General features: G+C 41.8%; 2 protein-coding genes across 4 annotated transcripts in view; both read right to left on the minus strand.

Annotated features, from left to right (window-relative positions):
- Window positions 1-1,869, minus strand: part of VPS33A (VPS33A core subunit of CORVET and HOPS complexes) — a 25,047-nt gene extending 23,178 nt beyond the window's left edge. The window contains exon 1 of the mRNA XM_029922287.1: window positions 1,751-1,869. Coding sequence (XP_029778147.1) covers window positions 1,751-1,852 — 102 coding nt within the window. The 5' untranslated portion in view covers window positions 1,853-1,869. The remainder of the gene's footprint in view (window positions 1-1,750) is intronic.
- A 1,772-nt stretch (window positions 1,870-3,641) lies between these two features.
- On the minus strand, window positions 3,642-101,193 carry CLIP1 (CAP-Gly domain containing linker protein 1). Of its 3 annotated transcripts, none has more exons than XM_029922018.1 (26): window positions 101,172-101,193; window positions 86,390-86,584; window positions 83,690-84,261; window positions 68,326-68,450; window positions 67,421-67,643; window positions 63,266-63,463; window positions 62,545-62,648; window positions 59,503-59,563; window positions 50,243-51,187; window positions 48,117-48,233; window positions 45,526-45,583; window positions 44,719-44,802; window positions 43,716-43,872; window positions 42,219-42,384; window positions 41,905-42,120; window positions 36,852-36,968; window positions 34,699-34,805; window positions 33,154-33,249; window positions 29,720-29,840; window positions 15,749-15,801; window positions 9,819-9,936; window positions 9,569-9,719; window positions 8,972-9,021; window positions 6,709-6,714; window positions 5,719-5,843; window positions 3,642-5,406 (listed from the first exon to the last, which is right to left on the minus strand). In XM_029922018.1, the coding sequence occupies exons 2-26, from the start codon at window positions 86,472-86,474 to the stop codon at window positions 5,181-5,183; spliced, it is 4,281 nt and encodes a 1,426-aa protein (XP_029777878.1). In that variant the 5' UTR covers window positions 86,475-86,584; window positions 101,172-101,193; the 3' UTR covers window positions 3,642-5,180. The 3 variants fall into 3 exon arrangements, with proteins under 3 accessions (XP_029777878.1, XP_029777877.1, XP_029777879.1); XM_029922017.1 differs by lacking the exons at window positions 6,709-6,714; window positions 33,154-33,249 and adding exons at window positions 54,846-54,950; window positions 58,189-58,221; XM_029922019.1 differs by lacking the exons at window positions 6,709-6,714; window positions 33,154-33,249 and having other exon boundaries at window positions 101,172-101,192.
- Window positions 101,194-113,439: the final 12,246 nt, after the last annotated feature.

A 113,439-nucleotide genomic window follows, 5' to 3' on the forward strand; every position in this document is an offset into this window, starting at 1 on the left:
AAGCACTACTAACTGCTTGTTTTTCTTGAAGCTAGATCATTCTGAATGTTTCCTGTTAGACCTATGAGTGCAAACATATGGTTTCTGTCCTTCTCTGCCTGGCTTACTTGGCTCAGCATGACACCCTCAAGGTCCATCCACTTAAGGAAAGTTTTTTTTTTTAATGTTTTTTAATTTATTTTTGATATGGAGAGAGACAGAGCATGAGAGGGGGAGGGACAGAGAGAGAAGGAGACACAGAACCGGGAGCAAGCTCCAGGCTCTGAGCTAGCTGTCAGCACAGAGCCTGACGCAGGGCTCGAACCCACGAACGTGAGATCTGACCTGAGCCGAAGTCGGAGGCTTAACCGACCTAGCCACCCAGGCACCCCAGAAAAGGAAAGTTTTAAAAGGTTTGGGAAGTTTAAGTAACATGTCCAGGGCCTTACATAAAGTATAAGGGACGAGAACCCCAATCCAGAACTCAGCTGACGACTCATGAGTCATTGCCCTAGGGCCCCATGAACATTTTTACTGCTAATCTCCAGTGTCATTTTTTCTTCTTCCCTTTCTTATTTAAAAATGTTTATTTATTTTGAGGGAGAGAGAAACAGAGCATGAGCAGGGGAGGGGCAGAGAGAGAGAGAGGGAGACACAGAATCCAAAGCAGGCTCCGGGCTCCGAACTGTCAGCACAGAGCCCGAAGGGGGTCTCGGACTCACATACCGTGAGATCATGACCTGGGCTAAAGTGGGAGGTGTAACAGACTGAGCCACCCAGGCGCCCCTCTTCTTCCCTTTTTTAACTGAAATTTTTACTGAGATAAGCATAGATTAACATTTATTTGTAAGAAATAATACACAGCCCTTGTGTGCTCTGCCGCGTGTCCCCCAATAGTAACGCTTTGCAGAACCACAGCACAACATTACATCCACAATATCGCCACTGATCCAATCCATGATCTTACTCAGATTGCAGTATCATTTCTTGAGCCTAAATGGGCACCTACTGCTTAGCCTGCTTTTTTCTCTCAGTGGCAGCTAGCTCCCACTCCATCTCTTGAAGTTCTATTCTTCCTAAGACCAATTCCTGAGATTCCTCAGTTTTCCTTTTCTTTTCAGAGTTGTATTGCCAGTCACTTAGGGGGCAAGATAAACCCTAAGGGGAGAAGAGAAAGATGACATCGCGTAGAGGAAATCCTGTTAAGTCCCTGATCTACAATTTCTCACTCAAGTTGTGAGTTCGGTGGTAGTAAACGTCTAACAGGAGAAACAATCCTTAGAAAAGTCACGTTAAAACCTCAACTACAACTTCTTTCATAATACGTGTGAGCAGCAGGTTCCAAGACGTTAGTGCTTCAGAGGCTTTTAAAGGTACGACAGGCAACGACACGCATGTTCGCTGTAATGCATGGACACTGGCCCACCGACATCCTTGGGCCGAGCCCGCCCCGTTCGTCGTATTCCCAGGGGGCACCAGCCCTGCCCCTCAGGACGTGAGGGGCACCTGACAGAGCTAAGGTTCACGAGGGTCTGGGATGCTACAGTGGCTTCCTCTGCTGCAACAAAGCAATCGCGATGCCACGCCGACTCCGGGCTTGTGCCCCAGGCCCCAGCAGCAGACCCCCTGTCCCCGCCTCATGGGTCCTGCTCGCTCCCTTCCCCGGAAGCCCCGGGGACCTCGTACACCAGGAGCTCAGGCTCTCGGGCACCGGACTGGGCCAGGCGGGAGCGGCGGCTGGAAAGCAGTGTCGCCGCCTCCCATCGCTCACCTTGCTGCCCGCGCACTTGTCCAGGAACTCTCGCAGCTCGCGACGCACCGCTTCGCGCAGCACGTTCAGGTTCACTCGTCCGTAGGACAGGTGCGCCGCCATCTTGCTTTCCCCTAGGCGCAGCCCACGAACTCAGTCACGTGACGGCGCGTTCACGTGACCAGAGCGGCTGACCACACGCTTAACCCGGAAAGTGAGGTGGACCGGCGTCTACTGTCTTTTCTGGCCCTGGTGCCCGCTGCTTCGTCCCGCTGCGTGGGTCCCGAGGCTCCCCAAGACCGCCGGCCCCTTCCAGACCCTGCCTCAGTCCAGGAGTCGTTGGACGCTGAGAATTGGGAGAGGGGACTTGGATCCTACTTGTTTCGTTTAAAAATCGCGACTTTCTTCTTCTCGCTGTAATGGAAATCTTTTAAATTATAGCAGTCAGAAAGCCCTTCGCTTTGCTTTTAGTTTCCAGACAAAATTTTACCTAAAAAAGACAAAACGGCTGAGAGAAACCTGAATGATTTTCTGATTTTCTCTTCCTAGTAGATTCACTGCAGTGTATTTCACACAGATAATATCCCATGTGGAATCCATTTCCCATTCCATCAGTAAAATTCATATGTTGTGAGTTGTGAGAATCAAGAGGGCGGAATTTACGTCGTGTTTCATTTTAAAAACAGCAGGGTGCCTGGAATTTAATTGCTTAATAACTATTGTTTTAGAATGATTCATGCGTTTCAGTACTTGGAAGGTGGAAATTGGCTGTTTGGGATGTGAAAAGGGCTTGATAACGTTTGCTCTTCGAGTGGATGGCTCTATTCAATCCTTTATAAACACTTTGTTGTGAAGAAAGGACTCACTAAACAATGACCATGAGTCTGAGTAAAGAGCAGAATTTGGGGGACGATGCAAAAAGCAACCAGTGAATCATACAAAGATACACACTGGCACTCCCAATTCCATGATTCCATCAAAACCATTTAGATTTTAAAATAGTTTCTCCTCAATGCAGACTGTTCCTGACCTAATTCTCAACCCGGTTTTCACAGTGGTTCTCAATCTGTATTACAAATTCTTGTCACATGTGCAGGCTTTTAGCCCAACTGAGAAGGTATTATCTTAGCACTGAGAATAAATGGTCTCGGCAGGTCTTGTCACAAACTGTTAAATGAGGGCACAACTTATGGTGAAGAAGTGAAATGCCCAAGGCTGGTGAAATCCCAAGCATGCACGCATGTAAATGAGCAAGACCAGGGTGGTAAACTATCCTTCTCCCATAGGGTCACAATGCTAGAAGATAATCAACTTGGGTGCAATACTGCTATAGTTACTCTATAAATATTGCAGACCTTAATGTCTTCTTCTTTGTAGTTTTTATTGCGTTCACTGACATGTAACATTGTATTAGTTTCAGGTGTATACAGCAGGATTTGACTAAGTATATATTGCGAAATGATTACCACAGTAAGTTAACAGTTTTGAGCCTTTTAATCCCTATGGTTAGTAAAGTCAAGGACTAGTGTCAGGGTATCATTTAGGGTAGGTAAAAGTATTGTTCTTGTTCAACTAACTCTGCCTTGGAAATATCGACCTGTTAGGGAGTCTGTGCTCATAAAATATTTGGCTCAGTAATCATTTTGCTAAATATCACAGCAGTTTTCAGGGTTTTTTTTTTTTTCAAAACATCATGGATTAATAGGTAGTTGGTGCTACATGGTGCTCTTTATATTTTTGTCAGTTAATAGTGTGATATAGCAATAGATAACAGCCTGGGTCATGGGATGCTTTGAGATGAGGATAGACCAATTTCTTAAAAGCTGTTTATCAACAAGACTGCAGTAGAAATCGCTATTTGGAGCTATAGCGCTTGCTCATTGAAAGAAAAAAAACTCCATTATGACAAACCTGAGAAGAATATCAGTTTACTACCACCGGCAAAAAAAACCAATAACCCTTTATTAAAGTAGATACAGAACACTCGTTTGCTCAAATTTTAATACTGTTTTACATTTTGTTTGTGAAACACTTGCTATTATAGAATGTTTATAACCAGAAATTTCAACTCATTACAGATTTTTCACTTGGCAGACACACATATGATAATCCTGAGGGGAAAAATACATCAAAGGCATATATACAATTATAGAAGTTCTTATTATACATGTAGCATGGAAGATACATTACTTTTTACATATCATAGGAGACATTCAAATGAAGATAAATAGATTCAAACTTGGTTGATAAACTTCTGATGTTTGAGGTCCTTCATTTTTTTGTGATAAGAAAATCCAAAATTATTAATGTTGAATTTCTCATCGTACATTCATCTAAAAACACAGTAAAAAAAACTTGTAAAGGTTGCAGATGGGTTAATTTAGATGTTTTATAGTGGCTTATTACCTAATTAGTTGACTGCTGGGGATATCTGCTGAAGAAAGAAAAAAATTTGGAGAAAATTCTCCTAGCTATATCTGGTAAAGAAACAAAATGGACATGGAAAAAACGAGTTGCAAAGCCACGTGATATTACTTCTGGCCTAGTCCATTATGTCCTTATGTATTTTTTTTTCATAAAGGTAAAAATCTGAAAAGAAAAACATTGTATTTTTTCCCAAAATATAGATTTTTAAAAAATATATACATATAATATATAGAAGCTGAAATTATGCAAAACCAATAAACAAAACACCACAGTAGAGTAAGTAGGTGCAGCATATAGATTATAAAATGTCCCCACAGCAGTTTGGGGGCTTCCCCCTCCTGTTACCTGCTTCATGATTTTATAATTACACCCAAGTATTGTCAAGCCTGAAAAAAGGCACTACTGACATCAGGTAGTGCAAAGAGCTCAGATACTTCTTTTTAGAATAAAATACTTTAAATGAGTAGATGAAAATGCAAAATGGCACATTTTTCCAACTCATTCCAGTGTCAAAGCTTAACCAAAACATCTAAATATACAAATGCAGCCTGGAAAATTTTTAGTGCAAATATGAAAAGTAACAGCATAATTTAAAGTTACTTAAATAAGGTATTGTAAGGGTAGGGGTCGTTCTATGAGGCTTCCCTAGGGACAGTGAAAGTAATGGCATCTGGTGCAATGTCTTGTTAGATCTTTTAAAAAGCAAGAAGACAAAATTAGAGGTGAAATCTCACCTACAAAGTATTTATTCAACTTCTCAGGGGAGACTAAAGGGCTGATGTACTGAAGATCAAACTATTCTCTTAGATCTGTTGATGTGGGTCAGAGACAACGCGAGTTCCCCAGAAGCCCGCACGCACACTGCTGGGGTCCAGCCGCCTCCGTGCGGGGCGGGGGAGGAGCCGGGCGCGGGGCGGGGCCTCACCGGGAGGAGGTCCGCACGCGCGCTGCTGGTGTCGGGTGGCCTCGGCCCGGGCGGGCGGCAGGAGCAGGCGGGGAGGAGGCGGGCGCGGGCCGGGCGTCATCAGAAGGTCTCGTCGTCATTGCAGTTGGTGGCCCAGTGCCCAAACACCTCGCAGATTTCACAGTACGGGCGCTCCTCGCTCCGACTGCCGTGGTGTGTGGAATGTGGGGGGTCCTCCGACACCTGCGCCTGGGTGGGACAGTCCTCTGTGTCGTGGAGGTCAAAGCAGTCGCATATGTCGCAGAAGAGGCGAGGTTTCTTTTTGGCCTGTTTCTCCTGGTCATCACTACAAATGACAACATGCGTAATCAGAAAGTGCTGTCTACCAGAGGAAACTCGGGAGGCAGTATCACAAAGAACAAAAATAAGCAAGAACCAATTATGACCCCGCCTGGGAGCCTCGCAGGTTAAGTTCTGTCCATATTTAAAAATTCCACATCAAACCATAGCATATCACTCTCTTGCCCGATTTATGTAACTCCTTCTGTGGACACGTAACCACAAGGCAATGGTTTCTCCAACCCCCTGCAACTTACTTTCAAAACCCTTTATTGAGATGGCATTGAGGTTGTGACCAGAACTGCTTCACCTAAAATACCTGTCGTAATTGTTCAGGTCCTCCCCGTTCCCATTCAGGGCTGCCTCTGCCATCATCTCCACCTTCATCTTGAGGTCTTGATTCTTCCGCTGAAGGTCCACTATTACTGAATTCAGGAAATCAATCTGATTTGTCCAGAAAAAAAAAAGAAACAGAGGTGTAAAATGTCTCAAGCATACATGCTGGAGGATCGAGGAGGTCATTTACGTGTATTCTCACACTGCGGCTACAGGGTGTGCTGGCCATCACAGGAGGGGCAAAAAGAGGCCATGCCTGAGCCCACGTTTAAATGCTTTATTCGTACACAAGGACATAAACAGTCGTCTACAAAAAGCAGAGCCAATTAATTGTCCCATTCAACTGTAAAACAGATCCATAACTTTCATGTTCTGTGGATTTGAAAAAGTTCATGGGAATTCTCCTCAGACCACTGTTTATCATTTCCTGATTGGCCATGATGGAACACTAAACAAATGCTATCTGCAGAGAAAAATGAAGGGGCTTTAAAGGGAAGTCTCCGGCTCCCTTCAGCGGCACGAGCGACAGGGCAGCAGTCATGTGCCACGCGTCGGGCCAGCGCCTGCACCAGGACGCACTGAGCAGCGGGGTAACAGGAGACACTCTTGTCCTAACATCTCCTTTCAGACCAAGGGCACTTTAAAAACAAAATGTTTTTCCCTCTTCTACTTATAATAAAAAGGTCCAATCTCTCTAAATATCTGATAAAGTCCTACATTACAATATTAAAAAGTGATATATTTCATTTTTTAAAGAAACAGTTGGCCTTCTTCTCCTGCTGCAAGTTATGAAACAGTGATTCTCTGCAGAAGACCCCTTACACCATTGATGGGAGCCTTACATTTTTCTAAGCCTTTATCCTGTTAGAAGTTACAGTGCAGGAAACAAAAGCCACAAAATGGATGCAGGCATAGTGGGGAACTACACACACACACACGCGTGCGCTCACAAATTAGGAAACATAAAACAAACCATTTGCTGATTGGAAGAAAAGTGTTGGCAGCGGCAGATGAAACAAACGGAAGCAGAAAGGAAACGGGAAAAGAAAACACCGTTAATGGAGCCCATGCCTCTTAGACACACAGACTAAGCAGACAACACTATCGGGAGGGGTGAGTGCATCTGCTGAATCCTTTCACATCTTTCAGAGGAGATGGCAGATGGCTAAAACGAATTACAAACTCACTGAGTTTTGCTTGTATTTAAAGATGATGGGGGCACCTGGGTGGTTCAGCTTAATGCGTCGTTTAAGTGTCTAACTTTGGCTCAGGTCATAATTTCACGGTTCATAGTATAGTTTGAGCCCCGGGTCAGGCTCTATTCTGACAGCTCAGAGCCTGGAGCCTGCTTCAGAGAGAGAGAGAGAGAGAGAGAGGGAGGGAGGGAGGGAGGGCGGGCGTGCGTGCGTGCGTGCGTGCGTGTGTGTGTGTCTGCCCCTCTGCCACTCACAATCTCTCAAAAAAATGAATAAATGTTAAAATAATATAAACAAATATGGTGGCTTTTGTACTTTTGAATTTTGAACAGGATGAAAATATCCAAAATATACTGCTAAAATTGAAGATGGATGTCAGTTGCTATGTGCAATTATATTTCCAAGTACATCATTGTTTGCCTCCATATAATCCCATTTTAAAACTAAGGCTGTTTTGATAATTTTGGCTTGAAGGAAACAGCTTTTTTTTTTTAATGTTTTATTTATTTTTGATACAGAGAGAGTCAGAGCATGAGAGGAGGAGAGTCCAGAAGCAGGCTCCAGGCTCTGAGCTAGCTGCCAGCACAGAGCCCGATGCGGGGCTCGAACCCACGAACGTGAGATCTGACCTGAGCCGAAGTCGGAGGCCCAACCGACTGAGCCACCCAGGCGCCCCTGAAGGAAACAGTTTTCAAGAATTCTGTCTTTTTGGGGCACCTGGGAGGCTTAGTCAGTTAAGCATCTGACCTTGGCTCATGTCATGATCTCGCAGTGCGTGAGCTCAAGCCCCACATCGGACTCTTGTGCTGAAAGCTCGGAACCGGAAGCTTCTTCAGATTCTGTGTCTCCCTCTGTTCTTGCTCCTTCCCACTCACACTTTATGTCTCTCTCTCAAAAATAAACATTTAAAAAAATTAAAAAACCCTGTCTTTTTAAGGTCAAGAGAAGCAAGGAATCTTTTGACCAAGTAATTCTACTTTTAGGAATCTATCCTAAAAAAATACTAATGTATGTGCAAAATGATATTCATGATAATTCATTATGGTATTGTTAGTAATACACCTAACAGATCAGAAAAAGCCCAAATGTCCTGTCAACTGACAAGGAGCTGACTAAATCATAGTCCATCCGCACGATGCACTATTAGACAGCTATAAAAAGACCAGATTATGCAACATGCCACCATTTGTGTAAAAAAAAGGATAGGAAAAGACAATTAGTTTTGGTTTATATGTACATGTTCTTAAATCTCTGAAAAGATTTTTTAAATGATGCTAATAAGAGCGATTACCTGTTTGGAGGTTTGGGGATTGAGGAGAGAGATGGTGTTCGGAGTGTACTGCTTACACCACATGAATGTATTATGCATTCAAAGCACTAAATTAAAAAAAACTTTTTTTTACATTTATTCATTTTTGAGAAATAAAGACAGACCATGAGCAGGGAAGGGACAAAGAGAGAGGGAGACACAGAATCTGAAGCAGGCTCTAGGCTCTGAGCTGTCAGCACGAAGCCCAGTGTGGGGGCTGAACCCTCAAACTGTGAGATCACAACCTGAGCCACCATGTGCCCCTAAACGATTTTTAAAAACTGAGTGGGGACCCCTGGGTGACTCAGCCAGTTAAGCATCTGACTTTGGCTCAGGTCATGATCTCATGCTCTAGTGAGTTTGAGCCCCACATCAGGATCCACACTCATAGTGCGGAGCCTGCTTCGGATCCTCTGTCTCCCTTTCCCTCTGTCCCTCAACCAGTCGTGCGGTCTCTCTCAAAAATAAACAGACTTCTAAAAATTAAAAAAAAAACAAAAAAAACCAGGAAGTAAGGGGCACTTGACTGGCTCAGTCGGTTGAGTGTCTGATTTCAGCTCAGGTCATGATCTCATAGTTTGTGGGCTCTGGACAGACAGTACAGAACCTGCTTGGGATTCTCTCTCTCCTTCTTTCTCTCTCTGCTCCTCCCTAACTTGAGTTTTCTCTCTCAAAATAAATAAACTTTAAAAAGAATAGGGAGTAAACCAAGCAAAGGAATGGAATATTACCTGACTCTCCTGGGCTCTTTCGTCCTCTTCTGCCTGAGTATCAGTATTACCTTACATCAAAAAAAAAAAGATTTTACAAAAATTGCAATCTTTTTTTCCCCTGAGTTACTATAGCAACAGGCCAGTGTTAGACATGTATTTTCGTGTGAAATTCCCAAATGTGCCTCTCTGAGAACTGTTCGTGGGTCCCTGTCCCACCTCTGGAGCCTGTGGGACCTACCCAGATGCGGGCCCACCACCACCAGGAAGTTAAAGCAGCGGGGAAGCTGGCACTCGCTCACAAGGGGACCGCCTCCGTCCCCCCTCAACGCAGTGCATGTCAGAGCCCACGACTGCTCCCGGGACAGCAGCTGTCACTCACGTCTTCTGTCACTGCCAACATTTCAGAGGAGGGGACAGCAGGCGCGTCCCTGTGTGGAGGCCCCTTGTCATGACTCATCCGTATCTGAGTCAGTTTGGGGGGGGGGGGGGGCAAAGGCAGATGGGCTGTGTCAGGAGGGGGCAGCGCAACAGCTGCCTTCCAAGCACATATCACTAGGAATGGCTCCGGCCCGGGAAGCAGCGGCGGGAAGAAACGCCACGCGGCCATCACTTTACCTGAGGAGCTGCCCAGCTGCCTCCTGTTTTCTTTGAGTTGAAGCTCCAGGTTCTTTACCTGGAGTTCAAGCTTCGCCTTGTCAGACTCCAGAGACTGAACGACTGAGTGCAAGGACTTGGCAGAGGCGCTCTCCCCCCTGAGCACCGTGACCTGAAACACAGCAGGTGAGCTTAGGCTCCTGTCGGGAACAGAAAGAGACAGCAGCGGGAACAGAAAGAGACAGCATCAACACCGCACATGGTACTCTACCTCATTTCTCAGTTTTTCCAGCTCTGCGTCCTTTTCAGTGAGTAAGGCACTAGTAATGCTGATGGATTTCTGCAAGGAAGCTTTTTCTTCATCGGTTTCTTTTATTAACTTGGATTCTCTAAAAGACCAAAGAGTTAAAAATTCCAGAAATCAACTGAGTGAGTGGTCAGTGTCCAACTGCCCTATGACAAACACGCAATTGAATTAACGTAAAGAAAAACGAATCACGGGGAAGTTTAAAAGGCTATTATGCTTGCAAAATTTGACTTGAAATTTTACTCACTGTGAGGGAGCACAAGTTTACCTATGCAGAGACATGCCAGAATCTGCATATCATTGTATCCATTTGAATTTAAAGAAACACGTTAATAACTTTGGAAGAGGTAGAATTAAAAAAAAAGAACAAAACTGTTGCACCCCCAAAGAATTCTTTTAAAATCTAACCCCCACCCCAGCTGAATTCTGTTACTTTTTGAATAAATTATTACCAAGCAATAACAACAATTAAAATACACACATGCAAAGCGGTTATACACGGATGTCATGCAGAGCAGTTTTATGCTGGAGGTATCGATTGGTTCTCACTAATTTGTTACTTTTAGCAACTTCCAAGAATGAATTTTTGAAATCTCATGGGCCAAAACAGTAGCAAAGATTATTACTGCTATTCATACTGAAGGGTTATTACTTTTCATCCACAGAATCTGAAAAGGACATTAAGTTGCTCATAGAAATTACAGGTAATTACATAAAGGCTGGAACAGAAATGTGAAAATGGATTTCCGAGGGTAGAATGAAAGCACGGGGGAATCTGGAGGGAGACCGGCAGAGCACTTGGTTCAAGTTCTCAGCCTGACTCCGCATTTGGTTGTCAGAGAGGCTGTCTTAAAGAGAGGGGAACATTTATCCTGGAGTCAAGGAGTGTGAAAAAGAAGGGGAAGATGAAGGGAAGACAGGGAGGGAGGGCAAGACACAATTGATAAAATCCAGAAGGGCGCGCTACTCTGTGCTTACGTGTGTGTATTTAAATCTTTGTTGCAAAAATTATATGCATTCAAAAAGTGCCAACGTCACAAAAGACAAGCAAAGACAGGAATTGTCACAGACTACAGGAAGCCGAGGAGGCATGACCACCGAATGCAGTGTGGTTTCCTAGACTGAATCCCAGAAAAGGAAAAAGACATTCATGGGAAAACTGGGGAAGTCTGAATAGAGTCCAGAGTCTAGCTAGGCAGACTGCACCAACGTTACTTTCTCAGTTTTGAGCACCGTGCCAGGCAGTGTGTGATGTGTGTCAGGGGACGTGGGGGGAAGGGTACGTAGGGGCCCTCTGTACTGCCTCTGCAACTCTTCTGTAAATCTAAAGTCTTCAAATAAAAAAGGTTTTAAAAATTGCATGTGGTATGAAACAATACGGAAGAAAAGTCCTGGTTTCACAAAAATATTGTTGGAAAAACATGACTGGGAAGAATTTCCTAGCGAGCCCTCGGGCCCTCCAACCCGCCACACTGCATCAATGTAGATGATTGCCTGTGAGAGTTCAAAACTTCCACGACAAGAAGCCCAAACCCTCCCGGTTCTAGGAGGCACGGGTAAACACGGAGCATGTCACATGGTTCCGTCTGTTTGAGAGCTGACTGGAAGAGTCAGAAACTGAGGCCCAGGTTAGAAATGGCAGAATGTATGTCTGGTTAGTGAGACCCAAGATATCCGGCACACGAATTACAGAATTCTCATGATTTATGGTCAACTGAGATTCTATACAAAGATGAAAATATAAGTGTTGTATTTATCTCGTTGTGTGGCTTACACTTATAGTCCAGAATGATAAGTAGTAAGAAAAGAATCTGAGACTTACAGAAACTTCTTGAGTTCAACACCCAAGCATGATATGAACACTGGAGAGGGGGTGGGTATTGGTGCTGTTAAATTACTAAGTGAATAACACCTTGCTAGCAAATAGGATCTTGCTTAGGTTAAAACAAAGCAAAGATTTCGATGGAAGGTATATATGGGCACCTCTTCCACTGGAAAGTAAATATCTTATGTTATCCACAAAATTCTGGGCTCCTTAAGTTTCAGTTAAACTTATTTTGTAGTTTCTTCCATTGTGAAAACTACTTCAAGAGCTTCACTTGATGATAAATCCAACTCAGATGTGAAAACCGCACTTGTAGTGTTTTTACTGAAAAACACCAGGATATGGGGGTTAGTGAACAGATTTAAGTTCCTGTAGAATCAGAACTCCAGGCAGCCAGGATCTCATAGCGTCTTCGTGCTGGGGAGGGATGGAGACCCCACCAGATGGTAGAAGGGGAAGGTACTGGAACCTTGCCTGCTTCTCACGGACACACAAGCCCTAGGCCAGGCTGCTTTCGAAGAAGACGGGCAAGTGGAACGTGTCTTGTACAAGTTGTACAGAGACACGTGGTTAGGAGAGGGATCTGCTTCATGATTTACACATCAAATGACAAGACAAATCGCTTTTGGCAGCTCGTCTTCATGGCTGGGCCTCACTGCTGGCTTCTCGGGCTATTTCTAAGCCCTAATCCCACTGCGCAAACCAAGAGAACTAAATTAAACCATTTATGCCAACGTTACGGACATGTGAGCCCCAAGTCACACTGGCAGGAGTGCCTGCACTGTACTCCGAAGCCGTGCTGGCTAGAAGGACTTGGTGTTGCTCAAACTACCAAGAAAGGAAGATAAACATGGTATGAAAGAATGGCTACAGGGGCCAGCTACCTTTCCCCTCCGAGGAATCTTTACCCAGATTCTTTCCTTACTACTTACTAAAGAAATAAATTCTAGTAATGAAGCAAATACCTTAAAGTGTTACTGGGCAAGCTTTAAAAATGCAAGATAACAAGAACCAAACATTAGAAACATAAAAAGAAATGCAGGTACAGTAAGGAGAACAAAATTTGTGCTGAAGTTTTTAGCTGTATATAGATCTAAAACCGGTGTGTGTGTGTGTGTGTGTGTGTGTGTGTGTGTGTGTGTGTGTGCTGCTGCTGCTGAGAATATTTTACAAAACAAAAGCAAGACACAGAGGGACAAAGGCAGCCAAAAAATATATACAACAGTTGTTTTACTAAAAATATATGAAATTTATTTATTATAACGTGGATAGACTTTCTTTAGTCTTACCATTAAAGACACACAGATAGAGCAAAGGAAGCAGGAGTAGGGAAGGGAAAAGAGAGGGTGAAATGAGCATTGGTAAGTAGCGCAAGCTCGAGACAGTCAGACAGTCAGCAACCCACAGTGAGCGGAAGGAGCTGGAGGAGCGCAGGAGCTCAGACCCAGGGTCTCAGACAGGGTCACCAACCGGCTTCCGTTCCTGTCATTTATCCTGCATTTACACTACAGAATTGGTTCTGACTCCAAGAAGTCCACATCTAAGATTTCGGCTCTGGAGTCCCTGCTTTGACGTCAAAAAGCCTGGAGAAGGGAGGGAGGCCAAACGCGCCCCCAGATCTGCTGTTGGCTTTCGTGGACAGGGGGGCACACTTTTCCACTTTGGTCAAGTAGAGCAATTTGAGGTTGGCTCTGCTCTGTCAGGTATCTTGGAGCCTGTTTTGAAAGAGGTTTGCCTGACCTGGAAACCAGCTTCCAAAATAACGACTGCATTTTTAAGTTAAGAGAAAAACCTTAACTACAGATTGCTTGCAATTCAATGTTTAGATACCAAAAAACCATAGCAAATACAGGAAGATCCTACTACTTAATGAGAAGTAGTTTGTGCCTACAGGTCACGAGGAGTAAGTTCTGCACTTCAGTACAATGACCATTTCAATGACATACTTATATACTATCTTGACTATGTATGTTCAGTTATCACTTCTGAATTTAACTCTTGACTAAGATCTCAGTTCTTGCATGAACAACTACATTGCAAATATCGCTATGATTTAAGTACTTTGCAGACTTTTAAATTAAGAATGTATCAAATTCTTTTCAGTCCTCCGTGCTAAATTTACTTAATTATTACACAGACCTACATATGAATCCACCATCACACTGGCTTTTAGAGGACACTTATGGGCCCAAATTATTAGCTAAAATATATCTGCATTCAGATTTCAGAAATAGATACAACTTTCCATGAGGATTAATTTGACAAAAGACCACTGCTACATAGGATAAGTTAGGTTTTCAAAATTTTCACTTTCAGAAAAAAAATCACCATGTTTATCTGCATTTATTGATATAAAGAGTAATTTTCAGGAGACATTCCTGAAATGACTTCTTATCTAGGACTTAACATGGGAGCAAAGATGGTGAAGTAGAGTGGCCTTAACAAGCACCCAAACCTGTTCTACTTTTTCAATCCATGAGAAAAGTCACATGCCTGCTCACATTTTGAAAGGCATGTAATTTAAAGTCACATGATAAAGACTAACGAAGCATAGCAGCTTTATTCTTTAAAAAGATTTAAAATTATCGATCAGTAAATGTACAGTGAGAAAAGAGGCAGCATAAACCTCTGAGGCCCACGGTCTTATGCTTGCATCTGGGTTCTTGGCCAAGTTGCCTAGCATTTTGGGCTCCAGTTTCATCGTTTGTAAATGTAGGCCCCACCACGTATTTCACTGGTTGTCCTGAGATTAAGTTTGTGAATCGTGAACACAAAGGAATAATGTCAGTACTTACACCAGCCCATTTTCCCATGTTCTCCTGCCAGAATGTCAGAGGAATAAGCCCTATCAATTTTTTTTTGTACACATCCTTGATAACTGCATAAGAAAGTTCCCTTTAAAGAAATGGAGCCTTATTTAACGTAAGAAGGAAACATCCTGAGGCCCACTGGGCAGAGCTGAGCCTGGCTGCCGTACACAGGGACTCAGGGTCTGGGGTGGGGGCAGTGACGAAACATGTGCGCATTCTGGTGTGAAACTTTCATAAGAACGAAACTAAGTATTTCCTAATTAAAAAAAGAAAGGAGGAAAGGCACTCCTGGACTGAGGCCTAATGTCCTTTAGAGTGTTTCTTGTGGATTCCAGTATCTTTGTGAGCTAAATAAAGCCCTCAATTCCTGAGCCACTGCCTGTGGTGGCAGGAGCCAACACTGCCAGAGTACAATACAGGTGTCAGTGGTCAGGAGGGAAACTTCCGCTTCCTGGACATGAAAGAATAAAATACTTTGCAAGAGCATGGGTGAATTCTTGATTAAGCTATTCTTAAAGAATTATCTTGAGTTTTGTTTTCAATAAAAAGGTAAAAGTATGTCACTGTTGTGACGCACATCTACTCAGCAAGCCACCGTCAGGGCTGTGGCTCTGGCCAACGGCACACACCCATCTGCCCGCATGCAGCGTAAAGCACAGAATTTCTCGAGACACAAACTGCACATTTGACAAGAGCAGACAGAGACTGTCAAGATACAGAAGCGTCAGGCTTCTCAGTGGTTATTTCTGGGGCCCCGTTTATCCTTACTCCAAAGTGCTGGAAGGTTTCCATTTAAATATCATTTGCTTATTGTGAAAGAGTAACAGGAAGAAAGCTCTTTTTTAGAAACTAGAAACATTCAAACTGATGCTAACATATTATTATTATTGAAAAGTTAAAATCTTTATATATAATATAATCAGTATTTATATGCAGATCAATTACTCTATGTAAAATTACAGCATTTTCAGTTACTGAAAAGAAGAGGTAACAGTTTAATGAGACAATCTGATTTTAGAACACTTCTGAATAAATTCAACTGACCACAGCTTAAAAATTAACCTATTGTGTTGGTAATTAATACTGTAGCTTCTGCAAATAAATTTCATCATTTACCAGTTAAGAGCACCAAACTGTCACAATCCAAAATTTTGAATAAGGAGGTGGCATGTTTTCTACAAGTCACCACACCCATCATGTTCTGACAGTTTCCTCATGGAACACACGCACACAATAATAAAAACAAAAAGCAAGCCTACCTCTTTTTCATTTCTAACAACTGATTATTGAGCACAGATCTCTCTTCTTCTAGCTGGAAAAAAACACACAAAAAAGTTCGGGTCATTACGGAAGTCCACAGAGAGGCCTACTTCTCATTCCACACGTCACATGCCCGGGCTCCAGGACAGGCAAGGCAGCCGGCCCTCCTCACTGGAGAGGAGAGAAGAGCAGGTGGTCACTATATCATGGACACTCACCAATTTACGAGTCATTTAGGACCTGAACGGCTCCCCTTCCTCGGTCATCCCCTGTCTTCAACATTCAGTAAGTGTTTCATTCATTTGTTAAGTGAATGAGTGAAAGCTTCCCGATTAACATTCTGGCTCTACCACTGAAATCGCACAGATCAAGTGTCACTCACTAACTCCTGGGAGGCCGGCAACAGGCTGTTTACTCCGGATGGGCCTCATTTCGTGCCTACCACATTCCAGGCACTGGTTTTTCACCCATAAATTTAAAAAGTTAGAAGAGATGTTCTAAGGGGCCTTCAGTGCTAAAATCCTATTTTTCTATGAAGAGTAAAAGCAAAAGGTTCAGTTAGTTAATCCTGTGACAGACGACTCAAGCCCCACCCCCCCCAATCTGTACCATGTGGAGTTTATATTATGTGAAATACCAGTTTCAGTTCACACTTGTTAATAAAACTAAGGAGTGAAAACACTCCTGTGTGATTTCTTTTCCAAATTAAAGGATTACACCAAAGACTATGAAACAGTTTCCCACAGCCCAGAATCGAAGCTAGTAGCTTACTATGTAGTTTTGGTCTTACTTCTGATTATGTTTCAGTTATATCTATGCTTTGCTATAAGGCCTTCAGACTCTTCAAGTTCTTAAATAGACATAAATATGTTTTGAACATAAAATCAAATTTATCACAAAATCTATCGAAGTTAAAATACAGTTTTTTCACTGCAAACTCTGCTTTCCTAGTCTGTTAAAGATGCATGCTTTTGCTCCACGAGTAATTCATAAAAAATATTTAGAAATATTTAAAGAGTGCAAGGAAGGAAAAAGGGTGGGAGACAAGCTTTAAAAAACTAAAATAAGAGGGAGAACATCTGGAGAGTGGGAAGTGAAGATGAAAGGGGCTTTCTTTTTTTTTTTTTCTTTAGGCCCATTTATACAGTTTATATTTATTTTTTAAGCAAGGAAGCTGTTTTATAATTTAAAAATTAAAAGAAAAAAATCAGTAAGACTTCAGACTGACAAATGCCTGCAGTGAAGATAAACGGATAAAAGGCAGATAATTCACAACCAAAAATACAAATGATTAATAAACATCTGAAAAATCATTCAACACTTTCCAGAACAATTATGTAGAGATTCGCCCTCTTTCTTAGAGGGAGTAACTGTGCCGGAATTTCCACAAAACATAAGTTTGGAATACTTATGGTACTGATTTCATTAAAGGAAATGATGTTTTTTTCTTCCTCTGGTCCAGGATCCAATCCAGGATAGTAAGTCCATTTAGCAGGTCAGATTTAACCTAACTTGTTCCTCATGTTTCCCTCATCTTTTGTGGCCTTGGCATTTTTGAATTTTTAAGAATTTTTAAAAATGTTTATTTTTGAGAGAGAGAGCAAGAGCAGGGAAGAGGCAGAGAGAAGGAGACACAGAATCCAAAGCAGACTCCAAGCTCTGAGCTGTAGCACAGAGCCCAACATGGGGCTCGAACCCATAGACCATGAGATGATGACTTGAGCCGAAGTTGGGTACTTAACTAACTGAGCCACCCAGGGTCCCCTTTTGAATCTTTTTTTTTTCTTTTTAACATTTATTTATTTTTAAGAGAGAGACAGAGTGTGAGCTGGAGAGGAGCAGAAAGGGGGAGACACAGAATCTGAAGCAGGCTCCAGTTTCCACAGAGCCTGATGTGGGGTTCGAACTCATGAACTGTGAAATCGTAACTTGAGCCTAAGTCGGACATTTAACTGGGTGAGCCACCCAAGGGCCCCAGCCTTGACGCTTTTGAATCACACAAGCCAAAACTTATTTCACATGATTTTAATCCTTTTAAATTCACTGAGACTTATTTTACGGTCTATCCTGGAGAATGTTCCCTGCGCGCCTGAGAAGAAATGTGTGTTCTGCTCCTCTCGGATGGAGTACCATACAGATGGCTCTCAGGTCTAGCTGATTCCTAGTGTTCAGGTTGTAATCTTCTTGTTGATCTTCAATTAACAAGTTGTTGTACCATCTATTACTGAAATAAGGTATTGAAGTCTCCAACTTTTATTGCTGAATTGTCTTCTTTTAATTCTATGAAGTTTGGCTTTGCATATTTGGAAGCTCTATTATGAGGTGCATACATATTTATAATTGTTATATTTTCTTGATTTTTAAAATTATTATAAAATGTCTTTCTCTGTCTTTAGTAAAAAGTTTTGTCTTAAAAACCTATTTTGTCTTATATTAGTAGAGCCACTCCAACTTGCTTTTGGTTACTGTTGGCATGGAATAACTTGTTTCCTTTTACTTTGAAGCCATTTCTTTCTTTGAATCTAAGCTGTGTCTCTTATAAACAGCATATAGTTAGATCATGTTTTTTAAAAAATTCATTCTGCCAATCTCTGCCAACCCACTTTTAATCAGTGTTTAATCCATTTATATTTTAATATTACGGGTAAATTACATAATATTTTTTCAATTAATAAATTTATTTTAGAGTTTTAAGTTCACAGCAAAACTGAACAAAAAATATCAGCATTTCCCATACATTCCCTGCCCCCCCCCCATGCACAATCTCCCACATCACTGTGGGACATTTGTTACAAGCACTGATACACTGACACAGCATTAACACCCAAAGGTCATGGTGTTCATAGGGTTCACTCTTGGTGTTACACATTCTCTGAGTTCCGAAGAATGTATGAAGCCTGGGATCCACCATTATAGCATGACCAAAGTAGTGCAACTGCCCTACAATCCTTAGCACTCTCCCTATTCATAACTCCCTCCCCCGCTTTATTCCCTAGCAACTACTGTGGGTTTTTTTTTTTTAATCTATTTATTATTGAGAGACAGAGACTAAGCAGGAATGGGGGAGGGGCAAAGACAGAAGGAGACACAGAATCTGAAGCAGGCTCCAGGCTCTGAGCTGTCAGCACAGAGCCTGATGCGGGGCATGAACCCACAAATTGTGAGATCATGACCTGAGCTGAAGTCAGACGCTCAACCAACTGAGCTACCCAGGTGCCCCCAACCACTATTTTTTTAATGTCTCCAGAGTTTTGCTTTTATCAAAATGTCGTACCTTTGGAACCATATAATAAATAGCCCTTTCAAATTGGCTTCTTTCACTTAGTAATATGCATTTAACATTCCTCCATGTGGTTCCATGGCTTGATAGGCCATTTCTTTTGGGTGCTGAATAATATTCCATCATCCGATGACCATAGTTTATTTATCCACTCATCTACTGAGGGACATGTTGGTTGCTTCCAAGTTTTGACAACTGCAAATAAATCTGTTATAAACACTTATGCACAGGATTTTATATGGATTATATTTTTAGTTCATTTGGAGCACAATTGCTGGATCTTATGGTAACAGTAATGTCTAGTTTTATAAGAAACTGCTGAACTGTCTCCCCAAAGCAGCTGTACCATTTTGCACTGCCACAAGCAATGAATAAGAATTCCTGTTCCCCCACAATGTCACCAGCGTTTGGTGTTGCCAAGTGTCTTCGACTTCGGCCATCCTGATAGTTGTATCATATTATCTCATTGTTAATTCACAATTCCTTAATGGCATATGATGTTGAGCAGCTTTTCATATGCTACTTGCTGTCTTATCTTTGGTGAGGTCTCTATTCAGGACTTTTGTCCATTTTGTAATTGGGTTATTCACTTTCTTATTGTTGAGTTTTAAGAGTTCTTCCTATATTTTGAGTAACAGTTCTTCATCTTTTGTGTCTTTTGTAAATATTTTTTCCAAGTCTGTGGCTTATCTTCTCATTCTCTCATCATGTTGTCTTTAAAAAAAGGTTTTAATTTCATTAAAGTTCAGCTCATCAATTCTTTTTGGGGATCATGCCTTTGGTGGTCTGGTATCTAAAAAGTCACCACTATACGCAAGGTCTTTTGGGTTTTCCCTGATTTTATTTTCCAGGAGTTTTATACTTGTGCATTTTACGTTTAGATCTATGATCCACTTCAACTTAATTTTCACAAAAGATGTATTTGTATCTAGATTCATCTTTTTGCATGTGGACATCCACTTGTTCCAGTACTATCTGTTGAAAAAACAGTCTTTGCTCCATTGTATTGTCTTTCCTCCTTCGTCAAAGATTAGTTGCCTGTATTTATATGAGTCTATTTCTGAGCTCTTTATTCCACTGATCTATTTGACTATTACTTTCTCAATCCCACACTGCATTGATTATCATAGCTTTATAGTAAGTCTTGAAGTCAGGTAGTGTCAATCCTTCAACTTTGTTGTTCTTCAATATTGAATTGAAGGTCTTTCACCTTCATATAAACTACAGAATCAGTTTGTCAATATCCACAAAAGAATTTGCTGGGATTTTGACTGAGATTGCATTAAATCATGTTGGGAAGAGTCAACATCTTGACAATATTGAGTTTCTATCCATGAACACAAGGTATCTCCATTTATTTCATTCTTCTCTAATTTTGCTCATCACAGTTTTGTAGTTTTTCCTCAGATGCTGTCCATATTTTATTAAGCTTACCTAAGTATTTCAGTTTGAGGAGTGCTTATGTAAATGGTATGTTTTCAATTCTGAATTCCACTTGTTCATTGCTGATATGTAAGATAATGATTAACTTTTGTCTATTAAACCTTGTATTCTGAAAACCTGCTATAACCACAAATATGTATGTATATGAATATATTTGTATCTTCTAATACACGCACATGGATATTATGGTTCTTTGTCAAGAATGCTGTTGATTGTGTGGCCACAGGGCTGGGATTGTGACTGAGTGAGGCCAATACATGTGAAGTAATTATTTTTACACAGTGCACACACAAGTCAACTTAGTCTCTAATTTTTATTCCTGGTTGCTTTCTTCCACTTTCTTTCCACTCTATCACCTCATGTTAGTCGTATGTTGTCTGTTTTTTTCTCCTTTTTCTTTCCTTTTCTTTTTATCTTGCAAGTGTCTTAAAGCTTACATTCACTTAATCATCAAAATTAACACCACCAATGGGATAAAGCAACATCACATGTCTCTTGGAAGGATACAGCATCAATTATCTTCCTGCTAGAAATGTATAACCATCATGATAAAACATCAAAACCCAAAATGAAGGATTTTATACATCATCATTGGCCTGTTCTATAAAAGGAAAAAAAAGTCAAGTCATAAGACTTTAAAAAGGCAGAAGCAACATTCCAGGTAAAGAAAATGAAAGAGACTGAAATCAGTGAATGAAATACATGACCCTGGAGACACCTGGGTTGTTCAGTCAGTTAAGCATCTGACTCTTAATTTCAGCTCAGGTCTTGACCTCACACTTTGGTTCATGAGTTCAAGACCCATGTCGGGCTCCACAATGGGTTTGGAGCCTTCTTTCTCTCTCCTGCTCTCTGCCTCTCCCCTGCTTATGTTCTTTCTTGCTCTAAAAATAAATAAATGTAATCTTAGAAAAGAAGGGAAGTGGGGGAGGGAAGAGGTGGGAGAAAGAAATGCATGATCCTGGACTGGATCCTGAACCAGAGACAACTGCCTAACCAGGACTGTGGCCTGTGCACTAGGTACTAGTGTTAACACTTCCTGAATTTGGTAACTGCACTTTGGTTCGGTAAAAACAAGTCCTTAAAGTATCTGAGTATTCTGTGTTCTACTTTTATAATTTTTCGCAAAGTCTGAAATAATTTCCAAATAAAGTTAAAACATAGTTCTCTTCTGTATCTGTAGCTCCCCAGGTTGTTAGCTTAGTTGTCTATTTACGTGCATTTAGGGCTCACACTGGTATTAGTCCTTTTGCCACAATTTCTCTCAAGAGAAGTCCTGCATTTTGATTCATAGACAGATTTTATCAGCAAGCAGCTACTTTTCAGAAGGATTCACAGATGCTACAACTTCAAAGCTCTTTCATGATGGTTTTTCAGATGTTTTTTGAAAACATCTACCTGTCCTTTTATCTGTGAATACTTGCCAGGACATGATATCCTGATCCTATTTTCTGTCCCTCAGAACTTTGGGAACAGTGTGGCACGGTTTCCGGCATGTGGCTGCAGGGGGCTGTGTGTTTTTTTTTTTTTTTACCTTTTTATTATTAGTATTTTTTAAAATACCTCTTTTTTTTTTTCAGAGAAAGGAGGAGATTTTGTTTTTTAAATGTTTATTTTTGAGAAAGAGACAGAAAGCACAAGCAGGGAAGGGACAGAGACACACAGATTCCAAAGCTGGTTCCAGGCTGTGAGCTGTCAGCACAGAACCCGATGCAGGGCTCAAATGCATCAACTGTGAGATCATGACTTAAGCTGAAGTCGGATGCTTAAGTAACTGAGCCATCCAGGTGCCCACACCACCTTTTAAAAAAGTTTTTATAAGGAAGATGCCTTTTCTTCCTGGGCATCTTGAGAACTATCTATAATCCCAAATTTCATTAATAACCAGTGTTATTTTTTGATGTCAATGGCTTTGGACCAATATCCTTCTCCTCCACCACCACCCCTCCCCACTCAAGGTTCCCTAATTGAGTTTCCCTACAACCTATTATGTCCTTTTTCTTCTTCTTCTTCTTTTTTAAAGGTTTATAGAGAAAGGGGGAGACAGAGCTCCAAGCAGGCTGTGCATTGTCAGCACAGAGCCTAACACAGGGGGTCAAACCCACGAAGCATGAGATCATCACCTGAGTTGAAACCAAGAGTCAGTCATTTAACCAACCGAGCCACCAGCTGGCCCCCTACTGCCCTTCCTATATGTAGACATGGTTCTTCACTTGGGGGGAACTTCCCTTTTTTTTTTATCTCCTAACACTTTCTTTGTTGCATGTGTTGAATTCCCTCTTTCAGAGTTGTTAATTATGCTCATTCAGATGATCTCTGTCCTCCATAGCTATCACCTCTCCTCTAATTCTTTAATATCTTTGTTTCTCTCTTTAATATGACCTTTCCTCCAGATATTTAGAAATGTTCATTAGGCTCTTCTGTTTCGGACTTATTAGCCGTCCTGACACGGTGCCGTTCTGGTCTTGTTTCCGGAACTCCTCAGGCTCTGCGTTCCACTTGTGTCATCTCCTCTTTGAACACCTGCTTTATTTAAGTCACTAACGTTTTTATAGAACACAAAGCAATATTCCACTTTGGGTAATGCTTTCTCACGACCTGAATTCCTCATCTCTTTGGATTCCTATGTTCCTTTCTTTTCTTTATTCTTCTTTTGGTACGATAGGCATTCAAGCGTTCATCTTACTGTGGAGAGCTCTGCTGAGACTGTTTGTGCATATGTGATGTAAATTAATTTTCCCTGACACCCTTCCTGCTTGATCTGAGACCTTTAATCTTCATCTCCAAGTTACAAAGGAAAAATTGGACACTGAAGTCTATACATATCTAGAGCTGGAGGTCAAGGATGGAGGGAGCACAGTGAAGGGGAAGTACACCATGTGGGCCGGAGAGCAAGAAGGGAGGGAGCGCGCTGAAGGGATGTACAGCATCTGGACTGGAGGTCTCTTTCATGGATGTTTCTCTTAGTGCCCCCTCTGAACAAAGGTAATCCTATTCCCATAGGAGCATGTCCTCAGGCTTCAATCTCAGGAGGATACAAAATTGTCTTTTCAACATCGAGTCTCACCTCTGTTGCCTTCCCTTCCCAGAGACGGGAATGCAGCCTCATTTATGGCTGGAGGTGGTTACGTGACATTATTACAGAGATAGGAGTTTTCCTCTGCAAACTGAAAGACAAGATCATGTAAAGAGGGCCTTTCTACCCTTTCCCACTCTGTCCTTCCCCCACGTCCTCCAGGAAAGTTTTGCTATGCCCTGGTGACCATCTAGGTGCTAAGGGCAGCAGCAGAGCAGAAAGGAAGAACCAGGTTCCCTGAGGACACAACTCCCCACCTGTGGACTTAGACTAACAATGGAAAATGATAACCAGCAATTCTTCGTGTCTCTGGTAAAATCCGGAGATGGTCAAACAGGACTTCTAGCCTCAAATATTGTTCTGTGACTGTTTCGACTATTCACATCTTCCATCTAATTTCCCCTAAACTGGATTGGGCACAAAGACGGAGAAAAGCAGAATAAAAATTCTCAGGATTTTGCTACATGTTTTCTTTTATCTTACCACTGGGACTCTGTGTCAACAGAGTCAAACCACCATCTTGTTTCTTTTCTTGGTTGCCAAATTTTAATGTTTACTTAAAGCATGAAGCTGATTGGCTTTGCTAGAGATATTTTTGCTGGAGAGGCTTTCCTGAAGGCATTTTTTTTTAAGTCAGAAGAATGGATGATTTCACTAGGTATCGAGGGAGAAAGATTCTGTGATCAGCTCTACTCAGCCCTACTTGCCGAGAAGTACCCCAGCCCAGATTAAAATTATGATGGCTAATGACTACTGGTTTCCAAAATTAAACATGATAAGCTAAAAACAGTGTTTCCCTGGAGCATCTGGCTGGCTCAGTCGGAAGAATATGTGACTCTTGGTCTTGGGTTGTGAGTTAGAGCCCCACATTGGGAAGGAGAATTTACTTAAAAAAAAAAAATGTTCCCTCTGGATAAATTCACATCTGCAAATTCAGGCTTATTTAACATTTTCAGGCTATTATTTATAAATCAATCTCTACAGTAACCTCAGGTTTTTCTACACTGCATTTGTTGTAACCTTGGTTAAAAAGAAGTGTTGATAAAATACAGTTATTGAGACTTTGAATCCCTGTCCTGTATCAACAAACAAACTGTAATCTCATTTTGCAAATAACTGGGAAGGGGAGTGGGGAGAGAAATCAGCACTGTTCCCATAGTGACAGCTCAGTGTTATCTGCAATCCTTACAAGGAGGAATACATATAAGGTTTGGAAATGATAAATCAGACATTTCAAAAGTAACTACTTAAGGTGATCATTTCTATAAAAGAGCTCATATCACTGTGATTATTTTTAGTATTCTCTAGGAAAGGAACTAATGCTCTGTATAGGTTCCATTAACCTTGAATCTCCATGACCCTGCGTGATTTTGCACCATGGGCTTCCACTCTCCATGCAAGGCAAATGCCCTGCTCATTTGGTGACCATGCTTCTGACAACCACAACTCTCTATAACAAAGCTATGAAGCTCAAAGTAACTGAAATCATGTAAGAAAAAATACAAAAAGCAGTCAAGGTTTCTGCATCCCGAGACCCCGGGTAAAAATAAGGTATGCATTTAATGACTCATGCATTCATTTAAAGCTATACAACATGTCCTGTGATTCCCACCATCTCACAGCCTGTGCGGGGACACAACATGGCATTCTAAGCATGACAGAGAGCTGTGGACACTGCTATATGAACACAAAGGGGGAAGCGGCTTGCCCTGAGGCTAGAGGATGGGCCTCTAACAAGGAGGAGGAGTTTACCACATGCAAACAGGAGAAGAAATGTAAATGCAGATCAGCCTATGGTGACTGAGCAAGTGTGGCAGGGCAAACATGAGCCAAGAGTGTGGAAGATGTCAAAGGAGGAAAGTCAAGAATGTAGGTGGAGGCGCCAAATGTTCACAGAGGATGGAAAGGAAGCCACGCACTTGTGCTGTCACTAGGTAAGTGATGACTCAGGCGAGAGTCACTTCAATAGTGCACTGGCGGCGAAAAGCAGACAGCAGGGGACTGCAAAGAAGATGGGAGGTGAAATTGCAGGCAGAAAATATTACTCTTTTTAATAGTCTGGAAGTAGAGAAAAGAAGACAGGACTGTAAGTGTGAACGGTATGGCAAGATTTAGAACCGCTTTTCAGAAAGTGAGAAGGATTTCCCCACCCACTGAAGATCCCAAGTGGCAATAAGACACAGTGGCCACAGGCAGGGAGGCAGACAGACATCAGAAGGGACAGGCGACCATCTAAAAGGAGAAAGGAGACCTGAACTGCCTGAAGCAGATGCAGAAGCAACATGCAGGGCAGGCTTTCAATAAAATTCCATTCAGCTGAGAAAAGAGGTAGCAAGCACTGACACCTGCTACAATGCGGTTGAGTCCCGACAACAGGACACTGAGTGACAGAAGCCAGTCACTACCGGTCACGTGTTTTAATGATTCCTTTTGCATGAAACATCCAGAACAGGAAAATCCATAGAGACAGAAAATAGATGAGTGGTTGCCAGGGTCAGGGGGAAAGGAAGAAATGGGAAGCAAGTGCTTAAACAAGTATGGGTTTCCTTTCGGGGTGACAAAAATGTTCTGGAACTGATCAGAGGTAAAGACCACACTGCACTGTCAATGTCCCAAATGGCACTGAATTATACACTGCAAAATGGTTACAACAAATTTTATGTTACATATATTTTGACTCACACTCACACACACACATATCCTGAAGCAGCATGAAACTGGTCAGGCCCTCAGGCAGCAAAGCTAAGGTGAAAGCAAATAGCTAACAGCAGTTATATAATTACAACAATCTTCATAATCATCCCTTATCAAGAAGAGATACGTTAAGATACGTTATGTGTACCATCAGGTTGAACAATAGGAAATTGCAAAACAAAAGCACGTGCATATGTTTCAATCTAATATCCTCTCTTTTCAAAGACAAGGCACTCTGTGACCGTCTAAAGAGTTATGTCACTGTTGATGTCAGATAAATCATACCTCTCACAACTCCAACTGACCCTGGGTTTCGCTCCCCTCCCCACTAAAAGCAGTACCCCACTTGGGAAAGGCGGCTTACACGGTTTTCCTGTGGAAAGGAGAATGTCTGGTAGGGAGAGCAGACAAAAAAGAACGCATATGTGTGGGTCTGTTTCTTGATTTGCCAGCTCTGTCTTAACAGACGCAACAAATCGATGCGTCCTCCCAATCGCTGAAACACTTCTCCACGGGGGCACATGATACGCACTTGTCAATCAAGTCCAATTAGAATTTCACCAGAGTGGAAACTGACATCGCTCCTCAACTTTGATCAATCAGTCCTGCTCATCACTGGCCCTTTTAATTTTAGAAAATTTCTATATATTTTTAAATTGATAAAAAGAAAGGATACACTATAAAACCACAGCCACAGGGAGGCAGGGATTCTCTTATTTTGATAAATGACCTCACATCCAGTTGACAAACAGGAAATCAAAAGTCCTTCTAATGAAGGGGGCTTCTCAAGGAAGTAAAAATCCTTAGCAAATAATCTCAGTGGGATGCTTAAGTGGCAGAACAGATTCTGGGGTGTCTTGGGCTTTCTAAGCAAAACAAATATTTGAGGCAGGAAAAAAAATACCATTACATCGGGAGGGCATATCTACAGCATTGTTTGACCCCTATCCACCCACACGGTTCCTAGCTCACAAGTGTTTCTTTCTTTTTTTATCTTAACAACAATTATGAAGTGGAAAGAAGTTTTTACTCCCAGCGTAGGAGCGGGGAAATAAGCCTCCGAGTTAGTCTGACATCAGTACAGGTCCCGGCTCCACCGCCTAGCTGCGTGTCCTTAGCAAGCTGGGCCACTTTTGAGCCTCAGCCTGTGTACAAAATAGGCTTCCTGTATCAGAGGCATGTTGTGATGATTCTGTGAAACACACGAGATCATCAGCTCAGTACATGTTCAGTGACTTACGATACTACTAAACAAAGGACTCAGGAAGAACCCAGGGCCTACGTCAGTGTTTACCCATCCCCCGTCAACCACACCTCTACTGTCTTAATTCTAGAATGAAAAACTCAATGTTTCTGTAGTACAACAATTAAAATTCTTTTTAAAAATTCATTTTTCCCTAAAAATAGGGTTTCTGCCAAACACAGTAGCTCTGGAGTATATTTCTAAACATAGCTGATCATCAATAGTTTGGCTTGACTACAGTAAGTAATAATGTGAAATGTGTGAGTTTATGGAAGCAAGCAGTACTCCAGATTCCTGGAGATTATGCAGTAAGAACAGAGTTGATGAATAATCAGTCTTCTGTAGACTAAGGTTGTTCCTAAATCATTTTAAATGGGTGATTCTCTCCAGTCTTTTGAAATAAATACAGACACTATCTATATTTATATGTATTTATTTCAAGGGAAGAATTACCCATAATCTTCTTTGATAATCATTATCATAGTTAATGAGCTCTACCATTGAAGCTTATTATTTAGTTCATACTTATTTCTCTCAGTAAAACACAGAACTACAAAGAGCCTAACAACCTGGCCTTTAAAGGGAAGTCACTTTTCTTAGTTGTTCCTTGCACATGCTGTTCTGTAACACCCTTCAAAGTCACTGACTTTCAAATTTCTAGTGACAAAACTTTTTCAAAAGGAAGGCAATTCAAATGCCAACACGCAAAAGAGAAGAACACAGGAGGGAGGGAGCCCCACAGAGCCCTGCCCAAAGCAACAAGATGCCTCTTCCCACTGCTTTCCGCACGAAAGCGACAGAAGCAAGAAACGCAATCAACAGTCCAGTTAAGGTCACAACATGAGACGCGAGAAGATCTGTGTTCTTTCCATGTAAGGAATCCACTCTCTACCAGAGATGTTCCATGAGGTCGAACGAGAAGGACCTCTTGGAGACCTTGCTCTTGCAAGAACTTACAGACACAGAGATGATAGAGCAGCTGCCCAATGTTTTAGATGTTCTATTTTGTGCCAGGAAAAAAAGGACCTCATCCGGTCAAAGGGCTTCTATTTTTCATGAACTCCAGTTTCTCACATACTGATTAAAGGAGAGGGCAGTGACCTTATTTAAGTCAATCCACTTTGATCCTTTTCCTGACCCACATCAGAAGATGGCAAACATTTCTTGACTATTAGCTGAAGGAGGATGAGCAAATGACTATATATTCCTGTTTCCTCCTTGCCAAGCAGAAATAATGACAGTGCCATTGCTTAAAATTATTGTAAAGATTATGTGAGATGACAGTTATCATTTATTTGTGCTTTTCACATAGTAAGAGCCAACAAACATGAGCTAACATCACCAAAAGCATCATCACCATCCTGGAGTCTGGAGAGCTGTGGCATTCCCTTCGTGAAGTAAGAAAATTGTGGAAAGCTATAACGAAGACTTTAAAGTCTGATATCAACTCTCTAAAAAGTGCTTTCACCACAAAAATTCTCTTTAAAATATCATTTGAAGCTTCTGCTGAGGCCAGACATGACTACCATTTAGTACTTTGATTCAACTACTAAAGAATAAAAAGCAGGATATGTCACTCTTTAAAATCAGTTTTGTTTCAATGCTTAATAAACTTATCAGAAATCTCTGTGATTTCAGTACAGACACAGATGGGTTGTGGTTACCTTACAGCTCATTCCGGGTGTAACACAAATCACGTATTAACACACACAAGTGCACAAACATACACACTTCCATTAGGAAATGCTTTAAAAAAATTTTTTTAAAAGAAAAGCGGAGTTCTATTTAAAAACAGCTGCCAACCCCCACACCAAATCCATATTCTGGGAATTTGCTTCCCTCAAACAAATTCTGAAAGAAAAAAATAACCTTAAGAGGAAAGTAATTTTGAAATCCAGGCAATAGTGGGGAGAAGACATTATTCCTTTCCATTTAAATGCATTTTGCTATGAGGTTGTCTAATAAAGGTCTTATTTTCTAGTTGCTTAAGTTCACAGCATTGCTACTATTTTCTTTTTAAAGAATCTGTCAACTCCTACCCTAAGTCCTATAGCAGCACACTTGAAAAGCAAGGAGATACATCACACAGGCAGCTTGAAATCCCATTTGGAAGGACCCAACCACATCAAGCACCTCTCTAAGGGGCCTCCAAGCGCCTGCCAACAGCAGCAGACAGGAGCGCGGGGAGCTAGGTACGCCCCGCCCCTACCCCGCCCCCCGCCCGGCCCACTGACCTTCTGATGACCTGTGACTTCGTCCCTGCTTCTCCCCAGCTCCTCGGCAAGTTTCACGTTCTCTTCTTGCAATGCTGAAAGCTGCTGGGACTTCTGAGCTGCTGCCTGCTTGAGGGTTTCTCTGCAAGGACAGCGAGTGCAGGGTTACCATAGAAACAAGACAGGCAAGGAAACTGTGGGAGACGACCGGCTCCACAGCACTGAGGAAAATATATCTGGGTCACGTGCCTGATAGGATCTATAATAACAGGAGGCCGCGGTATCTACGTGCAGGAGAGGCTAAATGGCTTTAACCTTTCAGGAGGGGGACTGCCACCCACAATTATTACGTTATTTTTTCAAACCTAATAAACACAATATCCACCCTCTCTCCACCCACACTTACCCATTTCTGAACACTCCCCATACAAAAATCCATGTTACTATAAAACAAACGACAAATGAAACGGTCAGTCCTCTGGTCTTTAGGACTATTTCCAGTAGAAAATTATGCTAAAACCCACTATGTTGATAAAGTGATTTACCTTGCTACCAAGGTACTCTGTTCTGACTGCACAGATCTGTAATGTGTTTTCTTCTGGCAGAAATAAAAATCTAATGATCCCATTAGCCAGGATCTGTCAGAGTCAAGTGCTGGCATGTCTAAGTATATTTTTAGGACAATTCGAGGTGAACGTCCAAAGGAAATGCGGTTTTCCAATTACATAACAGGTGTTTCACTTTGATTATATTCTTTCCACATGCCAATTTGTAACTAAAAGAAGCAACTAAAAATATAGCTTGCTAACCTCTATCATGAATATCAGTATATAAAATGCAAATAGGGTAATAAGTATATTTATTAAACATCTTCCCAATATTAAAATTATCCAAAATATACATCTCTAATTATTATCCTCTACATGTGAATATTAAAAAATCTATTTGGTCATTGAGTTTTAGTTTTCTGTCACAGCAGGTATGGAAGCCACTATGAATTTTGGGTCTGTGCTGGCTAAACTCCATTTAGGGAGCTGTCATACGTGGCTGAATCCTGAACCAAGTCATCTGGGTATGAATCCATCTGCTGATGCAGGAACACATTTATTTTTAACTTCAATTGTCTAATGTGTGGCAATGCCTGGCATCTTCAGTTTTTTGTGTGTTTTTTTTTAAATTTTAATTCTCCATCCACCTATCATATGCATGTTGGGTAAGATTTAGGGAAATAAACGTACACAAAAATCTTCCTGGCACATTAAGATAAACTAGGTGTTTTACTGAGATGCCTATTTAGTAAGTGAGGAAAAACAGAGAAGGCATTTTAGCCTAAGGTCATACAAAAGCTGAGGGTTGATTTTAATTACTCTCTCTCTCTCTCTCTCTCACACACACACACACACACACGCGCGCGCACACACGCACACGCACTACAGCTCAAGTTCATCTTCTGGCCAAAGTCCATCAATTCTTGACAAATCTGAAGATTTTACTTAGGATGAAATCATCCCAAGTCAAATCTTTTATTCCTAGGTGGTCTCTGCCTTCCTGGCAGGGAGTGGCGCTCCCCTGCCTATTTTGCAACTCCCCTCGGGGAGTGACATATCCCGCTAGCAAATGGCTGTGGGGAGCAGCACCTTCCTCAGGGGCTGTTTGGTCTCAGCATCTGGATGGCCTGTCAGTGATAAGTATGTAACCCTGTTCTTTGTCTCTTAAAGATGTACATCTTATAATGGCTTTTGAAATCCTTGGTTTCTATTAAAAGCCCACAGTAAAGACAATTAAAACAAAGGGTCAAGAAATTTCAAAATGTCTTAAAGCATTCATCTGTAAAAGCAATATTTAATATTTTAAGATCTATAAAAACATTTTCACAGATATTTATTTTCTCATTTAATCCTCAAAAGCCAAAGAGGCTAATGTTCTTATTTATATTTTAAAGATGAGAAAACTGAAGCTCAGGGAAGTGAGAGATTTTTCTCCAAATCATCAAGCCAGGAAGTTGTAGAAGCAAGAGACCTGGAGTTAAAACTGGCAGACAGACCTCCACTGTAATTCCAACAGAGAAACACTCTCCCCTTTCTCTTTAGAGTGTAGTAGGTACAGAAAGCAGGCTCTAATAGCCCAACTTCTGGAAGGACTCCAGGGATTAAGTCCAAAAGTACCTCCAAGTATTTTCTTTCTACATGACAGAAGACTACCCCACTTTTAAAACTGGGAGGCAAGATACATATTGTTAACATTGACTTGCAAACATTCTACTTACAAGTCTGTTACTAATTAACTGCCATGCTAAGTATATTCTAGATTTAGTACTGTGCCAGGTGAGTAATTAAAGGCAAAAATTAAACTGCTTCTATAGTTTTCCCTAAGAATTGAAATTATACATCAGAGAGAAAACATTTTATGTTCTCTCTCCACCTGAAAATAGGAGCTGGCTAACCAAAAGCTTTCCTAAAACCTATCAGTAAATGGCACAGACGAAAAGGAACATCCAGCTACAAGGCTGGGTTCCCAGCGCCAGGGGCAATGTTCCATGGGAGGGCAGCTCTGATGAGAACTCCGGTGTCTACACTGGTGTCCATCTTCCCACAGGAATCAAAGTCCTGTCAGGTGAGAAATACCAGGAAAGTTCTAAGGAGCACAAAGCATCCCAGATACATGCTGAACCCCTGGGAAATAATCAGCTGCTCATTCTCTAGCTTTGAGCATTGAGGAACAGTAAAATAACTGCCTTTTTATTTATTTATTTATTTTTTGGAGAAGCACCATTCCCATTACATAGTACATTTATTTTAGATGGTCCTTGAAATGTGGCCAAGTCTATGGCAGGAAACAATGAGTCACCGGGGGTAGGGGCTCTTTCAATCTACTCCTACTCCCTCTACCAGCTTCTGACGTCTGTCACTGGTGCCTCCTATTGGTCCCCACTCCTGCTAAAAACCCTGGCCACGGTGTGCCAGGTTACCAACAGAATATGCAGTACCCTCAGTCCTGGTGGGCCAGATAAAAAGGCAGAGAATCAAAAGCAGCCCAGGCCGTCTGCTGGGAGGTCCTGGTTCCTCCTCACCCCAACTACCCTCTCAGCGATCAGAGATCTGGGGGAAATGGCTCTACGGAAGAGGACAGGTCACGGTTAGAGCAGCAGCAGCAGAGGCCTCAGTCTTTTGCCCATGGTCCTTGATGTCCAGAGTCAGGAGGCTAAGATTTTATTATTCCATGAAATCATTTGAAGAAGGTAACAAAAGTTACCTCTCAACGGAGGTAAACCACCCCATACTAACTGGAGGTAGGTGACATGACACAGACTTAGTGAGGACAGTGAACACTTAAATACTAGACCAATGCAGTGACCGTCACAAGAGACTCCAAGTGGTCCTGCAGGAAGGAGGAGTTTTATCGAAGTCCCAAGAGTTCTCTTGGCTAGGTCCATGATGGTCCTGCCCCTCCATTACCTAGTACGGCCCAGAGAGCTCAGAGGTGGGATTATGGCAGTGGGAAGTTGCTTAGGGAATCTTCTCCTGCTGCTCAGATCCTCCCTTACCAGCTGCCTGTGTGACACAAATGAACTAAAGTCAACAGTGCTCCAGAAGCTCCAGGGCTGCCTAATGACGTGTCACAGGCAAAAGTCCCAAACCACAGCCACCCTCTTAGAACTGACAATGACTTTGTTTCCCATCACAGGGATCTTTATCTGTGTGATTTGGCTTGAGAAGGCCAAGAAGCTCAAACCTGCCCTGACGGCCACAATCAGAACTGTAACCTGATCGATCTGTGCATGTAATAGGATTTTTGGGAACTGTTGAATCACTGTCTAGAGAAGTATCATTAAAACTAAGACTGGGTATGGAAGTCCTAAATTGCTATACTGTATATCTGAAACTAATCTTCCAGTTAACTAACTGGAATTTAAATAAAAACTTAAAAAAAAAAACAAAAAAAAAACTAAGACTGAGGAAGGGACTAATTATGCATTGCCTAAGTTACTGAGATTCCTTCTGGAGAATTTTACCAACTCTCAGAAGAACCCAACCATGTGCCAATGTAGTCCCAAGCTTGATCAACAAATCGTATTGAGGATGGGGACTTGGAACTGATGCTTTTGTTTCTGTTTGAAGCTAATCTCTATGTTCAATCAGAACCGAGGGTAATAATATAAACCCCTGAAGGACAAGGACTACATAAATCCATCTTTGTATCTTTCCTAGCACATAAGACACACTCCAGTTGGCTTTAAGTTTCCAGGTTCACACAGTTGATAGAGTGCAGCTCCCAGAAGAGAAGAGCAACATGAAACCTACATAGAAACGACCACTGAAAAAGCCAGGTAAACACCAACACTGAACACACCTGAAAGGCAGGATTTGGAGGTGGTGTTGACAAAGTAACATGGCTGGCCTGTCTGCCTGAAATCTAGGTGGCAGACTAATGGATAAATCTGGATTGGAAAGATTCTTCCAGGGGTGCCAGGTGGCTCAGTCGGTTATGTGTCGGCCTTCAGCTCAGGTCATGATCTCACGGTTCATGAATCGGAGCCCCACATTGGGCTCTGTGCCAACAGCTCAAAGTCTGGAGTTTGCTTCTGTCCCTCCCCTGCTCATATTTTTTCCCTCCCTCCCTCTCTCAAAAATAAATAAAACATTAAAGAGAAAAGATTCTTCTAGAATCCTTTCATCTGATTTCCAGGCCAGAAGGTTTGATTACTCTTAAAATCAAGATTATTAACACTCTCTAAAGTGACATGCTTTTTTTCTCCCTATAGAAAGGATCTTGAGAGATTAATAAAGAGTCTTAACTTCTCAGCCAGCACACTTTCGCTTTGCTCCTTTAACTCGGCTACTATCTTGACTTCGCGTCCTCACAGGGAAGCAGTGGGGGACAGAAAGGTGGGGGCTACTTTTTACTTCCAGTACTTGTCAAGTTTTTTTTTAAATCATTAGTATCATTTCACTTTTGTGATATTAAAGTCTCACAGTTTCTCTCAAAGGACATGAACTTACATTTCTTTCCTGAATTCTTCCATTTTTTGATTCTCTACTGTCAGAAGTTCTTTTGATTTGTTCAGCTCTTCCACATTTTTCAGGTTGTTTTCTTTAAGTGTATCCAACTTAAAGACCAAAAAAAAAACAAAAACAAAAACACAACTTCATGAAATTATTTCATTTTCCAGTGGCAGGACTGGATAGACAAATTATTCATGCAAACATGCACTAAAAAGATAGGTGAGATCAGTCACTTGCAAAAAAAAAAGTCACCAGGTGAGGAGAAGACAAATGGCCACATCTATTATAAATGGCAAACCTCCCCCCTACATTTAGTCAGACATTTCCTGTACACCGGACCAAAATGTCAAGCTAAATTGCTCCATGAATTACAACAAAGGTTTGCTTTCACTTTGTATGTAATTCTCAGTATTTATCACTGAACTTGTTATTCAAGTAGGACCCCTCTTAAAAAAAAAAGAAAGAAATTGCAAAGGCATGACATCAGCAAGGATTATTGTTTGCAATAAAATCTGAAACCCCGTTCCTTCCCCGTACATTAGCAGTTTCGGATGTATTTGTCAGCATTAGAACCTAATGTCCTGAGTCCTCATTATAAAAATTATTTGAATTAAAGTATTTGTAGGTGGGAAAAAATTTGGTTATCCATCTGAACTCTGATCTGAAGAGGAAAAATCCCTGCAGGGAGGCTGGAAAGCACTCATATATGAGCCCCGTCACCTGCCCATGGGGAACGTAGCTAGCTTACGGTCTGGCCCTGATGGGAGAGCCAGACACATTACTGGAATGCGTAGGGACGTGACCAACGACAGGCTCCAGCAGGTGACTGGTGTTCTCGGTGCAGAGCCCCCATCAAGGACAGGGAGCTCCCTCGGGCTGTCCATGCCCAAGGCATGCTCCTGGCCCCAGAGTGGCTTCCTGTGACTTCTGTGGTCATTTCATACAGAGATACCTCTGCCATATCACATGCTACCAGTCAGGAGTCCTAGATGGTGTCTTGATAGTTTTAACACCACACTATTCCTTTTAATGTTCTCTACAATTAAGAGAGGAATCTGGAATTCCACGTTCACACAAGAAAAACCAAGTATCACAAGGGGCACCCCCCCCAAAAGATTCAGCCAGTCTTATATTCTGATTATAACAAGGACACCAAAGGCCCTATCATGAAAGTGTACAATTCACCCTAATTCTACCCTCAAAAATGAGATATATTCCCTAAAACCTTCTCATTTAACTTCTGTGATTATCATCTGATTTTTTAATGCTTTTTCTTCTTCTCTTAGGACTATCAGTTCTGTAAATGTACCCCCGTGTATATACAGTTTTATTTACCCTATAAGTATCTCAAAATACACGTTCTTTGGTTTCCATCTTTGAACTTCTGTAATGAGAAGTCCTAGGCTTTACAGAGCAGCTATTCAATGTGGCTAGCCCTTTCATTGCTAGATTCCTTAACCTCTCACCTGACTATCCCTTTTAAAAACCTTTCAAGTCAGGCAGAACTTCACCTAACTATTTTGGAGAATCAGTCTGCTTAGGATTGAGAGGTAACTGCTTCCTGAAGAAAGAAGGGATTGATATGAACTGGGAGTGGGGAAGAGGAGAAGCAAAAATGGGTCCAAGAATGAGAAATGCTACTGTGGACAGTATCAAAGTGATCTTGATGCCACAAATCTAAGACCCAGAGGTAGTTGACTGGAGATGACACAGAGGGAACTGGGACTGAATGACACCAAGAAAACACCTACATCTAACTTGGGGCTGAGGAATGGAATTTAGTGGCTCAAGCTGGGAGAGAGTGAAGATAAAAAAAAATGTATGTGATTTAAAATAAAAGATACAAAAACTAGAGAATGTTATGAATACCTTTCTCTTTAGTTCCGTCATTGAAGTTATCATAAAAAAGCCACACTATTCAAGTTTTCCCCTCATTATTTTAAAGGTTGATCCTACTAAATAAGTAATGAAGTAATAAATATGCTTTATTTAAGATTACCATGGCTCTGGTGTACATTCAGTTCCACTAACATAGATCAAACCTGTGTAAGGCCACACTTCAAAACATAAACAATCCTGAGTTAGTGATCAAATATTCCATGAAGTCGGTAAGCTGTCCTTTGTACAAAAAGCCATTTAAATCTGATTACTTCATTCTGTAGTTTTTCATTTGTTTGCTTGGTATCCTCCAAGGAGGCCAGAGTTTCACTCTTCTCTTTGGTCATCTGTTCCATTATCTGCATAGCATCTTCTGCTGTTTGAGCGGCCTAAACACAAGAAAGCACTGTGAGAAATGAGGTCCCCTTCCCCGCTCGGGGGTGCCCAGGCTATGCAGCTCAGGCAGCCCCCGCTGGCTCGTGTGCTTAAGGCCCAGGCACCGATCCAGTGCCAACACAAACAGGCCGAGACATCAAAGGTCTTTACTCCAAAGGGGAACAAAGTCACAGACCCCTTTGATGCCATTCTTCAAACAAGCCAATTGCAATATGCAATCTGCAGATTTTCAGACCTTTCTAACCTACATCTTCCAAGTTCCAAAGTTACACTGCCAGCCAGTCACTCATCATTCTGACCGATGCTGGAGAGAAACATTCAGGGGTAGTGAAGAGTCACATCCTCATGTAGCTAAATTTTCTCTCAATCCTATTTACTGCTGTGTTTTAGAAACACTATTCTTGCTATTTCAGATGTGGGGCTTTTGAAATCGCTTATAATTTAGATGAGGAATTTCTCAAGGAAAAATAAAAATTATTTGGGCAATTAGTAACATAAGGCTCAAGTGTTTAATGAAAAGCATTAAATGGAAGGTCTCTGAGAGAAGCTGTGGGTAATGAGTATAAACACGGCTGTGAATAAAAAAGATAATATGCATGTGAAGACAAATCCTTAGCTGATGTGAAAATAGTCATTAAAAATAATCTTTTTGTTCGCTTGTTTTTTGTTTTTCATGAAAAATAAATTAAAAGCTGTTTTAGGCACTTGCTTACAATTTCACATGGTCTAATAAAGCTTCTGGAAATTCTGCAGTATATCTTCCGGACCACCAGCCATGGAGATTTCACTAGCCGGTTCCAAGGCCACAAGGACAGACACAACAAAACAGTTAAAAGCTAAATGCAAGATACTATGTTTCAACATGTGCCCATTTTTCTATTGTTAATCCTTTCAGAAACACAGTTGACTTTTTCCCGTATATTTCTCCTTAAATTGAAAAATATATCCTTTTTATTCACAGTTTACAATTCTAATGGAAACAACTGTGATTAGAGATTTAGTAACGAGTGGCTCCTTCAGGTGGTAACAAACAGGTTGAGATAGGAGCAACTGATTAAGCGGGGTGCCTATCCTCCTGAGGCTGTTAGGACAGGACGTTAGTGCACTGTGTTAGTAGTCCAGGGCTGGTCCCTGACCCTCCCACTTTACCGTAAATGATTGAAGAGTCTCGAGCTCTCTAATTTTAAGAGTGAGCTTGCTCTTGTCTTTCCTTAAAATACGGTTTTCATTTTGAGATTCTAGGAGGTTGGCTGAGATATGGCTGTTGGTTTTAGCCAACTGGCTAATCTCTTTCTGAAGGATGAAGTAGCTTTCTGCCAGCTTTTCCTTCTCCTTCAGAAGTTCCTCCTTTGTCAGTATCATGTCTCTCTTCTCGGCTAGAAGGTTCTTATTGTCCTGTAGCACCTTGGCACGATCGGCCAGCGTCATCTCGTGCTTCAGCTGGAGGTCATCCAGGATCTTGGTGAGGTAGCTGTGCAGTTCCTGCAGCTCTAACTTGGATTTGGACAAGGTGGCAAAATCGCTCCTCAGAGTCTCTATGTTGGCAGCGAGCCGAGCGGTTTCTGCACTCAAGAGTTCCTTTTCCTTAATTATCTCCACCACTTTCTGCTCCGATTTGGTCTTCTCTTGGACGAGCACAAAATTTTCAGACTGAAGCTGCTTCGTACGTGCTCTTAACTCTTCCAGCTCCTGCTCCAGGAGGACCATCCTCCCATGAAGTTTATTGTTTTCATACAGGGATGACTCGTTTTCCTGCGCTCTGGCTTCTTTTTCCAGGATGAAGGACTGCTGAATTGTTTGGATCTCTTTGTTTAATCTCTGACACTCTTCTTTCAGGCTCAACCCATCCCTCAGCAAGATGCTCTTTTCAGAACAGCAAGTCTGAAGTTCAGCATTCAGACTCTCCTTTGCTTGCAGGGCGGTCGTGTGCTCTTTTTCTAAGCTCTTCCTGGCGTTTTGAGCCTCTTTCAGCATCAGAGAGAGATCGCACTCAGTGGCTGCGAGCTCTTGGTTTTCCCTTTTCTTCTCCTGGAGCTCTTTCTTCAGAGCATCGAGATTACCAAGGAGTTTCATCTTCTCGTGCACTAGGATTCTCCTGTTTGCAGACTCTTGATCATATTTCCTTTCGAGGTCTCCTATGCTTTTCATCGAATTCTCTCTTTCTGCAAGCAAATCTCCATTTTGCATTTCCAGGACAGACTTTTCCTTCAAGAGACTGTCATGCTGTTTTTGGAGCTTAGTAATTTTCTGATGTGCCACCTCCTTCTCAGAAGTTAGGTAAGTGATCCTCTCATTCAGGCTCATCTCCATATGGGTGGCCTCTTCCGAGCACTTCTTCAGTTTGTCAGAGATGAGCCTGTTCTCACTTAGAAGTTCTTCTTTTTCAGCCAAGAGTTTTCTCTCTGATGAGGCCAAGGTTTCTTTTTCATGCAGAAGCTGGATGCATTCAGAGTCTGTGATCTCCCTACTGGTCTTGATTTCTTCCAGGAGCTTTGTGAGGCTGGCATTTGTAGCCTGCAGCTGCCTCATGTCCAGCTCAGCCTTCCTCAGAGCCCTCTTGGCATCGTCTAGCTGCGTGCGGAGCCCACTGGTTTCCGCGCTGAGCAGCTGCTTGATCTGGAGGGCGGCCTCCAGGCTGGCGCTCAGCTTTTCCCGGTCCTGACGAAGCACGTCCTTCTCAAATTGCAGATCTTTGTTGTTTTGGATAAGATTTTCTCTTTCCACCTTTAAGGCTATGCATGTGTTATCAAGACCTGACTGCTTCTCCAAAGCCGACTTTTTCTCAGCCGTGAGACTATCAATCTCCAGCACCAAGGCTTTCTGATCTTTGACTAGCTCTTCATAAGAGCTCTGCAGCTTCTGAATGATTTCATCTTTATCTTTAGCCAAGGCAAGATTTTCAGTAATGAGCTTCCTGATACGATCCTCTAGGTGATCTTTTTCTTCCTGATTCTTCTTAGACTCAGCAATCAAAGCATCTTTGCTGAGCTGGAGCTCTTCCATGAGTGCCCGCAAGCTCACTCTGGAAGCCTTCAAAGTGTCATTTTCCATACTGATCTTCAGAAGTTCTTCCTGGGCAGTATTGATTTCTTGTAATAGTTTCTCTCTCTCAACAGCTAAAGATTCTTTATGGAGCTGCTCCTGCCGAAAAAGCTTTTCAGCATCTTGTTTTTCTTCTAAGACTTTCTCCTTTTCTAAATTAAGAATTTCGTTTACTGACCACAGTTTCTGTTGATCTTCCTGAAGTAAAGTTATTTTGGCCTCCACCTCTACCAACTTTGATAAAAGTGAACCTTTTTCTAACTTTAAAGTATTTCCCTCCTGTGCAAGAAGCTGCTTCTCTGATTTCAGACCCCTCAGCTCTTCTGACATTAGTTCAATTTCTTTTTTGGCTGATGTTAACAAATAAGTTAGCGACTACAGAAACAAAAGGTGGAAAGAATGGAAACAAAATGAAATCAAGCAGATAAATGTGAGCCCAAATAACTTAATGTAACCTAAACTGTCAATGTTTAAAAAATTTTTTTACAATAAACGTCCTAGAAACGACCTGGATAACAAGCAGGGGGGGCAGGGGGGAGCCAGATGAAAAGAGCCCCCTAAATGATAATACAAAACAGGTTTAGCTTTGCGAAGTGCTGATCTACCTACTCATTTATTTTCTCTCAGAGACACTTTCGAAGTAATCCCTGAGTGGTAACTAGGAGATAAAAATAGTAGTTTGACTTTGACATCAGGTCATGAGATTCTTTCCTGCCCTTCCAACTTCTCCATTATTTTTCTTATAGCAAGAATTCAGAGAAGAATTTTAAAAAATACAATCTAGAGAATTACAAAAAATGAATATATTTTAACCAAACAGTGGGGAAGGGAAGGGTGAGGGAAAATAAATTGTTGCTTTTCAGACTAATTACAAGACAGACATCAGCTTACCAAAGGACAGTCACTGGCCTGGCTGATTTAACCCCAATATTACATACAACTTATTAAAAGTCAAGACCAATTGCTAGGCTTTGGTGACTAAAATAAATGATTAAAAACTTTTTTCATGTTTTATTTTTGAGAGAGAGAGAGAGACAGAGTATGAGCAGGGCAGGGGCAGCGAAAGAGGGAGACAAAGAATCTTAAGCAGGCTCCAGGCTTTGACCTATCAGCACAGAGCCCGACATGGGGCTCGAACTCACAAACTATGAGATCACAACCTGAGCCTAAGTCAGAACTTATCCAACTTAGCCATCTAGGCATTCCAATAAATAGTTTAAAAAATGTATACTGGTTTATAAAATGACTTGACCACATTATCTATACCAGCACTGTCCAGAACCTTCTGCAATGGTCTAAGTATTCTTTGCATGAACATAGTAGCCCACTGGTCACGTGTGTCGCTGGTGAGCACATGAAGTGTGGGGAGTACACTAAGGAACTAAACTTGTAATTTATTAAAATTTAACAATTCAAATTCAAATCAATGTGGCTGGTGGCTACTGTACTGGACAGCATGGGTACAAATTACTGGCTCTTCAATGAGGAAACACAGAAACTCTGTGGGCTCCATGGACCTCCTGACATCTTATATAAAATTTGTTGAGCACGATGGCCGAGAGGCCACAACACAAAGTCTATCGCAAGCCAGCAAACAGAGCTCAGGCAACAGGAGGCTCCGTGACAGCTGGGGCGCAAGCAGCATGAGGTGGGGGTGATGGCTACACAGTACACTTAGGGAGAGCCCTGTACTGAAGCCACCATCCCTGAGAAGGCACAGCAGCTGGCAGAAAACACCCGAAGCCACGAAAATGCAATTCGCCATCCCGCCAAGCCCTCAGGTCAGTGTTTCTAAAGGCCAGCGCACCCCTCCCATCTGCTGCCACAGTCTAAGCCCCACTGCAGCCTCGGCGCAACGCAGCAACCAAATTCTCTCCCAGGACATACTTTGGCTTTATCAGCTTGCTTTTTCAGTTCCATCATCTGCTGCAACAAGCCACTGTTCTCCTCCTGGGTGGCCCTCAGCCTCTCCTCTGTGTCCAGCAGCATCTTCTGCAGGCTCTGCAGGGTTTCTTCGTGCTTTGCCTTGGTCTCAGAACTGGCTGCCTCGTACCTAGCTTTCAGGTTCTTGCACTGGTTGTGACTCACTTCCATCTCCTTCTCCTGCAGAGAGCCCGAGGGGGGGAGAAAGTCATCTAGCCATACCTGCATGGCCCCTCGCCTTCCTCGCCAGCACACAGTCCCATCTGCTGTCCCCTTACCAGGTCCGACAATTTCCTCAGCAGTTCTTGCTTTTCTTCCTCGTGCTTTTTAGTTGCTTCCTGCTGGCACTGTTCTGCTTTGAGACTTACTTCCCCAATATTTTTCTGCAGAAAGCTTGCATTTTCTTTTGCCTTTGTGAGTTTTAGCTGTAATTCTTCTACAGTTCTGGAACAAGTTTCAATACAAGGGGTCAGAGTTTTCAGAAGAATGCTTTCAATTCCAGAGGTATGTTTAGAAAGACAGTATTAATAATTGTATTAATGATTTTAAGTTATGACTAATTTAATAATGTCTAAAATAACAAAAAAAATTAACCTGACTTGCTCTGCAGAATTTTAACAATTGTGACAGTTATAAATATATTATTTGCAGTGACAACTACTGTAATTGTGAAGGTTTATCATTTTATGTCAATAGATCAGTAAGGAAGAGTGAGTGAAAAGTAAACATATGAGGAAATGAGTTATTTCAGTTAAGTTTCAAAGTTGTAGCAGACTAGATTATCAAAAACTCATTCTAGTGCCGCTCGAGAACAGACTATACAAAATGACGCTTAAGAACTTGGAGAACTAGCTTCGAGATCCTAATGTGGTCCAACAAAGATTACACAAGACGTGGGACACAAACCTGGAGAGCAGGCTATGAGATGATTCCGAGAATGGAGGAGGGAAACTCAGGCAGTCCCTCCAGGTTTTACACCTGTCCGACACCTGCAGAGACGGAGCTCCTCAGGGGCACCGTGCCACAACCGCCTGTGCAGCTGCACCCACCTCGCAGTGGGTCTGACCTGAGGTGGCCAACCAAGGCCTGATGGCCAACACCCACCCCCCTCCGATGCTGGACTGTGGATGCAAGCCTAACTCCCAACTAGTCACACTTTCAGACTCATTGGCCCTAAAATGTCCTCTGAAAGTTTTTTTTGCCTTATAAGACATTTGCTTTTTATATGGCAGCTATTAAAAGAAAGAAAAATCAAAGCAACAAGAACCTCAGAATAAAGACAAGAGCAGAGGTGAAGACAAAAGAAGCCAGCGCTGAGGATGCACAGTGCAGCAATGAGAGCGGTGAAAAGCTCTGGGACCAAAACCCAAGTAAGTGACTTCACCTTATTAAGCCTCAATCCCTTTCTCCAAAATGGGAATGATGCACTCACCTTACAGGATTATTATGAGACTTAGAAAATATACTCAGCACACTGCAGGGCACATACCTACTAAGCCTATAATAAGGGCTACCCTACTTTACAATGAAATAGGTTAAAATAGTGTTAACCACCTGTTAAAGACGTCACTGCCGTTGGCAAAATTCCTTACAAGTCATCAGGCAGTCTACAATGTTGTATTACTCAGTAGGATCAACAGGGACTTAAGGATACACTGAGGTAATAAGAGAAAGGAAACTTTAAAACAGAAGCACCCTGAATTCTGCTCCTCCCTCCGAGACCTTCCTTCAGAGGCCAGCCTCCATCAGGCACCCCGGTCACCATTCATACCTACCTTTCTTTCAGACGTAACTCATCATTCATTTTTGTCAGCTGAGAAGAATTATCTCCAGACATTTTCATTATTTCTTCAATGTCATTTTCCAACTTTTCCTTTGCCTTTATCAGCTGCTCTTCTCTTTCATCTCTCTCTCTAAACTTTGCCTCCATATCTGAATATACATAGGAGAAAAAATTGCACCATAGTGTTAAAGGCAACAAATATTTACTGACTACATCCTGTATTCCAAGGCTTGCTCTGAGAATATTTGTGTATAGGAATCCCTGCCCTCATGAAAATTATATTCTAGCCAAGAAAACAGACAATAAGCAAGTTCAATAAGAGGGAGAAAAATACAAGCAGAGAAAGGAAGGAGTTGGGAAGGTTAAAATCTCAGGCAGGGCCTCTCTGAATGGTAACATTTAAGTAAAGTCTTGAAGAAGCTGAGGAACAGCAAGTGCAAAGGCCCTGATGCACAAAAATGCTTGGCATGCAAAGAGGCCAATATGGCTGAAGGAGAAAGAACAGGGGGAAGGCCAGTCTGGCATGTAATCAGAGAGGCAGCAGGGCCTGGCACTGGTAAGGACTGGAGTTTTTACTCTGCGTGAGAGGGGTGCCACCGGGCTATCCTGAGCAGAAAAGGGACACAACCTGACTTGATGGTGGAAGGACCCCTCTGGCTAGGGTGCTGCGAATGGACCAAAGGGGGCAGGGCACAAGCGAGCACAAGCAAGCAGAGCAGGCAGCCAGCTGTTAGAGTAGCTCAAGGGAAGATGATGGTTGGCTTGAGTCAAGACAGCAGTAGGAGTGGTGACGTGTGGTGGATTCTGACTTACTTGAAAACAGGGCAGAGAGCATGTGCGGAAGTTACAGACCTCAAACAAGTCTTTGATCACATTACATCACACTAACGAGTGAAGAAGTTACCCCTGAATAATTGTTGTTGTCATGTACTATGGTTACCACAAATCCTAGGAAACCTACGGTATCCAGTGCTTAGTAACTAGAGACATCTTACCTGTTAAATTTTCTCTCAACTTCTCCAATTCAGTAGACAGCGCATTAAACTGTTCCTCTTTTTGGTGTAATTTATTTACAGTTTCTATGGAGGACAAATTTAAAGTTTAATATATTTCATACTTAATAAGCCATCTACAGGCTAGCTGTCTTACAACCAAATCAAATCATATGCTTGGGATTGAGAGGACAGGAACACTGAAAAGTCCCACCACACATCAAACCACTGCACAGTGGACCTACAGAAGTACGCGTGCATCGTGGATTAGGCAGACACCAGCCAGGGCACCTGGGCAGCTCAGTCGGTTAAGTGTCTGACTTTGGGTCAGGTCATGATGTCGCGATTCATGAGTTCAAGCCCCCTGCCTGGCTCTGTGCTGACAGCTTGGAGCCTGCTTCAGATTGTGTCTCCCCCTCTCTCTGTCTCTACCCCACTCACGCTCTCTCTCAAAAAATAAACAAACATTAAAAAAATTTTTTAAAAAAGCAGACACCACGCATCCCTTTCTAGGCTTCGTTTTCCTCTTTCCAGCTAAAACTCAATAAAGTTATCAATGGCTCAGGATTAAGTAAGATAATACTTTTCCCAAGCATATTTAATTTTAAAATGGGACATGTTCTAAGTGAAAAGAAGAAAGAATTCATGGGAGTTTGAGGCTTCAGAAAGCTACTGCAATCCAGCTGCGGGAACTTCCAGAAGAGTGACAGCAGGCTACAGGAGCAGTCATTCCGCATCCTCCAGACGCCTGCTTCCGTTGGAGAACGGGACATTATCTAAACCATCTGCTCGTCCGTTAGTAAGACATACCTTGCATGCTTCTCTGAACAGAGACTGCCTCCTCTGAAGCATCAGCAAACTTTTCTTTCTAAAAAAAAACAAAAACAAAAAAGAATCGGATATTCAGAATAGAAAGATTTCAAATTATAGAAATAGAAAGCTTCAACCAGTTATAACTACAACACTATGTACTTTCCTGTGGCTGATTTTGTTTCCTCAAAACAAGCTCACACTTAAAACGTGTAGACACCAAGGGCTACCATATGTGTACCATGCATGTGTGTACACAAGTGAATGAGGCTTCTGTGTGTGCATACGCAGGTGTGCACCTACATCTGTACAGATGTGTGAATGTGCACACATAAGTACATGTGTCACATGTGAATGCTTTTGTCATGTTGTCATCCTCAAGTAGCAGAACTTCTCTTCAGATATCTGGCTAAGACAGTGATCAGAACTCTGAAATGTTTTATATCTGAAAGTAATCAGAGCCTAATATCCTGAAACTGTATCACCTACTTCTAGGGGCAGCTGAGTAGCTCAGTCAGTTAAGCACCCAACTTCAGCTCCAGTTAAATCTTGCAGTTTGTGAGTTTGAGCCCCTTGTCGGGCTCTGTACTGACAGCTCAGAACTTGGAGACTACTTCGGATTCTGGCTCCCTCTCTCTCTGCCTCTTCCCACTCGCAATCAGTCTCTCCCTCTCAAAAATAAATAAAACATTTAAAAAATGTTAATAAAATAAAATCTACTTAAAAAATGACTTCTAAGACCAAAAAAGGCCACCACTGACCTACTTTTCTTTTTTAATGTTTTCTTTATTTTTGAGAGAGAGAGAGTGAGCGAGTGAGCAGGGTGGAGTCAGAGAGAGAGACACAGAATCTGAAGCAGGCTCCAGGCTCTGAGCTGTCAGCACAGAGCCCAGCACAGAGCCCAACACGGAGCTCGAACTCACAAACTGTGAGATCATGACCTGAGCCACCCAGGTGCCCCAATCTACTCTTTTCTAAACGTGACAGTAGAAAAGTAGACGGTTTTCCTGAGCTAGATACACCAACAACATTTTTAAATGAGTGTTTCTAACTTAGGATTATTTTTAAATTGGACACATGAACCATATAAGTCCACCAAAGCCCACACGTTCACCTGTTTTATTCCCAAAGCCAGACTTGGGTGGCAAGTTTTCTCTTCAGAGTATATACAGGGATAGGCTAACTTACAAATAAATAAATAAATAAATAAAAAAGCACCCTGAAAGTTTGGGGAAGAGGGCAGAGAAATGGTATGAAACTCAAAACACCTTTTCTTAAAGGACATATTAGAAAATTGTCATTCCCAGGCCAACTTGTTCTCAAAAAAGTAGCTAACATACTGTATTATCAAAACTGTCCAGCAGGATTGTCCTCCATGATGGAAATACTATATACTGCACTGTTCAATATTGTAGCCACCAGCCACAGGTGGCTATTAGGCACTTACAATGTGGCTAGTACATTGAAGACTTTAACTTTAATTCATTTAAATAGACATATGTGAACTGCAACTACCATAATGAACAGTGCAGCTATATATTTAACATTTGAAGAAGTAGAAGTTTGTAATATTGGCACTAAAAAAAAAAAAAGCCAACACTCACTCACCTCTGGTACTAGCACAGAAGAGCAGTAAGTGGGGAAGAGGACAGCATATGGAAGATTGAAGACAACCATCTCCCCTTGAGTCATGTTTCTCTTACCCAGTTTCTCCATCACCTACAACTTTCCTTTCCCATGATGTGTGCTTATGGTTGTGCGCCTTGAGTAAATTCAGTTGTTTTTTTCCTTAATATTTATTTATTTATTTATTTAGAGAGAGGGAGACAGAGTGAGAGAGAGAGACAGACAGACAGACAGACAGAGAATCCCAAGCAGGCTCCACACTGTCAGTGCAGGGCCCAATGCAGGGCCCGAACTCATGAACCACAAGATCGTGACCTAAGCTGAAATCAAGAGTCTGATGCCCAAGTGACTGAGCCACCCAGGTGCCCTATAAATTCAGTTTCTGATGCAGTAAGAAAGAGAACAGTTGAGAAAAAGGGAAGAAAAGGTTAAGAAAAAAATGTCTTACAACTTGGAATTAAGGCAAGAAGATACATGTGAAAAGAAATGTAATTTCCTGCGGTAGAATGAATGAAGTTGTAAGAGAGGATTCTTTGAATTCATAGAGTTACTAACCCTGTCTTGCTAACAGAGGGTGTTACTGGTCCAGGTCAGCTCTCTGGAAAGTAGGAGAAGGCACACTTAAGACCTCATTATAAATGAAAGCTAATGTGTTGGATGTGTAACTTAGAAAGTCCCTGTGTTTAGCAAAACTAAGCAGTCTATAATATGCCAGAGCAACCCATTTATCAGAAGCAAAGGATAGATTTTAAAACAGAAAAAGTAATACCTACCTTTATTGCTAGTTTGGGTTTGACCCCATTCCGTTTAAGGTCATCAGCCAAGACTAATATACTCAACTTAAACCAATACTTTCAAAGAGGAAGGAAATAGGTACAATACTTCTTCACAGAGATTATTGTTTTAAAACAGGAGCCATTCAAATGGCCAGAAACCTGAGAGTCAGATTCCCAACAGGTACTTACCAAAATCTGAAGTTCTTTCTCCAAAGCCTCTTTCATTTGACTGACTTCACTCAAGTTTTTTTGAAGGTTATTTAGTGTTAGCTCTTTCCCCTGCAGCTCTTTGGTAATGCTACTAGCCTAGCATACACAGTTACGTGGCACAGGAGTAAATGAACAGAAGGAAACAAAAAAGAATGAATGAGAAAGAAAAAATAAAACAAATCCAAAAAACATATGAGAAACAAACACAACTAAACAAAACTGAAAGGAATAAAGGCATGGATAAAATATAGTTGTTTTTCTTTTTTGTTAACTCTAAGAAGCCAATGACTTTTCACACAATCCGTTTCTAGGTAGCACAATCTAATGGCTATTTAAAATAGTGAATACAGAGTATTTTTCTATACCAGAATCTGGAACATCAGCATGATCTAAAAAGTACAGACACTTACTTTCCAAATGAGTAAGTTAAACAATTTCATTTTCTGGACTTTAAAATCCATAAAGTTGGAATAACAGATACATATGGTCTGTGTTATTTTCTATATCTTTGTATATCCTTTAAGTATTTCAACATTTAAAAAAAGAATTTTATTTTATAAAATATTTTTAATTTATTCCTGAGAGACAGAGAGAGACAGTGCGAGCAGGAGAGGGTCAGAGAGAGAGGGAGATACAGAATCTGAAGCAGGCTCCAGGCTCTGAGCTAGCTGTCAGCACAGAGTCTGATGCGGTGCTCGAACCCACGACCGTGAGATCATGACCTGAGCCGAAGCCGGATGCTCAACCGACTGAGCCACCCAGGCACCCCCAAAAAAGAAATTTAAAATGCACGGACAACTGTTATCAGAAATTGGTTTTCATTAAATTTTGATATAAAAAAAGTTGACCAATCCTTAGTTTCATACTGCTCTACTAATTCATTTTTGTGTTTTGATTGGTACTTAAGATCCAAGTGAGGAAATTTGAGAAAACTTCCTGTAATTAGCTTGTTATCTTCAACTAATATTACCTAGTGACTTTTCCTTCTGTCTGTCATCATGTCTCCTGATTTAACTTTACAACCCTTCGCTAACAAAGCACTTTTCTCCTGCAAAAAGCTGGTAACATTCCTCATCAGTACCGGTACCCCCGATAGTGGCAAGAGGGCTGGGAAAGAACATGCATTCCTCAAAGAATTAAAGAAATATTTAACAAGGCTAATTAGAAAGGAATGTAGCTGACAAATGTTCCATATAATTTCCTACACCTTGATCAAAAGCATACTTGTCTGGTCTTTTTTCAAAAAGGTAGGGAAAAGGGGCGCCTGAGTGGTTGAGCTGGTTAAGCATCCAACTCTTGGTTTCAGCTCAGGTTCATAGTTTGTGGGTTTGAGCCCCACATCGGGTTTCACACTGACAGTAGGGAGTCTTTTTGGGTTCTCTCTCTCTTCTTTCTGCCCCTCCCCTGCTCACTCTCTCTGTCTCCCTCCTAAGATAAGTAAATAAACTTTTAAAAATTAAAAAAAACAAAAGAAGGTAGGGAATAGAACAGGATCTCACTGTGGCATAGGAAAAGCTCCAAGAAGACAGAAGTAGCAATGCAAAGGGCTCCAGGCTCTTAACCTTATTTTGCTGTCAATATTATTCATCATAGAGGGTTAATTTACAATAGTCAAAGCCAAGCCTCAGGGTCCACAGTCTGTTTTTACACATTACCTTATGGACAAGACAATTATGTAAATGGAAAGGGAGGAGATAATCTTATAAATTTCTTTATGTTCATTTATTTATCTTAACACCATCACCTTAGGGAGTTCTCTATTTTAAAAAGATTATAGGCTAGAACCAAACTTGAACAGGAGAACCAAGCTTCAACAAGAGATCACACAGCATGGCCCAGAGACCAAGTCATAAAGTATCCAGATAACAGGAAACCAAAATAAATTCATAGTTGAACCAGTGTTTTCTCTAAATTCCTCAGAAGAAACCACACTCAAGATACTCAAACAATACTACACGCAACTGGGAAATTTGCTAGCACCAAGCCATCTGCTATAATAAAATCGGGAACTTGGAAGATGAATGAGCTCCACTCAAAAGCAACATACAATGCAAAGTGAGACGGACAAATGGAAAAATAAAAGGATGGAGGATGCCAATACAAACCTTGCCACTTTCAGTATTCTTTTCAATCTCTAAATTTGTAATCTGTTTCTCAGCTGCCTCAAGCTGCTGTCTCAGTTTCTTGATTTCCGATTTACCTTCGGAACTGGCTTTCCGAAGTGCATCAAGATCCAAGAGCTTTTCTTCGGTAGCCTTGAGCTGTGATGTAAAATTATCAATAACCTTGGTTTGTTCACTGCATTTGGCTTGTAGTACCTCTAGCTCCTTTACCTTTATCTCAGCTTCCTGCAATTTGTTTAAGGTGTCCTCCATTTCTACCAGATGCTGGTCTTCGGCTTTGTCCAGTTTCGCCTTGATGGCTTCTAGGCTGCTCTCCTTCTCTTTAATGACTGCCATCAGCTTGCCCCTTAGGGCTTCTATCTCTTTAGCATGAGCAGACCTTTCAGAGTCCTGTTTATTCTGCAGGTTTTCTATTTCGTGCTGGTAATCTAGTCTCATCTTCTCCACTTGTGTTTTTAGCTCTGCAAACTCTGCGGTCTCCGTTCCGACCCCCTTGCTGAAGGACACCTTCAGCTCCTCCATTGCCTGCTGGTGGGACGCAATGGCCGTCTCCAGCTTGGACTTCCACAGGGCTATCACGTCAGAATTCTCCTTGTTGGCGTGATCGAGCTTGCTTTTCAAGGACTCATTCTCCTTGGAAAGCTTCTCTGTGGCAGCCAGAAGAGCCTTTATCTCCTTCTGATGTGTTTCTTCACGGGCTCCAAAATGTTCCTTCAGGGAAGTGATTTCTCTCTGGTGGTCAGCATGGGCAGCTTCTAATTTTTCTTGTAAAGAGCTTATCTCTTGCAAAAGGGAGAGTGACATGTCAACATCCCCAGCCGGCTTGTGGGACTCCAGTCTCCTCCGCAGCTCAGCCACCTCCTGTGCTCTCAGTGCTAGCTCTTTTTCTAGCTCCATGATACGGGACTTTTCTGACACTGTAGCCACCTAGTAACCACAGCCCAAAGAGAAACAAAGCATGTAAATAACCCATCACCTGTAATTTCCTTTAACCTTGAAGATCTTTAATAACTCCCCACCACAGGCCACGGTGGGCTACAGTGAGCTCCTCTGTGCTCACCCACCCCTAGTCATTATGGAGGAAGCCCAATTCTGAGAGCTCCAAAGCCATCATCTTGGACAAACTTCCACCATCTTGAGATGCTCAAGAAATTGAAAACTGATACGTAATTTAACTTACTCCAAAACAATTTCTTTTTCCTCTAAAGAAACTTTAAAGAAGTGCCCATCAACTGATAAGTTGAGGGAAACAGTAGCTTTCAAATTTCTCCTTATATCTGCCTAGAAGAAAGAATCCTCCTCATTTTACCTGTTTTTTCCCTACTCTGCTTCATCTAGGATGTGTAAATGGTCATCTATCTGATGCAGCTGATTTTAAAGATCTGTGCTGTCCAGTATAGTAGCACATGTGGCTACTGAGCACTTGAAATGTGACAGGTGCTGGAGTGTGAAACACACAGATTTTGAAGACTCAGGGGGAGAAAAAGAACAGAAAACACCTTGTTAATAATTTTTATACTGATTACGTAATAAAATGATATTGCTTTGGATATACCAATTTAAATAAAATACATTAATTTTATGTTTCTTTTTATCTACTAAAAAACTATGTTCATGCGGGAAGCACAGAATTTTCAATTATATATACGTAGTTGGTATTATACTTCTGTTGGCTAGGATTGGTATAAAAAGTATGAAATTACCTATCAAATGTTTCAATTAATACCACATTAGCTTTAGAATAAAAGCTTCAGCTGGATAATGAAAAAATAACTCATTAACCTTTTTTTTTTTTTTAGGAAGACAAAAATGAGAACTATTACTTACCTGAAATTATATACAAGAATCTTTAGAGATTACACCTTTTAGATTTTATAATTCTATCGGCATTTTAATGTACATGTCTTGTGCCCCTAACCCAGTGGTTCTTAGACTTTAGTATGCAAATCAATCTCCTGGGGTATATGTCTAAAAGGCAGGCCCCCAGGTACTCTCCCATGTTTTGATTCTGTCTGAGCTCTGGGATAGCACCTAAAAATCTGCTTTTTTAAAACAAACACCCCAGGACTATGATAAACACTTTCATAACCTGTGTCCTTTTACTCTTGGGAAATTACTTCCCTCTGATACCTGTTAGCCAGTCAGAGTAATACACAACATAGATGGGAAATGATAGCTTCAGGAATAAAAATGAATTATTGGACTAACCTGGGAAAAAGAAGGGAACATGAATGATTTAAAAACAAATTTTAAGTATTAAAACTCCTCCAGGTTGAAGGCTCCTCTTCCTCACTGCCTTTTACTGGGACAGAAAGTAACTGATACGCTTCCTTCACTTTCTCTGCCCACCTACAGGCTGTGATATGGTGAAACACTAAGATGTCCACAAAGACTAGGAAAAGAAACCAATCGGTTCTCAAAAAAAGAGCGTAAGAAAGTCAGTAACTATTCCAAACCTGCCCGTAAGTGTTATGCTTATGGATCTGTATGCTCCAGCTTAAAAAGGTTAATTTATTTATATGCTTTTTTCTGGGGCAGGATGCCTGAGAGTTGTCACAAAATAAGGTACAAAACATTAATAATCCCCAATGCTACAAGGTCATGAACAGAAATAAATTAAATCCAATAGGGTAAGAGTCTGTAATTAGTCACTATAAAACAGAGAAATGCCAAGTAAAAATAAGTCAAGATAATAGTGTGATTATCCTGTAGCATTTTCACAGCACTTCTGTATTTTATTTTATTTCCCCAAGTCTGCCCTCGGGCAAAACCATGAGTCGGCCTCTCTCCCCAGGGTCGGGCCATAAGAGTCAGATATCGTTTCTTATTCTGGCTTCTGTGTCCACAGCAGCAAGCACACTGCTTATAAATTGGCCTTACTGGCTTAGAGGAGTTCTAAAGCGCTTCCTAAAAGGAAGGTAGGTGATAAGAAACTCAAGAGGCTTATTGGTTGGCTTCACACTTGGCCAAACAAGAGTGAGGATCAACAGAAGACATGACTTATTATAAAAAGAAAATAGGCTGAATCTGAAATAAATGGATAAAACACGCTGTAATGGATACGTTCTTAACCACAGGGGAAAAAAAAAATGTCCATCCAAGTCATTTGCTACCTTACCTACATGGGAAGAGTTCACGGGTTATATATCTATCTATCCATCTCCGTGCTTCAAGAGCCATTCTCATTCAAGGAGCCCAATGTTATCATGAGTCCCTTTTATTTCCCAGATCAAATCTCTGGCTTTCAGGTAATGATGAAACAGCACCAAACTACCAGGATTTTTTTCTTACCAAATAAAGGCAGTACCTTTAACTTTTGAGGCCAACAGAGAACATTTTCTTTCTTCTTAAGAAAAAAAAACTTATGATTTAGAGAAGAAAAATCACCCAATTACCTAGATGTTTAGGTCAATGATTTCTCAGCAAAATAAATTTCCTCAAATACTAATAATTCAAAAGAAAAAAAATCACGATGCCAAATCTGATCAGAGGCAGAATCATCTTTGAAATTTTAACATTAAGGATCTGGACAATTTATCCTTAACAGTCAAATTCATGATTGGTATATACACATGTCCTCTTATATGTAAATGATTTGGATTATTTCTCAAATATTTCCACACAAAACTGCCTCCATAATAGGCAGACTCCATCCTGTGGTGGTTTAGAGCACAGACTTTGGAGACCAGTGCTCTAGATACAAATCCTGGCTCCACTGTTACTATTAGCTGTGTAACCTTGGGCGAACTATTTAATCTCTCCATACCTCGGTATCCTCATCTGTAACATGGGGACAACACTCCTACCTCCCCTGGGGTTGAGGTGAGACCAAATAAGGTAACACTGGTGCAGGGCTCAGAATAGTGCCCACCCCCAAGTAAGCACTATACAGGTGCTCTCATACATAAATAAGTGAAAACATGACCAATGCATTGGCTCTGAGGGCTAAAGACCGTGAGCTGGGATTATAGGAAGCCATGCTGTTGCCAGCACACTTTTCCCTCCTGCCTGCTGAGAATTTCACCTACCAGTGACAGAAAGGAAGGAAATTCAAAGACATACCAGGTATCAAGAAAAAAAAGTCACTGGGATGAAAGTCCTTACGTCTCATTCAAAAGAGCCAGTGTTCCAATTCCCCCAAAAAGTCAGGGAAGAACGCAGGAAAACAGAGGGAAAGTGAAACAACAATAGCAAAAAATTATTCAGAAAACCCTGTCACTGGGAATATGAGAACAAGAGGACAATTGACTGCTTGTGGCAAACTGGAAAAACGTATTTCAAGGTATTACTACAAAGAGCCTCAAATATGGTTGTGGACGTCCGTGCAGTCTGTACAGTTGTAGAGTTTCCGATCTTGATTTTGGCTGAGTTAACCAAAGGTGTGAGTCTTTACCTTTGACAAAGGATTAAATATGAAACACCTGCGCCTACCCAGCAGCCTAAGCTCACAAACACCTGAACAGCACCAAGACCAAACTCAGGTGGAACCACTGGGTCAAGGCTTAAGCCAACTGCAAGGCACGCCCCCCGAGGCATCACCATTGACATACATGGATCTGCTTCATTAAACAGTGAAAACCATTACCCTAGTGTCTTCTAACTCCCTCTGGAGTTTGTCAGCTTTGGTCTTTTCAAAGAGCAGGCTCTGTTCAAGCTCCTTAATGCGGGCATGCTCCAGTTTGGTCTGCGTCTGTTAGTAAAAAGGAAGAGGAAGAGAACACAACAGTGCCACCGTGACATGCCAGCACAAGAGGAGAGAGAGCGGCATGCAGGCTGAGCCACCAGTACCTTCCGCCACAAGATGAACAAAAAGGGGAACGGAGAAGGGCAGAGGACAGACTGAGATGGGGAGGCTGGGGTGAGGATGACCGCTGCGGACAAAAGGATGAGGTGGGCAGAGGACACAAGCTAGTCTACTGAGGAAGAAAAAAAATGAAAACACACGAGGCAAGATGAAAAGTGTCAGATGCATGCAGCCAAATATAAGTTATATTGATAAGTGAAGTTTATCAGCACAAATTAGAATAGTTAATATTCCCCTAAACTATCGTTTTCCCTCCTCCCCACAACAGCTATTTGACATCAATGTGTATGTAACTGACTTGGTGATTCTGAAAAGTAAATTGACCCTCAAAATGATCACTTGCTAATCCCCTAAATATGGAAAACATAATGTCATAAATCTTAAAAGAGTTCAGTAAGTCCCTAGAACAGACCCCAGCACTCCGGCACACAATTTGATGTGAACGAGCATGAAGCATTAAACCTAATGAAGGGAATGTAGAAACTAGAACTGAGAAAATCACACCAGTGGCCTTTGCAAAGATGAGGGAAACGGGAGTGACATTTTTAGCAACATTTCCTAATTCTCTAGTTTCCTTCCAACAGTGGGTTTTCCAAAAACTATTTGTCACCAGGGCAAAAAGGAGATTTTATTTACAAGGGGAAAATTCAGTAATAATTATACTACATCCCTGAGACTCAGATCATAAGAGAGGTTTAGAGCTGACAAAGGGCTCATTTTCTCCATCCTAGGATGAAGTAGTTATCGGCTCAGAAGTGAAAAACAGTGGCTCAGCACAAAGGTATTCATTGGAGCTTCATGCAAAAGGAGCTGGTCAGATCCTAATGTGTTTCAAAACTCCAGAGACTCCCCATCAGTACTTACTTAGACACTACCCGATGGAGAATCCAGAAGGCAAGCTCTTCTAACAGCAGAGTCTTAATCAGTTTGGGATCATCTAGGGCTCTGTCTGAACGCACCTCTGTCCCCACCCAACCGGTTACCGGCGAAATCAACTGATGAAACCTACTGACGGCTGCTCCCAGCAGCTTCTAGTTACTTACATTAAGTATTTTGTGGTTCTAACTCGTCAGATCTATGTCTGGACAATTACGGGCAATGAGAGGGGCACCTGGGGGGCTCAGCTGGTTAAGTCTCCGACTTCAGCTCAAGTCACAGTCTCACGGCTTGTGGGTTTGAGAACCCCCACCTCAGGCTCTGTGCTGATACCTCAGAGCCTGGAACGTGCGTGCGTGCGTGCGTGCGTGTGTGCGCGTCCCATCCCTGCTTGCACCTTGTCTCTCAAAAATGAATAAATGTTTAAAAATATATTTTTAATTATGGGTAATGAGAAATGACAACAAACTCTAAATAAAGTAACAATGTGGTGCAGAGCTTAAGTAGAGGGTGGAACATTTTATATTATAAACATCATTATTAACTCCAGTGGTTCCCTAGGGATTTCAACACATTCAAAAGGTCACTTTGCTTGTGAACCAGGTATAAACCATCATGGAATATTCAAAAGGTGAATAAAATTTTTTTTTCAATTTCTTCATCTGCTTCAGCTCTTTACACTCAACAAATAAATAAAAAAATTTTCAAAACCTAACTGTCTGGATAGTCCCCTTGGTCCACGTGTGCCTTAGACAGAAGCTGTTCAATTTATCTGCTTTTACAAGAAAACAAAAATCTAATCCAGATCTACGTAACTGGGGTCACAGCCTCAAGATCTGAACAGTAAAACTAATAGTAAAAAGCAAAAGGCACCAGAACTTTTCTTCATCTCATGACTCCAAGTTCAGTGTCCTTGGGGTGAGAGGTCACTACTTCCAGATAAAAAACCCAGGATCTACTGCAATGTGGCCTTCCTCCCTCTCTGAGGTCTTCCGGATGACTGCTGTGCCTCCTTGCTGGCCGGCACGCACGCGAACCAGCTGGGACTCTACAGCTGTGTCTGAGCAATCGGCACAGGGAACCAGAGATCCACACTCATGCCATGTGTGCGGTAAAAACGTTACACTGGACAGGACAGCCCTCCTTTTGAAAGTATTCCTTTCTCCCAGGAAGATAGAGCATCCTAAGAGGAAAGTCCTGGGACAGGGACTGAGAGGGAAAGCAAAGGCTCTGCGAGAAGCACACAAGAAAGGCAGGAGGGAGGTCCCATGCAGACTGACACCGGATGCAGCGGGAGCCTGTTTTGGGAGGACAGAAGAGACCCAGATCACTGAAGTAGCTTCACAAAAAGGAAACCTTCAGAACGCAGACTTTTTTACAAGCTCGGTCTTGAATTGTCTATTTCAGCTGCCGGGTGGGTGGTTTAATTTTATTCTCTTACAGTGGTAAAATGAAGCCAAAAGTTTTTTGGTCCTTTCAACTAGCCTCCTGGCTGGCAGGTGCATAGCTCACAGGGTGCTTTGGAGGTCATTTGGTGAAATTTGGGTTGGGTGTTTGATTTTAATCAGAGGGAGGAAGAAAAAAAACACCTAAAAGCCTGGTAGCACTGCTACTAGAAAAATCTCATTTCAATAGTAATAAATTTAAAGCACGCAGCACCTTCACTGAAGAATGCTCCTCCCTAGTTTCACCAACTAGGGGAAATACTGCAGCCACAAGCAGATGCTTTAACTTGTCACCTGCACCGGCAGGCGCTGGCCAGCAGTGGGCGCTCACAAAAAGGCAATCGTCCCGGCACTCAGAATGCCCTTCTGCTCTCACTGAAAATTAGACCACTTGGGGAAACTTTCCTAGAGAATTTCTCTAATCCCTTCAGCTAATATGTTTTATGTTTCTATTAGCTTTCATCTCATCTCTTTTGGAATAATTCTGTTAAAATTAGAAGACATTATGAATTAAGAGAAGGCCAGGCACCCAGATAAAATCCTTTTTTTTTTTTTTTTGGCAAAATTTATAAGCAAACATTTGCTTGTGCATTAAATACATGGACTTATATAGCTTAGTCATTACATACAATTTCTTCAAGATACAAACCTAACTGCTGTGAAAGCCACATGCACAGAAATATTAAGGTCAACGTCTCAGGTCAGATTACGCAGTTAGTATTTGAGTATATCAATAAGCATTTTAATCTGTCATCAATCTGTGTTAACAAGGGAAATCTCCACACAGTTAAGTGCCCTCTTACATTCTCAGGATCTTCAGAAATCTGGCTCTTTTGCTATCAGTAAAAAAATAAAAAAATTAAGCAACAACAAAAGGAGAGATTACACTAAAGTTTCCCTATGTGTTAGGGTTTCAATATAACTCTGATTAATTTCAAGTGAGTTTATCAGACAGACTATACTAACCCAGTGCTGACGGAAAGATTTTCATTTGCACTTCCCCAACAAACCCTGGGCTGTGTTCCCCGTGAATCAGATGATGATATGAGATTTTGAGGTGTTTTTAAATGGATGAAAACAACACAAAAGTTAACTAAAGGAATATGACTATATATGAAATGAGTAAAGAAGGTAGCTATTGAATTATTAATAATTGATTAAATTCTGGGCCTTATAAAACTAGAACGCAGAAAATGTTTTCCTTACTCTCTGTTGTTGACTGTAAAGACAATTTCCAAAGGAATCAGAGTTCCTATTTGGAAGGGCCCTTGAAATGTAAGCATGGTGTGGCCATCAATTGACTTTTAACTTGTAATGTATATTCTTAACAAAATATATATAGATACTCTTCATAAAAATGTATATTCTGAAAACTGCACAGGCAAGTGCAATTTTTACTAAAATATTACTGATTCATTACCAGAAATCTGCAAAACTTAAGTAATTTAATAATTTGTATTTGTCATATATCTAGCAGTGATTTAGGCAGCATCATTTAATTCTGGTATCTAATTAAAAAAACTAATGAGTAATTGTTTAAAGATGATAAATTTGATACTAAAGGAAACGTTTCTGAATTTAAAATATGCCATGGAAGTCAAAGAGGCTGAAATACAAATTGATCTTGTTTTATCCTCTGATAATTACTTTAAAAAAAACAATTACTAAAACATACATTTATTCCTTTTACAGGGTCCCATAAAATTTATCCTGCTCAACTGAAAAGCAAAGCTGAGATAAAGCAAAAAAGTTTGTCTTGTACTATTATGAAGAGACTAAAAATGCTTTGTAAAATGCCATTTCTGATCCTCAGAGACACATCTAGAGTCTCACTTGGACACACTGCTAGATTTATGACTTGATTAACTCCACTTCAAGATTTTGGATTTTGAAGCACCAGAGTTGTAAAAATCTGACTGGGCCACTGGAGTTGGGACAGCACCATTACAGCACAAGGACAGGTGCTGTCACCTGAGCCGCAAGCCGGACCCACAGCCCGGCCGCCCAGAGAGCAGGCTCCTTCCGTGCCTTCTGCCGCCTGAACTGACAGGACGATCCCAGCCGTACTGGTCACTGCTGGTGCCCATAAAAGCTGCAGAGAGCTGGAGGGGTTTTACCTCAAGATCGCCTTTCGTGATGGATTCTTCCTCAACCCGGAACTGAAGGTCCTCAACCTTCCTGTGGAACAAAATCAAAACAAAGCACTTGAGTAGCCAAGCCAAGGAATATCTTTGCCTTACCAGATCAAGAATCTATAATCAGTACCCCAGTGAATGTAACAGAGGATAGTGGAAGAAAAGAAAGAAATCGATTTTTAGGTACCTAGCTTATAAATCTAACAGCTCTTTGCTATTTAAGAAACTTCAGGGACGCCTGAGTGGCTCAGACAGTTAAGTGCCCGATTTCAGCTCAGGTCATGATCTCACGATTCATGGGTTTGAGCCCCGTGTCGGGCTCTGTGCTGACAGCTAGCTCAGAGCCTGGAGCCTGTCTTCGGATTCTGTATCTCCCTTTCTCTTTGACCCTCCCCTGCTTGCGCTGTCTCTCTCTCTCAAAAATAAATAAAAAAACATTAAGAAAAAAAAAACAAACTTCAAAGTTTTAGCCAGATACTGATTCCAGGAGGCATGAGGTAAGAGTTGAGAAAAATCAACTGGTTTTCTTCTGTCACAACCACCAGAATTAATCTAATCAAGACAAGATCAGCCTAAAGGTTTGGAAAAGGTCTGATTACCACAGGAACAGGTTTGAGATTTCAAGTCTGTAATTTCTTTTTACTTTTTAAACTTTTTTAAACATTTATTCATTTTGGAGAGATAGGGAGAGAGCATGAGTGGGGGAGGGACAGAGAGAAGAGGACACAGAATCTGAAGCAGGCTCCAGGCTCCGAGCTGTCAGCACAGAGCCCGATTCAGGACTTGAATCCATGTACCAAGTGATCATGACCTGAGCTGAAGTCAGACGCTTAACTTACTGAGACACCCAGGTGTCCCTCAAGTCTATAATTTCTACTAAGAACAGAACATAGGGGAAAGTGGCATAGAAAACAAATCTCTCTTGGGGCACCTGGGTGGCTCAGTTATTAAGCATATGACTTCGGCTCAGGTCATGATCTCACAGTCCATGAGCCCTGCTTTGGGTGAGCACGAGCCCCAACCTCCACTTTGGGTGAGCACCAGCCCCGCTTCGGGTAAAACACGAATCCCAGGTGAACCCCATTTCTCTCTCTCTGACCCTGTGGGATTCTATCTGCCCCTCACTCGCTTGCTCTCGCTCGCTCTCTTTTCTCTCTCTCTCTCTCTCTTTCTCTCCCTCTCTCTCTCTCTCTCTCTCTCTCTCTCGTTAAAAAAAAAAAGAAAGAAAGATAAAGAAGGAAAAGAAAAAGAAAACAAATCTCTCCTTATACTACCCAGACCTGATATTTTATGGTGAGAAAGCCTCAGAAGAATACTAGTACCTGTTCTAAGACTGGGAGAATGAGATTTATCAACAATTTGAGAATTTGAGTTACATTCTCCCGCTCCCCTGATTTAAAAATCTCTAATTTGGGTGTGGGTTTCAACTAACGCTGTCACCAAGTCAATGAAACAGGATCCCCTGAAGACTGACAGAACCCAGGTAACATCTATATTGCGAATCTTCACAAAATTAAGTGTAAGGAAGAGAAGGGGACAAAGTTCATAACCCATTTACAAAAACTGAAACTGTCAAACTCACTAGCCTTTCTGGAAAAATTAAGAATCAAAAAATCAGGGCACCTGGGTGGCTCAGTCAGTGAAGCATCGACCCTTCATTCTGGCTCAGGTCATGATTTCACAGTTTGTGAGTTCAAGCCCCACTGTCAAGCAGAGCCTGCTTAGGACTGACTCACTCTCTCTCCCCCTCTCCCTCTCCCTGCCCTGTCCCTGCTCACGCATGCATTCTCTCAAATAAACATTTAAAAAATTTTTTTAAAATAAAAATTCTACTCTGTTAAATCAGAAATATAATCGTAGATCATTTACACCCCTCGAGCTCACTGGCAGGGTGGGAGGACGTCTGTCTTGCCCAGGAGTCAGCAGATCGAGAGCTGCTTTAAGAACCAAAGCAAATGGTACTGGGGCCGTGGAATTCAGAAGGGCCTAGGAAGGCCTGTTACTGTATTTCATTTATTTGTAGCCATTTTTAGGATGTGAAGAAAATTCCCTACATAGTGTTTCTCTTTGTGAGAAGATGTAGTATACTTCCACTTGCCCGTCCTGAACATACAGACCAGGTGGCTACTGAATTAAGTTGCTCCCAGGAGAAATGACAAGATGGATGCATTAAATGCGAGACAGGACAAATGTCCTACTGTCCAGAAATGTTCCAGTGGTTTCCAGGCAGACATCTTGTTCAGAGACTGTTAGCTCACAGCCTCAAGAAACCATCAAGAACCAAACTTGCTTTCTCTGTCTCACACCAGTTAGCACCTGATTCCGTCCCGACCTGGATAATCCCCTAAGTGTTTCACATGGAAGTTTTGTTTTCCTAACAAGGTACCGATTTTCTCAAGGACAGGGCCCTATATCACTTACCAGACAGACCAATTTTATTTAGATATACAGAAGTTGTTTCATAAATACTTGGTAACTTGGGGGGCTCAGTTGGTCAAGAGTCTGACTTTAGCTCTGGTGATGATCTTGTGGTTCATGGGTTCAAGCCCTGCACTGGGCTCACTGCTGTCAGTGTGGAACCCACTTCAGATCCTCTGTCCCCACCTCTCTCTGCCCCTCCCCCACTCTCTCTCAAAAATAAACACACCTTTAAAATACATATATACACATACACACTAGGTAACACTGACACAAAATGTCTTCGCACCAAAAATGGTTCCAGGAGGAAGCAGGGTCTGAATCAACTTCATGACACTAAGGCCATCCTCAAGAGGATGTTTGGCACACAGTAGGTGCTCAATAAACAGCTGTTAAATAAAGCAGACCATGTCTAGATAATTCCAAGCTTTTCCCAAAAAAAGTCAAATTAAAGCAAACCCTCCTGGCCCACTATGAAGAGCTGAATTTCCACTGAACACACAGTCATTCCTTTGGTTCTAAGGGATGACACCTAAATAAGAATGTTTTCCTAAGGCCGTTTAGAAGGAAAAACCACACTTACACTAAGGAACAGTTTAAGCTCACCTTTTCTCCTCCTCAAGTTGGTTGAGAAGCTCCACCTTCTCCCTGTCAGCAGCCTCCACCATTGTTCGCAGCTGGTCCATCTTGGCCTCCAATTCCAGGACATGCTGAGGAAGGCAAGGGTGTCAGCGAGTGGCCTCCCTTGGGCCCAGACACAGGCCCAGGGATGCCTCCAAAGAGCTACAGCTAAGTGATACCATTATGGGTTGGCGTGACTCTAAAACCTTTTCACAGTGAAGTGTTTTCTATAATCTCTAATAGGTTACTTCTTGGCCACATTCCTGGAAACTAGATGACAGAAAACCACATCATTGAAGCAAAAGAGGGCAATGGTAAAACAACGCTCATCTTTTTTTACGGCTGAAACGCATACAGAAGATAATCTACAAAGCAGGAGTTGCAATTGTTGGTGAGGTCCTGGTCAACAAGCTCCCCGACACTGGCCCTGAGACCTGGATGCAAAGACCAAAGGACTACGGGAGACTCAAGAAGAACAAAGCTGCATCTTTATGAGGACACAAAGTGGTACCCCAGGTCACAGCTTCAAACAAGCCCAGCAAAGACATTTCTACTCATTTCCAGTGCTCCCGAGACTAGCTCCCTGGCTCCAAGCACCAGGTCGGCTGCTCAGCCTCCTCCCTCGACTTAGAAAGCACCACCATCTCCACAAGCTCAGCTTAGAACCCATCACCATCTCCAAAACAAGGTCAGCACCAGACTTCACCTGGTCGTGTCCGTCCCGGGCCAGAGCTAGCTCCTGCTCTATTTCCCCCACGTGGCTCGTGGCCTTGGCCACCTCCGCCCTCTCTAGATCCCGTTCAGCCAGCAGCTGCTCAATGTGCTGCTGCTTCTCCTTCAGGGCCTCCTGGAGGGCAGTGGTGCCGGAGATCTTCCTGGCGTAACGGGAGGAGGTTTCAGTCAACTGCAAAGGAAAGTTAAAGAAGTGAAGGGCGCTGATGCTATCGGGGATGCAAGGAGGGCGCGAGGCATGCGTGGCAGGCGTCTCCTCAGCAAAGCGAAGGTGCTGCCCCTGCCCCCAAGCTCGCCAGTTATTAGGAAAAGCTTCTCTTCAAGGAAGCAACGCAGCATGTGCCTCCTGACTGTAAATTTCACAAACAACACACCAATGTAAGAGGTCATGGAACAATCAGAAAGATGTTTAGAAGGAGAACAAATGGCTCAAATCAAAGGTACCCTGAGCTCAGCTGACAGGGCCTTGAAGGAATCTGGAAACCTTCCACAAACCCGTTTAACAAGCTTCCATTTCTGCCTGAGCTTCATTAGCAGGTTTCTTCTTCTTATGATGTTTTGGTCAGTCTTTTGCTCCTCAGACTTGAGGTCAAGACTTTCTTCAACTTTTTCTAACTACCATTAAGTAACCAGGAGGTCACCCTTGGAGCCCAAAACCGTCCTCTTATTGATTAAATGGCTGACTTTTGTCAGGATTTTCTTCATCTTTCTTTCAAAATGAAAGGCAGATAAAAAAGAATGAAATCTTGCCATTTGCAACAATGTGGATGGATCTAGAGAGTATAATACTAAGAGAAATAAGTCAGAGAAAAGGCATACCATATGATTTCATTCATATGTGGAATTTAAGAAACAAAACAAACGAGCAAAAAAAAGAAAAAGAGACAAACCAAGAAACAGACTCTTAAGAGAACAAACTGATGGTTACTGGGGGGATAGACGGGAGGATGGGGGAAACAGGTGACGTGGTGGGGATTAAGGAGGAAACCTGTGATGAGCACCGAGTGTTGTAGAGAAGTGTTGAATCACTAAATTGTACACCTGAAATTACTTTGTTAATTAAATTTATTAATTTAAATAAAAACTTTTTTAAACAAATGAAAGGCACAGGAGATCTCACCCAGGAATCCAGAACTTGAAGACCTGAATCCCAATCACCCAAGAGAGTTATGAAAATCAGATGAAGAGAAAAACTCTACCTGCCTTCAAAAGTGCATGTGTGTGGGCAAGTCCATGCGTGAGAGACAGACAGACAGTATTAACATACTCCCTAAGCGAGGGGGGGAGGGGGGAAAGAGAGAGAGAGAGAACATGCAGAGAGAGGAAAAACAGGGAAAGAGAATCTGTGGAGAACAAGAAGGAGGGGATGGGAGGAGGGGAAAGGAGAGCAGAGAGGAAAGCAGGAGGAGTCAGAGAATAAGGCAGATCAGAAAGGTGGCAGGGGGAGGGGTGCAGAAAGCAAGCTGCCTGGGTCCTCTGTGACTCTGTGCTGTTTCCCATACCGACTCCTCAATGCTGAGGAGACCTCCTCCTATTATGGCAACGGGTAATGTGGACTAGTTGAAGAGCATTCTTCCAAGTGAGGCTCCAGGGGCTGGGAGGAGTTCAGGAAAGGCCTCATTCCTTGGCAAGTGCTTGTCCAAGGCCTTGTCTTAGAGATCAGATCGCTGATCTGAATCAAGTCGGCCCTGACTTCATCTCCTGCAATCAAAGCCTCATCTGCTCTTCATGAGTCTATCTGAGCCCTCGTCCAGAAGGCAGAGAGACTGAGGATCTGTCATTAATACTTAGACAATCTGGGGCTTCAATGGATTCCTTTACTCTTAGGGTTTCTATTTCTGTTTCTTTTTCGCATAATTTCTTGAATTACTTAAACATACTGGGGCAGGGAAGAGTGTTCTTTTAACCATCTGACCTCGGCTTTCCAATTTCATTACATGGTTCAAATTATACTTTCTCGTACTAATGTTGCCTCCGGGACACACTAACTCTGAGGTTCCCTGCACAGAGGTAACCCAGAGCGCTGCAGCTAAGCACTGGGCATTGTGGAAGATTTTCAAATTTCAAGGGGAACACCTGTTGTACACCGTGCAAACTACCAACTTGGGGCAATGGAGTTTGAGGCAACTGGACTACATTCCTTTTGATAACGTTGTGCCTTCCCAAAGCTGGGCCTTGGCTGCTGCCAGTGACAAAAAGCCAGTACTGTCAAAAAATCAATGTGTCACAGGAAAGGAGGGTGGCAGTGTTCAGTGAGACTCCAAGGTTTGACAAGCATGTGCAGTGCCCAAGAGGGGCATACAACCTAATAGTAAGCCTGGTTATTTAAGAATTAACTATAAACATTTTTTTCCCCTCTCAATGTGGATCATTCTTTTTGAACAACTGCTAACTTTCTAGAACATAGATATTAACTTGTTTGGACTTAGTTGCTTCATAAACAGAACTGCTGGCTATTTCTTTCCACCCAGGGGCTCTAGGAAAAAATGACACGGGCCTGAGAAATCAGAGCACTTGGACACCTCTGTGCTCAGTACTTCCGGAGGACCATTCTGCATTCAAGAATCATTAGACCTTTCCATGCATATGCATGTGATTATGGTGGGGAGATGTATTTCTAGGAAGTCCCTTTTTCTGTATTTTTGCATATTCCTTTATGGTGATTTTTGGTTTAGAAACTACAGCCAACCTCTATAAAAAGATATGCAAAAATCAAGCTGTTTTACAACATAAGAAGACTCTTTTTCTTTTGTCACTTCTCTTCACTGAGTGAGGTGAGCTAAGACGGATCAGAACTGGTCTGAAAAGAGGAGAGTTTGGGGGGAGCAGGGAGAGCTTGGTTGTCTTCCAAAGAAATGGACACATACAATTACAACGTAATAGAAGTTATTCAAGGAAGAATTCCTAATCCAGAGAAGACACTTCCATGGACTTGTTCCTGGATTGGCAAAGTAGACTAGATGTCCATGTGAGTTTGCTGAACAAGGCTTTGTCCAAAGAGGGGTGGCTTCATCTCTATGTCACTGCTCTTATCAAGCCTTTCTTGTAAAAATCCATTTGTAATTTTTCTGTTGAAGATGCAGACTTTCTTTCCATATGCAAAATGAAGTAGTCCATGCAGGTTACTTATTTTACCTGAATTTAAGACAAAGAAAGTCCAGCCGGCAAGCAGAGGAGCATGCCTCCCTCACCCTACACGAGAAGGAAAGAATGCTCCCCTTTCTCTTCCCAAGGACTGGGAGCCGTGAAAGAGAGGGCAAAACGGTAAAACAGGCCAGCAGCCTTCCTCTCAATCACACCACTTAACATCCTCCCTCCTGTCTGTAGTTTACGGTCAAAACACAGAGACCCAGAATTCGGTCTGGAGCGCAGGCTTACGCTGCCATACAAAGCGAAACAGTATTTGCCTCACGTCGAGTAAATAAATTTACTGGTAGGTGATGAGCCAAAAAGTTGTCGCTCTGACCCTAATAAAACACCGTATTAACAAACAGAATGAACCACCTCTGCCTCTTTTAATTCTGATCTATTTTTACTGATCTAATGGGGAAAAGGGAGAGAGAGGAAACAGAAGGGAGAGGAAGAGATGGAGGGAGGAGACACGGCGTGGCACCTCCTAGCATCTTTGCAAGTTCTGTTAGTTCCACCCTGCGTCCTCTGGCGCAAGACAGGAACCCCCCACACGCTAACCGCTCTCGGCGGGTTAGACTGTATTAACATACTCCCTAAATTCTAAGAACATGATTTTTCTCAGAATACTTTAGTTCCTCAAATTGTTTCCAATCAGAGACCTAAGTTGTTGAGGAAAACGTTTTCCTGTCATTCGTGTGCCCAAAATAATTTCAGAGAAAATCACCCCATGTTAGACTCAGCAGTTACTACAGACGCACCAAGAACTAGTACATCCTTGAGCCCTAAGAACCTGAAAGCAGAGTTCAAAACTCTATTTCACAATCTATCTCCTTGCTAAAACTCTGTTGTAGGACACCTGGAACGGACATCCAACAAGCTACAACTAGCACTCAGTCCAAGGCAAGTTAATAGCCCCTAAAGCAAAGCAGGTCTCCCAGCTGCAGGCGTTCGTGGTGCCTGGAAGGGAGAGGCGTGCAGTGAGGACGGGGAGGCTTACCAATCCGGTCCGGCTGGGCTTGCTGCTCACGGAGGAGGCCACCGAGCTCATGGAGCTGAGAGACGAGGCAGAAGGGCTGCGCTTCAGGCTGGCGGGCGTGGTTGCCATCACTCGCCTCACAGCAGCAGCCTTGGCTTTGGCCGGCGTCGTGGAAGGGAAGCCAATCTTGGTTACTTTGTGGACAGGAGCAAACAAGCCATATTTCGGTTGGCACTGAAAATACCTTTAGAGAAAACAATAAAAGCAGTGACCAAAAAAACAAAAACAAAAACAAAACTTAATTACAAGAAATAACTATAACCAAAAGCATAGTTTTTTGGTTGTAACTCATGACTGGTTTGCTGCACATTCTACCAATATGCTGGGGTGATCAACCAGCATGTAGCATTCACATATATGCGGGCTGATAACCTCCATGCTGTTTTAGAAAACACTAAAAAACAACAATATGATACTCAGAGACAGAAGTACTGATCTATTACTAAAGATCTACTAAAGGCCAAAGGGAATAAACAGATCTAGCTGATAAACTGAGAACAGTGGGGTTCAGACTATGATGTGTCAATCTAGGTTCATCAGTTGTAACAAATGTACCATGGCGTGCAGGGTGTTGATAGTTGGGGAGGCTGTGCACGTCAGGAGCAAGGGACATGTGGGAATTCTGTACATTCCTCTCAATTTTGCTATGAAACTAAAACTGCTCTAAAAAATTAATAAATCAAATGCTTGTTCAGAGTCTACTCAGATGCATTACATATTACTAAGAGAGACAGTTAAAAGAATATCTCCCATTCTGGTGGGGGGAAAATCAGTGAGCCTTAGGAAATGAAAGTGCAGCTCTTGGTGAGAGCTGCCTGAGGGCCTGTACGTGCAAGAGGGAGGCGAGATTCCAACTCCGGACAAACCTGGTTCCAGCAACAGCCCCGTCGTTCTTCCCAAGAGGCTCATCCAACTCCACACCGCACCACTCCCCCTTGGCAAAGTCAGTCTCCCCAAGAAACCGGACTACGCCAGCCTTGGTGCCACCAACCTGGGAAAAGAGGATGTAAAAACAAAGAGATGAACAGAATCCCACAGCTTAATCCTTTGCAGTTGCAACTGCCAATTAAGTACAGGACTCTCCGCCATTACCCTTGACAGCTGCTTCTCTTTGCCTTCTCTTCAACTTTTAAAGAGCTTTCTCCAAAGATTGGCAAAGTTTACCTGAGTGACTGACATTACCAGGGTGATCCGATATGAAACAGCCTAAGCATATGTAGTCATTGGGCTCTCCTCCAAATTAATTCGTCCCTTCATTAGAAATATTTTATTATTCCAAAGGGATTTTCCTGCTTCCAAATAAGTATTTGCGAGGCACACTTGGGTGGCCGAGTTGGTTGAGCAACTGACTTTGGCTCAGATCATGATCTCATGGTTTGTGGGTTTGAGCCCCACATCAGGATCTCTGCTGTCAGCACAGAGTCCTCTTCAGATCTGCCCCTCCCCCACTTGCACACTCTCAAAAATAAACATTAAAAAAAATAAGTACTTGCTACAAAGATAAAACTGGTACGTCATTAAAGGAAAACAAAATTCATCTATACTACACTGTGACAGACGCTGTGTCTATATACTCATACTTCCTTTACATCTTTATCCACAGAAAGCGATATACATACATGTTAAGGACAGGTACACATCTACACACATTTGCTTTTGGCCTAAGTGTATGTTGTATGAAAATGTGAATTCTTTAAAGTAATTTAACTCTATGGATATTTTCCACTGTGAGGCTGTTTCCTCATGGCTATTAAGATTACTATTCTTCACATTCTATTTGACAGGCACTGCTCAACGCTGTCAGTCTCCTTTAATGTGTAACTCCGTCCCCGCCATTGTTTGATGTACTGTGTGAACATTATTTCCAAAATTACCCACCACCATTTATGAATTATTCCTTCTTTGTCATTACTTTTCTGTTTCATATAATCATTTTGGGCACACTAAAAACACACTGATATGTGTGAGTCTTTCCACAGCTTTGAAAGTTCAAGGTCTGTGCTAGAGCCAAAGCATTACAATTACTGCTGCTTTACTATCTGTGTCCTTTCCGCTAGCGCCGGTTTCCCTTACTACTCTTCAGAGTACTTTTTAAAAATTTTCTTACTTTTTTCCTAACTGCTTCTTTATAAATTGCCTCTGTTACAAAGAGGAGTCACTGTAGGAACTTAAGATCATTACAAGGAAGAAAATAAGTATTTTGCCTATATTCTCAGCACCCAAGATGACCCCTGCCATGCTGCAGCGGGCTAGGATCCCGCAGCACATACGGACCATGAGAGGCACTTTCCTCACGTCTTTTTTGGGATGTTCACCTTTTTCTTATTGATTGAAAAATAGAAAAACCCTTATACATAATGAATTTAAATTAATTACTGAATAACCAGTGCATTCTCATAGTTCCAAAAATTCTAAAAGACATATGCACGGGGTGCCTAGGTGGCTTAGTAAGTTAAATGTCCGACTTTGGCTCAGGTCATGGTTCGTGAGTTCAAGCCCTGCATCAAACTTTTTTTTTTTTTTTTAAAGGAGCAGTTTTAGAAGTGAAGAGCCTGCTTCGGATTCTCCATCTTCCTCTCTCCTGCCTCTCCCCTGCTCACACTCTGTCTCTCTCAAAAAGAAAGAAAGAAAGAAAAGAAAGAAAAGAAAAGGAAGAGAAAGAAAGAAAGAAAGAAAGAAACAAAGAAAGAAAGAAAGAAAGAAAGAAAGAAAGAAAGAAAGAAAGAAAGAAAGAAAGAAAGAAAGAGAGAGAGAGAGAGAAAGAAAGAAAGAAAGAAAGAAAGAAAGAAAGAAAGAAAGAAAGAAAGACGCATGGAGGGAAAAGTCTCCTCACGACTGCCGTCCACAAGTGCCCGCTCCCACCTCGCAGGGAACCATGGCTACTGATTAGCAATGCCTCCTTCCTCCTAGCATTTGTCCTTGCAGATGAAAGGAAGTGTTAATGTATGTTCTTTTCCTCCCTTTTATTTTTACACAAAGGCTAGTGTTTTACATGCACTGTGCTGCACCTTGCAGAACACATAGAACTTCCTTCTGTCTGCACCTGCGGCCATTCTACTGTGTAGATATGTTCCAGTTTATTCAATCAGCCCCAACTGATAATTAGGTAGGTTTAATTAATTTAAGACATTTAAAAATAAGTTTGACTAAGTCTAAAACAAGTTGTGTTAACCTGGGACGGTAATTTATTTTACCGATCTTAAAAAGGAACCAGCTTTTAGGCTTTTTTTCTCTTTTCTGATATTCTCTGTTTTCTTGAATTCATATTTTATCTTTACTATTTCCTTTTTCCTACTTCATTTTGGTTTATCGTTACTTCCTTCTTAGTTTTTTTTTAATTTTAATTTTTATTATTTCTTTTATGTTTATTTATTTTTGAGAAAGACAGAGTGTGAGCAGGCGAGAGGCAGAGAGAGGGAGACACAGAATCCGAAGCAGGCTCCAGGTTCTGAGCTGTCAGCACAGAGCCTGACACGGGGCTCGAGCCCATGAACTATGACATCATGACCCGAACCAAAGTCAGATGTTTAACCGACTGAGCCACCCAGGCGCCTCTATTTTTTTGTTTTAAGTAAGCTCTAGGCCCAACATGGGGCTTGAACTTACAATCCAGAGACCCAGAGTCATATGTTCTACCAACTAAGCCAGTCAGGCACTTCTTCCTAGTTTCTTAAGACCAATATTACATTTATTTTTTTGTCTTGTTTTTTAAGACTAAAGGCATTTGTTTCAAATTTTCTCTGCATATGGTTTTCTATGAGTTTGAGACGGCAGATGTTTTTCCAGCTTTGTTTAACCCTTTGTTAAAAATGGAAAAAAGTTAAAGCCTAAAGCATATGTACTTTTTTTTTTATGTTTTATTTATTTTTGAGACAGAGAGAGACAGAGCATGAGCAGTGAGGGGCAGAGAGAGAGGGAGACACAAAATCTGAAGCAGGCTCCAGGCTCTGAGCTGTCAGCACAGAGCCCGACACGGGGCTCAAACCCATGAATGTGAGATCATGACCTGAGCCGAAATCGGAGGCTTTAACCGACTGAGCCACCCAGGCGCCCTGCATATGTACTTTTTAAAGTTTATTTATTTATTGAGAGAGAGAGAAAGAGAGAGAGAGAGAGAGAGAGAGGGAGGGAGGGAGGGAGGGAGGGAGAGAGAGGGAGATGGGGGAAGGGCAGAGAGAGACAGAGAATTCCAAGCAGATTCCGTGCTGTGCTGTCCGTGTAGAGCCTAATGTGTGGCTCGATCCCCAACTGTGAGATCATGACCTGAGCCAAAATCAAGAGTCAGATGCTCAACTAACTAGGCCACCCAGGTGCTCCTCAAGCCTATGTACTTCTTCTCTGAAAGGGAAACTTTTTGTGAAACTGATTTAAGGAACCACGGGAGATAGTTTAAGGCACTCCAGGCCTTAACGGGCAGGAAGAGCATGTGCAGGAGACAGAAGGCAGGCAGCGCCAGGACATTAGAGAAGCATCCTGGTGTCATGACAGGTGTCACCGAGGCAAGACAGAGATGGAGAAAACTCCACGCCAGGAGCCCTGTTGTGTGTGGCACTGCAGCCTGCAATGCCCAGCCCAGCACAGCACTCAAAAAAGATTTGCTGAATAAATAGAAAGTGACTTTCTCCACTGGAACCTACGTAGAAAAGGCCAGTTTTCCACATAAACTGGCAGAAGGAAAAGGATCTCCCGTGGTTGAGACTGAATGTGACATCTCAGAAGCGAGTTAAGAAAGAAATACGCTGACACAGAGCATGGCTCTGAAGCTGGACAAATTCAAATGCCAGCTCTATTAACTACTCATGTTGCTTAATTTCTAAAGTTTCTTCATAAGTAAAATGGTGATAATGGTAATTTTAGAGCTGTTGTGAGGACAAAGTAAAACAATTCACATAAAATTGCTTAGAGCAGTGTCTGACAGTGTAGAGCTCTAACAGATACTAGTAGTGAGTCTGCCCACGCTAATGGGAATACGAGTGCTAGATCTGGCACTTAGACCTTTTAATACTCTTACTGGTATTCATGGAACCTACAAATAGTCATCTACACAAAGCTGACCCCAGTGTTCTCCACTCTCCTAGATCACATCACTCGGAGCTGCCCTCTACCCAAGCATCACATGAACAGGACACAGGTCATGAAAGAGGATACAATCTCATCAGATAATCTGTTGAATTCTTTGGGCGTGAGTCTAAGTTACTGTCATGACAACTGTTTTTCTAAGAGGCGTCTAGTAGGCCATAGTCAATAAATAATACAAGCAAACCACAGGCTTCATTCAGAAGCTTTTTTTTTTCTTTAAATGCCACAGGGGCACCTGGGTGGCTCAGTCAGTTAAGCGTCCGACTTCGGCTCAGGTCATGATCTCACAGTTCGTGGGTTCGAGTCCCACACTGGGCTCTGTGCTGACTGCTCAGGGCCTGAAACCTGCTTCAGATTCTGTGTTCTTTCTCTCTCTGGTCCTTTCTTCCGCTCATGCTCTGTTTCTTGAGAATATTAAAATACATATACCAACATATACCACAAATAGGTGGGTGCTGCTGTGGGCTTGGCACCAGCCTCTGTCTGTACTGGTGCAGGCCGCTGTGGTGTTTAAGGACAGCCCACGGAAGAATCTCATGAACAGGTAGTGATTAAGGACACTCAGCAGGCATGGACATGTTTGGATTTCCAACAGATACCCTGCTGGACTGTCATGGAAGACAATATCCAGAACGTACCATTTCTCAATGTGGTGACAGAAGCCCTCACCAGCAATGTGATCACTCTGATCCCACAGGATCCTCAAGCTATGATTTCCACAATTCTTTAAAAAGAGAGAAGCTGGAACAAAACCCCTCAGATTCTAAGACACTACAGGAAAGATTCATTCACCAGGAGTGAGACAGAGGGTCTATGAGGGTCAGGAATGTGGAGAGTCCTTCCGGCACAAAAGACTGGTCTAATCTTGCATGAGAGAATCCACCCTGGTCAAAGCCCCGATGAGTGTACCTGTTGTGGAAAAAGCTTCAGAGCCAAAGGTAATCACAGAAGAGAAGCCCTATCAGTGCAAGGAGTGTGAGAAAAGCTTTATTCAACGAGGTGGTCTGGCCATTCATGAAACACTCCACCCTGGGCAGAAACCCTATGAGTGTGTTATTTGTCAGAGAAGTTTCAGGAATCAAAGTCACCTTGCTGTTCATAGAAAAAAGTTCACAGTCGTGAAAAGCCTGCAGTCAGAAAGGACGCTTATGGGTGCCTGGGTGGCTCAGTCAGTTAAGCATTCAACTTTAGCTCAGGTCATGATCTCATGATTCCTGAGTTCGAGCTACATGTCAGGCTCTGGGCTGGCAGCTCCGGGCCTGGAACCTGCTTAAGATTCTGTGTGTGTCTCTCTCTCTCAAAAATAAATAAATATTTAAAAAAAGAACTCATTACTAGAGAAAAAAATTAACTTAAATTAGAAACTCAACTAAAGGAAAACATTGTTTTCATGCTTTAGAAAATCTCAGATTTGTAAGTTCTTGTTCATTCATTTAATATATATTTGAGTGCTGAGGTCCTTGGGATACAAATATAAACGAAATACAGTTTTGGTCACTGATAAGAGAAATTGAGACCAGCAATTCCAATTCCAGCAACAAACAGTAAGAACTTTAAGAGATTTCTACAAAATGCTGTGCAAACATACAAATACTCTTCTTGCAAACTCCTCTGACAAACAAGAACACTGATAAATTCGGCCAGCTAATGAGCAGGTCCACAAACAGGAAAGAGGAAACACCTGACGCCCTCCGAACCCTCGAGTTAGTACCAATCCCAAACAAGCCACGGAGTCTCCCTGCGTCTTGGTTTACTAAGCCGTCAGCTGTTCAATGAGTGGTAATGAGGGACTGTTTCAGAGGAATATTATGAACAACAAAACTTCCTGAGATGGCCTCTTGTCTGCCATATTCTAATTTAAGGAGCTTATTTATAAAAAGGTAAATATGACTAATTGGTATTTACTAAGTACAAATTTAGCCCTGACTTAAAACCTAACCAGTGGTGAAATGAAGGTGGCAGCACAGGTATTTCGTATCACCTCAACTAGAGGGCCAACCCCACTTGGGGTGGTTCTTTCGAGCAAGTCCCCCACAGAGAAGGGTAAAACCTTCCTAACCTGTTTTCCCCATGGCTCCCCTAGCTGCACCTCTTGTGGTCATCCTTTACAATTTTACCCGCCCCCCCTTCAAGGATACTGAAAACCCTCTGGTTCTTTAACAATATCTATGAGCACCTACTATGTGTCAGGCACCATCCTAAGTGCTGGGGATATGATCATGAATGACATACAAAGTCTCTAGACTTTCATGGAGCCTAAATTTTGGTCAGGGGAAAATGGACACTCAACAAGTAAAGAAGCAAAACGAACGTTTTAAGTACTGTAGAGGGCTAGGAAACAAAACAAAATCAGGTGATGTGTCAGCACCAGTGGAGGGTTTTCAGCTGGGGCGGCAGGAAAAGGATCCTAAAGGAGGTGACCTTTGAGCCAAGGCTCAAATGACTACTAGTCACTAATCATGTGAAGACCCAGGGGCAGAACCTTCCAAGAAGAAAAACAGCAAATCCCAAGGTGCGAATGAGTCTGGGGGTTGGAAACAGCAAGGAGGCCAGCGTGGCTGAGTGGAGTAGGGAAGGGAGACATTTGAGGGAGAGAAGGTCGGCAGGGTGGGCAGGACCCGGAACACTTGGGCCCTGCAGGTCGCAGGAGGGAATTCAGATTTTTACTCTAATGTGATAGGAAGCCCTATTAGACAGCAGTGTACTGGTTTTGGTCACTGCCAAATCCACAGCACCAAGAACAAGGTGTGGCACAGAGTAGACACTCAGCATATTTACTGAAGGTGTTAAATACAGCTGTTACAGGGTCCCTGGGCTAAGTAAACATCGCCGTTTCCACACTCCCTGTCATCATTTTGAGTCTCTCCATCTCGAACATGATAGTAAGTAAGCCCCTTAGAAAAATCATACAAGTGCAGATGACGTGGACCAGGCATCCTCTCAGAAGCGCTCACTCTCCTGAGAACAAACAGGTTAAAAAAAAAAAAGACGGTATAATTATAAAGACAATGTTATGCTTGCTTTGCACATTAACTCTTGAAATTCATCTTCCCTTCTGCAAAGCCTATGAGAATACTAAAAAGCAGAAAGAAAAAGGGGGTGCGGTCAGGAAGGGTTAACTTGCTACATCAGAGCATGGGCACAGAACTATTTTTTTACACAAGCTTATAAGTAAGTACCAAAATCAGGACATTTTGAAGTAGGAACAGGAATTCCTTTAACAAAAAATTAAGAAAATACATAGGTGAATGGAGAATGAAAAGTGATATATCCATAAAATGGAATATATTTAGCCATGAAAAGCAAGGAGCTACAATATGATGAACCTTAAAACATTATGCTACATGGGAGAGGCCAGACACACAAAAAACTATATGTTATATAATGGCATTTATAGAAAATGTCCAGGAAAGGCATAAGACAGAAAGCAGACAAGTGATTGCCTAGGGCTGGAGGTGGGAGCGGAAAATTACTTGCCCACTGGTAAAAGGGAACTTTTTGGGGTGCTAGAAATGTTCTAAAACTGGAATGTAGAAATTATATAACTCTATACATTTATTAAACACCACTGAATTGTACACTCACAATAGATGCATGTATTATACCTCCATAAAGTTGTTTAAAAACAAAATAGAGGGGTGCGAGAGTGGCTCAGTCAGTTGATCATCAGACTCTTGATTTTGGCTCAGGTCATGGTCTCACAGTTTGTGAGATTGAGCCCCATGTCAGGCTCTGCCCTGAAAGTGCTTGGGATTCTCTCTCTCTCTCTCTCTCTCTCTCTCTCTCTCTCTCTCTCTTCTCTGCCCCTCCCCAACTTATGCTTACACTTTCACTCAAAATAAAAACATAAAAAAATAAAAGATTAAAAATATATATATACCAGCTATCTTTTATACCCACATAGAAGATAGGTTTTGCTTTTTAAAAGAAGGATGATAAATGGGGTAATGGATGTATGTCACAGCAGCAAGAATAGGATTCCCTTAAGGGGCTGGCAATGAGGAAAAACTGAAATGCCACCTGGGTATCAGACTGCAGCTCTTAGTTTACTTAGTTTTAAAGATAAAAGACATATAAAAATGTATAAAGATGCTAGTATGCTCACTACCTAGATTAACTTGTAACTATTTCACTCTATCACTCATAGTATTTCTAGAATACTACCACAAAAAAATGATCCAGCATGTAACAGCCAACCATACTGTGTATGTATATTAAACAAATGTTCCCTGGAAAAATTACCTGGGAACCAGGAAGAAGTCAACAAATCCATTACCAATCCCTGAGAAGCTGCAAAGAAGTTTTCTACATTTTTCCATCTCTAGAAACCCTGTTCAAAATATTCTTTGCCCAAACTTCTGAGTCTCAGGTTCAAGATATTTTCATTAATTCTGCTTAAAGATTTCATGAAAGCAACATTAAGAGTCAGAAGATGTGATCTAGTAACAGGCTTTCCAACATGAGACTCAGCCCTGGCAGCAATCTTTCCTGTCTCCGAGTCGCACAGTAGGACAGAATGATCTGTGTTCTCAACCAGAACTTCCGGAGCCACAAGAGCCTACATAAAGTTCTCAAGGCTGGAGAGATACCAGCTTTGGTATCTGTTAGGTATCTTCCATTTGCAAAAAGAACCTCATCTCACACTAATTAGCCAGGCGCGGGGACTGAGCCCTGGAGAGAACACTCTCAACATTGCAAAAAACAAAACCACGGATGCAGACAAAGCACCATTAAGGGTTTTATGTGGGAAGAGCACAATCAGGTCTACATTTTAGATCCACCACTTTGTAACTGTGTGGAGAACAGAATGGGAAGAGACAGGTAGTGGCCTGGACAGTGGCCTGGAGGTCCAGGTGAAGGTGATGCTGGCCCCCTTCAGATAGTGCAGAACAGGGCTAGAGAGAGGAAGGGGGAGGATGAAACCAAAGACATGAAATCTGATGAGCAGATGGCTTTCTGCGTCCTTAAGCCTCACATGGAAAAGTGGGGAAAGCACACTTATTCTACCCTCTCACAAGTGAAAGCAGGGAGGAGGAGGAAGGGCATCTGCACCCATCATGAACTGCTAGGATGTGATTCTCCTGGGCCCTGGCTGTGCACAAAGAGGAGCCAGCTTCTTACCAGTACTGTGAAGCTGTCTGCATTTCCCCGAGTAAAATCTATTGTGTTGGAAAAGATCCCCATATTCAGCCAAGGTCTCCAAAAAGAGTTTTGTTTTGTATTTTTTAAGCACTTATTTGTTTTGAAAAAAGAGTGAGCAGGAGAGGGGTGGAGAGGGAGAGAGAGAGAATCCCAAGTAGGCTCTGTGGTATCAGAGCAGAACCCCATGTAGGGCAAGAACTGGATGCTTAACCAACTGAGCCACCCAGGTGCCCCTCCAAAAAATGTTTAGCATAATGTGACTATCTAGAGTCTTCTCAACTTTGGGTATACAAATTAACAGATCTTACTGTATTTCAAAATAACCGACTATCCAGCAATCAAGGTACAGAAAGGTCATGGTAAAGAACAGCTTCCACAAGAACCTGCCCAGGTAGATGATGAACAAATGTCCAATATAAGTGCAATGGAATAACCAGACTCAAAGATTGGGGGGTTTAACTCACTGGTAAGAAGAATGAGGAAAACAGAAGAAATTAAACTATTAGAAAGGGCATATTTACATGGGCGCCTGGGTGGCTCAGTCAGTTAAGCTTCTGACTTTGGCTCAGGTCATGATCTCATAGTCCATGGGTTCAAGCCCTGCATCGGGCTCTGTGTTGACAGCTCAGAGCCTGGAGCCTCCTTCAGATTTTGTGTCTCCCTCTCTCTCTGCCCCTTCCCCACTCAAAATAAAGACATAAAAAATAATTTTTTAAGGGCATATTTATGTATGGTTTGTGTAAACATAAAATGGTAATGGTGCTCTGGACTATAATTTGGCAATATATTATAATTTTAAACGTTTATATATTTCTTTACACAGAAAATTTCTAGGAAAAACAATGGGAGAAATCTAATGCCTATGATTAAATTAGGCACAGTACTTCCAAACAGTGTGATAGCAAACAGTAACTTTTTTTTTTTAAGTTTATTTATTTGTCTTTAGAGAGATAGGACACAAGCAGGGAAAGGGCAGAGAGAAAGAGAGAGAAAGAATGAATCTCAAGCAGGCTCCGCACTGTCAGCACAGTGGCAGATGTGTGGCTTGAATTCATGAACCGCAAGATCATGACCTGAGCCAAAATCAAGAGTTAGGTACTTAACCTACTGAGCCACTGAGGCGCTCATTATTTTAATAAAGAGCTGTATTTACTAGCATAGATATGCCTCCAATCTACAGAAGTATATTGTGAAGCAGTGTTTACACAATATGACCCTACCATGTCTGTTTTAAATTAATAAGTTATAGATAGATCTCACAAACATAACATTGAACAAGTCAAAAAAGACAAGAAGTATATACTGAACTATAGTTATTTAAGATTCAAGCACATGCAAAATAAATCTTATGAATAATGGGTATTTTTAATTTTCAGGAAAACTTTTTTCTTCTTTCACAGTATTCAAAAGAGCTACACATCTATACTGTAAGATTCTTAGTGTAAGAGCTCTGGGAGCAGCTTATAAGAACATTAAGCTTGTCACTTTAAAAGTAAAGTGCTAAAGTCTCCTTCTCATATACAGTCATAAGCCAAAAATTCAGCACAGAACATACAGTTCCAGACATGGAGACAACCATGTTGAAACACACAGCTGGAAGTCAGTCACATTCTTCAAGAACCTGACATCACCTCCTTGAAATATCAAACATACCCCAAAATGCAGCAAGACCATCTCAAAAGCATTCAGGGCAATGAGTTACTCCAGAGATTCCCAGTCTGCAATGAGGTAGGTCTCTCGGAGTCCAGTGAGCCACAATATGATGCCAAAGCAGCTCACCATACCGGATGGGCTAAAGCAATCTTCAGGGAGATCCATGCAATATTCATGAGGACAAAAGGGAGCACAGAGAGGCCAGAGAGAGACGGGAAGGACACAGATGGGTTTGTTACCATCAGCTCTGATGGACCCTCCTCAAGATATTACCAAAATCTGCACAATTTAACTTCATGGTTAATTCATCCTGCTGGCGACTGTGAGCATACGGGTCAGGGGAGGAGGGGGTCACAAGGGGGAGCTTCAGCAAGCCCTAAACTGCCTTCCTAAGAAGCACTTCCTAAGATACAGTCATAGCTCCAGAGCTCCCACTTGAAGACACAGGTTGTTTGGCTAAACACCGCACCCAATGCAGAAATCCACTTTCTTGCTCTTCCTGCAATGGGCTAAACAAGTGAAGTTACAGAGGGCAAGGGTATGGAGAAGGCAAGTTCAACTGCTGGCTTCTCTGCACCAGTTCAACATGGCAGGAGCCATGAGAGCCCCGTGGGTGGGACTGGGAACATTCTAGAACAAGTCTCCCATAATAGTGATCTGATGATCTTAGTTTCACTAGGATTTTGGTAACCAACAGTCTTTTTCTTTAACTAGGAAAATTCCGTATCAAATATTTCAGATTTCCATATCTAACTTCCTTAATAAATTCATCTTTTAAAAAAATTTTTAATGTTTATTTTTGAGAGAGGGAGAGAGAGAGAGAGAGAGAGAGCACAAGTGGGGGAGGGTAGATAGAGAAGGAGACACAAAACCTGAAGCAGGCTCCAGGCTCTGAGCTGTCAGCGCAGAGCCCAATCCAGGGCTCGAACTAACGAACTGCAAGACCATGACTTGAGCCGAAGGCAGGCACTTAACCAACTGAGCCACCCAGGCGCCCCAAAATCAAAGATTTCTATTAAACAAAGCAGCATGTTGAAGTAGGAAAAACACAGGAACTGGGACAAAAGGACAGTGATTCGCGCACACATTTATCACAAACCTATACAACCTGATGCAAGTCATATTTCTTCTCTGGGCTTCAGTATTATAAGCAAAACAAGGCATTTGGTGATCTCAAAAGATCCCATCCAGGCTCTAAAATGCTGTGGCTCTAAGGTACTCCTGTAATTTCTCCTAGAAATAGCAATCAAAGGCAGTAAATAATTTTATCGCTTCCAATAATACACTCATAAGACTTAAAATTTTCATAGATTCAACTTAAATTCCATTCCAAGTATGCTAGTTTATGGATGTGTCATTAAAATTTTCCCAGAAATACACCATTTAAACCTCTACAATTCAACCTTTGTCTGCGGATTCACCTTCTTCCTTCCCATAAAAATGGAGGAAGTCTCTGTCTGTTCATTACAAGCCAGTTAATTCCCCGTGTATGAGCTTGGGTGACATCTCTTTCCAGGAACGTCAGTCCACCACCGATCCTCTCTCTACTGTGTCTGTAACCTGTTCCTTGGGTCTAGATCATTTTAGTCAGGATATAAATACTCCAGATGCTGCCATCTTTAAAAAAATAAAATAAACAAAATCTTCCTAAGACCCAGCACTCCTCCAGCATTAGCCTGACATCTGTACTCTCCTTCAATGTCCAACCTCTTCAAAGAAAGGTCACCTCCTCCAACCTTTTACCCACCTCCAGTCCAGTCCGTACAGAGCGGCCAGAGTGATCTTCCCAAGCTACAAATCTAACATCACTCTTGTTCCTAACCAGAACACAGCCTGTCCTCCTAGGCTCCGCGTTACCTGCCCCTGCAGGCCCCACCTAGTTAACTAGCCTCACCTCCTACCACACTGTACCTGGGCAAGGACACTGGCCTCTTCCTCAAACATGCCAACTCCTTCCCATCTCGGGGAGTCTGCCCTTTCCTCAGCTACAAGGCTCCCTCTGCCCACCACCACTTCCTTTGGCAGCCCAGTTCTATCTTTCAGGTCCACTTTAATCACGACATCCTCCTGAGAGCCTTCTGTTGGGAGTTGAACCATGCTGACCTTGTCATTTCGGCTGTTTGAGCAGTCAAGCAGTATACCACTGGACCGGTATTTCAATCAACTCTTTCTCACTTTGGTTGGTGGAAAAGGGGAGTTTCTTGTTTTTAAAGTATGCCATGTACTGTCTCAAATGGGAAAGAAAGAAGGTGTTTACAGATAAGCACTTGGTCTGGCATCGCATGTAACCTGCAATCTAATCTACAAAGCAGTCCTGTGCCAGGGGAACAGGCTTCTGACAGAACCAAAGCTTACTATGTGAGTATGTACCATAAGTCTTAAAAATGTTTATTCCCTTTAACCTAGTAATTCCACCTCTATGAATTTATCCAATGAAAGTAAGATATATATACACAGCAAAAAAAAAAAAATTAAAGGCATTCATGGCCGCAATATCTATAGAGAAGAAAAAAAAGTAAACATCAAAAAGCCTTTGTTGTCACAAAACAGCAATTGTACCAAATTCAAAATTGGTACAGCAAGTTAACATCAGCTAAACAAATGAGATATAGGTTGAGTTGCATCATATGGAAATGCTGTCTTAAAAATGCTCTAAGTTCTGACGCATCCCCCTTTGAAATTCATGATTCTAACGAAGACGGAACCCACTGACCTTGAAACAAAGGGATCCAGAAGGAATCCCTTGAAGGTAAGAGGTATTAGAAGGCCCCCACAGGTATGTGAGGCCTCCTGGAATCATGGTGCTACAGGCCTGGGAGGCAGAAGTCCTGGGTCGTAACTCTAAAATCTGTGAACTCACTATGTGACCCGTAGGTAGTCACTTCATTTTTCTGGGCTTAAGTTTGCTTATTTTATAACACAACAAAACCACAAAGAACACTTCTGACTTTACATTTATACTGTCAGGGGCCTGGATGGCTCAGTCGGTTAAAGTGTCCAACTCTTGATTTCAGCTCAGGTCAAGATCTCATGGTTTGTGAGTTCAAGCCCTGCATTGGGCTCTGTGCTGACAGCACAGAGCCTGTGTGGAAGTCTCACACTCTCTCTCTCTCTCTCCTCTCTCTCTCTCTCTCTCTCTCTCTCTCTCTCCCCTTTCCTGGGCACGTGCATGATCTTTCTCCCTCAAAAATAAACATTAAAAAAAAATTATGCACTCCGCAACAGGCACCTGAATAAAAAGACCGAAATTTAAACTGCATGTCCACTCCTCTTCAGGTTGGAAGCCCTGAACTAGTGACCGCACTTCTCCGAGCCTCCATCTCCTCAGTTCCACGGGGCCCCTCCAGAGCACAGTGGAAACACGACATGGGGCACACAAGGGGCTAACAGCTCTTCCCGTCTTCCCATTGCATTACTGGAAGCTGCCATGCCTGGCAATTTCTACAGCTGCTCAACAGATACAAGGAAACAAAGAGCATAGGGTTAGAGACTGCTGACCAACTTCACGCCTTGACTGACCTGAAGTGTTCAGAGTGAAACAGAGTGAAGCTTTAAATTTTCACCAGTGAGAAAAAGAGCTACCACCTCAAGTGTTTGCGGTCTACCAAGCATTGCTAAGAAATGTAAATGCATTATCTAATTTAATCCTTCCAATGATGCTAGGAGATTAGTACTATTATCTCGTTCTTATGGGTGAGGAAACTGGGAAGTTAATAACTTGCTGAGGTCACAAAAACAAAGCTGGCGCTCGGCTTGTGTTTTTAGCCTCTTGTTTAAAACAAAGAACACATCAATCATTGTCATAAATTCAAGGGTTCTAGAATTAAATACAGACCTTACATGTTGTGTTTCTTGCCTATTAGTAAACAGAAACTACTGTACATTTCCTTCCTCTTTCTAGATCTGAACCTGGTAATTTCAGAGGCACAGAAATTCTGAAATATCCCATAATGTCTGAGTTTTTTAAGACACCTAAGGAAACAGGATCTTATATACACCTAAACACCATCCTTAAAGCAAAAATTAAGAACCAAGGAGTAAAAACTTTCATAAACTCATCTAAGTCCACTTCTGAGCTTGTTTTGTCAAGTAATAATTACAAATTATAAATTCCACATTCTTTTGGCTAAACTGGTAGATGAAATTCAAACTAACCACTGCAAACTTATGCTCATACTATATAGCCAGTTACTAATTTGCTGCATTTTCACACATAAACCCAATAATTAGAATATATATAAATGAGTGAAGTGGTCCCTCTAGAAGAGACGCTAAGCCTGTCTGTGTGCATTTCAACCATTCATCAGTAACTAGTCTCAGTTCAATACAGTGACCTCAGAAAGGTCTTGGACTCACCAATACTCTGTCTCCAATTTTGAGTTCTCTTTCTCCTTTCTTGACTGAACTGGCCTCTGAGAGGTTGGAGATAGATTCACTGGCAGTTTTTGTGAGGTTGCTGATCTGAGACGTAGCTGAAGGTTCCTTTGCTGTTGGCTGGGAAGATTTATGGGGGATGTTTGAAGGGGCTGCTGCGGACGAGGCTACCATGCCAGCCGCTGAGGTGGACAGAGGCGAAGTCGCTCTGGAAGCAGGAGTCGTCTGCAGGCCGTTAGCTTCATCTTCTGCCTGCACCTTCCTTGTCAACTTCGATGGGCGGGTGAATATGCCCTTTAGAGGCTCACACTGAAAGTACCGAACTCCTGCCACTGACCCGTCATTCTTGCCTATGGGTTCGTCTAACACAATCCCGGCCCACTGGCCTGGTGCAAACTGGGTTTCTCCCAGAAACTGGATGAATCCAGGCTTATTCCCATTCACCCAAACTCTCTCCCCGACTCGAAAGTCATCCACAAATTCCTCTTGTGCCTCAGAGGATGGTGCGCTTGATGCTTTTTCACTGGATGTTGTTCTTTCCACTGGAGCTACAACTGCAAACAGAAGAAAGGATTAGTGAAGACTCACTTTCACATTCAAGCAGACAACTCCTTCCTACTTTAAAGGAAAATAAACCGGAGAAAGCCCAAAGTAACAAGAGTCACAGATTTTCTAAGGTGTGCTGTCCTTTTTTTTTTTTTTTTTTTAAAAAACAAGGAGGCAAAAAGTACTTGACTCGTTGAAGCACCTGGCTGGCTGGCTGAGTGAAGCATGCAACACTTGATCTTGGGGTTGTGAGTTCAAGCCCCACATTGGATGTAGAAATTACTTAAATCAATGAAACAAACAAACAAAAAAAGATAAAAGTACTTAACCCATCACTCATTTTCAAGGCTTTCAAAACTCAGTGAGCTTGTGGGATTAATCCTTATCAGTAATTATGACTGGAAAAAGTCCAAGCAAGGGGGGGGAAAAGTTCCTTTCTCATAGATCATAATACAGGTTTGATTTCATTTTTCCCTCCACCCCACTGCCCTGCACATCATGCGCAAACACCCATTCGGATCCCTGGAGATGGCCGCTACTCCCACACGGGAGCAGCCAGGGAAGGCTTGGACCTTGGAACCAGAGATTCGCAATCAGCCTGAAGGAGGAGGAGACTCGGTGCCGCAGCTCAGCCATCTCACTCCGAGAGCACCAGGTAAACCCTATTCCTTTGCTGGCAGTGATGTGGAAATCACAAGGGGAAAAAAGGTAGCACCTGGCCAAACTCCCTGCTAAGGCAAGATGACTTTGTAATTCTACCCTACGGTAAAAACAGAAATCAAATTTTGCCAGAAATGTGATATTTACACTGGAAATTCAAGCACTCATCCAGCAAGCATTCATTAAATATTTGGTATGAACTGGCCAAGTCCACATTCTTAACCACTACCATTTTTTTTTAAGTTTATTTTATTTGAGAGAGAGAGAGACAGCACCAGCAGGGAAGGGGCAGAGAGAGAGAGGAAGACAGAATCCCAAGAAGGCTCCAATCTGTCAGCACAGAGCCCGACATGGGGCTTGAATTCATGAAACTATGAGATCACAACCTGAGCAGAAGCCAAGAGTCGGATGCTTAACTGAATGAGCCACACAGGTGCCCCTTAAGCACGCTACCATTTACTAGGCATATTGCAATCTTAGGATGTTACATGTTCTCGGAGTTCAATTTCTTCATCTGTAAGGGGAAAGCAATGGCTTAACAATTTTAGGGGCACCTGGGTGGCTCAGTAGGTTAAGCATCCAACTCTTGATTTTGGCTCAGGTCATGATCTCACGGTTCATGTCAGGTTCCGTGACAGAGCGGAAACTGCTTGGGATTCCCTGCCTCTATCTCTGTCTCTTCCTCCTTCCCTCCCTCCCTCTCCCACCTGCATGCACACACTGACTCTCTCTCAAAATAAATAAGCTTTAAAAAAGTAATAAAGTAAGGGGTACCTGGGTGGTTCAGTCAGTTAGGGTCCACCTTTACTTCAGGCCATAGTCTTGTAGTTCATGAGTTCGAGCCCCATGTTGGGCTCTGTACTGACCGTGTAGAGCCTACTTGGGATTCTCTTTCTCTGCCCTTCCCTCCCTTCCAAAATAAATAAACTTAAAAAAAAACTAACAAAATAAAAATTAAATGAAATAATGTATTTATTTATGATCCCTCTCTTCTTTGAGTTTCTACCACTCCAGAACCTAGTACCAGACACTGTTCTTCACCAGGGGACAAAGCAAGACAGCACAGCCTATGCTGTTACAGAGCCCAGAGTCAAGAGCCACAGCAGGTGATTTCAGGTAAGGGAAATGCTGTGGAGGAGATGGTGTCTTTAGGCAGAGGAGTTAGGGAAGGCCTCCGAGAGGAAGTAACATCTGGCCTGAGGCCTGATCAACAGAGTGAACCTCGCACAGATGAAAGAACAGAGTTGTGTGGACAGCCTGAGGAGGATGAACATCCCTGTATCCTACACCGAAGAGGGAATATGCAGTTTGTGTTGTTGTTGTTGTTTTTAGAAGATAGTAGGTGCTCTCTACCATCTTCTTTGGCAGTTTATTTTTCAAATATTTTCAAGAATATGAAGTGTTCTAAGGCTGTCTTTTTCAAGTTTTCAAGTAGGATCAAATTGATTTCTACTAAGGGAAAACAGAAAGCCTTACCAGTAGCAGGTGTCTTCAAGGATGTGTTTCCAGGTTTAAGGATCTTGGTAGGGGCCTTAAGCCCACTTGGTTTCAGCATACTCATTGTCCTTAGGATGTTGGAGCTGTTTTTCCTTTGCCTGTTACCTCTATCTTGCCCCAACCATTGATAGAACTACGGGTGTTTCTATGGTAAAGTCAGTCTCTGGGTTAAATCTGCAAAGAGAAAAAATATAAACAGAATTTAGAATCTACAGGAGGAACAAAGTAGAAATAACATCTATTATCAAAGCAGTTTCCCAACCTAAATTTCTTTATACATGATGATAACTATCTCCACACGAAACCTAGAGCCCGAGAAAACTCTAGATAAAAACATGAAGATGCTGCTGAAATGGATTTAGAAGCAGTTTACTACCCTACAAACAAGTAGTTGGGCCTAGCAGTACATCCATTTTTCTTTACTTAATATTACCAGCTCAGTACAGAACCTAAAATCACACATCTACATAATGGATTCAGAAAATGTGAAAAAGAAGGAAAAGAAGGGGCTTTTCATTCATTCATCTGTATACTGCTCAAGTTTTATGACCACAAGGCAGTATCAACTTCCTACCTTTTTTAAGTTCACAGAATTATGCAATGCTCAATACAAAACTATATACATGTCAAACTAGGGAGAGGTTCAAACTTTGTAAGAAAAAGCTGTATCTTGGAAGTGCTGAAGGAAATTTGTTTTTGTCCGGTCTACAGAAACATAACACACTTTTGATTTACTCAAGACCAGGTATGAATCTGTAACTTTGGGCCTAGGCAAAGTAGGATCTTGTCTTAATTCTCTTTAAGACAGGAGAAAGACTTAGGAATTTAGGAACACGGGAAAAGATTTCTAAACATAACACCTAAAACAAAATAATTCAAAGAGACAAAAAAATGTTACTGACTCTCTTGTCAAATGTCTTACACTTTTCTCTATTAGAACTGAGACGAGGAAGAACCAATGTCACTCTGCCATTCTTTTTTTTTTTAATGTGTATTTATTTTTGAGAGAGACAGAGAGAGAGTGAGTGGGGGAGGGGCAGAGAGGGAGACACAGAATCTGAAGCAGGCTCTGAGCTTCAGCACAGAGCCCGATGTGGGGCTGGAACTTGTGAACCCTGAGATCATGACCTGAGCAGAAGTCAGACACTCAACCGACTAAGCCACCCAGGCGTCCCTGCCATTCTGTCTCTCTTACAAGCAATGATGAGCAGCGGCAAAAAATCTGGCCAGGGATGTCAGAGGAGCCTGCTATGGCCCCTAGGGTGGACTGAACAGTGTCCACCCCTCCCCCACCCAGATATATTCATCTAGAACCTGTGAATGGGACCTTATTTGGAATAAGAATCTTTGCAGATGTAATTTAGTTAAGGATCTTGAGATGAGATCATCCTGGGATTACTGGGTAGACCCTAAATCTAATAACAAATGTCCTTATTAGAGCAAGAGAACACACCAAGAAGGCCACAAGAAGATGGAGGCAGGAATTACAGTGATGTGTCCAAAGCCAAGGATAGCTGACAGCCACCAAAAGCTCAGGGACAGGCATTGAGAGGAATGCTCCCTCAGAGCCTCCAAAAGGACCCAACCTCGCTGGCATATTGTTTTTCTGACTTCTGGCCTCCAGGAACTGTGAGAGAACACATTTCTGTTGTTTTAAGGCACCCAGTTTGTGGTAATTTGTTACGGCAGCCCTAGGAAAGGAATACAGACAGCCATGTCAGCTTTTCTGTTCCAAGATAATCAGACTGGACAGAAGACAAAGACAGTTGCCTCATTAGGCTCCATTTGCAGATTCCACATGGTTCTTGAAAGGTCCAAATGGTATGGGTGTTTTTAATCATGTGAAAAGTAAATTATGTAGCTTTGAGAAGATTCTGATTAACAGAGAAAGAACTGTTTAGTGGAAGACAGTGATTGCCAATCCTGACTATTAATACAAAATTCCAAGACTCCTTTCTATCACCATCATTATCCCTGCCGGGATGGTGGCAGTGGGTGTGGAAGACCCTGTGCCAGGGCGGGGGGTTGATTCAGAGTCGCGTTTGAAGCCACCTGCTTTACTGTCAGACCCTCACCCATACACAGCCTGTAAGTTTCAAGCAGATTTACTGGTTCTTGCTATTGCCCTAGATGGAAGGGAATGGCTGAGTCCCCTCTAAACTCAGCTATTGACATGTCCAGAGAATTTGAAGAGGGTGGGGATAGGCTAAGGTCAGAAACTGCCATGGGGCCTTGTTATATGTCAAGCCTACTCTTCTGACTGGTTCAACATTAAAAGGTGAAAGGGTCAGGTAGGTAAGAAGAGAACAGGCAGAGAGAGCACAATGGTCCCAGGGAAGTTATTACAATGGTAAGAAGAGAGCATGACGTGCTCTTTAAAATAATTCACTCAGGCAGAACAGTGAGTTCCTGGGCTCTGGTCAAGCACTCCTCCCAAAAGAGAGACTGTGAAAACTACCATAATCAGCAAATAGGAAGCCTCAGCCAATTTCAAACTTTGTAGCTCAACACCCTGAGCTCACAAAAATCTGACCATCTATAAGCCTCAGTCAAAAGAACAGAGCATGTGGTTTTTAGGAACCTAAGAATAGCTATAAACCCAAAGTCTAGGACTTTGTGGCCTAATATGAATGCCTCTGCCTTTCGGTCCATCCAAGTCATTTGAATCCAGAAGCAGGGAACCGTGACCAAGATATAACAAAGGAGAAAAGTCTAGTCTGTCTAAATAAAAGAATTAGTAACAACACCACCACTGCTGTGTTTTTTAATCCTCCAATTCAAGTTTCTTCTTCATGTATTATGAATGAATGGCATGTCTGGCTTGCTTCAAAAAATCAATTTACTGAGAAACAAAAGATCAAAATCTTGGTCATGGTACCTACAAATGGTAATGACCAAGAAGCAACATCTCCATATAATGTTTCAAGGTCAGTGAATGTCACCTTAAGACTAATTTCTTCAGGGGCACCTGGGTGGCTCAGTCAGTTGAATGTCCAACTTCGACTCGGGTCATGATCTCATAGTTCGTGAGTTCAAGCCCCACACTGGGCTCAGTGGTGACAACTCAGAACCTGGAGCCTGTTTCCAATTCTGTGTCTCCCTCTCTCTGTCCCTCCTCTGCTCATGCTGTGTCTCTCTCCCAATCAAAAATAAATAAAACATTTTTAAAAATTAAAAAAAAACTAATCTCTTCCAAAATACATGCAAAATTTTTTAAAAAAGACATTCTTTCCTCTCTAATATGCTGAGCCTAGCTGAATTTCTGATGTTCGTGCTTACTGAAATCTCAAGAGTTTGGACCTAAAATAAGACAAACCACACTTCTCCTCTACCCTCCCAACTTGTATGAACAGTATTATACTCTAGAAATAGTTTTTATGCATATTATTCCACTTGAAGCTTGCAATTCTATAGATCAACTACTATTATTATCCTTTCTTAACAAATAAATCAACACCTCAGGTAAATAGATGTATTTCCTCACTTGTTCATGACCAGCCACCTGAGGTCACCTGGCTGAGCAGCAGAGATATGAACAGTATGTAGGCCTGATTCGAGTCCAACTTCTTTCCACTGAACCTAACATCCAAACTTAGGAGGGACCAGACACCACAATTAAAAACATTAGGACTCATCTTACTAAGATGATGGACACATGTACAACAGCAAGAATACCCAAAGCACAGAGATAAAACCGAGTTACTTGCACCTCAAAATAACCTGGAAGGAATGTGAACAGTTATCAATGCACACATTCACGGACAGAGAATGAAGGTCTGAGCAGTTAAGTGGTTTTCTCAAGGTCAAACAAGTGGTAGTGGCACTTTTGAGACCCCATGCTTTTCCTAGTAGATCAGCTCTCTGATGAAATCTTCCTCCAAGATAGTAACCCACTCATTCAACAAATGTTTCCTGAGAAACTACTATGAAAAAAGCACTCTTCCATTTTCTCATGGGCCCATGCAGAAAGCAGGAGAGACACCTCTGGGAGGTTCAGAATGAAAGCTGAACACAAAAAAAATATCTGTCTTTGAGCAAAGAAAATGGGAGCTTACTGGGGAAATGTAGCAGGAATGCCAAGCAGCAGAGTAAACATGAGGTTTGCAGTCACAAACTTAAAGGGAAAAGAGCCTCCTGTTACCTTTTCTTCTACTAACAAGCTTCTGCTCAGGCACAGGTACCAGGAAGGTGGGGAGCTAAGTTCAATCATAATAAAAAATTTGTCAGTTAAATAAAAATGGAAGGGAAAAGCAAGGAGGGATTAAAAAGGAACAGGGAGGGATGCCTGGCTGGTTCAGCCAGCAGACGATGTAACTCTTGATCTCAGGGTTGTGAGTTCAAGCCCTATGTTGGGTGTAGAGATTAATTAAAAAAAATAAAATCTTTAGGGGCACCTAAGTGGCACAGTTGGTTAAGCATCTGACTTCAGGCTCAGGTCACTATCTTGCAGTTCATGGGTTCGAGCCCCACAGCAGGTTCTGTATTGAAGAGCATGGAGCCTATAGCCTGTTTCAGATTCTGTGTCTCCCTCTCTCTCTGACCTTCCCCTGCTTGTGCTGTCTCTATCTCAAAAAGAAATAAACTATAAAAAGTTTTTTTAACAAATTAATCAATTCAATCTTTAAAAAAAAAAAACAGGACAGGGAATCTGAGATAGGTGAAGGGAAGTGAAGACAGCATGGGTCTGATAGTGAAACGCAGTGAGGGATGAGAGAGCTCAACAGGACGGAGAATGGTCATCTCGAGGGTGCTAGGTACTCCAACGGCATCCCGTTAAACTAGATTCTCACTCAGCAGGTCTGGGATGGGGCCTTGGGTTCTGCTAACACTCCCAGGGGATGCTAATGCTCCCTTCCCTTTGAGTCAGAGTGAGAGGCTTCCAGAGGATGGAAGACAGCAGCCTGAGTATGGATTTTACAAAGCACCAGGGAGTCCACAGATAAAGGGAGTGGAGACGTTAAATGGAATCAAAGAAAGAGACTGAGGTCAGGGGATGTCAGCTGCAGGACGGGTACCAGGTGGTAGAAGAGCTGGGGTTCAACAATCTCACTGTCCTGGCCCTCAGGTATCTCCCTATGGGCTGCAGGGGAGGTGGAAGGCGTTCTTCAGAGGCAAGTGTCAGATAAAGCAAGGAGGGAAGGAGACTATTCACAGAACATAGTGAGAAGACTGATCATTACAACCTGAATTACAGAAGGCAGAATCAGAGTTTGGGAATGAAAGAAGGAGTGAAGAACTGGGCTAAATGAGGTGAACCCAGCAGCCCAGGAACAGATGGTATGAAATTATCCATCCTCCACTGTAATGAAGAGGTAGTACGCTCTCGTGCACTCTCTCAAAATAAACAAACTAAAATGTTTAAAAATTTGAAAGAAATCCAACCCTTAAATACATGTCTTTTTAATACTCTACAGCAACATGGCAAATACACAGGAAGCACCTTGGCTGTGCCCTGCTGCGCCACGTCACAAAGAAGACCGTGTACAATGGAGGCACAAGCTCAATTAGCCACTTCTTTGGGGAACATCCACTGTACTTGAAAAAAATGACCGGTAAACTATGGCTACTGAGGCGGGGGTAATCTGGCAGACATTCTCTTAGAAATGAACTATGTGACCCTGTCCCCTCAAGGAAAATGGCAATTTGTTAACAAAGATACATTTTAGGCATTCAGGAGAAACTTCGAATTTTGGAAAACACACCCTTCACTATGAGCTTGACACCTTCTCAATACTAAAGAATTTTCTGATAAAATCAATGGTTTTAACAAACATGACTTTTTGATATTACATAATGAAATGTGCCAGCATACAGAAATGTGGAGTAACTCAGTGATCAATATTTCTCAACGGACAATGCATGTTACAAAATCACTCATGGGTAAAATGTTCATTCAAAGCACAAATTAGACCAATGGATTGTTAGGTAACAATAAAAGTTCATTCATACAGTTTCAGACCCAACCTTTAATAAACTACAGCCTACCAAATTTTGGTAGAAGAAAATCCATAATTATCTAAAAATGCTCTGAAAATGCTCTTTTCCTTTCCTCTTTACCCATTGAGGCCAAATTCCTCTATGTGCAGCAACCAAAACAATTCACTACAGATCGAATGAGGAAGCACCTGTCTCCTATTAAGCTGTCTTCCATTAAAGACAGAATTGCAAAAATGTAAAAACAATGCCATTTTTAAGTTTTTATTTTAGAGAAAGTTACTCATTAAAAATTCATGTAACATGTAACATGTAATGAATTTCTGGGCGCCCAAAAGGCTCAGTCAGTTAAATGTCTGACTTTGGCTCAGGTCATGATCTAAGGCTTGTGAGTTTGAGCCCTGCATCCAACTCTGTGCTGACAGCTTGGAGCCTGAATCCTGCTTCAGATTCTGTGTCTCCCTCTCTCTCTGTCCCTCCCCTGCTCACGCTGTCTCTATCTCCCAAGAATAAATAAACATTAAAAATTAAAAAAAAAAAAAAACATGTAACAGATTTCTAATTTCTAGTGAAGTAATATTTCCAGCTTTAATTTCTAATATGGTATAGATATCAATAGATAAAACCTAAATAAAGAAAGCCCTCTTGATACCTCAATAATTTTTAAGAATGTAAAAGGGTTGTAAGGAAAAAAGTATTGAGGGGCGCCTGAATGGCTCAAGTCAGTTAGGTATCCGACTTCAGCTCAGGTCATGATCTCACAGTTCCTGAGTTCGATCCCTGCACCAAGCTCTGTGCTGACAGCTCGGAGCCTAGAGCCTGCTTCAGATTCTGTGTCACCCTCTCTCTCTCTCTCTCTCTCTGTTCCTCCCCCACTCATGCTGTCTCTCTCTCTCTCTCTCTCAAAAATAAATAAAAACATTTTAAAAATTTTTCAAGGAAAGCCTGAGTTTAGGCTGGCTGGGCCTAAATTCATAATAAAGCCCTTTGCTTTTGGGGAAAAAAAAATTTTTTTTTCAATGAAAAAAGTGTTGAGAACTGCTGCTCTACCCATTTGTGCTTTATATTTAGAGTTGCCATGGTCTTTTTGTCATTGTTATATTCCCCACAGTACTTTATAAACAATGCTCATGAAAGAAAATTAATGAGGAAAATAGTCTTAATTGTTTCAGTAATTCGACAAACTAGTTAGGGTATCAGTATTTTAAAAGGTTATACTTGCTGCTTGCTATAAGGGACAGAAAAATACATGATATAGACCTAAACTCAAGGAATTTAATAATGTAGTTGGGAAGAAAAGACCCACATAAGTGAAAAACAACTAAGAATATAATGTAACTTACAAGAAATACCGAACCTTCCAATGATCCTGAAAGTGTTTTTAGAAGATGGGAGGGTGGAGTGGATTAAGGAAGAAAGAAAAGGCTTCATGGCAAGGAAGGATTTCAGGGAGGGCTCAAAGCAAAGTAGAGCCTTGTCCTGGTGTCAGCAGTCAGGATTTTAAAAGTCACAGAGAAAAGACTCCAGAGGAGGAGAGGAAGGACAAGGAAAGGTAAAGCAGGTGAGTAAGACACTGAGCAGCTTGGTTTGGCTAACATCAGAAGGCTCTTGCAATAAAACAGGTTAGACAAGAGCCTTAGAGTTCAATCAAGGAAATTTACTACGATCAGCTTTTACTTCAAGATTCTAGTGAAAGGAATGAAAGATGTCTAGAGTTTCCTCTTAAACACTAAATCTATTTCAGTTGTTCATTTTAGTGATCATAACCTGGCTATCGTTGTCAAGCAAAGATTTAAACCAAGGGTTGGTAGGCTTTTTCTAGTGGCATATCAAGTCCTCACTCACTCCAACCGTGGGTCCAAGTAACAGATGGGGGCTGCCAGGGTCAGGTCTTAAATTTCATGAAGAGGAGCCATGAGCATTTGAAGTCAGTGACCAAAATGGATATACAAAGGAAGGTTCTCATCTCGAATCCTTCACATAGCAAGGATAAATTTCCAAGGGCTATAAAAATTAGATACCACTGACCATAAAGGACAAATTCTGGCCTCTCTACTACTCTGCACATGGGGTGGGGCAGACCAGAAATCCCACGACCTACTTTGCCTTGATAATGTGAACGTGAATAAAAGGTAACCTGACTGACAAGGAGTCACGAGGCCAGAAGGGGGAGCTCTCAAGCAGTACCTGTCAGGAATTGTCACTGACAGATCCCAACAGAACTTTCAACAAGAAAGAATCCTCAATTACAGGCCCCAACAGCAAAGGATGCACACTGCATCTCCTCCAAGAAATTGACTACCTCACTCAGCCAAAGAGAAACAGTCACGATCTTGAACTCTTGCCTTTCTCAAATGGACTCTTCTCAAAAACTTACCCTTCCAATTTCCACCTACTCCATAAAATAACGTGCTTCTTACTTTGTTGGATTAGCCTATGGTTTTTGCTACAGCCTGCTTGTCTTGAACTGCAATTCTCTGCTATTCCAGAATAAACTCATATTTGCTGGTAAAATAACTGTTTTAAGATTTTTATAGGGGTGCCTGGGTGGCTCAGTCAGTTAAGCATCTGACTTCGGCTCAGGTCATGATCTCACGGTCCATGAGTTCAATCCCCATGTCCGGCTCTGTGCTAACATAACAAGCCAGAGCCTGAAGCCTGCTTTGGATTCTGTGTCTCCCTCTTTCTCTGCCCCTCCCCTGCTCACGCTCAGTCTCTCTCTCCAAAACAAATAAACATTAAAAAAAATTTTTTTTAAGATTTTTATAGTGTCTTACCATCAACTGTTCATGCCAGTCTGTAAGTCACACTGAAAGCTAAATGTTCTAGATGTACACTACCCAGTATGGTAGTCACTAGCCACATGTGCTGTTTAAACTTTAAATTCTTATAAAATGAAATAAATTCAGCTCCTCAGTCACATGAGCCACATTTCAAGTGCTCAATAACCACAGTACAACATATAACAATTTCTACCAACCTATAAGTTCTATTGGACAGCACTGTTCTAGAACCTCCTCCATCCAGAAAGGATCTACTTGCCAAATGCAATCACTTGAATAAACCTTAAGGTTCTCTCAATACTGCTGCTTTGGTCAAAAGTATCTTTGGGACACCTGGGTGGCTCAGTTGGTTAAGCGTCTGCTTTGGTTCAGGTCGTGATCTCACAGTTCTTGGGTTCAAGCCCTGCATCAGGCTCTGGGCTGACAGCTTGGAGCCTGGAGCCTGCTTCAGATTCTGTGTCGCCGTCTCTCTCTGTCCTTCCCCCACTCATATTCTGTCTCCTTCTATATCTCAAATACAGATAAACATTTAAAAAAAAAAAGTATCTTTGACTCCTCTTTTAGAATTAACTTCAGAGACAGTCTGTAAGTTGTACTCTTGGTGACCGTAAGTGGTAATGACCACCTCAATTCTCTCAAAGCTCTTCACTGGACTTGGCTCTAAAACACTACTAGTTGCTTCCAAAATTTGTATTAAAAAAACATTAAAATATAATGTGAAAAAAAATATGATGTGCAACTACTTAATATAGCAAAAATGTATCCAAGGCACAGAAGCAATTACAAGAGTTCTTCCCAGAATTAATGGCTCTATCACTATAATAAATGAACAACACTTCCCTAGATGACAGAAGTTCCGGTGTATTTTTTTCATTTATTTAAAGTTTATTTAAGTAATCTCTACACCCAACATGGGACTCAAACTCGTGACCCTGAGATCAAGAGCCACATGCTCCACTGATTGAACCAGCCAGGAGCCCATTTTTCCATTTTTTTTAAATACTTATTTTCAGAGAGAGGGGGCAGCAGCAGAGAGAGAGGGAAAGGGAGAATCCCAAGCAGGCTCAACACTGCCAGCATAGAGCCAAAACAGGGCTCGATCCCACAAAGCATGAGATCATGACCTGACCCGAAATCAGAAGTTGGATGCTCTCCCAGAAATGGACACAAACATATGACCATCTAATCTTTTAACAAAGCAGGAAAAAAATATCCAACGGAATAAAAACAGTCTCTTCAGCAAATGTTGTTGGGAAAACTGGACACCGACATGCAGAAAAATAAGCGTGGACCACTTTCTTACAACATACACAAAAATAAACTCAAAATAGATGAAAGACCTAAATGTAAGACAGTAAACCATCAAAATCCTGGAGAAGAAAGCACGCAAAAACCTCTTTTACCTTAGCTGCAGCAAATTCTTATTCAACACGTTTCTGAAGGGGAGGGAAACAAAAGCAAAAGTGAACTGTTGGAACCTCATAAAAGTAAGAAGCTTCTGCACAGCAAAGGAAACAATCGGCAAAACTAAAAGGCAACCAATGGAATCGGAGAAGATATTTGCAAATCACATATCAGATAAAGGGTTAGTATCCAAAATCTATAAAGAACTTAACAAACCCAACACCCAAAAAACAAATAATCCAGTGAAGAAATGGGCAAAAGACATTTCTCCAAAGAAGACATCCAGATGGCCAACCGACACATGAAAAAATGCTCAACATCACTCATCATCTGGGAAACACAAATCAAAACCACAATGAGATACCACCTCACACCTGTCAGAATGGCTAACATTAATTCAGGCAACAATAGATGTTGGCAAGGATGCTGAGAAAGAGGATCTCTTTTGCACGCTGATGGGAACGCAAACTGGGGCAGCCACTCTGGAAAACAGTGTGGAAGTTTCTCAAAAAATTAAAAATAGAACTACCCTACAACTCAGCAACTGCACTACTAGGTATTTATCCAAAGGATACAGGTGTGCTCTTTCGAAGGGTCACGTGCATCCCAATGTTTATAGCAGTGCTATCAACAACAGCCAAAGTACGGAAAGAGCCCAAGTGTCCATCGACGGATGAATGAATAAAGAAGATGTGGTGTGTGTGTATATATATATATATATACACACACATACATATACATACATACATACAAACACAATGGAGTATTACTCAAAAATTAAAAAGAATGAAATCTTGCCATTTCCAAGATCTGATGGATCTGGAGAGTATTAAGCTAAATGAAATTAGTCAGAGAAAAACAAGTATCATATGACTTCACTCATATAAGGAATTTAAGATAAAAAACAGATGAATGTAAGGGAAGGAAAGCAAAAATAATATAAAAACAGGGAGGGGGCAAAACATAACAGATTCTTAAATCCAGAGAACAAACAGAGGGTTGCTGAAGGGGCTGTGGGAGGGAGATGGGTTAAATGGTTAAGAGGCTTTAAGGAATTTACTCCTGAAACCACTATTGCACTATATGCTCACTTGTATATAAATTTTAAAATAAATAATTTTTTTATAAAGTAGGGATGGGAGACTTAAAAAAGAATAGGATGCTCAACTGACTGAGCACCCAGGCACCCCATTTATTTTTAAAAGCCAGTCACGTTACTTTATAGTCTCAATTTCCAAATACAATACTGCAGCAGACTATACACTAACCCTAGAATCCTGTATTTACATCACTGACTGATGCCATAGTTCCAATATTTTTTCAAGCCAAGAACCATTTATAAAACGTTTATCTCTAGAACTCACTTCTGAACAGTCAAAAATAGCCACTATTTTTTACATTCTCAAATGGGAGATGCAAGAACGGAGATCTACTTCCAAGCACCGACTCGGCTGCAGGGAGAAGGACTCCAGGACGTATAAATGGTTCAGTGGCACAAACCCTTCTGACTCTCTTCTCATTAAAAGGTTTAAATTTCATCTAAAAGGAAGCTTTGTTGCTAAACATCAACACTAGAGGAACAGGGCTTTGTTCTTTTTCCTGTGTAACCTACAGGTTTATTTTAAGGGACCAAAATTAAAAAAAAAAAAAAAAAGCTAGGCCTCAAGTAAGCAAAAATTTTGAAGTAGATTAATATGCTAGTTTGTGACTTAACTCTGAGATCTGAGTTAAATAACAAATTTTATTTCTTTTTTAATTTTTTTTAATGTTTTATTTATTTTTGATACAGAGAGAGAGACAGAGCATGAGAGGGGGAGGGGCAGAGAGAGAAGGAGACACAGAGTCCGAAGCAGGCTCCAGGCCCTGAGCTAGCTGTCAGCACAGAGCCTGACGCGGGGCTCGAACCCACGAGTGTGAGATCTGACCTGAGCCGAAGTCGGAGGCTTAACCGACTAAGCCACCCAGGCGCCCTAAATAACAAATTTTAAAAAGACAAGATATTTATTTCAGGGAAGCAAATAACCTTAGAAGACCTATCCTCTTTGGTATTTCCCAAAAAGAAGTGTGCTTTACATTTTTTGAGAATGTCAGCAGTTAGGATTCTGGAAAGTAGAAATATTCTCCTCCACCCAACAAAAAAATGTGCTCTACCCTCTGGGAAGTCAAGATTTGGCGCACATCTGTTGAGTGTGTTAGATACTGGAAAAGACCTGCACCTAGGGAGGTCCAAGTGACTAGGATAATGCCAGTACACAGTAAGCACCAAAACAATTAGCTATTATTTCTAAGAATCCAAGCACTCCACTTTCCTATTAGATAGAACTTCTCTTGCTACACAGAACTTTAACAGGAAATTACATAAATGTCAGTCTTTCACTCTAAACAGATTTCCAGAGGTAGGGATACAGTTCAAGACAACACCCTTTTCAAGACAGAGCATTAAGCAAGCTTACTGTCATTACTTTTTTTCTAGAGCATTTTTTAACGTTTATTTATTTTTAAGAGAGACAATGTACATGCTAATGGGGGAGGACCAGAGAGAAAGGGGGACAGGGGATCCCAACCAGACTCTGCACTGACAGCAATTGTTCGATGCAGGGCTAGAACTCACAAACCATGAGATTATGACCTGAGCAACCGACTGAGCCACCCAGGCGCCCCTGCAGTTACTCCTTTTCATAAGCAATCTCTGCCTCATAAAAACATCCAGATAAAAAAAAATTGCTTTTAGGAAAAAACCAATGGGTTACAAAGACCTTGGAAAGAGGAAAAATAAAAATAAAAACATGACTAGAGTAATGAATTCCAAGGTTGGAAGTGAAGCCAGAGCCATTTAAACACAGTGCAAAGCACAATGAGCAAGTTCTGTTCCAGCTGCCCAAGGAAACTAAAATTGTCATTTTAAGATGCCTCTGGAATCACTCGCCCTCTGCTATGATTGACCCACTACCATTCAGACCCCACTTGGATAGATCTTGCAGAGGGAACAGGAATTTGAAAAACAAAGATTTGGGGGTACCTGGGTGCCTTAGTCAGTTAAGCATCTAACTTCAGCTCACATCATGATCTCATGGTTCATGGGTTCGAGCCCCATGTCAGGTTCTCTACTTTCAGTGCAGAACCTGCTTTGGATCTTATGTCTGTCTCTCTCTCTACCCTTCTCCCATTCGTTCTCTTTTTTCTCTCTCTCTCCATCAAAAATAATTTTTAAAAAAAGTTTTTTAATCAAAGATTCAGTTCCATTCTCCCTGCATAAGAACGTATTCTGAAAATACAGAAATGTTTGTAATAATGAAAACTGATCTAAAGCAGTTAAATGTTGTCCCTATAGTTAAAATTCACTTCAAAATTTGCAGTTTCAAGTTTCTATAACCTATGTTTACAGGATGGCTCATTTCTAAGAGGCTGTCCTAAAGATGTGCCAGTTAAAGAGACACATTTGGGGGGTTTTTGTTTTTAATTTTTTGAATTATTTGTTTTTGAGAGAGAAAAAGAGAGAGACAGAGCATGAATAGGGTAAAGACACAGAGAGAGAGAGGGAGACACAGAATCCAAAGCAGGCTCCAGGCTCTGAGCTGTCAGCACAGAGCCTGATGCAGGGCTCGAACTCACAAACTGTGAGATCATGACCTAAGCTGAAATCGGACACTTAACTGACTGAACCACCCATGTGCCCCAAAGAGACGCATTTGAAAGGAAACACACTTAGTGGACTCATAAAGAGCTCCTAGTCTCAAAGAAAGTCAATGTTTTAAGACTCTAAGTCCTACATGTTTAAGAAAATCAGAACATATGACTGTTACAGAGGAAAATACATAGGACAACACTTTAAACAGAAATCTACTTAAAAAAATGGGATGTTGAGTCTAATACTGACATGCTTTGTGAGGGAAAAGCAGTAACAAAAGAAAACAAATATTTTTGACCACCTAATAATCTCTCAACTTGGGCTCACAGAATCAAAGTCAGAGGAATCTCAATATCTACTTTAAGAAGATGGGAGGGCTAATTCATCAAGTGCTTGCACCCAGCACATAGAATACCAGGTTTCTGAAGTTTTTGTTTAAAGGAGGACAATCCTTGAGAAAATTCTACATGTTAACCATCAAAGCCTATATTCTAGGTATTTGTGCGAACCAACGCTTTCTCTTCCAACTCCAACGAAAACCAGTACAAAGAGCAAAACAATATATTCAAAAACAAATGATGACAACTTCTCTATCGTGATGCATCTGAATTTAAGCAAGCGTCTGGGTCATAATTGATTTATACCAAGTCTGATAACCAAATCTGGTCATTTCAAATTGTTACTTGCCCTTATGCTGAAGATAGATTTTCAAACAACAAAAATGTCAGGTTTATTTGCAGGAAACAGAAAAACTGATAGTAAACTGCATAGCAAATAGAGCCACTGATTAACTGCATACCCATTCACACAGTAAAATACTTCTGTTCTACCACAGAGTTTTCTGGTTTTAAATGTCCTGCCAGAGGATATTTTAAAACAATGATTTTCTTACCAATATACAATCTTCAGTAAATATAGAGGGCTTACCACTAACGCCTTTTTTTTTTTTTTTTAAATCTACAGAAGTTGCAGGAAAGTCAATACAATCTACCAATAGGAGACAAGCTGGTACCTCATGATGTCTGTAGAATCGGGCCAGGTCTCAGAGCATGTCCTGCCAAAAGTTGCACAAACATTTTGAGCAGCCCTGACTGTGAGGTCATGAAGATGATATCACAAAGAGGAATTCTGATGTGTTTTCCTTTGGGTGCAACCTCACCACCTTAGAAAAACCCTGAAGGTTCTTTATCTCTGAATCTGGCGCTGATGACTCAAGAAATGCACCTTCTCCCCGAGGGCTCTCCCCACTCAGGTAAGCAACGCCTTCCTGTGCTCACCACCAGAAACACATTTGTATATACTCCAAGCCGGTAAGTTTTCATTTGGGCTCATTTTCAATCACCTTTTCTTAACATTCTCCCCTGGATAATTAAGCAGTTCTTAAGAATTCTGAAAAATTTAAAATATTTAAACATTTGTTTAAAATGTGATCTCTGCCTTGGCATTCTTAACTTCAGCAGCCCCAACATTCACTCTGTTTACTAAGACGAGTGAAGATTACGATGTGTAAACCAGAAGTTCATTTTGAAAATGAAGAAGCATAAAGCCTCACCACAGCTCTGCAATGGTGTTTTTTGCTAAGAAAAAGCAAAATTGCCAGGCTGCTGTAGCTCTGCCCTCTTAGGTGTTTTAGAGCTCACAAGTTGGCACAGAATAAAAATTAGTAAAACTGGGGTGCCTGGGTGGCCCAGTCAGTTAACTGACTTCAGCTCAGGTCATGATCTCACCATTTGTGCGTTCCAGCCCCGCGTCGGGCTCTGTGCTGACAGCTCAGACCTGGAGCCTGTGTCAGATTCTGTCTCTCTGTCTCTCTCTGCCCCTCCCCTGCTCGCACTCTGACTCTCTCAAAAATAAATAAAACATTTTAAAAAATTAGTAAAAATTTCAGGGTGCCTGTGTGGCCCAGTTGGTAGAGCATCTCTCTCTCTCTCTCTCTCTCTCTCTGTACTCCCCTGCTCGAGCATTTGTGCTTGCGTTCTCCCCCAAAATAAATGGATAAACTTAAAAAAAAATCTTTAAAAATAAACAAATGGGCGCCTGATTGGTTGAGCAATGACTTTGGCTCAGGTCATGATCTCACGGTTCATGGGTTTGAGCCCCATGTCAGGCTCTGTGCTGACAGCTCAGAGCCTGGAGCCTGCTTCTGATTCTGTGTCTCCCTCTCTCTCTCTGCCCCTCCCCTGCTTGTGCTGTCTCTGCCTCTCAAAAATAAACATTTAAAATAATAATAATAATAAACATTAAAAAAAACTTCTACCTGTTTAAGTCACTAAAATTAATGTCACAGCAGCTAGCTCTTCTTAATGTGGTGACAAAGATAAAAACTCTGCTTTAGAATCATTTCGACTAAGTCAACTCAAAGAAATTTTTAGGATAGGGTGCCTGAGTGGCTCAGTCAGCTGAGCAACTGACTTCAGCTCAGGTCATGATCTTACAGTTTGTGGGTTCTGAGCCCCACGTTGGGCCCTGTACTGACAGCACAGAGCCTGCTTTGGATTCTCTGTCTCCCTCTCTCTGTGACCCCTCCCTGTTAGAATGCATGCATTCTCTCTCTCAAAGATAAACATTAAAAAAAATTTTAGGATGAGCACTTGAAATAAAAATACTCTACACCACAAAGAGCATAATTCTATTAATAATAAATAAAAGTACTATATTTTCTTAAAAGCAAAAAGACATTTTACTGGCAAGGGCAAAATTAATGTAAAAAACACAAGTCTGACTACAACACCCTAAAACTTATGTGAGCTACGGCTGATGAGTTGACAACTTGTTCAGCTAGTTGACAGCAGTATTCTACTTCTGTGCACATTTGAAACTCTCCATAATGTAAAGTTTTTATTATTGGAGGTATTTTAGTAATGTCTAAACTCTGCCTTCTCCCTCATAGCCTAAAAAAAGCTTAAGCAATTTACAGAAACAAGAGATTCCTCAAAATAAGCAATTCTCAAAAATAAGCATGATATAAACCATGTTCAAATGAAAACAATAATGTTCTTCATAATTCTGATTTTTAAGGCTTTGTTTACTCATTTTTGTTTTACTGTTTTTATTTATTGCTATAAAAATGATATGACTTAAAAATATTATATAAGTATGAAAGTATGTAGTTAGACTGGGAAATTAACACGTGGATTCTGTCCCAGCTAGATGACCTTGCACTAGCATTGAAACTCCTTTCCAGACCTCGGTATTCAGTTATAACCAGACTAAGTAAGATCCATTTCCAACTCCATCCTTTTGTGGTTTGACTGTTTTGGATTTCAAATCCAAACTCCCTCAGTGAAAGGGCAAGGATCCAAAGCGAAAGGAAAGCCACAGTGGCTCTAACCTTGCCAGAGTAAGAGTGCTTGGCCACGTGTAGAGAGAGAAGCCTCCTGATAAGATCAGCTCCCTGCAAGCTCAGCACGCCTGGCACCCTCCACAGGACATCGCGTCTCCCGGGCCAAATCCCATCCCCACGCTGCACGTGGTCCCCTCCTGGCGCACTTCACCCCATGAGCCAAACAAAAATCCTCCTTTATTTACTAACTCTGTAAATTATGTCGGGAGGCAGAGTTGAAGAACCTGCAATGAGGTGAACCTGCCAGGAGAGGGAGTTGGACACTGAGCCTCCGGAAGCCGGCTGTGTGCGGCCCGAGAGTAGCATCTGGAGACCCAGATTTCAGCTCTGATCTGCTGGGGACCGAGAGGAAATCCAGCACCAGATACAGGTTACATGACTTACCTGGAAACAGCTGCGCTCGGAGACTTCTGAGCTCCCCTAATTCCTTGTTTTTTTCCCTTCTAATTCTAAAATGATCAAAGTTCACAAACTTAATAACAGAAGGGAAGGAGAAAGAAGTTCTGACAGTAATGGAACGTCTAGTCTGAGACCATTTCTGAAGCTCACTTTCAAGTCAAGCTTGAGAGAAAAATTCAAAGGCTGTGTTCTAATATCATATTCCGGAGTTTTGGAGGTCCATTCACAGCTTAATCCTGTCCCCCGGAGTCATGATTATGTAAGCGTCTGTTGTATGCTGTGTCACTCCCTGTCCCCCACCCCCAACACACACAGGAGATGCAGTGTAACCTGAGCTGGTCTGCTTTAGCCACTGAACACACTTACACAACACTCTGATAGCTTTCCAAACTGTTCCTATTTCCACTAAAGAAAGGCAAGTTATTAGATTTTCCCCCATTTCAGTTTCATTCACCTTCACATCTATGTACAAAAAAAACTGGAAAAGACAGAAGTGAAGAGCATTTACATATTTTCTTCAATTCTTGAGTAAAACAGGAAAGTATTTCAACTTCACAGAAGATTATTAAAACCCAATTGATAAACTGATGGGCCTGCGTGGGGCCAGTTTACCACATCTCCTTTCCTGGCTGACCTGAGCTTACACTCTTGGGGTGGGAACCACACAGTCACGCCTCGCCCCCAGAGGACGGGCTTTGTCTGAAACCCACTGTGCATTCCCCTGGGAAGGGCTTAGGACATTCTCTACAAAAATTCAAGCAGACACATCACTCCTCGTGGGGTCCTTCCTACCGCTGTTCCTCCCCTACCTCCTCCGCTGCACTACACTAGCCATGGTGCGGTCTTCTATTACTGAACAATGATTCACACTCCCGTCTTGTTCTCATAGCATGCGATGACTAAGTTCCTCATGGTCTGGAGTGAGATCTGTGTTTGCATCCAAAGGACCTAAAAAAGTATTTGGTACACAGTAAGAGTACAAAAAAGTTCTGAACTGACTCAAACATCCAAACAAGAACCCGTAAAATGATGCAATACTGCAACTGTCAAACTAAAGCATCAAGTAATTTTACCTCACTTTCTCTAAGCCTTTGACAAAGATGACAGCAATAGAGAGTTTCCCCAATCCAGAGGCTTCTTTTAAAAGTAGACCAACGATACTATGGGCAAACTGCTCAATTACTACCTCCAGTGACTGGGATATCAGAGTTTTAAGTCTCAAGTTAGATCATTACTGATGTTGACACTACCATACTTTCTAAAACAGTCCTGATAGAAATATAATGTGAGACAAATATATAATTTTGAATATTCTAGTAACCACATTTAGAAAATTAAGAGCTGAAATATTTTATGCAAATATATCAAAAATATTTTTTCAAAATGTAATCAGTATTAGAATTATTAATAGGCTATGTCACATTTTTTTTCCTACTAGGTCTCTGAAGTCCATTTTATATTTATAGCACATCTCAGCTTGGACTTACACATTTCAAGGGCTCAACTGTCATATGTGGCTTGTGACTACTGGACAGGTCTAGAATATATGTTTAAGGCAAAATATAAATGAAGTAGCCTTCCTCTTGGCACTAATAATAAAGTTGCCAGGTGCCCCAAATCTCCCTGGTTGTGCAACATTCCACTTCCTAACTCCATCACACACATATCTGAGGAAAAGGAAAAATGTAAACTCTTGAATCTAAAACTGTGAATAATTAAATTATTAAGACAAAAAGAGGGAAGCATCTGCAGTAAGAGGATCTTTAAAATATGTCTGACAGTGGATACTTAAGGTATAAAGATGACCGGCTTACAGCACGAGGCACTGGCCAGCAAAACTGATAGCTGAACACTACTAGTCTGAAAATAACCCCCACAGAACTCAAAGCAAAGTACAGAAACTGAGGGGCGCCTGGGTAGCTCAGTCGGTCAAGCGTCCGGCTTCGGCTCAGGTCATGATCTCACGGTTTGTGGGTTCGAGTCCCGCGTTGGGCTCTGTGCTGACAGCTCAGCGCCTGGAGTCTGCTTCAGATTCTGTGTCTCCCCCTCTCTCTGACCCTCCCTGCTCGTGCTGTCTCTCTCTGTCTCTCAAAAATAAATAAAAAACATTTAAAAATTAAAAAAAAATAAGTACAGAAACTGAGTTACAGATGAAAATCTAGTAAGTGTGTCTCAAGATACATGAGAGGAACCAGCAAGTGAGTGACTAACCAGTTTAAGGCCAATGTGGCAAGAGTAGCATTTCAAGTCCGAAGAGGGGAGTGAAAGCATTTTTCTACTGAAGCAACACCGTGCTTGCTACCCTCCTGACGGCAGGAAACCAAGGCAGAGGTGAGGAATGGCATGGTAGGAATATGGGAAGGGAGGCTCGGGGACTGGAGGGCAAAACTACAGGACAGTAAGGGAGGGTAAGAGTGCACCTGAAGTGTCAATTACCCATTTCTTACTAATATATTTCCCCCCTAAACTTTTAGTAAACTGTCTTTGGCTTTGAAACAGTCTAGTGGATATAGTTTAAGATTTAAGGTCCAGGGAAGAAAAAGTATTGTCTCACATTTTCACTTTTGAGAAACTTTGTTAAGTCTTCTGAATGAAGACATGGAAACTGGGCAGGGGACGGAGAGCATCTCCCCCAGAGCAGGGTATCAGGCAAGCGCGTGAGGGTCAGCCGAGATGAACTGCTGATGAATGACATGAAGCCGTCGACGGTCATCATTTGTTCTGGCCTCCCAGAAGCCTGCCCCTTGAACACAGGGAAAATGTGCGAGGTGTCACCAAACACAGTGGAAGGCACAGGCCACAGAAGACCCACTGCTTCAAATCAGGGCAGTAACAAGTGAGGCCAACTACAGAGAAGAGCAAGCGGGGCTCTGGAGGCATTTGGTTTCAGCAACAACTGGCTGGTTGGCTTAACAGATAACAGGTAACAGGATAAACTCTTTAACGAAGTAAGTCTATGGAGGCTGGTGCCTTTGATGACAACTAAATTCCAAACGGCCCCTCTCTTTCTTTACCCCGCCATCTCCAGCAGAGGATTAAAAGACTCGGGAATAATGAGAAGACCAGCCAAGAGAAAAGGCCATGCAGCCGTGCCAGAAATAAATACACACAAGAGAACAATTTTCCAAAGTGGAAAGAGGAGAAAGAGAATCCATCTTCCTGAGAGCTGACTCTGTCTTTCCAAGGCATATGCCTAAAAGGGTGGAGCAATGTCTCAAATTTGTTCAGGAGGCCAGAGTCTCTGAAAATAGTGGTGTTCTTCATAGAGTATCATGAAATACTGAGATACAGGATAAAAAATGTTTAACATATAGTAGTAGGAGCCTAAGACTTAGAGCAAACAAAATACACAATACATAACTTTTTAAACAAGCCAGAGTCAAACCACACTAAAAATAGCACAAAGATTAAAAATACAAAGTGCATATCTCTAGCAAGGATAGAGTACAAAAGATAAAAGATAAGCAAATAGCAGAGTCACTGTTGGTTTAAAAAGCTCAATGTGAAAAGCACATTTAGGCACTAAAGGACACAGGGGCCTTTAGGAAGAGTCAGAAGAGTAAATGACACCTTAATTCAAAGTGCCATAAGGAACTTATACTTCCAATCTCTAACTGGTAGAGGTCTTACAAAGCCATTTATGAAATCAGTCTAACAACCTCAAGTGTTGGTTTGAGAGTATCATACAATAAGATACTAAAGTAGAAACCTTTACCACATCTCTCTATCAAAGTCAGAGTGTCTGGGAGTCTTCAGTGATTCAAGACTCGGTTCAGGATGTCTGCTGATTGAAGTCAGAACAGGGTATCAATAGACAGACATGACCATTTCAAAAATTATTCTAAGCTTAGAAAGTATAGATTTTTAAGACTCAATGTATGACAGGGGCGCCTGGGGGGGCTTAGTCGGTTGGGCGTCCAACTCAGCTCAGGCCATGATCTAACGGTCTGTGAGTTCAAGCACCGTGTCAGGCTCTGTGCTGACAGCTCAGAACCTGGAGCCTGCTTCAGATTCTGTGTCTTCCTCTCTCTCTGTCCCTTCCCTGCTGTCTCTCTCAAAAATAAATATACACTAAAAAAAAATGGGGGGGGGACGCCTGGGTGGCTCAGTCGGTTAAGCATCTGGCTTCAGCTCAGGTCATGATCCCACAGTTCATGGGTTCAAGCCCCGCGTCGAGCTCTGTGCTAACAGCTAGCTCAGAGCCTGAAGCCTGCTTCAGATTCTGTACCTCCCTCTCTCTCTGACCCTCCCCGGCTCATGCTGTCTCTCAGTTTCTCAAAAGTAACAAATTTTTTTTAATTCAAAAAAAAAAAAAGACTCAGTATATGACATAGGGCAGAATACAAGTTGCACCCAGAACTTCACAGTCTATAGCAGTTTTAAAAAGGAGGAGGAGGAGTATGAAATCCAACCATGGCAAAGAGATCTGGAGCATCAGGTGATTTTTCTAGAATATGAAACTCTGTGTCATGATGCAACCGCCTGCAATCATGAATGCCTTTACACAGCTCATTTTGGGTGAAGATTTATGTTCCTGCTACTTAAACAGAAAAGAAGCAGCCTCTCAAAAGTTCTTCCATCTGCAAAAGAATGTTTTTTTTTTTTTAAGGGAACATGGAAAGCTGAATCATTTAAGCTATTCTCATTTACACAAGTTTCTACAGATTTCCTGTGACTCTGTAACTCGAATACCACCAGCTTAGAGACAAATCTTAAAAGGGACAGAAATTACTAGGCCTGGTTGGTATCTCCCAGAAGAACTTACTTAATAGGTCGAGAGAAGTCAATTATACTAATGTGTCAAAAGCAGCAAATGTGCTTAATATAGCATCATAAAATTTTAGAATCAGAAGAGACCTTAGCAATCTAGTTCAACTTCCTCATTTTGCCACTGAGGAAATGGATTCTAAAAAGTGAAATCACTTGTTAAGGTCACAGTTACTTAACAGTTTAGGACATAAAACCTCAATCTCCAGATGAAAGACTCCTAATCCGCAAGTGTGCTGATGAATAAAAGTTCCTAATCTGTTATAGACAGTAGTGAGGTGAGTCAATCCCTAGGCAAGTTAAAATTGGTGTCCCTTTCTGATTTTCCCAAAGGAATAAATACCGTTGCTTGTCCTTAAGCAGTCTGACATGGCCCACAGTAAAGGCAAACACGTACCAGCTGTTTGATCTGAACAAGAAAACGGCACAAACTCACAAAACAATCACTTACTTACTTGGGGTTTTTTTCTCTCTTTATAAAAATTTCTCATTTTTACTCTGCAATGAGCAAATTCAATAATTGCTATAGGTATTTAGATCCTATGGGGGAAAACTGCATTTCTATTCTCACAGTACTGAGGGAAACCAGGCTATTTCAAGAGAAGATACCACTCTACCAACTTTCCTCACGAGTCCCTAAGATGCTTTTCTGTACAACCACCCGAGATGCTGTAAACAGAGACTAAGAAATGGTTTCATTCGGATCCGGACACCAGCTTCGTTGTTGATTATTTTTCTATGCTTAGGTAATCTTCCACAGACACACAGTAGATTCTATCAGACCTTAGAAGGAAAAACCCCACCTTTGGGGCACCTGGCTGGCTCCATCAGCTGAGAATGAGACTCTTGATCTCGAACTTGTGGGCTCGAGCCCCATGTTGAGTACAGAGATTACTTAAAAATAAAATCTTAGGGGCACCTGGGTGGGTCAGTCGGTTAAGTGTCCAGCTTCGGCTCAGGTCATGATCTCACAGGTCGTGGGTTCGAGCCCCACGTCGGGCTCTGTGCTGACCACTCAGAGGCCTGTAGCCTGCTTCAGATTCTGTGTCTCCCTCTCTCTCTGACCCTCCCCTGCTCATGCTATCTCTGTCTCTCAAAAATAAATAAAAAACATTTAAAAATTTTTAAAAATAATCTTAAAAAAAAAAAATTAAACTCTGGGAAATAAAACTGACAAATATACAAAAAGTGCTGAAACTTGGCAGGGCACAAGGTCTGACATGAGGAAATGCTTTTCCATGCTGAATATTTAACTCCTCATAAATTACAAGTTCTTCAGTGACAACTGTTCATTAAAAATGTGCCCTTTAATAATGGCAAGGCACTCCTACTCAAATTAACTTCCAAAAACATGGCCAGGAAGAAAGGTTTTAATTTTCCATACTGGGAGAAGTGGGTCTCTCCCCACTTCTGTACAACGAGCAGGCAGGAAGACACAAGGGACTAAATGGAAGGGGAAGAAGAGTTCTAGCATTTAGTGAGTCTTACACACACTAATTCTTTTAATTGGCACAGCACCTACTACATGAAGTGGCTATTATCCCCCCATTTACAGATGAGAACACTGAGCTCCAAAAGGTTAAGCACTTTGTAAAAGGTCTTCCATAAAGTAACAGAGCCAGGATCTCTATCAGGCAAAGGACTGAATTCTTGCTCGTGACTTGACTCCCATTACCAGCTCTGGGTTCCCCCAGAGCAGACAGTGTGCCTGTTTTACTCAACTTTGTATCTCCAACATCTGGGCTAGTGTCTCCCCACACCAAGTACTCAGTGAGTGCCTGATGGGTACATAAATTAAAAGACAACTGGCAAACTCAAAAACAATAAAAACCCAATTCAAAACTGGGCAAAAGACTTGAATATACCTTTCTTCAAAAACACACAGATGGCCTATAGGCATATGAAGAGATGCTCAACATCACAAATCTTTAGGGAAATGCAAATCAGAATTATAGGGAGACACCACCTCACGCCCAGTACGATGACTACTACCAGAAAATTCAAAAATAACAACTGTTGGCAATGATGTGGAAAAACTGGAACCTGTGCACTCCTGGTGGGAATATAAAATGGTGCAGCCTCTGTGGAAAACAGTATGGTGGCTCCTCAAAAAATTGAAAACAATTACCATATGATTCAGCAATTCCACTTCTGGGTATTTATCCAAAAGAACTGAAAGCAAGGTCTCAAAGCGGTATTTGTACACCCCCATTCATAGCAATAATCATAACAGCTGAAACATGGAAGCAATCCAAGTACCTACTGACAGATAAATGGATAAGCAAAATATGATCTATACATATAATGGAATATTATTCAGCCTTAAAAAGGACAGGAATTCTGACACTTGCTATAACATGGATGAACCTTGAGGACATTAGGCCAAGTGAAATAAGTCACTCACAAAAAGACAAATACTGTGTGATTCCACTTATATAAGGTACCTAATAAAAGTCACAGAGGGGATGCCTGTGTGGTTCAATCAATTAAGTGTCCAACTCTGGACATCAGCTCAGGTCATGATCTCATACTTTGTGACTTTGATCCCCATGTCAGGCTCTGCACTGACAATTTGGATTCTCTCTCTCTCTCTGTCTTTGTCTCTGTTTCTCTCTCAAAATAAACTTAAACTTTTAATTAAAAAAAAAGTTGTAGAAACAGAAGGTAGAATGACGGTTGCCAGGGAGAAGGGGGATGAGGTTTAGTGTTAATGGATATAGTTTCACTTTTGCAAGATGAACAGAGTTCTAGAAAAGGAGGGTGGTAAATGGCTGCACAACAACACTGAATGCACTTTCATGTCCACAAGCTGTAAACTTAAAAATGGCTAAGATGGTAACTTTTACATTATATGTACTTTACCACAGTAAAAACAACTGGGGAAAAAAAGAGATTGTTGGTATGCTGCTGTATACTTTTATGCTAAACAGTACCATACTATTGTTCTGCACATTACTTTTACACTTAACTTTTGAAAGCCAAAATAAAAGATAATTGGTATATTCTCCAAAGAAACTACACAAATGCCCAATAAGCACATGCAAAAGTGTTCAATATCACTAGTCATGAGGCAAATGAAAATCAAAATTACAATGAGATACCACCCTTCACCCTCAGAAAGATGACTAATCAAAAAAAAAACATTATGAGTTGTCAAGGATGTGGATAAAATGGAACCTCATTCATTGCTGGTGCTACAATCATGTCAGAGAATAATTTGTGGATCCTCAAAAGGTAGAGCTCCCACATGAACCAGTAATTCCACTCCCAGGTATATACCCAAGATAAGTGAAAACATATGTCCACTCACAAACTTATACACAAATGTTCAGAACAGCATCATTCGTAATAGGCAAAAAATGGAAACAACCGAAACATCCATGAGCTGATGAACAACAACAAAAGTGGTATATCCACGCAACAGAATATAATTTAACCCTTTTTAGGGTTGATACATGCCACAACATAGATGAACTCTGAAAACATTCTGCTAAGTGGAAGAAGTCAAAATGTATGATTCCACTTCAGTGAAATGTCCAGATTAGGCAAGTCTATAAAACAGAGTAGCGCTGGGGGTACAGCATTCCTTGTTGGGAGGAAGGAAATATACTAAAACCTATCATGGTGATGGTTGCACACCAGTGTTTACACAGCAGTTTTTCCTGTTTATCACCTACAACCAGGTATTTTTGATCAAACAACGGATAAAAACTCAGACAACTCAGTGATTATAAAATGCTAAATAAAGACCAATAAAATGAACTCCTCAGGGCAGGGAGGCCTCTCCTTGATAGAAGCTCAAACATCTTAGTTTTATTTTCTGTTACCCACCCTCGAAATAGAGAGGAGACTGCCTGCTACTATCTCAGCAGGCTACCTTTCTGCCTTACTATCTTTGCTCAATCTGGCCCAGAATGTCTTACCTAACTGCCCTTGCCTCGAAACCCTAGATTTCCATCAATACCGAACACAAGTGCTAATTCCTACTTGGGAAGCCTCCCTGGATTCCCTCCCCCACATACACACTCAAGCCCACTGAACCCATCATCTCCCAGGACCCCATCCCACCTCAACCAACATAGCTGTCTCACCCGGCACCCTGCAGGGCACTCAACACGTTTGACAAACTGGCATTTCTGGGGCTTTCTGTCCCCTCTACAGGATAACTTTCTATTATTCCATCCACTTGAAAAACTTTTTTATAAACCTAACCACGCACAAAACAGACACCGGCAACCAGCAGTACAGGACTGGCCTTCCCTCAGTTCCTGGCCAGTTTGGGATTTGAAAGCATGAACTCCCTCAGCTGGACTCTTACCACCCGGCAAGGTTATGGAGAGCTCTCCAGTTCGACAAGGCCAAATCCCTTGCATTAATACAGCAACCCCACAGGGTGGACAGGACAGGGGTCACTCCCACTTTACAGAGCAAACAGCAGATAGAACAAGGCTAAGCAACTTGCCCAAGCTGGGGCTGAAGCAAATCCAGGATCTCAAACTTTTTCACTATAGTTCTGATTCCCCATGCTGGTTTGCTGAGAATACTTCCAGCGAAACAATTACACTTCTAATTACTTAAAAATAGTAATATAAGTCCAAACATACTTTTTTAAGTATTAAAAAAAAGGGAGGCAGAGAGTCGAGTCTGGCTGGCTCAGTCAGTGGAGCATGAGGCTCTTGATCTTGGGGTTTTGAGTTTGAGCTCCATCCTGGGTATAGAGACTACTCAAAAATAAAATCTTTACACACACACACACACACACACACACACA

Source organism: Suricata suricatta, chromosome 14 (assembly GCF_006229205.1).
Source record: "Suricata suricatta isolate VVHF042 chromosome 14, meerkat_22Aug2017_6uvM2_HiC, whole genome shotgun sequence".
Classification (NCBI taxonomy): Eukaryota; Metazoa; Chordata; class Mammalia; order Carnivora; family Herpestidae; genus Suricata; species Suricata suricatta.

Coding starts and splice junctions, on each gene's coding strand:
- CLIP1 (XM_029922017.1), bottom strand. CDS start 86,474: ATGAGTATGCTGAAACCAAGTGGGCTTAAGGCCCCTACCAAGATCCTT. Junction 59,564..62,544: donor CAACTTGAGGAGGAGAAAAG/GTGAGCTTAAAC, acceptor TTTGTTCCACAG/GAAGGTTGAGGACCTTCAGT. Junction 54,951..58,188: donor TTTCTGAAGATCCTGAGAAT/GTAAGAGGGCAC, acceptor TTTTACTAACAG/ACGCAGACCAAACTGGAGCA.